Source organism: Taudactylus pleione, unplaced genomic scaffold (genome assembly GCF_031769625.1).
Source record: "Taudactylus pleione unplaced genomic scaffold, aTauple2 ptg000201l, whole genome shotgun sequence".
NCBI lineage: Eukaryota > Metazoa > Chordata > Amphibia > Anura > Myobatrachidae > Taudactylus > Taudactylus pleione.
The window spans coordinates 39,248,857-39,393,035 of NW_028284603.1; the positions used below are offsets into that span (position 1 = coordinate 39,248,857).

At 44.1% G+C, this 144,179-nt stretch overlaps 1 long non-coding RNA gene across 1 annotated transcript; it reads right to left on the reverse strand.

Annotated features, from left to right (window-relative positions):
* Nucleotides 1-10,804: 10,804 nt before the first annotated feature.
* Nucleotides 10,805-83,580, reverse strand: LOC148518313 (uncharacterized). Its single transcript, XR_015878993.1, has 3 exons — nt 83,469-83,580; nt 13,163-13,306; nt 10,805-11,148 (listed from the first exon to the last, which is right to left on the reverse strand). It is a non-coding gene; the product is annotated as an uncharacterized LOC148518313 (long non-coding RNA).
* Nucleotides 83,581-144,179: the final 60,599 nt, after the last annotated feature.

A 144,179-nucleotide genomic window follows, 5' to 3' on the forward strand; every position in this document is an offset into this window, starting at 1 on the left:
TTACAATTATGGGAAATGCGATCTGATTACTAAAAATAAGTGATACTTAGGGGCTGGAGTAGCAATTTACGAATTCTACTCCAATGGCCCTGTAATAACTATAGGTGATACTAAAATAATGTGAAAAGGGTGTGAAAGCACCATTTTTCTCTTTATTTTAGTCAAAATAATGTTAATTAATAGAGCCCTTAGTGAGGTTAACTCCTTAATGTTTAAGTTTATGGGGTTAGAAAATGGAAGAGAAGTTTGTAGGGAAATTATGTCTGCCGGGGAAATATTAAAATATTTTTTTTTTTCTAACTTATTTGTTGAAATTGTAGTAATATAATCTACCATAGGTACCTATCAATTTCCTCAAAAAAAAACTAGGGAGAGAAACAGAGGGGTTAGTCACAGTTAATATAACATTATCCACACGTAGGAGCTCATTCAGACCAGCTCACAAGATGCGTTCGCTCGCACCCTGCATATGCAAATCCAGCACACGCCCAGCAAGGCAGGCGATCGCACGGCAAGGCATTAGCATGCCCACTACAGTATGTCTTGGCGTGCGATCACTTAGTGTATGCAGACGCCCACTATCCATTCTTTAGACGCCCACCTGTGCATGTCATCTCCTGGAAGTGCATGAAAAAATTGGTACATCGCGCACCATCGGATGTGATCGCAGTGCTTAAGGTTGCCTATACCCTGCCACAAGCACTGCGATCACTTTAGAGTGAAATCCCACCAAGTGACGTGTACTAGGACGCTGCCTTTTAATTATGCACGCCTTTGAAACGGCGTTGAAACGCTCATACATGCCTGCATTTGCACCTCCACTCCCCCGTTTCCAGTGGTCAGCCCCTGTCACCACCCACAAACGGCCTCTCCTGTCACTCTCTCTACTGGGCAGTTTATGCGCAGCAAGTGAACGCATCCCGATCTCTCGCACTGGTTCGCGCCCGTGCATTGCAACGCGCAGATTGCAAATATCGGCCAGCTATGAGCGTTCGCATCAAAGTGAGCGGGTCTGAATCAGCTCCATAATGCTAATCTTATGGTCCGTGTGATTTTGAACCACCAAGTTTATTGTGTGGACAAAACATGGGATGTCTTTTAATTTCACCCAGTTGTAATTGCGTCACAATATTACATGCATTATCGGAAATGACAAATAATGAGGAGAGTCCTAGGAGGGTAAGCCGTTTTGCTATGACATCCCTGAGTTTTTGTAACAGGTTGACACCGGTGTGCCTCTTAGTGAAGTGGTGATACAGAGAGTAGCCTGCCTGTGAATGAGCTGGCATTGTGTGTTGGATACTGCTGCTGCTGGAAGTGATACAGCTACCAAATGTCACAGTCATGTAATCTTTCATTTGACATGTACTGCTTGTCCACATATCTATGTTTAAGTGGATGGTGGGTACAATGGTATTTTCTAGGCTAAGAAATAGGTTTTTTTACTGTCCCGGTACAGACGAGGAATATTGCTGTTCTTGTAAAATAGAATCGAGATGGAATTTGACAGGACCTCAATTAACTGTCTAAATCTACATGCATTAATTGCGGATATTGGATGCAGACCTAATGCTAGCATAGTTATCATGGCTACAGTGATCCGCTGTACAACTGGATGGCAGCTTTCATACTTGCTACCTCTTGCAAAAGATTGTTTCGCAGTCTATTGTTGTTTGAAACTAGTCTTCTTGTTCCCCTTCTTCTGGGAAATTCTGGATAGGGGAGGAGTCAGTTAGCTTTTGCAAATTGAATGCAGGAGGACTACCTCAGATCGTTAATAAGGAGATTAATGATGAAGGTGTTGGCTGTGGGGATTGCATGTGCTGGAATCTATCCATGCTGGAGGCAGCTGATGTTGGACTGCTTATAGTTATTATTATTTTACAGGATTTTTTAGATTTTCCCAAATAATTGATGACATTTGTCAGGGCATCTTTACCATCTGTGAGGCCAAATGGAGCAGATTGTGACATTAATCATCTAGACACCTTCTCCCTGTTATGTCATTTTTAAAGAGTTCATGCTAATTATTTATCAAAATCTGAAAATTCATGTCAAATAATAACAAGTATTCCAGCATCAGTTTCCAGCAGCACGGATAAATCCCAGCGCATGCAATCTCCACCACTAACACCTTCATCATCAATCTCCTCGTTAATGATCAGAGGTAGTCTTGCATCCAATTTGCAAAGGCTAACTGACACCTGCTATATTAAGAATTCCCAAGAAGAATCCTTACATGCTAGGCCTGATGCTGGGGATGAATATTCATCACAGAAGGGGACCAAAAGGATTTTTACTATCAAACAACAATTGACTGTGAAACAATCATTTGCACAAGTATGACAGCCACCATCCTGATGTGTAGGGGATCATCGAAGCCATGATGCCCATTGGCAGCATGATTTAACCAAGCCACCAACATTTTTGCAATTAGAGATAGTATTAGTTAAACTGGATTAAATGGAGAACCAGAGTCTGGAGTCAAGTTAGGAATGCCACAATACACACTGGTTAAGCTGGACATTGGGTATTTCGAAGCTTCCCCATGTTAGGTTTACTTAGACTGTGAAATGTCACCTTTGGGTGCTGGCGAGCCCACATAAATTGAGAGAGTTTGCTTTGACGGGAAAGGAGGGCTTTCGATGATATCTCAACTGTGAGCAAATTAAATATATACAGTATACAGTAGTTTCAGCAAGTCATTAATTTTTACCACATTTGCTCAATTTGTCCATGTAGTAAACAGTGAGTTTAATCCTGGTTCAGAGACTAAATCTAGAGTTTTTAGATTTGGTATTGGACAGTACAGACTGTATTACTGGGGATAAAGTTAAGACATACACATAGATTAAAGAAGTGGATCGAAACAGTTACGTTCATTTCCAAAGTTGCCATCATAAAAAATGGGTCTCAAATATTCCCTATTCACAGTTTGTCAGACTTCATCGTAATTGTTCTGACATGAGAAAATTTGATGAACAAGCAACAATTTATGGTCAAAGGTTCAAAGATAAAATGTATCCAGAAAAGATTATTGAAAATTGTATAAAGAAAGCTAAAGAACATGAAAGATCTGAATTGTTAGTACACAGGTTGAGTCTCCCATATCCAAAATGCTTGGGACCAGGGATATTTTGGATAACGGAATATTCCGTATTTTAGAATATTTGCATACCATATTGCAATATCTTAGGAATGGGGCCCAAATATACACACAGAATGCATTTATGTGTTATATACACCTTATACACACAGCCTGCAGGTAATTTTATACAATATTTTCAATAATTTTGTGGCTCAAGCAAAGTTTGTATACAGAAATTAAATTAATTTATGTTTCATATACACCTTATACACATAGCCTGAAGGTAATTGTATACAATATTTTTAATAATTTGTGCCTTAGACAAAGTTTGTGTACATTGAACCATCAAAAATCAAAGGTTTCATTATCTCAGTCATGCCAAAATAATTCCGTATTTCGGAATATTCCGTATTTTTGAATATTTGGACATGGAAGACTCAACCTGTATAAAGATAGAACAAAAGAAAACACTAAAGAGAATAATTTGGTACCGTTTATAACTACGTATAATGTAAAATCTAAGGAAATAGAAGGTATACTGGGTATACATTGGGATATATTGTTTATGTATCCCCTATTAGAGGGATCCATTCCTTACAAACCCCCTATAAGATATAAAAAATCAAGCAATTTGAAAAATAGGTTAACACCAAGTAATTTAAAAATAATTCAAGATGAGTGCTAGCTAATAAGATTGATGGTTGTTTTCCATGTAATAACTGTAAGGTATGTAAGTTTGCGGATAAAATAATAAAAAGTTCTTTCATTCATGAAATAAGTCTTGGAAAATAAAAAGTAAACTTAGTTGCATAAGTATTCATGATATTTATTTATTGGAGTGTGGCTATGGGAAACGTTACGTTGGTGAAACTAAGCACCAACTGAAATTAAAAACTTTAGAACATATGCGTAACACTCTAAATAATGTGAAAAATCAGAGTGGTTCCAGTCACTTCTCAACTTGTTGTAATTGCAAACTAGACACCTTTACATTTAAAGCTATAGAGCAAGTTAAAGTGGATGAGAGAAAAGGTAATATTTTACAACAGCTCTCTAAATGAGAAACTTTTTTGAATTTATAACCTGGATACCTTTGCACTGGCTGGCCTAAATGAGGGCTGCAACATCGTTCCTTTTTTGCATGGGTAGCGCTACCAAGATTGCACCTTTGTGCTACGCCTGTTGCTGGTTTTATACCCAGACGTGGCACTTATATGGTGTAATGGAGGTGGCATACTATGCAGTGTGTGATGTCTGAAGCCGCAATGCTTTTTTGTAGAGAAATAATGTATCTTTATGGTAGGTTTAAAATTCTACTAGATCCTAATTCTTCCGACAAATAAGATTATAAATAGAAATGACAGCTAATGATAAAACTAGAGATATATTTGATAATAATAACATCTCACCTTTGGATATTGTGCACATTAGATTAGATATGTATGTGTATTGTTTAATGGATAATGAAATATATTGATTGTACAAGGAAGATGATTTATCTCTATAGTTAGATTGCTATTTAATATTGAATCATGGGAATTTTCCTTGTAAGAAATAACGGGAGATAAATAGTCCGTGACTAATGAAATAATGTTAATTAAGTGAATGTAAATCCTCAACTTGGATATGAATCATGTGCCTTTTTTTATATGTTTTTTATATATTTCTATCGGATGTTTATCTAATTTTTTATTGATTGTATTCTGATAATATATATCTATATATGTAACTTTTATCTGTACTGGAACACTTGTATTAGTTTTGTAAATATAAGATTTATGTTGCAACCTGTTATCTAATTAGTGATACTCTGATTCACATCGGTATATAAGAGACTGCCGATAGGAGATAGTCACACCCCTTGATGAAGTAATTGAATGACAAAACGCATTGGAATTAGCCTCTGGTGTGCATGCGGTGACGTGATCTGCCTGTATCCAGAGCTGGTGACACTCATGGAACTGGACCTTTACCCCGGGAGTTATTACTATCATCTAAGAATTGGGTGACCATTGAACGTGATGTTCACTATCTCTAACCTCAATGTATATGAATATTTACACAAGTAAAAGTGTTTTTAAGCTATTATTGATGAGTGTACTTTCCTATTTTTACATATATACACATATTTATATATTGTGACAAAAACACTGGAAAGGTTGTCAAGGGGACATATATATGCCTCAGGTTTTTAGCCTCTGTCTGGTAGACAGAAGCTGATTTGCACCTTGATTGCCAGACCACCTGTTAGAGGCTGATAAAGAGTATGTCATTCAATCTCACTGCCAGAGGAACAGGTTAGATGCCTCAGATGCCTATTGAGAGATACTGTGATTACTGAATGTAAGTGCTGTGCTAAAGACTTCTGTTTTGTGAGAGGGTCGTTAGGTCCCTCCACTCTGAGAGAGAGTAGAGGGACCTAACGTTTAGTTAGAGATGGATAGACCAAGATTTACTTTTTAGTTTTGTTTGTTTTTCTGCTGCTTATAAATTGAGCTGCAGATGCTTGTACCAATGCCCTGGACTGTTTTACTACTACATAGATGCTGCTTAACAAAGGCAACCATTTACCTCAGGAGATGACACCCTTATCCGGATCTTGCCACAAAATATTTAGTGTAAGTAAATTGTGTCCTGGCCAACACATACATGCCGTGTATAGTATGCTGAATAAATGAGGGGTGGCACTCCGGGGCTTGAAAAACTCAGATAATTATATTAGCAAAAAAATCATACTTAAAGATTTCCAACATTTTGGTGTACTTGTACACCGTTATCAGGACAGATACAAATAAAAAAGCAGATAGACAAACATCTGATAATACAGTAGCATATAACCTAGAATAATATAAACTTTAACGATCTAGCTAATGGTAGCTCCAGAGAGACCACAAGTATTATAACACCATACAAACTAGAACACCAAATAGTGCTCCAAATGAAACAACCATAAAGTGTACATAATGTGCAAAAAAAGCAAAAATGCAAATAATAAACAAATATAAAAAAAAATCAAACACAATAAGATACAAGAAAAATAATATACAAAATTTGTACATATAAATCATATACAAAAATGATATACAAAAAAATTATTATATACAAAAAAACGCTGTAGCCCATAGGTCAAAGAATAAAGCAAATGGAGGAATTAAGATAATTACATTTAATAAAGTTGTCAAAAAATTAATTCAAAGGATTGTTCTCATTTAAGCCCTTGGGCACAATTGTGTTGAGCTTGTAAATCCATATAAATTCAATGGAGGCCCGATAATTGGCAATTCTGTCCCCAAAAGGTTGCGTGGTCATACCAATATACAGTACTAGAGTCCACAGGGACAAACAAGCAAATAGATGACAAACTTTGTTGTACAGAAAAGCTTGTGTCTTATCTTGATCTTCATTCCATAAAGCATTGTGCTAAAACAGTGAGAGCCAAACAGAGATAGCCAATGTGCCCTGGTGCTTAGCTGCAGCCAGGAAATGGGTCAGGGACTAAGCAGGTTCACATCTGAGGCAGACAGAGAGTGAGAGACTCCAACAAACGCATGAAGATGCCCTGATGCAGACACAGTAGTCAGAAAGGAGCCAGTGGAGGCATAGCTGTCAGGAAATAAAAACAAACTACTATTGGAACACCATCAAATTATTCCATTTAATGGGGACAACCATCAGACCTCCACCATCAAGTTGAAAAAACACTACAATGGAACAAAAACATTGCTAATTTGTAACCATCAGATTCCGATGTTCATACTCTGATCCTGCAGGTAGACTTTGGCCATCACTCTTCTATCTTGAAGTGCTCTCTCTGCAGCGTGATGTTCCCACTCAGCCACATGCCCTCAATGAACAGGAGGCACCTCCCATGGAAGTCAGCGCTATTCTCAGACAGAGGCACCATGGCGAGAAAGCTCAACAGGAAGCCCAGGAATAGAGGGTACATGGGGAAAAAAGAGAACATTGCTCATCGTCATGTTAGACAGCTAGGGAGGGGTGCGCATTGAGGCTGCAGATATATGCACAAGTGCCCCAGCCCCGGGGACATGCTGCTGATAATGCTTTCGGTGGCTGCAATACAAATCTCTCATCCATGGTCCTCCTGCCCTTTTTAGCTCATCCCATTGGCCGGGCTCCAGTCAACTGCAGGGAGGCAGCAGTGGGGGTTGTGGTTACACTGGTGAGATGCAGGGGGCAGGAGTGAGAAGCAGGGAATTGGAGTGAGATGTAGGGACTGTGGTGACATGGAGTAGGTTGTTATGAGATACAGGGGGCTGTGTCGAGATTAAATTGCTCCCATGTGAAGCTGGTGCTGGTTGCTAGTTACAAATAATAGGGTTCCATCGATGTATTATGTGTACATCCACAATCTCTTCAACTAAAAACTTACAGAATTCATAGTGAATGGTAAATAATATGTGATAAATTATGTTATTATGTGCCATTTATGTAATGTAATATTTTATTAGAATGTGACTTTAGTGTATATAGGAAACACTAGCAGAAATCTTAAAACCAGACTAGAAGAACATGTGTATAATATGAGAAAGGGACTAATGACCCATTCTGTTTAGAGCACTTTAGGATGTATCATAACTGTTTAAAATCCCACATTAAAATATTTTTTTGGTATCTAGCAAGTAAAATAATAGAGAACAAAATATATAGATAGAAGATCAGCCCAAAGCTAAATAGGTGTATCTGATTCCACAGGGGCTTAGGTCCTGATTCAAAGGCACTCACTATTTGCAAGCGTTCGCTCTGAATCAGGGCGGGCCAGGTTTTTTTGTACCCCAGCCTCCAGGCCGCTCACTAAGCTGTGGGTGACCACCCAAAGCTTTAGCTGGTGGCCTGGCGATGGTCGCGATTATCACGACCATCGTGTTTGCGACGAGACCCATGTGGTAGGGTCTCATCCACCGCAAGCCCTAGTGAACTTCCTGCTCTAATAGAGCAGGAAGTTCACTACTGACATCACGTGTGGTGTCAGTATGGCCGCCCACAAACGGCAGGCGTTCCTTCGGGAATGCCTCCATTTGTGCAGCCACCCTCCCAACCCACCTACAAAACAGGGCAAGCTGTCGATCAACATCGACAGCTGCCCCGTCTTGTAGCGAGTCCCGGAGCGAGTGATTTCTCACTCGCTTCTGGGGCTCAGGCCCTCGCAGTGCGCATGGTGTGCGTGCGCACTGCCTGGCCATCGACCCGCTTGCGAGCGCTTAGTGAGATTTCTATAGAAAAGGTTTAAACGAATCATATCTTATATTTTTATTATTATAATGAATTTATATCTCCCATTTCTGCTACCATTTTTAAGTGTTGGATTTAATTTTAAATGTTTTTCTTATTTATTCCTCGCAATCTTGACAACTGAATAATGGTTATCACTGGAACTCAAGGAAGCGTCATATTTTTCCTATTTAAAGTGCACATTTATAATGGAAGATGTCACTTTGTTTTGGAAAACCACGGTGGAACACTCACACTTTGTGAATTCCAAGTGATTTCTGATTACATAATTTCCACCAATCAGCACCAGTTGTAATATAAGGAGGATGGACTTTAGACAGTGCAACCAAACTCGTAAAAACAAACTTGTCTCAAAATGCTTTGCTTGGGTCCACAAATGAACCCGGGGCTGAAGTTTGCACATAATTTGCCATCGCAGCGGGAAAAACGTGACTGATTTTATTACCAATCTTTCGATTTTGCCTAAGTGTAGGAGGCTGGGGACACCATAAGAGACATTATATGAAAATCTAGTCTTGAACATATCTCTTCAGCTACGTTGTGAGTTTTGGTTTACCCTGATGTAAGAAGTGTATAAAATGAAGACACACTATGTCTATTTTTCTCTCCTCATATAAAACCATGATGAAAATCCATGACTAACATATGGGAGCAATTGAAGATTATACAGACCCTTCTAATAAGCCAGTGTCCGTCTAATAGTCCATAAACAGATTACCTATTGGGGATTGCCTGTGGTGGACTTCTTTATAGAGGTTACCCAACTTGTATTGTATTATACTACTATATGTATATCCTCTTAGTATTTTTTGCATATGGTGTGAACTAAGCATCAGATCATCCTACAAAAATCTTGTTTCCATATTGCATACACAAAGTAAGGTGATTCTTCTATATAAAGGAAGGTGGGCGTCTAATACGTTTGTCAGTTCATTGTGCAGGGGGAAGCTCCAAAACCATTTGTACATTGTTCCAGGAATGAATCTCACCTGGTCAGGGTTGACTAATGATGTGATAAGAGTCTCAAGCCTGTTCGTCAGGAGTTTTTCAGAAAGTGTGAGGTTTACATTAAGTAGAGAGATCTTTAATGATATTTGTATTTATTGTATTCATCTCATACTTTACTCATTATTCATTTACAGTAACTGCTCTTTTGTTACCTTCATCATATTATTCTGCCAAATACATATGTTTTTAGTAATTTCCAGTTCATTCATAATTCAAAAAAGGATATATTATATTTTAATAATTAAATTAACCATATTTCATTTTATACGCAGTTGCTATATTAACAGAACTTCAGGTACTGTAGACCAGTTGGCGGCATGGAGCTAGTTAGTAAATTCCAGGCACAGAGTAATAGCAGATGAATTTGACCAGGAAATACCAGATTACCTGGCTATAGGAAGCCAAAATTACATATAGGCACCAAGAGTAACCTACACTAACATTTTAGCACCTTAAGGGTGCACAGAGCAAGTTTAAATAGTCCACTCAATGATGAGGTGGCGGCACCTATGCTGTGAATGGTCATGTGACTGCATCTTTTAAAACTGCGTGTTGTTGTTCATCAGATTGAGCGAAGGCAAGAATGGAACCCAGTTCCACTGAAAAGGAGACCATCCAGTGTTGCTGTGAGAGTCTGCCAAACCCAGGACAGAATAAGCAGCTTGGGCCTGCATCTTGACACTATCTACCTACCTATCTATCTACATAGGCAAACGCAGGGGGGGGTTCCGTCTGCCTGGAAACCCCCCTCCCCAGCCCGCACCATAACCACAATAGAAATCGTAATATAATAGAATTTTACAAGTGCTGCATGTTATTCTCAGTACCACAAATGAAATAATTAGCACTACCTGTGGGTCTTTTTTTAACATGTATCAGCCAGTAATAAATAACCTGTGCACCAACTCTGGAAAACATTCACTGTTAGGAATGGGCTGCTATAGAGCCCAATATGTACATATATGTCCAGGGCAGTGCTAGATTATTCTGCTGCTCCCCCAGACTCCCGGACTTACTCTAATACTCTGGAATGGTGTCCACATCTAAAATAAAAAAATTCAGCTCAGGCAGGATGGCCCTACTGCTGCATTTAATGGCATACGGTGATCACTGGTCCTGTAGATGCTGGAATTATGATATACAATACACTTTGTATGACGCATATTAAAGCTGGTTAAGTGCTAATTCTGCCATCTTCATGGACTGACCACACTCACCCTAAAATCAAGCATTTGGAAACCCCCCTCTACAAATCCTGCGTTTGCCACTGATCTACCTATATTTCTGTCTATCATAGAATTAGCTATCTATTATATCTTAAAACTGATATGTACTATATATATTTGTAATTAAAATATCTCTTACAGACAATATTATAGTAAATGTAGCAAAATGCAATAGTCTATATATATTTTAATAATAAATATAATTCACTTTAGAAGAGCAGGTTTGGGTCACGGTAGAGTCATAGCCATGTATTACAATAAAGAACACTGAGATGTAGACTTGCCCACCTGTCCTATGTGAGGGACATTGAGTATAGAATGTAACAACTGTCAAGTGCAATTTCAGTATAATCACTATTTATCCATTCCCAAAAGAAAATGTAATTAAAGTATAATTTTCTATAAAAGAAGCAGCACATGGATGGAAAGCAATGAACCTTTAAAAAAGGTTTAAATGATTTCATATGTTGTAGAATATTTGCCTTGAACTTGATAAGTCAATCAAAAGCCATACATTCATCTTTGAAGGACATCAGGATTGTAATAATCATCTTAAAGAATATATTATGTGAAAGTCTGAAAGAGAATAAATGAAGATGCTTAACATACTAGTACATACGTAACATAACTCATTTGCAGCTTTTCATTTTATGCCCAACATCTGTTCCCTGCAGTTTCAATTAACATTATTGTGAATCTTCAGATATAATCACCAAGTGTTAAAAGTAAATTAGTCAAACCATTTTATTTTCCAGATATAAGTTATATCTAAGTGAGGTTATCAGTGTCAAGTGATTTAGCAATTTCATGATTTCATTCCAATTGTGTTTGTAAATATGAAATAGATGCAGTCTCTAATGAAATTTGTAGTATTGCAGTATTATAAGCCAAGGGTTCAATAGCATCCTGAAGTACATGATGTATTATCTCCTACAAAATCTTGCATTTTTTTCCACTAATTAAGTTAAATAAATATATTATTGTTGCTATTTTCAGATTGAAAGCTGACAACATTGTGAAACTAAATTAAAAATAAAAGTCTTTTTGTGGATACACTTCAGGTGACAAGTGACAATATGCTTGACATAATAAAATGCACAAAAACATTTGTGCAAATGGGTTCTAAACACCGACTAATTTGAACGAGAAGAGGCATCATAGCAACTGGTTTGAAATGTATACACTTTCCTAGTTTAATGGACAAAAATATAATTATAACACACAATAGATAAGTGGTATTTTTTCTCGTACCTTGTCTAACAGATGTAACAATGAACAATCTGTTCTCATCTTTAGTACTAACACCTTTTAGGTTCTGCCTTTCCATTAACCTTATCTGTTTATTGGCCATTTTATGGAGGATTGCTATCTATAGACATAAGAATAGGGCACTGCAGTAAAAAGAAATCTGAGTAATCTTTTTAATCATCCCTAAATGTCATGATCAGTTATTTCAAAGATTTTTACCTCACCCTTGAAATTTTTCAGCACATTTTTTTGGAGTTGTCTCGTCAAGGGCAAAATACAAATAGAATGGTGTATGTTATAGTTTATAATTATCTTAAAACAAGTTCAGCCTTAGGTTGTATACATGGTCTTTTTAATTTGTTAAGAAGGAACACTCTTCTACTTTTCTGAGGTGACGTTTAACTTACCATGTAAATTTCACAAACTTATTTTGTAGCCCATATTCCAAAATGTACATTAGCTACTATATCTAAGGCATAATGAAAGCCACTATTGTAAAGCAATGTTGAAAAAACAAAAAATTACATTATAAAAAGGAGTTTATGATTAAAATTGTTTGAATGTTATACATGGTAGAAAGATAGGGTCTAATGCTTAATGAGTATACGCCAGTTTGAGTAGCGTAAATATGAATTTGCACTTTGCATGCTGTGGCGATAGAAGGTTATTCCTGTTTGGCATCTATTGCTATTTATTGTTATAATGTTATTGATGTATGTTGAATTATGGTGTTCTATGTGTGCTTAAATGTTACCAGGTACTGTAGGTGCTACAGACATTGCTAGATTCCCCAATGTGTCCCATAAAAGAGCTATTCTCAACAGGATTACAAGGGCACCAAACCAATCATAGGCACCCTGAGAGGTTTCACTGTCCCTGACCAAAAACTTATTGGATTTAATTTTTTATGTTAGCTGGTCAGCTCTATGATCATTCCTCTCAGAAAAGGCTATAATGTGCTAACTAAGACATTATAGGAGACATAAGAACATTATATGTTGCCCTTTGTTCTTCACCAAAACCAGCTATACCTCCTGGTGCACCTCAAATTTACTAAAGTGAGAGTTTTTAGAAGTGGAGATGTTGCCCATAGCTACCAATCAGGTTCTAGCTATTATCTTCTAGAAGATGCTAGATAAATGATAAGTAGAATCTGATTGGTTATTATGGGTAACAACTCCCCTTCTAAAAACCTGCACTTTAGTAAAAATACCCCTTAGAGGCCACACTCTGATATGCAGGTACCTGATACACTAGGGCACCCTTTTATTAAAAACAGCCCTGCTGAAGCCACACTACCTGGGGAACTGGACCAGTAATATAAAGTTGGTAAGTTGCTCACCTGCGGGAAATTACTGATGAAGGGTTATAGCTCCAGTTTGACTGGTCCAGGATTGTTGGTAAACAGATCTTCAAGTCTCAGCAGAAGTTGTTATCCTGGAACTTGTCAAAAGCAAGATGACATCAGACTCAGCCCATGACCCTGCTGACAGAGTAGTGAATGATTCATTTATTGGAACAGTATTTCAAATGATCAGTTGACTATAGCTCCTGTAGGGTAAAGTTGTTTAGTAGGCTCCTTGAGTTGTATACCCCATGGCATTTGTTACTGATGCAATTTGTCACAAAATGCCATACCTCAAACATTGACCTTATTAATAAAGGATCTCCAAAATAGCTTTCTTATATTTAGGTGCACCACAGTGTGTTGGGGGGGGATGGAAGGTATAATTTCATTTTGGCATCCCTAATATGCTCAGCAGCGGTGCAGCTGCAGAAGTCACATCTCACTATATATATACACCATGCAGGCAGCACCTTGGGGGAGAGCTGAGCTGCTGGGCAGCAGGTATCGGTACAGTATCAGACCCCCACACATGTACTGTCACACTGGGCCTGGCACTGATATAGTGTGCTGAAACACCTTTATCCCCTAGTCAGTGTCAGATCACTGTGCAGCACATTGGACTGGTCATCACTTTTACTTAAACTGAATTCAGAGCATCATGTCTAAAATTTTAGAAAACACCTTTAAGATTATTCCTACCTTTCTCCACTGTGCCCTAAGTATATCCCTCGGACCCTCACCATTACTTTGCGTAGAAGTGCTCCTCACAGGGAGTGACACAAAGTAGCACACATAAACATGGTGCTCTTAATCATGTTTGTGTATAGCTGCGGGCTTAGCTGGCTGTGCAGGGCTGATGGGCAGGACGGTTCCCCTCCTCAAACCCTGGCAACAGGGGCTGACTGGCAACTTTTAATCTGGGGGGGCAGACATAAGTAAGTGGCCCAGATTATCTACCATAGCAGGTAGCGTGGGAGCAGAGCGGGTGCCGAGGTCAAGGCAGGGATGAAGCTAGTCCACCCCATGTTAGATAGTGGCCATTCTTGGATATAGCCATTAACTTTGTAAGGACAGAAATGTATGTAGGGTGAGGAAACATTTTTTTGTACCGTTACATTAAGGTGCCAGCACCTGCTGCATTTTTTTCTGTGGTTCTGGGGTATCTATACTTTTCAAAACAGCATGCAGGTTCAACTGCCTCAAAACTCAATGGCTAAGTATTGCTGCATGTGCTACACTACCGCAACCATTGCAGAGCATTGCAGTAACCATCATACTATACAGAGAGCATCAGTGACCACCATATAATACAGAGGACATTGCAGTGACCGCCATATAACACAGAAAATATTACAGTGAACACCATATAATGCAGAGATCAAAATGACTGCCATATAATACAGAGAACACAGTAGTGGCATCATGAGGGGGGTGCTGGATGTGTGGGCCGCACCGGGTGTCACCCTCGGTGGGGGTGACACCAAAATGCCGGCTCCTCTGCAGTGACAGGAGCCGAGTGCTGCAGTGTGACATTCTCCTGCAGCACCCGGCTCCTGTCATAGAAGAGAAGCCGACAGTGTAGATTGCCCAGTCTCCGGGGGCAGCCCAGCATCTCCAGTGATGCTGGGCTGCCCCTTTATTTAGGCCACTCCCCCAGGCATGCCTTCAGCATGCGGGGGTTATCCAGAGTGCACACCGGGTGTCACTAGACCAGGTGACGCCTCTGAGTAACAGCAATATAATTCAGAGAATATTATGGTTACTACCATATAATTCAGATGTCATAACAATAACCACAGGATAATGCAGAAAGCATTGTAGTGACGACCATATAATGTGGAGAGCATTGCAGTGACCAACATATAACACAGAGGGCCTGATTCAGAGCCGGACGCTCTGACCAGAGCGCTCGCTCTGAATCAGGGCCCTCCTACCTCAACTTGGAACGGCCTCATGGACACTCGCATAGCTGTGGGTTACCACCCACAGCTATAGCGAGTGTCCATGATGATGGTCGCGATGGTCAAGACCATCGGGCTTGCGACGAGACCCTGCTCTATCAGAGACAAAATCACTCCCACTGACATCACTAGTGATGTCAGTGGGGCCGGACTCAGACGGTAGGCGTTCCCATGGGAATGCCTCCGTCTGGCAGTCACGCCCCCGGCACGCCCACCAAAGGGGGCGTGCTGTCACTCACCATCGACAGCACGCCCCCTTTGGTGCGAGACGGCTACCCGATCGTTATTTGGTTCTCGCGCATGCGCATGACGGAGCTCCCTCCGTCGTGCGCATGCGAATTAGAGCACCATCGACCCGCTTGCGAGTGTCCTGCGCTCACGAGCGGGTCTGAATTAGGCCCAGAGAGCATTGCAGTGAGTGCCATATAATACAGAGAACATCGCATTGACAGACATATAGTACAGAGAATGTAGCAGACAGCATAATATAATACAGAGAGCATCAAAGTGACCAGCATATAATACAGAGAGCATCACAGTGACCAGCATATAATGCATAGACAGTCACAGTGAATTCCAAATGATTCAGAGACCATCAGTGACCGACATTTAACAGATAATATGAATAGTCCCCTCACACACACACATTACAATACCCCACTCACACACACAATAATACTCACACACACAAAACATAATAATAATAATAATAATAATAATAATAATACCCTCACACACAACATAACCCTAATAATAATAATAATAATAATAATAATACCCTCACACATAACATAATAATAATACTCACACACACAAAACATAATAATTATACCCTCACACACACAACATAATAATAATAATAATAATAATAATAATAATAATAATAATACACACACACATTAATACACCACCCTGAGCACAGACAATAATAAAACACCCCCAAGAGAAAAAAAACAAATACACCCCCCCCTGCCTATTGCATAAGTATACCATCCTCCCCACAGATATCATTAATCATTTTCACACCACCACTGGAACTTACCTGTCCAGAGGGAGGATTTGTCTGGTTCTTGCTTGCGGAGCTCCAGGGCACAAGAAAAGCATACAGAAACAGGATAGACTGTATAAGGGGTAGAGACTCAGGTGAGGGGATAGGGTCTTGGCCAGCAACATGAGGGAGTAGATTATAATAAGTTAGAGGAGGGAGCGGGGACTTGGGGTGAGGGGGTGGGGTCTTGGGCAGGGATATGAATGAGTAGATTCAGTAGAAGAGTAGAGTCAGGGTAATGACAGACAGGAAAAAGGATAGGAGGAGGCGGAGACTTGAGGTCTCAGTCAGGAAGGGGAGGGATCACTTGGGCATCTGCAGTGCTAGTTCAAACTCAATAAGGAACCAGTGCAGAGGAGTGCTCAGTGCACAAGCAGCAATTAAACACAATCAGAGACCGCAAAGCACTTTCCACCTGTCATCTGGCCATTAGTCATGTATGTGCATCAGTGCCTGCGGCCCTCCCTGAAGCTAAATTGTACCTGCCTGAGGGGCATATGGTATCCTGCCTCCCAGCCCAGCCCACCACTGCCTGGCAGCAACATCAGGAAGACTGCTTCAAAGGGGAGACAGAGTGGAGGAGCCGGATAGTAGAGACACCGTCCTCCTCTCCTCAAGTCAGACCGTCTCCTCCCTTTACATTAGAGCCTGCTTTAGTTTCGTATCTGATTAGCGCCTCTCTCAAATGTTGGGGGAGAAGCAAGCTGCCCCCTTCCTCCACTGTTCCAGCACCTAAGCCTATATCAAAGTCTAAAATGCTGGCTAAAGTCTCCAAATGTTGTAAACATGGGGAGGTCACCCAACATGTTTCATTTAACCTAATCTGATAACCAACAATCACAGACAGTTGAGGAATTGAATAGAAAAAAAATTCTGAGAATTTGATGCAAAGCCTGATAATGGTTAGAAAGTGATTTATTTAAGTTGCATGTGTGGAGTTTTTTGTATGGTTTATACTGTGAAAGTCTCTGTCTTTGTTTTTGAACTTCATCGAGTCTGGTGTATCGTTCTGAAGAACTGGACCTGAGGGCCTGATTCAGCAAAGATCGCAATTCTGCTTATACGCACGCAATGCAGTTGCTAATATCAGCGGGGATATGCAAATGTTTGCATTTGCAATGCGATCTCAGCCTAACAAGAGGACGCCCACTTCCCCTTACTCACATCCGTACACTTGGACAACATTGTGAAACAATCATCGAGTAACTCCGAATTAAGGCTTGTGGGGGCCCCAGGGCAACTAAATTGTGGGGGCCCCCTTCAAGCCACACGGAGCCCCCCTTCTCCCTAGCCACCCTGAGCCTCCCACCCCCAAACCACACAGAGCCTATTGCTCCGCCGGCACCACTGACTTATCTCAGTGACAGCGTGCGGGTGGGACCTCCCGGCAGAGCTGCTTCCTAGTCCTCTCATCAGCGTCACGGACATAATGTGCCATATGACAAAGATGAGAGGACACGGGAGCCGCTCTGCGCTGTATGCAATAGCACTGACTGTGCTGCTACATACAGTAACACCGGAGCGCGGAAGTGAGCATCAATCCGGAAACAGGTGTCATTGGACACCTGTTCCCGGCAGGGTTACACTGACCCTGTGTGGAGGCCCCTCCATGTGTGGGGGCCCAGGGATGACCGCCCCTGTCACCCCCCCCTTAATCCGGCCCTGCATACGCACAGTTAAGACGGGTCAGACCTTTGTATGGTATTGCAGTGGCTAATTTAAGCATGCCCCTGCAACACCAACCCAACGCACTGGCACGTCTGCATTTGCCTGACCACCCCCCCATCACCACCCACAAACGATACTTCCTGACAATCACTCTGCGATGGGTCTGCGTACACACTGCGCTCTCATTCCTGATCGCAGTGGCTAGTTTGCGCATGTGCACTGCAATGCATGCGCAGATCGTAAAAATCAGCCGACTGAGTGCGTCTTAGCACTTTCGATCCTTGCTGAATCAGGCCCTGAGAAAGGAATTGAAGAGTGAATCTCTGCTACTTGTATTTTTATTGTTATTTTTGTATATTAATTGGCTGCTTCTTGGGTATAGCCCAATTTGTGGCAAACCAATTTTCTGTAGTGATTTATAGCTGCTGAAGTTCAGGGAAGACGAAGGTCACATCTCCTTGCACTAATGTACCAAGCAACTTTTGGAAGAATTATTTGGTGAAATACAGGTTACAGCTGCAGGAACCTAAAAGGAGAGCACAATGAACGATATACGAGGAGCAAACATGGGGCCTGATTCAGCAAGGATCGCTGATGTGATCATGGGTGCAATCGCGCACGCAGGTCTTCTGCGAAAGTATGCTAATGCATGCAATTACAAAGCACTCGCATGGACAGCATGCAGACACCCACTTTCCCTCTCTCACATCCATAATGCTTTACAAACCTCCTCTAACATCGGTAATATCGAGTACCATCGACCTCTCACGCAGTTACAGCAACCCTGACCTTACCTCTAATTGCTAACCTCGTTGTACGCAGTGAGTACTCAAGCTGCATATGCAATCGCAGAGGCTAATTTATGCACGCCCGTCCAACAGCGTTCAAACAGTCAGGCATGCCTGCGTTTGTCCGACCACCTCCTCCATCACCACCCCCCAAACGCTCACTGCCTGTCAATCATTCTGAATTGGCTCTGCATGGTCTCCGTGATCGCAGTACGATCGCAGTTGTGCCTTCGCACACGTGCACTGCAATGCAAACGCATGTGCAGTACACAACAATGGACTGTCTGCATTCGCTTTAGTAGTAGCGATCCTTGCTGAATCAGGCCCATTAACTGATTCCTGTAAACAGCAATGAAAATTGAGGCAACTGTCCAGTTGCAGAAAAACATGATGACAGGTCATTAAAGTCTAGCATAATGTATGGCTATGTGTACATCTATTAGGTTTTTTCTGCAAATACATAAACATATTTAAAGAAAACCCAATTAAAAATATAACTGCTGATTGTTTATGGCATTATAATATAAAGCAAATATTCTATTATTAAATAATATGTCACAGTTCTGTGTTGCTAGCTCTAAGTAAATTAGGTCACTCCTGTTTGTGTTTGTTTTATATTGCAGTTATAAAATAATAGTTCACATATGATTGGTCAATTATTGTATTTGAAGTAATGTCAGGATAACGTATATATTTTTAGCTCTTTTACCACTCAGTACATGCTGGCAGGCCCAGCGAAAGGGGACACCTGTACCAGGCCCCGAGGTAGAGAGAGGCCCAAGGTTTGGATGGTCCCCAACCACTCAGGGTCATGCCAGGATTAAAGTGGGCCACAACGGGGCAAAACTGCAGTCCAACAGTTGAATTAAGAGGGCGAACAAGTTTTGGCTCCTCTGCGGTTCTGCATATTGTTCTTGTTGACCGACTGTCAATTAAGTAAGTCTTCCACAGAGAGGTGTCACACACAGAGGGCCTGATTCAGACCCGGTCGCAAGCGCTGAGCGCTCGCAACTGGGTCGATGGTGGCCCAGAGTGCATGCGCACGACGGAGCCGGCTCCGTCGTGCGCATGCGTTAGACCCGGAGAGCGTCGGACAATCCGTAGCTCCGGGTCTCTTACCAAAGGGGGCGTGCTGTCGATTTTGAGTGACAGCACGCCCCCTTTGGTGGGCGGGCTGGGGGAGTGGCTGCCCAAATGGAGGCGTTCCCATGTGAACGCCTCCGTTTGGGGCCGGCCCCACTGACATCACAAGTGATGTCCGTGGGAGGGATTCGGCTCTGTTAGAGCCGAAATCTCTCTGTGGCAACGAGACCCTACCACACGGGTCTCGTCACCCACAGCTATGCGAGCGGCCAGGAGGCCGTTCTAAACAAGAAAAAAAGACCGGCCCTGATTCAGAGCGAGCGCTCTGTCAGAGCGACCGGCTCTGAATCAGGGCCAGAGTGCTCACATGGCTGTGCGCTACCCAGTTCAATAAATATCAAAGGATTTTGCCGATGCTACAGTTAGTTGGCCAGCCTGCCTCCTCCTTCTGTGGCATGCCGGGAATGAGACGCAGTGATGTCTTATTTCCGCAGTGGCACGAAGAGGAGCAGCAGAGGGGGAAGAGCCCGAGCAGATGCCGGAGCCGACTGACTGTGAGTCACAGGTACCAGCCTTAGAAATGGTATTGTCATCTGTTCTATTATGATGATACATTTTTTCTGATTCAATAATGTCACCACAGGGCATACTTCCCTACTCTCCCTGATTGTCAGGGAGACTCCCAGTGGCGGGCTGGGCCGTGGGGCAGGGTGCCATGTGCCCCCCGAGCCCAGGCGCCATGCGGGCCGCTGGCCGCGGGAAGTCTGTGTCTCTGTGACACAAGCTGCACCGCGTGTGTAGCGCTGACCGGACGGAGTACGGTCAGCGCTACACTGACTAACACACAGCCACCGACTCCGGCAGCTGTGTGTTTGTTTTGATCAGTAGCCAATGAGAGTCTGACAGACTCTCACTGACTGCCGCTGAGCCCACTGCAGGAGCCGCTCCATCTTCCGGCTCCCGCACTGGGTCATGACATGACGCAGAGGCATCGTGATGTCATGACATCTCTCCCATAATGCAGAGCGGCCCGGCCCTGGAGGACATATGGAGGAGCGGATGGTGGCGGCAGGAGTGGGGATTCAGGTAAGTGTTTTTTTTTTTTTATTACATGTGTACTTGGGGGGGGGGCTACAAGTGGGAGACCACTACTGGGGGCACTACATGGGGGGGACTACTACTACAAGGGGGGACTACTACTGGGGCACTGCAAGGTGGGGCTACTACTACTGGGGGCACTACAAGGGGGGGACTACTACTAGGGCACTGCATAGGGGGGAGGGGACTACTACTAGAGGCACTACATAGGGGGGAGGGGACTACCACTGGGGGCACTGCATCGAGGAACCACTGCTGGGGGCTCTATATAAAGGGTAATACTGGGGGTACTGCATAGGGGGGAGACTACAACTGGGCCACTATTTAAGGGGCACTGCATAAGGGTTACCACTATTGGGGGTACTGCATGGGGGGTGGACTGCTACTGGGGGCACTATATAAGGGGCACTGCATAGGGGGTACCACTATTGGGGGCACTATATAAGGGGCTTACTACGGGGGCACAAGGGGCACTGCACAGGGGGGACCACTACTGTGGGCACTATATAAGGGGCTTACTACTGGGGGCACAAGAGGCACTGCACAGGGGGGACCACTACTGGGGGCACTGGGGCACTGTATAAGGGGCACTGCATAGGGGGGATCACTACTTGGGGCACTACTGGAGGCCTGCATAAGGGGGTCCTCTCCTGGGGCACAGGGGGGCACTGCATATGGGCACTACAACAGGGGGCTGCCCCTAATCTTTATTTTTACATTAATCCCATATGGACCCGCCTCCCTGGAACACTTGAGGGGGGGTGGGGCACCGTAGCACGCACGTTCTTCAGGCACCCTGGCTACACGCTACTCCTCTGCCAGGTCCGCCTGCATGCATTTGCCCCCCAGGCTAAAAGTTGCCAGCCAGCCCCTGGAGACTCCCTGAAATAGTAGCACTCTCCCTGTCTCCCTAAAGAGTCTAGCAATCTCCCTGATTGCACCTTACCCACATTATGAAGCTGTGATATGTTTACATTCAAATGGGATCATTAGGAAAATGTCCCTGCATTGGTTATAAGGCACAATGATCCCTATGGCTACATGCATTTTCTGAGAAGTATCAATGTGTTTTCATCAACAAGTAGATCTTACTAACTGCTTTGGGGCTCATTACATTTGTAGGTAAATCATACTTGCCTACTTTTGAAAAAGCATTTCAGGGAGATTGTGAAAGCAGCACCTATGAGCGCGGCGGTAAAGTGGGCGTGTACTGCTACATCTGAGAGGCGTGTCATAATACTGACTGACATCCACATGTAGATGAGACCCAAAGCAGTTAGTAAGATCTATATGTTGATGAAAACACACTGACACTTTTCAGAAAATACATGTAACTATAGGGATCAATGAGCCTTATAACCAATGCAGGGAAATTATACTAATGATCCCATTTCAATGTATATATCTCTGTTTTTTCTTTTATATAACAGTGTCATAATGGGGGTAAGGTGAAATGAGGGAGTTTGGTAGACTCTTCAGGGAGACAGGGAGATTGCTGCTGTTTCAGGGCGTCTCCCTGACAATGAGGGAGAGTTGGCAAGTATGAGGTAAATCAATGTTATGACACGCCTCTCAGATGTAGCAGTACACGCCCACTTTAACGCACACTTATAGGTTTTGCTTTCACAATCTCCCTAAAATGCTTTTTCAAAAGTAAGTACAGTTTTCCACAGGGTAACATAAACATCACAAGAATGAGGAAGTGCAGGAGGTGGTACAAGAACAGCCTCCCAAACAAACAAAACATATACTGTTGGGTTCAGGGAGCTGATCTTTATTCATAAAAAAACAATATCAAAGCTTTACCGTTGGGTCATTCAACAGCAAGACTTCTATTTAGTCTCAGGAAGAGATGCCAGGCCATTCAATGGGTTTGTAATGAAGTGCTTCAGCTGCAGGTATCTATTGTTCTACTATGATTGTCCAACCTAAGTGAATCCTGGTGACGGGCAAGTTAAGATACAGCCACATCTCTCGGGTCTGTTATAGTGCAGACCATTCACACAGTCAGGACAGGAGATATTATTGTCATATAGATTTTAACAGGATCATTATCCTGCATTAAGATTATTTTAGGACCACACACACACTGTCATAGGAGAAGTAATTGCCCGGTATAAACTGTGATATTGCAATGTGTCGCAAGCATAAGGCATTATTATTTCTAAGCTTCGTGATGTAACATGTTCACATCAGTCACATAGCAGCAAAACTGGGGTCATGAATATGGTTTGAAATTTTTTTTTAAATTAAAGCATCAACTATAAGTTCATGTTCAAGGTAAAAATGGTGTGCAAACTTAGGCCCTCATTCAGACCCGGACGCAAGTGGCCGTTCGTACGTTGGGCGAACGTAAAAAAATATTTAAATTCAGTCACATGCTCGTATTTTCGTTCGCATCAAAACATCCTCCCCAAACTCAGGCGACCCCTCCTCTAACTAACGAGCGTGCCAAATAGCGAGCGTACATCCCCGAAGTGGTTTGAAGGGAACGCACGCACTAGTACTACCCGGAAGTTGGACTGTGACATTTCGATTAACTGCTCGTTTTTTCTGCCTACCTCCCTCAATCGTAACATGCCAATCAATATATCAATTAGCTTAATTGTTTTTTGTTTTTTTTACACAATGCAATAAACTTTATTTATGTCCGTGTTTGTGTTTCCCCGCAGAATACGTACAGCTTAAACATTCGCTTTTAATTGTCAAAATACATGTTAGCCCCTATTAAATAATTGGTCTATTTGTTTTTATACCCGCATAGTTCCTGGAGTTCATTTCTTTATGTAAATTTGCTTACGCATGTCACTGCATTAAAGCCTATCATAAGTCTCCACAGATTTCTGGCCCTGTCGAACACATGACTCATACACTAACCAATAGAATTGCTCCTGTTAATTTCCTAAATACATTAGCCAATCATAAAATTTGGGAGCACTTTATCAAAAATGATTTTTAGGAAAAACTCCATTGCCATCATGAGAGCCTCCGCATTCACCAGGCGCGAGCTGCTGGTGCTTACGGAGGTGATGGATAGGCGGATCACCAGCCAGCCTCCACCCATCACCAACCGCGAGAAGCGATCCGCATATGCGGAGGTTCGGGCCCGCCTGCGCTCCTTCGGCTCACGCCGCCATATCGGGCAGCTGGAGCGCAGGTGGTCGGACCTGCAACGGCGGACGCCCCGCTTGCTGGCATGCTTTCGCATGCAGATCGCTGAAAGTAAGTTTAATGGATTGTGGTTTTCATGTTTGCCTTTGTGGCCCTAACTGCATGGCCATGTTTTCCCTGTCTTTCATATTTATTAATTTTCCTCATATCTGCATGGCCATGTTTTCCCTGTCTTTCATATTTATTCATTTTCCTCATATCTGCATGGCCATGTTTTCCCTGTCTTTCATATTTATTCATTCTCCTCATATCTGCATGGCCATGTTTTCCCTGTCTTTCATATTTATTCATTCTCCTCATATCATTTTTTTTTCAGTTTTTGGGGGTGCATTTGAAATAGTTTTTGTGCGCGGATTTGTGTTGGAACTAACCCCAATTTGTTTCCCATCTTTTAGGGGCCCAGCGAAGACTACGCCGTCAGCGTCCCGCCAGACGACGATCACGGCCACTCTCCCCCACCCCCAGCCAACACTCCAACTCCACTCCTTCCCCTATTCCCCACTCCTCCCCAGCCTTCCTACACCCTCAGCCAGATTTTTCTGGACTCCTTCCCCTCCGTCCCAATTCCCCCTCTCCTCCAACCACCCCTCTTAGAATGACCCCCTCCCCGGAGTCGGTCATTACCCCGCCCCGATCTTTGGGGAATGGACCCACCTCCGAGGAGGACGATGGAGGGCCTTCTGTAGCTGGCGTTCGGTCTTCCGGTATGTTTTTTTTTGCAGTTTTTTATCGTCACAAACTGTTTGTATGTATTCATGTTTTTTTTTGTTTTTTGTGTTTATTTTCCAAAATTAAGTGGTTTTGGGCGATTGCCGTAACCGGTTACTGCTGGTTTCAACATACACATAGCACACCTGTCGGATTTTGGACATAGGCCTTGTATTTTTGCCCTACACCATTTTAGTGTGATGTGCTTTAATGCCGTTTTTTTTTAAAAAAATGTGGATTTTTTTTTTTTATTTTTATTTTAATGTGGTTTCACTATTGTTGTATTAATCCCCACACTTTTCTCACCCACAGAGGAACAGAGGCTTCGGGCAAATTTATCCGCCTGTGTGGCCCAGATGCACAGCAATATCATCGGGGTGCTGGTGGTCCTTGACCGTATGTCGGTCCTCCTTAGGGAGTAGTTTTTTTTTTTTTTGCCCATTCTGTAAATAAATTGTTTTGTTTGAAGTTACGTTCTGGCTCATTCGTTTTTTCAAAACCACATATTGTTTACCCTGACATAAGTAGAGTGTTCCTGCAAGGATTTCAATTTTTTGACAATAAGAGTGTGTGTTGTATTTTTATGGCAAACAGCCACAAGAAACACCTAACAGTACAAATCTGAATTCCCTTTTTTGGTGTAGTCACAATTAGATATTTCTACATTTTACAGGTTCCTAGTTGGTGTGCAAGCAGCTTAGGGCAATATTACGAAGCAAAAGGATTGTACAGGCTTCCTTTTGGTGTTGGTTTGGACCCTGAATAAAGAAAACATTTTTGCTCAAATGGCGTCAGTACTGGATTACCCCTTAGTCAAATGTAACGTGTGTGAACCTGGTTACACTTGGTGGTAACGTTCCAAAAAAGGGACAACATTTCACTCTCAAAACATTTATTACCAACATAACTGAAAAATCAAAGTGGTCACTCACAAACAAAACACACAGTGATAATCTCAAATACAACACATACCAAAAAACCAACATCACAAATAAAAAAATCAAGAACTGGTTGACGAAGGACCATGCCAACATGATTCCACATATATGGCGTGGCAATAAGGGATCCAGAATATATCCACAAAATATCCACATACAGGTTTTGTAAGGGTAGCAGGAAGTAATCATTGTTGGAGTGCCAAAGATTATGTAAAAAAACAGAAGATGGAGAAAAAAATTAGCCAAAAATTAGATGTTCTCAAACCAACCCAAACACATTAGGTATCAACACTGTTTTTTTTCAAATAATTACCTAAAAAATCTGGCCACCACATCATCGCGTATGGCCCCCCCACATACTGACCTCCGACCAACCTCGGGGGGGCCATCCTCAGGTAAGGCATCCTCTGGCTGCATTGGGACCCCACTCCTTATGGCGATGTTGTGAAATATCCCACACAGGACCACAATTTTCGAAACCATATCCGGCAAATACATGAGTTCGCCACCAGAGTGGTGGAGGCATCTGAATCGGCCTTTTAAAAGGCCGATACAGCACTCCACCACTTGCCTGGTGTCTGTAAGTGCGGAATTATACTCACTTTGTGGCCCTGGTGTGGGAGCCAAATAAGGAGTGAGCAGCAAGGGCGTGCAAGGGTAGCCACTGTCTCCTGTGAAAACGAAAAGTCAACATCAGGCTCACTCTGTATGAAGCTTAACATTGTTATGTACTAAAGGTCTCCACTTACCCAGAAGCCACGCATCACCAGCTTGTAGGTTGATTAATTTGTGCCATATCCCTGATTACCGGATGATGAAGGAGTCATGTGCACTTCCTGGTAATTTTGCATTCAGGGACAGGATCTGGAGGGAGGCATCACATACCACCATTACATTGAGGGAGTGATAGTGTTTCCGGTTTCTAAATATTGCCTCCAGCCATGCTGGAGGCTGAAATGGTATGTGAGTACCATCCACAACCCCTATGATGTGTGGGAAGCCAGCTATTTGGTAAAAATTGGCCTTGGCCACACTAAGGGCACCCATATCCAAAGGCATTTGAATAAAATGATGGAGGTGCTTGAAAAGTGCCTCCATCACTGCCCTCAGGATCCGGGAAAAGGAGGATTGTGAGATGCCCGCCACTATTCCCACCGTTGTTTGGAACGATCCTGAGGCACAGAAATGTAACACCGCCATAAATTGCGTAAGTGGTGGAATTGCTGTAGGACTGTCAATTTGCCGCTCAAGGTCACTCTCTATTAATGAGAGAGTGTCTATGATGATTTTTGGAGGAAGACGGTATCGTCTTAAAACCTCATCATCTGGCATTCCAAAAAGGGTGACACGTGTTCGAAATATCTGGGGCCTTGCACGCCTACGATGCCTATGCCTTGGACGAGATTGAGGTTGGTCGGCTTCCGGGAGCAGGGCCAGAACAATCCGACCCATATCAACCTGAAATGACAACATTGGAATGTCAGCCTTTTTACCCCACCCAATAAAAATACATGTAACTTTGCTTGAAAATACCATCCATTGATGCTTACATGCCGGGGTATTGTCATGATATGTTGGAACTGCAAATAATAACATCAAAAATATACATCATTTCATGCTGGCCATGTCATTATCACAAATTTAAGCAAGACAAAACATAAAAGGGGACACACACATTTGGGCAAAGAGCAAAACTACGTTGCGCACACTACGTCAAATTGAGGCCAAATGTAAGCAACCAATGCTCCAGGCCAAAAAAAACATTTTTAAGGGATGAATACACATTTCACAAAGCGCTAATTATTTCGCAAATACATGGCACAATAGGAAGTAGTAAAAATGCGTTAATTATTTCGCAAATACATGGCACAATAGGAAGTAGTAAAAATGCGATAATTAGTTCGCAAATACATGGCACAATAGGAAGTAGTAAAAATGCGCTAAATAGTTCACAAATACATGGCACAATAGGAAGTAGTAAAAATGCGCTAATTAGTTCGCAAATACAAGGCACAATAACGCCGCATAAATAATGTTCAAAAAACACAGAGTTCAAAATTGCAAAAAACAATGTTACATGTGGAAGGCCAACCAAAGTTGCGTACAGACAAACAAGAACATTTCCTAAACAGTTTAAAACATGAACTTACCAAGAGCTAATATATAAGAAACCGGACCAAAATGTCTTTGGGGCAGAGCCAAAATAAAACCTAAGAGAGATGAAATGAGGGGAAAAACTTATTTGCAAAATCGACACCAGAATGAGAGACAAATTGACCCAAAGTTAGACTTCCCCAAACTTACCAAAACTGGAAACGACCAAAAAATTGAAAATGGAAAAAAACGGAACGGAAAACAAAGAAAAACCGAAAAATAAAAAACCCCCACAAAAAACGCAATCTCCGATACCAGCCAACAAACAACTCCAACCAACGTAACCTCCAACATTCAATAAACGCCACCTCGAGTCGAGACGCCCCAAGCCATAAATAGTGTTTCGTTTCCCGCACAAATTAAGGAAGGATCAGAAGAACGCACAATCAATGATGCGGCCGCAAAATAAGGACGCATGTATAAATACGTCACGAGACACAAACACAATTCTGGTGTATTTCTAGTTTGAACATCACACATGGCTACAGACCAGGGAAACAATGGACAACAGTCAGGCGGTAAGTATTTCGTGCATTTTGACTCAATGATTAATTAGAAACATAATATTGTGCAAGTTGTGAAGTTGAGAATTCTGCAAATTTACCCAAATAGGTGAGGAGGATGACATGGAAGAGGCTGCTGGGCCCAGTATTCCGGGCAAAGCTGCCAAAAAGAAAAGGCAGCCACAATTCACAAGAAAGGAGATGGAGGTTTTGATTCAGAAGTGTGTGGACATCCTGCCACAGGCAGACAGGAATATGAGTGCAAGCCAGAAGTGGAGAATGTGGGAAGAGGTAGCCGTGGATGTCAATAGGGTGGGTGATTATGTCCGTCTAGCCCGGGATGTCAAACGGTGGTAAGTAAACACTTGACCACCCTAAAACCAAAAACCAAATCAAATAAAAAGTAATGGTTCCAATTTAACCCACAGATGGCAAGACTTCAAATATCGCCTGAAACAAAAAATGGCAGACAGGGCTAGGCATGCAAGGGGGACAGGTGGAGGTCCCACCCCTGTGTCATTGGAGTTTACTGATTTAGAAGAGCTGGCACAGGGGTGTGTGCAGCCTGTGGAGGTGTTTGGCGTGTCCAACATGGATACAGACATGCCAGACTTTGCGGCTCCTCATGTTGTTTCAGGTAAATGTTGTGATGTCACCAACTGTGAAATGTTAGTGTGCCAATATGTAGATTCTAATGTGAGTCTTTTCTCATTTTACCAACAGAGACACAGGTGGATGAGTCTGCTCCAGAGGGGAGCCTTGGCCGCAGAATTTCAGCTGGCTCTGCAGGGGAGGAACCAGTACATCCGGCTGAGGACCCTGCAGAAGCCAGTCCAGGGCAATCCCCCTCGCAGGCAGTGTCCCTCCTCACAGAACTCAATTTTAAATCGGATTTCCATACGGAGATTCTGCAGAGGATGGACGCCAGTCTGGTACGGGTCGCTGAGGCCCTGGAGCAAAATGCTGCGGCCAACGTGACCATTGGTCAGGCCCTGGTGGAAAATACCAGGGCCAACATCCGCATCACCACTGCCCTGGAGCAGCTCGTTCGCCAGCACATGGTGGAGCCGACCTCCCTTCCTGCCGGGACATCAGGATCCTCCACCTCTGGCACAACATCAGCCAATCCTCCAAATGTGCCTAGCCCTGTGCCTAGTCCAGAGGCCACAACATCTGCCTCTGGACAGGCCAGCCCGATGACATCCCGGACCCGGTCTGGCGCCCTCCCTCCCCCAGCCAAATGGGTGAAAAAACGGTGACACCATGCAGTTTAAGGGAGCTCAGACAGATCGAAGGTGAAACCATTGGGAAGAACAAAAGGCTATCTGTTACAAACAATAGAAGCTAGACATCTCCTTTCCCAAGTCAATCCTTAGTAGGATTTTCTAGGAAGAATGGTCCATGAGTTTCCTGATTCTTTTGGAAGTAGCTGACCACTAATGGAGGTAGTCTCCCAACATCTTTAGCCAGCAGTTAGGGAAACCTCTCAGGATGCTTTTAGTTGGCTGGTGGTCTTAAGTTCTGGTAGCTCTATTAGAGGGCATGTTAGTGAATGTAACATTGTCAAAGGAACCCACTTGGTTACATTTAAGAACAGTACAACACATTATGTTAAAGTTAAAGTGGACAACCTAGCATACCTAACTGGAGAGAGGGTATGCCAAGTAGGATTACCATTTCAACTGAGCCCAGCAATATGTATATATATATATATATATATATATATATATATGTTCTGCCATTATCCAACATTATCCAATGCTTAGTACCATTTGAGTTATTGCCTCAGTGCATTATGTATTATTCACAGTGCATTCTGAGTGTTTTAATTACTGGGTCATTTGTATCATGTTTATTTAACCTGCTTCAAGTCTGCTTAGTTTCAGCTTTTTCCTAAACTATACCCTGTGTGACAATAAACAGCACTGGTACACCCAAACATCAGTAGTGCTTTTATTATTCCTTCAAGCACACACACAGGGGAATTGTCAGAGATGTGAGATATAGCTGTGACTGGCCAGGCTAAAAATTCAAGCTTCTTTGAGGATTATGCCTACAGTTTGTGATGGAGCTCTGGCTAGAAAGCTCATATATCACTGTCATCTTTACTATAATGTCATCGTGGGAGGCGGAGCTTGAGCCACAGGAATCCTGAAAGGATTCCCATAATGGGCTCCTGTATTCCACTGCTTCCTACAAGCACCAGGCGTCGTCTGCTCAGTGCCGCTAATAAGGTGCGTAAGCGCCAGGCGGAGCATGTGCAGAGTAGCATGTGATGTGGGAGGAAGCCAGATAATATCAAACAAAGTCACATGTGACGTAACAGGAAGAGTCCTCAAAAAACAGGAAGTACACAATCAGCACAGCCAGACAGTTACTCATCTTTCCAGGCAATGGTGATGTCACCGCCCCCCACCTGAACAAGTGTATGCTGGGTAAAGGGATATATAAAGCTTGGCCCAAACTAAAATCACTTTATTTGGTCCCTGCACTTTATACACTTCATAGTATGATACCCCTGGACTCTTCAAGACCTTTATAGCATGCTTTATTGGACACACTGGGCCTGAATCAGCAAAGAATGCTATTCTGCTTATACGCACACAACTGCATTGCTGATATCAGCGGTGCTATTTAATCGTGTCCATTCACATTGTGTACGCAGCCTGACATAAGGACGCCTACTTCCCCTTACTCACATCCGTATACTAGGGCAACATAGTGAAACAATCGGTAACAGCAAGTAACATCAGACCCATACGCACAATTAAGGAAGCCCAGACCTCACTCAGGAATTGCTAACTTCTGCGCACGCTATGAGACCTCAGGAGGCATCAGGTATCGCAGTGGCTAATTTATGCACGCCCATGCAACGGCGTTGAAACGCCCTGGAACGCATGCATTTCCCCGACCACCGCCCCATCACCACCCACAAAAGGCATTTCCAGTCACTCACTCTGCTCTGGGTCTGCGTAGCCTCTGCAGACGCAGTTCCCATCGCAATTGCTAGTTCGCTCATGCGCACTGCAATACATGTGCATGTGCTGTGCGAATTAACCAAACGATTGCCTGCATTTCTTTGCTGAATCAAGCCCACTGTAAGGTAACATTTTCCTATACTAGCACTGTATTTATATTTACCTACTTATCTGTCTGCATATGCTATGTGGGCATTTTATATCTACATTGTTTAAATTACCCTGAGAAATACTATACTCATGTATGCATTCTTTTCTCCTCATACACATATGCAAACACGCCCACACACACTCACATTTCTCTCCACTCATACACACTTATGCATGCTTTTTCTGTCTGTCTCTATACATATATACACACATGCACAAAGAGCAAATACTGATAATTAGGGAAAATAATGTGTGTGCGTATTGTCTGATCAGATAGACTGCGCTGCAAAATGTATCAATAGCTCTCAGATCTGCTTTGTGCACCATGGATATTTCTACCTTATCTCTAGCATAAATACATTATATAACACAGTGGTTCCCAAACTATTTTGAATCACGGCGCCCTAGTGCATCAGAATTGTTTTCATGGCACCCCTAAGCCAAAAGTTTGTTATTGAGAAATTCTGAAAAAAATGTAGTGAAGTAAATTGTGCTTACCTGTCATCCTTAGGGTCAGTTATGTAGTGGTAGACAGGTTTGCGCTTCTGTTTGTCCACATATTTACATTACATTGACCATAAATAATTTGATTTGGTGCTGTGCCACCAACCTGAGGCACCCCTGCAAGTGTCCCGAGGCACCCCAAGGTGCCGCGGCGCACAGTTTGGGAACCACTGATATAACACACCCACATGTTTCGAACATCTTTACTACCTTTCTTGCATTCATACAAAAATATATTATTTCTATCTTACACATACACACACACACAAAAGAATCCCTGATTTTAAACCATACTTGCCTACACTCCCGGAAGTCGCGGGAGGCTCCAGATTTTTCAGGTAGCCCCCCGCACCCCCGGAAGTGTAGGTAGATCTCCCGCATCCTGCCCACTTCCTAGTGAAGTGGGCAGGATGGGGAGATTTAATGGGGAATTTGTAGGTCTACGAGGAGGGGGTGGGGCTAAAGGGAGCTGTTTGCATAATTTAGCCCTGTCTCCTCATCACAGACCCATGAATTGAGGACTTTTCCTAGAAAAGGGCGGGGCCTAATTATGTCACCCATCCAGCCCCGCCCCCCGAACCAGCCTGCTGCAGCAGCTGCTCTCCGGGCTGCTCCCGGAAGGATGAACACAAAGTCGGTATGTATGATTTAAATACATAAAGGAGGATTAATAAAATACAAAGTTAACTTGGCAAAATAATTGGCACATATTATAAGATATGAACTAAAACTCACTTCTGAAGTAGCTTAGTAATACATATACATATGTCAGTTCTGCATCAGAAGCCAAAATGTATGTACTTAGTACGTCATCCAAGTACAATCTCCTAGTGCCGTTCTCCTGTGTCAGCCTTGCATCTGGGTCAACAAAGTGTGTACTCATTACATTACCTCAGTACAAACTTCCAGAATTTTTTTTCCTTTGCTTTCCCTGTGATAAGTGTTCTTCCATTTCCCACTTCTACCAGATACCTGACCAAAGGACCGCAACCTGCTTGCTGGGTGCATCTTAGGCCCAAATCCCGCTTGGAGGGGTCACTGGTGAACACCTTCTACTGAGTTAGACTCCGCGCCTTTGGTCAGGTCTAGCCAACATCCGGTACTAGTGGATGAGACTGTATGGTTGTGTCCATGATGGCAACCACAGAAACCACATCACGTAGCGAGCACATGGATGTCCTAGCAGACCCCAGGTATAATCCTCAGCGCGTCACCCGCCGCCGTGCCTGGCGTCTGACTGCTCGGGAGGTCAGGGGAAGACAGCCCTGAGGTGAGTAACAGCTGATGCTAGGCCACAACCCGACATGCTGCACCTGTGGTAAGTTACATCTGGAAACAGGTTCATTTAGGAACTTGTCCGATAAGGGGTGGAGTGACGATCGCATGGGGGAGATTGCAGGGGGGGTGATCGCAGGGGGGTCCAAGTGTTATGATAGTGTCCATGAGAAGAGCGAGGCAGATGCTCCTGGAGATAGAGACTGAGCAGAAGCAGCAGCTGCACTGATCCTCTACTCTTGCTCAGCCGCTGCCAGTGACAGGGATCCCAGGCTGACCTGACAGGTGCAGCACATCCGGAACACGGTGGTGAAGTAGGCGGAAACTGTTGTCCAGTGTCTGCCTACTTATCGTTCAGTAGGGGTAAAAGTTCCCCTACACTAGAACAATTAGTTGGCAAAATTAAACGGATTTGATTTTCCCAACTAGTTGGACAGACCATTTCCTGCCGTTTTTCAGTGTGTGGGAGCAAATGAATGACTATCGTTTGCTCCCACACACTAGATGACTATCATTCCAACCAGCCAACTACGTATTATTAAGTCTTTAAATTGCATCAGATCACAAACAATTAATGAGATTAGCCATACCTCCCAACATGACCCTCTCCAGGAGGGACACAATGCTCTGGTCCTGGACTTCCCTGGTAATTTATGATTGGTGGTGGCTCCAGAGTTGGGGCTGCAGTACAGTCCAAAATTCAAAGAGGGGAGTCACACCAACTGCCAGTGAGTCACAGCCAGTGATGTTTGGCAGCGTGTGAAATGACAGTTGGTGTGGCTCCCCTATTTGAATTTTGAACTGCGCTGCAGCCCCACCTCTTACCAGGGAAGTCCAGGACCAAAGCATTGTGTCCCTCCTGGAGAGGGTCATGTTGGGAGGTATGGATTAGCTATCAATAAAATCAAAGGCATTGCATCACTAGTAGGGCGGAACAAACAGCCTCCTATAGCAGTCTATATGGATAATTTAAGGATATATGGGATCTATTTACTAACACTACATACCATGGAATTAATGCAGCTCCTGCTTCGCCTGCTAGTTCTGCAAAGCAGGAGACAGCTGCCGCACCCTACTTACCGCCTGCTGTATACTTTCTGAGCATTTGCGTTTGTGTTACCGTATGGTGGCGCGTGTACCCCGGCGGCTAACGTGTGGTCAGCAAAGCTCAGCAGACTGGGGGAGTGGGAAGACGGCTGGGTGGAGCTGTAGCTGCTGGACGGGTCCATGGACAGCAGCTATTTTCAACAGATCTGAGGCTCCCTGATGATTGTTTTTATGAAAGTGAGTCAGCAGCACTGGGGTTTTTTTTGTTTAAACTAGGGGTGTGCACCGGCCACTTTTCGTGTTTTGTGTTTTGGTTTTGGATCTGGATCTTTCTTCGTGTTTTGGATCTGGATTGGTTTTGCCAAAACCACCCTTCGGTGTTTTGGGTTCTGGGTTTTGTGTTTTGGATCTGTATTTTTTTTTTAAAAAGCATAAAAACAGCTAAAATCACAGAATGTGTTGATTTTTCTGCTCCTATGCTATTATTAACCTCAAAAACCTTAATTTCCACTCATTTCCAGTCTATTCTGAACACCTCACAATAGTGTTTTTATGTCCAAAAGGTTGCACCAAGGTAGATGGATGACTATGCTAAGCGACACGAGTGGGCGGCACAAACACGTGGCCCATCTAGGAGTGACACTGCAGTGGCAGACAGGATGGCAGTTTGAAAAACTAGGCCCCAAACAGTACATAATGCAAAGAAAAACAAGAGGTGCAAGATGGAATTGTCCTTGGGCCCTCCCACCCACCCTTATGTTGTATAAACAGGACATGCACACTTTAACAAACCAATCATTTCAGCGCCACGACTGTGGATGAAATGATTGGTTCGTTTGGGCCCCCACAAAACAAGCTGGCAATTAATCTGTCCCTGCACAAACTGGCTCTACGGAGGCAAGATGTCGTCCTCATCCTCCTCATCCACCGATTCCTCACCCTCTTCAGTGTTGTGTACATCCTCATCCTCACAGAGTATTAATTCGTCCCCGCTGGAATCCACAACCACAGGTCCCTCTGTACGTTCTGGAGGCTGGTCTCCCTGGAAGAGTTGATAATTCATTTTATGAACATCATCTTCTCCACATTTTGTGGAAGCAACCTCCTACGCCTTTCACTGACAAGGTTCCCGGCTGCACTAAACACTCTTTCAGAGTACACACTGGAGGGGGGGCAACTCAGGTAAAATAGAGCCAGTTTGTACAGGGACCTCCAAATTGCTTCTTTTTCCTGCCAGTACAGGTACGGACTGTCTGACATGCCTACTTGGATGCTGTCACCGATGTAATCCTTTAACAGACAGACGCACGCTTGTCGCTGCTGCTTTGAGGATGCAAGTGTGGCTACAGCCCACACAATTCACAAAGAGAAAAAAGAAGAAGAATATTTTTATTGTTTGTGTAGCACACTTTGAGGGTGTCACCACCCTTTAACAGACAGACGCACGCTTGTCGCTGCTGCTTTGAAGATGCAAGTGCGGCTACAGCCCACACAATTCACAAAGACAGAAAAAGAAGAAGAATATTTTTATTGTTTGTGTAGCACACTTTGAGGGTGTCACCACCCTTTAACAGACAGACGCACGCTTGTCGCTGCTGCTTTGAGGATGCAAGTGCGGCTACATTGCACACAAGTCACAAACACATTAAAAAAATAGTTTTTTATTTTTTGGAGCACTTTGAGGGTTACACCACCCTTTAACAGACAGACGCAGGCTTGTCGCTGCTGCTTTGAGGATGCAAGTGCGGCTACAGCCCACACAATTCACAAAGACAGAAAAAAGAAGAAGAATATTTTTATTGTTTGTGTAGCACACTTTGAGGGTGTCACCACCCTTTAACAGACAGACGCACGCTTGTCGCTGCTGCTTTGAGGATGCAGGTGGAATCTAGACGGGATTTGGAACCGGGGACACACTACCTCCAACAATTGTCTAAATCCCACTGCACTAATGGCGGATACCGGACGCACATCTAACACCAACATAGCAGTCAAGGCCTCAGTTATACGTTTTTCTTCAGGATGACTGCTGTCGTACTTCATCCTCATCGCTAGGGACTGTTGGAGGGTCAATTGTTTAGTAAAAGTAGTGATGTTCCTACTTCCTCTCTGGGATGATGAACAACTCCCAGCAGCAGCAACAGCACTAGGAGGAAGTGGTTCTTGATCTTTCCCTATTTTATTTTTATCGGAGAAAGTTTGGTCCTCCATTTATGTTATATTGATATATATACGTGCGGCTAAAGCGCACACAAACACAGAAAATATTTTTTTATTTTTGCTGGAGAGTAGTGCACTTTGTGGGTTACACCACCCTTTAAGAAATGAGCCAGCCGGCTCTTTACTTATGGGACACAGGCACACGCTTGGCGCTGCTCTTTTGTTGATGCACGTGCAGCCACAGTGCACACAATTCACAAACACAGAAAATAATTTTTTTTTTGGTTTGGACTGGAGTGTACTTTGGGGGTTACAGCACCCTTTAACAGTCAAGCCAGCCAGCCCTTTACTTATGACACAGGCGCACGCTTGGCACTACTTTGTTGATGCACGTGCGGCTACTGTGCACACAATTCACAAACACAGAAAATAATTTTTTTTTTGGTTTGGACTGGAGTGTACTTTGGGGGTTACAGCACCCTTTAACGGTCAAGCCAGCCGGCCCTTTACTTATGACACAGGCGCACGCTTGGCACTACTTTGTTGATGCACGTGCGGCTACTGCGCACACAATTCACAAACACAGAAAATATATTATTTTTTTAGCACTTGGGGGGAGCACCCCTGATGGACAGAGCACCCCCTGGACAACACTACAGCACCCCTTTAGGACTGGGACACTGCACAGGACTTTGGAGTGGACACAGCCCCTATGGAGAACTGACTGCACAACACAGTCCAGCCAGCCCCTATGGACTTTGAAGTAGTGGACACAGCCCCTATTAACAACAGCAGCACAGCACAACACAGCCAGCCCCTATGGACTTTGAAGTAGTGGACAACAGCAGCACTACACTACACTACACTACACAGCCCAGCCCAGCCCAGCCCAGCCAGCCCTAACTCCCACCCTCCCTCTTCACTGTCCACAGCCGAGTGAGAAAATGGCGCCGACGCGGGTACCTTATATAGGATCCAAAACCCGCGAGACTCGGAAGGCGGGATGATGACGTTTTGCCTCGATTTCAGATCCGAGTCAGGCGGGAAAAGTCGAGCCTGACTCGGATCGGACTCGGATCGGGGGGGCTCGGGGGGGTTCGGATTTCAGAAATCCGAACCCGCTCACCCCTAGTTTAAACCAACTTTATTCACACACAAAAATACAAACATCATAGACTTCTGGGTTGCCTTAGTAGAGACAGGATAGAAGACAGGAGTTACCGGCAGCCAGGGGATGCGATGAGATGACTGGATGTGGTAAGCAGTAAAAAATGCTTGATAACTTCTGAGGCACTTAGCGCTGCCATAGGAGCCTATGGTAGCGTGATAAGTCACCTCAGAATTAGCGCTAGCAGCAGATTAGACAAGGGCTGCCTACCCTCCCGATTCGGGTGGGAGCCTCCCGCTAAACGGGTGCAGCTCCCGCCCCCCCACCCGGAAAGGCAGGCAAGCCTCCCACCTGCCGCCGATCCCCCATCCCCCCCTCGGTATACCTGTTAAACCCCCGCAGGGGGGGGCTGACACAATTCACGCTGAATCGTGTCATTTTGGCCCCACCCCCTGCTTCACAATGCCTCTTTTTTCGGCATTGTGTAGCGGGCGGGGCCAGTATGTCACGATCACGTGGCCCCCCCCCTGTCACACCTGCAAAACTACCTCAGCCCGTCCGGCCATGCCCCCTTTTGCCAGCCATGCCCCCTGTTCTGCCGATCTGGCTGCTCCCTCCCGGAAGGAGCAGCCAGATAGTCGGCAAGTATGATTTACACCAGAACATCCATTAGTACACAGGGCCGGCTCTAGGGGTGTTGGACCAGTGCGGTCGCACAGGGGCGCCACCCGTAGAGGGCGCCCCCCTCCCCAGCATTCCGATTACAGCAGGACAGTACTGTCCCGCTGTTCCACCCGTGGGCCAAAGTGGAAGGTTGGGGACCCCCACCGCTGCAGCTGTGCGGCAGTGCCAGACCCCGGAGTGTGAATGGATGCAGCGCACATGTGCGCAGCATCCATTCACTGACAGGAGAGGGCTAGGGGAAGCCCAGCCAGTGACGGAGGGCTGAGCTTTACCCCCAGCCTGACGTTATTTGGAGGCGTGCCATGCGGGCAAGCCTCCAAATAATGGCATGTGGGGGTGTGGCCTATGGTGATTAGGCCATGCCCCCATTTTGGCTGCATGCGATGTAAGGGCGCCTTTTTAAGGGCCGGCACAGGGTGGTCCGACCCTTGGAGTCGGCCCTGTTAGTACATATCGAGAAGCGGTATGTATTTGGATTTTGTGTGACTCTGAGTTCTTTGCAGCCTTAACTCCTGTTAGAAAATAGAGCCCTATGTTTGTTATACCTCTTCCTCCTAGTTTACAGGTATATTTACCTTCTTTACTTGGCACAATGTGCCTCTGAAATGACTTGGTATCACTGTAGAATGCATATCCCTCCCATCTGCTTATTTTAACAACTGCAGTGAAAAAATTGTATCTTACCAAGCAAGAGCTTAGGCCCTGATTCAGATCCGCTCGCAGCAGCTGGTCGCTCGCTCGCTAGCGAGCGGCTCTGAATCAGGGCCTTAGTCCACTCTTCTTCATTTACCTGGTAATGTTATCCCATAACCTCAAAGGTTTAGATAAAAGTATCAATCTCTTCATTATCTTTATATTTTGGGAAGCTATCATTGGTTAGCTGCATTATACTAACGGTAGCTGTCCTTTTGCACTATAGGTGCAGAGCTGGGGAACACTTTGTGTATTGCCTATGCATGGGCAAGTGCTTTAACAAGTGCTTTAACATTTCAGATATAGCCACTTACAATCTATGATGGAGGTGCTTGACACTCAAAATTGGGTTTTAATTAGTATATTAGTGATTTTCTCTGATCATTGTGCAGTGTTTCTCATTAAATTCTCATTCCCCATTAAAATATCTACAGGGTCTATCTTACAAATTGATTTACAATTGAAGCTCCTGTTTCAACGCCACTTCAATGGCACAGATATTAGTTGCATATCCCCCTGTTGCTCAATACTCACTAATATCCCATTACTTGCTCTCAATTTTTCATGATACTACACTGGGTGAGCAGATGAAGTCACTTATGTATTTTAATTTATTCTGCCAAAAAATGTAAAAAGAATAGCACACAGATAAATTTTTAACAAATACATTTGTAATATAAATAGACTTTGCCGCAGGGTCTGTTTAAGAGAAGATAGTGCCGTGTACAACCTCCATGCATGCCCCTCCCTCTCACCACCACAGTTGCAGATTAATCTTCAGGGAAATGGCGACCACCCAATTTTCCCAGTGACTTCTACAGCACCAGGCTCCAAAAGGCAAGCATAATGGGTGCAGAGTGTGTGATGTGGGCCTCCCTGGCCCGCATGTACTGCACACTTTACACCCATTACAGATACAGCCATGTTTTGTCGCTTTTCATTCATAGGGCCGTATTCAATTTGAAGCGAAAAGTCAGTTTTCGCCTGTGATCGGTGAAAACTTTGCGCCGAAGATGTCATTTTCGCCTGTTTGGCTTTTACCCCGTATTCAATTTGAGGTGCAAAGTCCGTTTCCGCATGTTTTTGGCAGAAACTTTTCGCCGATGGCATCATTTTCGCCTGTTTGACTTCTACCCCGTATTCAATTTGGAAGACTTTCCGCCTAGGCGGAAAGTCAATGCAAAGTAATAGGCAAAAAAGTATCGCCTATGAATAGCAGGTGAAAAAAAAGTGTAGAATTGGGGTTTTGGGGTGCAACATTGCAGGAACCCCCGTGCAGCCATCAGACAGTCCCCCAAAGGTAAACTGTGTCAAAAAAATAAAAAAAAATACTTGATACCCCAAAAAATCACTTTGAATTTAGGGGTGAAAAAAAAAATGGGGGGACAAAGGTAAAAACTAGCGAACTTGACTCTGGGGGGGTCCCCAAGTATGCCCCAGGTGTTTTTTTCATTGCAGCTGCTTGCGGCAGGTGGGTTTTTCATGATTTTTTCAACTCACTTTAGCAACTTTAAAATATGCTGAACCCCATTTTCAAGTACCCCAAATTTGCAGGGCATAGTTATTTTTCCCTAAAAAAACTTCTAAATGCTCTTCTGCATCACCTTATTCAAAGCCGCATTTATGCACCAGTCGCGGCTATTAGAAACTCTGACTTCCTTCAGGAGATAAAAATGGGGGTACCCTTTGTCATCCCCTATGTCTACACATCTTTAGGGGGGTCCCTGGAATATTTCCCGAAAATTCCCGTTGTGTTTAACCAGTAAAAACACGGGATAAAAGTTTTAAAAAAAACTGACATAGGGTGCCCCCCCCAAAAAAAAAACCCAAACCAGCCCCAGGCTTGCCAGCCAGTCCTGGTTTCTAAGAATACAGGGAATAATATGTGTAGGGTTCCACCGTAATGTAGAAACCAACACCAGGCTGCAGGGACCAGAACTGGTATTAAATATAAGGGGAAAAAAAGACGTGGGGTTCCCCCTATATTTAAGACCAGCACCAGACCCAACTGACTGGGGTGTAATGCCACAGCCTGGAGACCCAATCTCCCAATGTAATAAAGTTATACTAATCACAGTGTGTGCGTTTTGTCTTTATTTAACTATTTATTTTACAGTGAAGTTACAGGCGCCGCATGTCTGCTGGCACTTGTTCTTCCACAAGTGCAAAATGGCAGGCATGCTGGCACTTCTGGTTCCACTGTAAAATACAATAGTTTTACATTATTTGGCCACCCCTATTACACCCATACCAACCGCTCCAGGGGTATGGGGAAGAGTATGCCTGTGGTGCTTAGGGGGGGCCCTTCTTTGGGGGGTCCCCAACTCCCCCAAAATCACCGGCTTGCGCTGACCGACTTGGGGTGCTAATGCTTTGGACCTGGAGCCCCGGTAATTGGGTCTCCAGGCTGTGGCATTACAGCCCAGTTGGTTGGGTCTGGTGCTGGTCTTAAATATAGGGGGATCCACACGTCTTTTTCTCCCCCTATATTTAAAACCAGGACTGATCCCTGCAGCCTGGTGTTGGTTTCTAAATTACGGTGAAACCCTACACATTTTGTTCCCCGTATTTTTAGAAACCAGGACTGGCTGGCAAGCCTGGGGCTGTTTGGGGTTTTGGGGGGGGACCCTATGTAATTTTTTTTTAAACTTTTAACCCGTTTTTTTACAGGTAAAACACAACGGGAATTTTCAGGAAATATTCCAGGGAACCCCCTAGAGATGTGTAGTCATAGGGGATCACTATGGGTACCCCTATTTTCATCTCCTTAAGGAAATTGGTGTTTCAAATAGCTGCGGCAGGTGCATTTTTGCTGAATTTAAAAAAAATGCATTTAGGGACTTAAAAATATGCTAGTACTCATATTCATGTACCCCAAATTTGATGGGACCACTTTTAAAAAAAAAAAAAGCGAAGTGCTCTGCTGCATCACTTCTTCAATGTCGGGAAAGAAAACACATGCCGCGGCTATTTAAAAACCCGGCTTTCTTTTGCACGCAAAAATGGGGTACCCATAGTGATCCCCCTGGTCTGGACATCTTTAGGAGGGTCCTACAATTATTTCCCGAAAATTCCCTTTTTTTTTTTCCCGATCCAAGTTTCACCGGTTCCCGATTTTGCCTACTTTCAAATTGAATATGGGGATATAGCGGGCACGTGTGTGAAAAGTTTTCGCCTCCAAACTGGCGATGTAGGCGAAAACGGGATTTCACCGGCAGAGGCGAAAACGCAGCTTCAAATTGAATATGGGCCATAGTTTCATACAGACATACACGTAACCAGAAAGTTTGCTTTAACAGTCAACTCACACATATGTAAATTCTAAACAAAATTACTAATATTAAAGGGGAAGGGCTTCTATAGGGCTTTATGCGTTTATAGATGATTTCAGATTCACCATTTGTTATAGAAGGCAATGTATGTAATTATTAAGTAGAATCAAGAAACTGTTGCTGAAGTGCTGCACACATCAGGGAAAGTAATTGAAGGTTATACAGTAGGTCTTATGAGTGTAAATCACCAGAAAAATAAATAGGAAAATAATCAAATCATAAAAAAGAAATAAAATATTCCTATTTATTTCATTCAATTTGGTCTCTGAATAAAATGTTCATAAAGTCAATGTGCATCTGTTATATCTGGCTTTAGGACACAATATGGCTTCTACTTGTGAGTAGAATGTGGCATTGTCAAACAATGCAAGCATGGAATCTCTTTTTATTGTGGAATTCCAATAAATCAGGGGTAGGAAATGTATGAAACTCCAGTTGCTTAGGAACTAACCATCCCAGCATGCCCTGCTACAGTTTTGCTAAGACTTTATCAGGGCATATGCTACAAGGTGAGATTGTGGAAGTATATGACAATGGTTCAATGGGATACGTTTAGGAAGCCGGCGGCCGCAATACCGACCACCAGCTTCCCGAATCCTCAATCCCGGCTAGGGTTAAATGACAGGCGTCTGAAATCTAGACGCCTGTCATTTTCCCGACGCATCCCTTCGATCGGGATGCTGGGCGCCGCGAGCGGACAGCCTAAGGGGGAGAGGGTTAGATTTAGGGCACCCGGGGGGGACTTAGGGTTAGGCAACCCCCCGGGAGGGTTAGGGTTAGGCTAGGGGGAGGGAGGGTTAGGGTTAGGCATCCCCGGGGGGGAATTAGGGTTAGGCATCCCAACGGGGGACTTAGGTTTAGGCAGCGGGGAAGGGGGGGTTAGGGTTAGGCACTTAGAGGGTGGAGATTAGGGTTAGGCACTTGGGGGGGAGGTTAGGGTTAGGCACCTCTAAGGAGGGTTAGGGGGGTTGGTTAGGTTAGGTTTTACTTACCTTAGGGACGATCGGGATTTCCAGCGCTGTCGGGCTTCCGCTGCCGGGCTCTGCTCTTTTGTCGAGCTACCGCTGCCGGGAATCAAACTGCCGGCCATGCGGCAGCCGGGATGTCATACCGAATGCGGTTCAATAAGTAAGGTAACACGAACTCTCATATGTGTAATTTTCTCTATTTCATTCTAATTTCCTGCCAGACCAGAGCAGGTAGGCCACTGCTTCCCCTCACAGTAATTAGACTGTGCTTCATATCAGTCATACTGTCCCAACATCAGTTGTAAGATGGCGGGGCTGGTGGAAACATGGTCACACATTGAGATGCGTAGTGTTATCACATTTCTGCATCTAAAGGGCACATCAGCAGCTGAAATTCATTGCCAACTTGTCAAGGTCTACGGTGAACAGGTTTGGGTTTGGTGCACAGCCTTTGATAACAGCAGGACAGATGTTCAACATGAGCAGGAATCCGTCCGGCCAAGCAGGTCCACCACAGATGACAATTTGTGCCGCATTGTAGGTCTGATTCAGGAGGACAGACAAAATTGAGGTAGTGACATTGCTGAGTAACTGAAAATCTCAGTGGGTACTGTGCACAACATCGTTCATGAGCAAGTGGGGTACAGGGTAAAATGTTCATTTTGGGTACAGAAGCAACTTTCAGAAGTTCACAGAAACAATAGGATGGGATTGTCTCTCGTGCACTTGATGCGGTACCATGAGGAGGGAGTGAAGTTCCTGCAGTCTATTGTTACAGGTGATAAAACGTGGGTGCATCATGTGACACCGGAGATGAAGCAAGCATCCATGACATGGAAGCACACATCGTCTCCACCTTCAAAGAAATTCAAATCAACTCTATCAGCAAAGAAGGTCATGGTAACCATGTTTTGGGACCACAAGGGCATCCTTCTTGTTGAGTCCCTAACCAAGGAAAAAACTGTGAATGCTGTCCGATATTGTGACACATTGAGCTGGTTGCGGAGGGCAATTAGTTGAAAACTACCTGGGTTGCTGTGAGCAGGCATTGTATTGCTGCACAATAACGCCAGGCACACTCAGCCAACCGCACGAGTGACTTGATAAGGCTCTAGCATTGGGAGGTACTGGACCATCCTCCCTACAGCTCTGACCTGGCACCGAGTGATTTCCATCTTTTTGGACCATTGAAGAAGCACCTGGGTGGAAGGCAATTCACAACGAATGGTGAAGTTGAGCAAGCCATCATATGCTGGCCTCAGGCGCTTGACACTGATTTCCTTTTTGCCGGGATAGATGCCTTAATGTACGGTTGGAACAAATCCTTAGACCAGTATTGGGACTTTGTGAAAAAATAATCTGCGCCAAAGCCATACTATTTATTATATGTATATGAGCAAGTTGAATAAATTTACGCAATGAGAGGTATTATTACTTTATTTATTGTCTACCACACTAAAAAGCCCCAGCAAAGAAGGAATTGATCATCCAGGTATCCCTAAATGCCACCAGTGCTCAGCTCAGGGGTGGAAATAGTGGAGGAGAAGCCTGCACTTTGCACCAGGGCCCACCGCAATAAAGGGGTCCATAGATGGAGGCATTATGAGCAGGCCAGCCAGGTACTATAATGAGTCCGACTGACTCATTATAGCACATCAACGGCCGCTGCACCACAGTCACATAGAGGGAAAAGGAGGAAGTCTGGCCAGAGGAAAGGAAGAGGAGTTGTGGCCCCTTCCTCATCTAACCCCGGACACCTCGTCCATGAGGTGATCCTCTTCTACTGCTGTTGCTGTTTGGGATCTGGGGTACCCAGGAAAGAAAACCAGGGTGGCTAGTGAAGAGGAGCTGCCCAAGCTCCTGCCTGCCTGCTAGCCAGCCTAGACCAGCACATATATATATATATATAAATATAGTAAGAATCTGCTGACAAATCACTCCTCACTCTGGTCTGCTTATCAGGTGGCTTCTGTTTTTCATCACAGTTACACTGTGATACAACATTTGAAACAATCCATACCTATCCTTCCCATTCCCACACCAATCATACCCATTTAGTGCACCTGTATGTATAACCCTTTCTGCAGGTAACATCAGTAACTTTTCCTAGGGAACGAGTTCTATTCTGGACATCAGAACGTGACAAAGTACCACCTTTGCCACATACCTTTCCCCTTAGCTTTGCCATACTTGGCAAAGTCCTCTCTTCTTCCGGAAAAGACTTCCCTTTTCCCAACTGCCCCTTTCTTGTTTTCGCCAACTCAGGCAAATTGGCTGCCTTGGGGAGCACAAACTTCCACAACAGGGAATCAGCATTATTATGGAGAGCCCCATTTCTATGTTTCCACTTCAAATGTGAACAGTTGTAAGGTCAGAAACCAACATGTGACCCTGGCATTTACCTTCTTATTTGTGTGCATCTATTGTAGCAGAGCGTGTTTGGTTATCAGGGTGAATTCCCTGCCAAGTAGGTAGTACCAGAGGGCCTCTACTGCCCACACACTCCTGCTCTGCTGTGTCATATTTATTTTCTCTTGGGAGGAGTTTACGGCGAGGAAAAGAACCGATCTCTTCTCCACCCTCTAGGACAACACTGCTCCCAGACCTCTCCCAAAAGCACCTGTTTGCAGAACAAACCTCTTCTCAAAATTAGATTCTTGTAGCGTCAGTGCCATACACAAGGCTTTCTTCAAATCCTTCCATTTGGCCTCCGAGGATTCGGACCAATTTTACCTGTCCGGGTTGTTCTTTTTAAGGAATTCTGTCAATGGAGCTCCTCGGGTAGCAAAGTTTTCAACAAATCACTGGTAGTAACTGACCAAACCCAGGAAAGTCTTTAGATGGAAATTTATTTCTGGCTTAAGCTAATCCCTTAAAGCCTCTACTTTATCTAACTGGAGTTTTACATTCCCTCAGCTGACCACATAGCCAAGGTACTTGGCCTCTGACAAGGCTAGCGCACATATGATAGGTATTCCATAAAGCCGTGATATCTCTCCATGATTTTAAAACAGCCTCCACCTTAGGTAGATGGGATTCCCAGTCCTGAATATGGATTACTTTGTAATCGAGGTAAGCAATAGCATATTCTCGTGAGGTTTCAGCAGTCTGTCCAATGCCCACTGGAATGTGGCTGTAGCACCAGGCAGGCCAAACGGCAGCATCTTGTACTGGAACATCCCTTCCAGTGTTGAAAAGGCTGTTTTGGGTTTGGCTGATGTAGTGAGTGGTATCTGCCTGTACCCTTTTGTTAAATCTAAGGTAGTCAGATAGTGAATACTGGACAGACTATACTAGCTCATTGACACATGGCAGCAGATTTGTGTCAAACCTAGACTCCTTTTTTAACTTCCTAAAATCGTTACAGAAGCGGATGGCTCATGAGGGTTATGGTACGAGGAATATGGGAATAAAGGTGCATATGATGGCTTGGGTGTCATAACCGGGGTGTATTGGCCATTCACCGGGACTTTCCCCGGTGGGCCAGACCATGTTGGGGCCACTAAAAACTCCTTTTTTTCTGTTTTATTTTATTTTTAAAAGCATGTCTCAGCCAGCGCTGATCGGTTGGTGGCCTGGCCTCAGCTCATGTTCACTGAGCTGGAGAGAGGCCTCGCCTCCAATCAGTTCAACAGCCTCTCAGTCAGGGGCAGAACTATGGGAGACAATGGAGGCACCTGCCGCCGGGCTCCAGCTCTGAAGGGGCACCTCCTCCATTGTCCACAACATATTCACCCCACTTAGGGCTGTAACTATGTACCCGGAGTGTCAGTCACGGCTGCCCAATACATGGCACCCCATCCCGGCACCTGAGAAGTCACCATACACTGGTGGAGAGCTCCATGTCAGAACATTTGCTGCTGCCTTCGTCTATCTATAGACTGTCTGCATGCAAATTATTAAATTACAGTGTCAGCGGCTGTGACGGGGGGGCACCAAATTTTAACTTGGCTCCGGGCGTCTGGGATGAACTTACGACACTGCTCTCAGTGGTGTGGCTGCCTGAGACTGATGGCCCGGCAGTCCCACCTGAATGGGGTGGCACCGCACCTCACCGCACCACCACACCACGTACCACTCCACTGTCAACCCAGCTTGTAGACCGTCCTCAGCTCCTGCCTCCCAGATACCAGCAACAGCCGAAGCTGAGGTGCTGCTGGTCTGGAGGCTGCTGTGGCTTTTGACGCTGCTCCAGTGAGTGTGCAGTGGCCAGCCATTGAACAACCCCAGGTAAGTTCTCCCATCCCTGTGTCTACCCTTATTCACCCCAGTGTCTCTCAAACCCCCACCATCTCACGGCCCCCCTTCCCCATCCCAGTGTCTCTCCCTTACCTCCACAACCAGCCCCCTTCTCACTGCCCCACCCTCTTAAAAACCCCAGCCAGCCCAGTAACAGTACCCACCCCATTGAGCACAGTGTTTCCCCTTCCCATCCAGCCTAGCGCACCCCCCTCTCACTGTACCTTCATCTAGCCCAGTGTTGTCATATATCACTGTCTCCATCCCCCCCAGCCCCTCCCCATCCAGGCCAGTGTTCTTTCTTTCTGTGAACAATGCAGCCACCACTTTATCTCCCCCATCATTAGGGCCACTGGGTTGGGTATGGGATGTCGGTGCTTGGGATCTCGGCAGTCAAAATCCAAATGCAGTCATCCCGACAGGGTTAAAATACGGACACCTGTCGGCCGGTATCCTAATCTCTAACCCACATACCTGGTGCCTAAACCTAACCTCCCCCCTAGTGCCTAACCTAACCTCCCCCTCCCCACACCCTAAAACTAACCCTTCCCCCTTGGTGCCTAACCCTAAGCCTCCCCCTAGTGCCTAAATCTAACCCCTACCCCTCCCCCTAACCCTAGTACTTACCTTCAGGATTCCAGCGCCAGGATTCTGACAGCTGTTGGGATTCCGGCGCCAGCATTCTGAGCACTGGAATCCTCATGGTCGTTATTATGACTGCATCTCGGATCGCTGGTAAAATTAGAATAAAAGGCTGGGGGACAATAATATACTATATAAAAACAAAAATTTGTCCTATTGTCTTTCTATACAAATCCACAGTTTACAAGCCACGATCATGAAATTTTACATACGCGGGTGTTAAAACACGGCGGAGGCAACTAAAAAAAATTTGAATCGATATTACTGTTAATTATTAATTAATGAAAATCCACAATTTTTGCATAGCATTTGCCCTCGACAGGACAGATACGGAATTACGAAAGGATTTAGCTTATCTACTATTTTTTCTTTTCTATCTTCTCTACTATATCAAAGCGAAAATTTGTCCTTCTGTACTTCTGTCTTTCAATACAAATCCACACTTTACAAGCGAAGATCATTACATTTTACATACGAGTGTTTTGCCATGATCTGTTTATTATCGAAGAGAGCTTTAGCAGGCTTTGCCAGGAATGTCAACTCTCTGACTATACCAAATTAAGCAACAACATTTACTTCTTTCATCCAACTGTGTCAAAATGATGACTTTGCAAGGACCCTGCTGTACTGTGAGCTGCCAAAATATTACACATGGAATGCTTCTCCCAAAGTTTTTCTGCGCAGAAAACTGGGAGTCGCTGTAGATGGTCATCCTGGTATCAGAGCAACAGAAGCTCTTGGCCGTGTTTACACGGTACATCCTCCAAATTTTGAATGCTTCTATCTCCGAAGTTTGCTTTACACCGTTACAGGTCCTACTTCCTTCGAAGACCTTAGGACTGTTGATGGGGAAGTTCATCACACTTTTCGTGAGGCCTGCCTAAGGAGAGGTTGGTTGGAGAATGATGTGTAAACAAACATTCTTAAAATCCCAGACAACGCTGGGTACTCCAGCTAGTCTTCAATAAAAAAACAATTCTAGAAACCATATTATGGATACTAATGGTACCAAATTAGCAAATATATTTTATTAATATAAAATTGATAGATCAGAAAAACTCACAATTTGCCCTGCCCCAAAACTTCTGTTACTATGTATTATAGGGATGAGCGGGTTCGGTTCCCTGAGAACCGAACCCACCCGAACTTCGGGGATCCGGGGCGATCCGAGCCCAAGCTCGGATCTCCCTGTCTGCCCCGGATCCCTCTCCCGAGGCAAAACCTCGAGATCTGCTGTCGGATCTCGAGGTTTTGCCTCGAGCGGCCATTTTAAAAAAAATGCCTTTGCCTTTAATGGGCAAAGTGCTGATTGGCTGACAGAGCCGTCTGTCACGGCTCTCAGCCAATCAGCATTATGGTGCTCATTTGCATGTAGCACGGACTCGTGAGATCCGTGCTACATGCATCTGTGTGATTGACAGTGACACAGAGCACAGATGGGTCAGTGAGACCCGTCTGTGCTGCTGTGTATTTCAATGACACAGATGCACGCACGGACCAGGAGATCCGTGCTACTTGCATCTGTGTCATTGACACAGAGCACTAACGGGTCCGTGAGACCCGTCTGTGCTGCTGTGGTAAAAAAAAAAAAAAAAAACCTGTGTAAAAAGAGAAAAAAATGGCGTGCCCCCCCCCCCAAAAAAAGAGCAACCAGCCCCGGGCATTAGTGACCCAGTGCTGGGTGTGCTTAAATACAGGGGACAAACGACATAGGGGTCCCCTGTACTTAAACACAACCAGCACCGGGCTAGTCAGAACCAGCGCTGGTTGCCAAAATACGGGGGACAAACGACGTAGGGGTCCCCCGTATTCTGCGCAACCAGCTCTGGGCTCTGATCCGGTCCTGGTTCTGGAAATACAGGGGAAAAAAATGAGTAGGGTTCCCCTGTATGTTCCAGAACCAGCACTGGACTTTTTCTAGCGGGGGGCTGATGCCACAGCCAGGGGAGCCCTTTCACCGGGCCCCCCAGCCGCAGCATCAGCCCTGACCGCTAGTCAGCCCAGGCCGGGGATCCCTGGAGAGCTGGGGACCCCCCCAATAAAGGGGTCACCCTCTCCAGGGCTCCCCAGGCCCATGCTGATAGCCCGGGGCTATCCCCGCCACCCCTGGTGGCGGTGGGTGGCGGGTTGATTGTGTGGTGTGGTGTAAATAAAGAATATCAAACATTGTCTTTACAAGTAGAACTGCAAGTCCCAGCAAGCCTGCCCCGCATGCTGGTACTTGGAGAACCACAAGTACCAGCATGCAGGGCATTAAGGGCCCACTAGTACCTGTAGTTCACCTGTAAAAAAATGTTTAAAAAAAACACAGGACACACACACCGTGACAGTATAAGTTTATTAAACATACATACACACACACACACACACACATGTACACATACTCACCTATGTAACCCTGTAGCATCGGTCCACTTGTCCGGTAAAGTATCCATAGGGGACCTGTGAAAAAAAACATACTCACCATCTCCTATGCGAGGTTCTGTCCTCTTCGTTCCAAAGTAGGCATCCCCGGACTTGGCAAAAAAAAAAAACGAAAACGCGATCCACGAACTTAGTACCGTTCTATAGAACGGTACTTCCCGAATGAGAGCTTAGCGGCGGGGTATCACCATGGAAACCCCGCTGCTAAGCGTTCATTGGCTGAGAGAGGCCATCTCCCGTCTCTCTCAGCCAATGAACGGCTCCCTCCATTGTAGTCAATGCTGGGAGCCGCAAGGTTATTAAAGTTTACCCTGCGGTTCCCACCATTGACTACAATGGAGGGAGCCGTTCATTGGCTGAGAGACGGGAGATGACCTCTCTCAGCCAATGAACGCTTAGCAGCGGGGTTTCCATGGTGATACCCCGCCGCTAAGCTCTCATTCGGGAAGTACCGTTCTATAGAACGGTACTAAGTTCGTGGATCGCGTTTTCGTTTTTTTTTTTTTGCCAAGTCCGGGGATGCCTACTTTGGAACGAAGAGGACAGAACCTCGCATAGGAGATGGTGAGTATGTTTTTTTTCACAGGTCCCCTAGGGATACTTTACCGGACAAGTGGACCGATGCTACAGGTTACATAGGTGAGTATGTGTACATGTGTGTGTGTGTGTGTGTATGTATGTTTAATAAACTTATACTGTCACGGTGTGTGTGTCCTGTGTTTTTTTAAACATTTTTTTTACAGGTGAACTACAGGTACTAGTGGGCCCTTAATGCCCTGCATGCTGGTACTTGTGGTTCTCCAAGTACCAGCATGCGGGGCAGGCTAGCTGGGACTTGCAGTTCTACTTGTAAAGACAATGTTTGATATTCTTTATTTACACCACACCACACAATCAACCCGCCACCCACCGCCACCAGGGGTGGCGGGGATAGCCCCGGGCTATCAGCCTGGGCCTGGGGTGCCCTGGAGAGGGTGACCCCTTTATTGGGGGGGTCCCCAGCTCTCCAGGGATCCCCGGCCTGGGCTGACTAGCGGTCAGGGTTGATGCTGCGGCTGGGGGGCCCGGTGAAAGGGCTCCCCTGGCTGTGGCATCAGCCCCCCGCTAGAAAAAGTCCAGTGCTGGTTCTGGAACATACAGGGGAACCCTACTCATTTTTTGTCCCCTATATTTCCAGAACCAGGACCGGATCAGAGCCCAGAGCTGGTTGCGCAGAATACAGGGGACCCCTACGTCGTTTGTCCCCCGTATTTTGGCAACCAGCGCTGGTTCTGACTAGCCCGGTGCTGGTTGTGCTTAAGTACAGGGGACCCCTACGTCGTTTGTCCCCTGTATTTAAGCACACCCAGCACTGGGTTACTAATGCCCGGGGCTGGTTGCTCTTTTTTGGGGGGGTGCACGCCATTTTTTTCTTTTTTTACACAGGTTTTTTTTTTTTTTTTTTACCACAGCAGCACAGACGGGTCTCACGGACCTGTCATTGCTCTGTGCCAATCACACAGATGCATGTAGCACGGATCTCCCGGGTTCGTGCTACATGCAAATGGGCACCATAACGCTGATTGGCTTCCTGTCTGCCACTGCAGTGCCACTCCTAGATGGGCCACGTGTTTGTGCCGCCCCCTTGTGTCGCTTAGCATAGTCATCCAGCTTCCTCGGTACAACCTTTTGGCCTAAAAACAATATTGTGAGGTGTGAGGTGTTCAGAATAGAGTGGAAATGAGTGGAAATTAATGTTATTGGGGTTATTAATAGCGTAGGAACAAAAAAAGGCCCATTTATGTGATTTTAGCGTTTTTTTTTTATTTTTTAAGAAAAAATCCAGATCCAAAACACAAAACCCAGAACCCAAAACACGGAAGGGTGGTTTTGGCAAAACCAATCCAGATCCAAAACACGAAGAAAGATCCAGATCCAAAACCAAAACACAAAACACGAAAAGTGTCCGGTGCACACCCCTAATGTATTATCTGATTGAACCTCTATTGCATAGTGATGATGTTGGCTTCATTCCTAGTCAATCAGGAAGCTTCTGGACCATGTGATCTCTTGCATGAATTGTGAATACCAACACTGCCTGTCCAGGAAGGATCAATTTCTTCAGAGGTTCCCCATTGCAGAGAAACCACAAAAAGGTAAGGTGTATTTTTATTTAGTACACACAAAAAATAGTACAGATTTTTTTTTTTAGACATTTTGCTCTACTTGGTCTAGGCCCGTGACTTGCTGATGTTTGTCATAGCAAGCAGTCTATTCACTGGAGAGAGAGAGACTGGAGACAAGCCCAGCAGCTCCTGGAAGCACTGGGCATGCCCCATACGTGACGAATACAAGGGAAGTGGCTTGCTGCCACTGTATTTTATATGACACGCCCTTCTCATAAGGACACGCCCCTTTTGTGGTTGTGTTTTTTGTTCCTTGTGCTGCTCTTTCAGTTACCCAACATTGGCCACTTTCTGAAATTTTTCAAGGACCACTTTAAATTCCCAATCCGCTCCTGGTCATAGCCCCTTATTTGATGCCACTGTGCTTCCTTTAGATTTTGCTTTACCAACAGACTGATCTGTTGTAATTGATTGTACAATTGGGCCAAAAACTGTGGCATATTTGGTTCTTTGGGTCCCTGTTGTTCTCGCCCTTCTTTGAGAATATTCAGACTTCCACGGGGTTGTCACCCAAACAAAAGCTCAAAGGGACTGAACACTGTTAATGCCTGGGGCACCTCTCATACTGCAAACATGAGGAAGGGCTAGCAGGGTATTCCAGTCTCTTTTATCTTGAGCCACGGCTCACCTATATCATTTGTTTAACTACTCAACCAACCTGTCGAATTGTGGGTGATAGACCGAGGTCTGTAGCCTTGTACCCCTAGCAATTTACACAACTCCTTCATTAGCCCTGACATGAAGGGAGTCCCCTAATCCATTATGATTTATTTTGGAATTCCTAGCCAAGTGTACATTAGTAGTAACTCTATTGCAATTGTACTTGATTTAATAGTCCGTACTGGATCTGCCTCAGGATATCATGTAGCATAATCAAGAACTATCAGGACATATTGATGTCCTCAGGCAGCTTTCTCAAAATAATCCACTAGGTCCATGGCAATCTGTTCAAATGGAACTGGAATTATAGAAAGAGGTACCAGGGGAGCACAGTAATCTGGCCTAGGGGAGGTCTGCTGGCACACTGCACAAGCTTGGCAGTATCTCTTGATCGTTATGCAGATTGCAGGCCAGTAAAACCTCAGAAGCACCCGGTTAGAGTTCTCTCTTCTCCCAAATGCCCCCCTAGAAGGGGTGTATGGGCCCCTGCTAATGCCAAAGGGATGTGTACATGTGGTACCAAGAGCTGATTAATTATTTTCTCCTGTGCCAACTTCTATTGCAGGTCCCCTGCTACTATAAAATACAGCCCTGACGAAGCCTGCACAGGTGAAATGCGTTAGCCATGCCCCCCTTTGCCACACGGACGCTGGAAGCAACCACACCAGCAGTGAGACAGCGTGCACGATCATCGCCAAAGTTCCCAAATCAGCGGCTGGCACCCTCCATCAAAGGCAGCAGAAAATTTGCCGACCATGGAGCCAGGATAAACCAAGCAACTGGGGGCTATACACAGCAGCAGCACACACATGCGTCAAGCCCACACCGAGGACAGCGAAGACATTGTAATACGAGGTAGGAGTTGCGCGCACCTGTTAGTTACCACAGTAACTTTCAACATTGTACCAATTACAGCAGCTGTATCAAGCTATACTATACCTCAACTTTACTAAAGATACAAAGGAGGACATACCATCTTATCAACTCGGAATAAGATCTTCTAGACTACCTCTTGAATATGCACTGCACTTGAATTGTCTTGTCTAAATTGTGTTTGTATTAGAAATGTACGCTAACCCTCTTGTTTTGGTTTTGGATCTGGATCCCCCCTGGTTTTGGATCTGGATTGGTTTTGCCAAAACCTCACCTCCGTGTTTTGTTTTCGTGTTTTGGTTTTGGATCTGTATTGTTTCTTAAAAAATCATAAAAACAGATAAAAATCACATAAAATGGGCCTGTTTTTGTTCCTACAGTATAATTAATCTCAATAACATTTATTTCCAGTAATTTCCAATCAAGTTTGACCACCTCACAATATTATTTGCTTCATCTAGTTAAGGCCAAAAGGTTGCATCCAGCTAGCTGGCTGACTAAGCTAAGTTACACAGTGGGTGGCACTAACATGTGGCAGTTCAGCTTCTAATTTCCAACACAGATACAGTGTGTTATACAGTGTGGGTTGGATACACCAATAGTGCACTTACTGTGACAGCAGTGTCGGCAGAGCAGGGTTGCTGACGGTGTCCTTAGTACATGGAATGGCAGTGTTGCGGTGCTGGCAGTGTCCTCAGTGAAGGGTACCAGTGATGTCGGCATTGCGGGGTTGCCAGCGGTGTCTTTAGTGCAGGTTTGCTGGCTGTTTCAGCAGTGCGGGGTTTGCTGGCAGTGTCCTCAGTACATGGAATGGCAGTGCTGCGGTACTGGCAGTGTCCTCAGTGAAGGGTACCAGTGATGTTGGCAGTGCAGGGGTGCCAGAGGTGTCTTTAGTGGAGGTTTGCTGACTGTGTCGGCAGTGCAGGGGTGTTCTCAATGCAGGGTGCCGGTGGTGTCGGCAGACCAGAAGTGTCAGCGGTGTCCTCAGTGCATGTGTGCTGACAGTGTCGGCAGTGCAGGGGTGCTGGTGGTGTCCTCAGTGTGGGAGTGTCGGCAGTGTCAGCAGTGTGGGGGTTGCTGACAGTGTCCTCAGTATGTGGGGCAGCAGTGCAGGGGTGCCAGTAGTGTTGGCAGTGGTGGGGTCTGCAGCGTGGGATGCTGCCAGTGGGGGTGCCAGCGGTGTCAGGTGGCGGGGGATGGTGGGCGCCATCTTCTTTTTCTTTCTCTGAGATCCGAACCCGCTCATCTCTAAATTGTATACTCCATCTATTCTATTTTATTTATTTTCTAAATGTCTTATATATATATATTTTACGACTGTCATTAAGGACTCTATTTATTAACATTATTTTTACTAAAATAAAGTGAAAACTTTTCACATTATTTTCGTATCACCTAAAGTTACTAAAGGGCAATTGGAGTAGAATGCATAAAATTCTACTCCAAGCCCTAATTATCACTTAATTTTAGTAATCAGATTGCATTTCCAATAATTGTAATGGGAAATGTGATCTGGCCAAAGTTACTAAAAATAAATTGTGAAAAAATACCGGGGAAAGCCCTGTGATAATAACGCCACCTGGAGGTGGCATTATCCAGGGTCTTCCACGGTTACCGGACTCCTGCTCTGCTCTAAAAGGCAGAGCAGAGCCGGCCCCAGTGATCAGCTGTGTGGTCTAAACAGACCACACGCTGATACACTGTAAAACAAAATTTTAAAAAAATTGTAACAAAAAGAAAACTTACCAGAGTCCAGGGACCGGAGATCGGGGCTCCGGTGATGTCCTCCCTCCGGTCAGCTGGTCTCCCATCCTGCACTCTGACACGGTCATCAGCTGACCGGGTCCCAGTGCAGGATGGGATGTCGGCTGACCGGAGCCACAGAGGACATCACCGGAGCATCGCTAACCGGAGGTAAATGTAATTAAGGGAGGGGGGTTGCTGGGGGGTCACGATCATGGGGCAGGGCTTAGCGGTGGCCAGTCGGCGCATGCGCGGGGACTTGTCACGCTATTGTTTGCAAAAATACCATGATAAGTGTGCCGAGGGGATTTGCAGGGACAGAGCTTTATCGCAAGCTCTGTCCCTGCAAGGGATTTTTAGTAAATTTTTTGTAAATCCCTGTGATATTGCCTGAATTCGCAATGCGAATTCTGGGCCTGATTCAGAGCTGGACGCTCTGACAAGAGCGCTCGCTCTGAATCAGGGCCCTCCTACCTAAAATTGGAGCGGCCTCCTGGCCGCTCGCATAGGTGTGGGTGACCACCCACAGCTTATGCGAGCGGCCAAAAAGATGGTCGCGATGGTCAAGACCATCGTGACCATCGGGCTTGCGACGGGACCGTGCGGTAGGGTCTCGCTGCCGCAAGCCCAGGAGTGCTTTTGGCTCTATCAGAGCCAAAAGCACTCCCACTGACATCACTAGTGATGTCAGTGGGGCCGGCCCCAGACGGTAGGCATTCCCATGTCTGGGCAGCAACGCCCCCAGCACGCCCACCAAAGGGGGCGTGCAGTCACTCACCATCGACAGCCTGCCCCCTTTGGTGCATGCGCACTAGGGCACCATCGACCCGCTTGCGAGCGCTCAGCGCTCGCGAGCAGGTCTGAATTAGGCCCTCAGTCAGTAATATCACACTACAATCTGCATTCAAAATGCTGATTGTAGTAAACAGAGCCCATAGTGAGAAACGTTCATGGTCCATTTTAGATTATATATTTTAAAATTTTATATTCATTCTTATTAACCACCACTAACTTTTTATCAGATACTCTATATTTTAACATAAATAAACATTTGAAATACACATCACTGCAGATTCATTTTTAGTCATGCGTTGCGCCATTATCAGATACACACCTATACACACTGTACAATTCTTTTCTGGTGAGAACAGGGAGCCCACCAGTGTCTATGGCCACAGCACAATTCCAGGAATAGCTACACACCACTCACATCTGACTCCTAAGGAGCGCACAACACCACCCATATATATAGTCTGTTGCTCTCCAGCTGTGCTTCAGCAATGGCTAGCATCAGGGGGGGGGGGGGGGGGGGCGCTGGCCATCCAGGACAGTGGTTTCAAATCAATGTAGTGTGGACCGTACAGATTACAGTCCGCACTACACCGTAACAAACACACCATCACCAGTGCTGGGTGGTGCACTCGTACTACCCAGCGGTGGTGTGTCTGTTTCAGCAGCCAGTGAGAGTCAGGCAGACTCTCATTGGCTGCTGCAGCCACTGCCACAGCCGCACATACTTGGGAGGGGGGCTCTGTTTTTTAACTTGCGTTGGGCTCCAAATACAGTACCATAGTTATGCCACTGAGTATATTGTCTAAATTTTAAAATGGTATTCCTTGTTGGGCTACCATATTCTTCCTACACATAGGACGCTTTTAACCAAACAGCCTAATATTAGGCAAACATTTGTAAAATTTCCAGTTAAAGTACAAATTAATTTTGTCAAAACCTACACAAAGAATCCTGATTTTCACTATTTTGGAAAGGTGGATTAATGGCAAAGCAATAACCACAAAGTATAGTTTGCTTTTTCTTTCCTATCTTGACTTCAATTAAAAACAATGTTTTTGTCCATTTATTTTTTGTGTTTATTTGTTTTTTCACCGTATTACAGGTAACGGTGAACTCAGCGCTGCAACCTCTGTATAAATGTGATGTAGTTTACTATAAGTTGTCTAAAACCATCATTGCAAGGAATAAATGTAAAATCCGGATGCGTTTGGCATCCCAACTGTCAGGATACCGAAGGTAAGTATTGGGGTGGGGGGAGTGTTAGGGTTAGGTTTAGGGGTTAGGCACTAGCGGGAGGGTTAGGCACTAAGGGGGGAGGGTTCAGGTTAGGAGAGGGAGAGGGGGAGGGTTAACATACCAATCAATTCTGACCTCCAGGATCCCGACTGTCTGTATTTCATACCGATTCCTGTAAAATCACATGTACCAAGTATAGTGGATGTCTGTTGCAGCATATCCTAATGTATCAAATTTGAACACAGCCCCCCTTGGCGTTGGATTTCTGTAGTTCGTGCCGAAGTAAACATGGTCCAACGGATCTAAGTATTAGTCTCCGAAGTGAGATGCCTATGGTGTCTTCAGGGCAGATCAGAGGGGAGCCAACTGGGCTGGAAGCAGGGACTCCAACTGGGATGTACAACAACTAATGCCTGTGTACTGTACGTGCCACGTCTTTGCTGCAGACGGTGCCCTATACTCATGGACCATCAGCCATGTAATCCTCTGCCTGGGGAGGGGAGGTCGCCATTCTTGATCAGTCACGATCTCCCCCGGGATCCCCCTCCACTATTAGAGACTCACCTGCCTCCTGCAGCTAGGTGTGGATGGATCCCTCCTCCTTCTGTCCGCAGTCTGTGTCCTCCGGTGTACGGCAGCAGTCTTGCGGATCCGGTGTCTGGATTCTCCTGTTACTTCCTGGTTTTCACGTGTTATAATAATGAGTAAAAAGACTAATTGTATTTTCTGAAAATACAAAGTCTTCTGAAAAAAAAACAAGATATAGTTTGTCTGTGTGTGTGTGCGTATGTGCGTGCGTGTGTGTGTGTGTGTGTGTGTGTGTGTGTGTGTGTGTGTGTGTGTGTGTGTGTGTGTGTGTGTGTGTGTGTGTGTGTGTGTGTGTGTGTGTGTGTGTGTGTGATACATAATAAAATCAGTGATATTGATGTTGGAATGTGATGAGCACTAACGTCAGAAAAAGGCCTCAGCACAGGGGTGAGAAAACCATCAGCAGTGAAGGGGTTAAATGAATAGTAATCCCGATTCATAAGTACTGTAAACTTTAGTTTATTTTCCTAACTGTTCAATTAAATATACTATTATTATGAGCAGAAAAAAACATATATTGTTATAGTTGCTTTAACTTTTATGTCTGCTATATTGATTGTTTTGCTTGAGTAATACAACTTCTAAAGCCATTAGAGGGAAGTATGCAAGTTAACATGAGAATTGTAAAACATAATTAAGCATTTCAGTTTTGGGATTACGTTTTACATAGAAAGACACAAAATACATACTGTATTTATAATATAGTGTAATGTATGTTGAACCCAGTGACGTGCGGTGAGGTAAATGGCTGAGGAGGCACTGGTTAGTATCAGAGCCAGATTTGCAGATAAATATATGAACCAGAGGGTTCATGTGGGCATTATACAGAGGTGCAGCAGTAAATAGTGCTGGAAATTTGGTGCGTTTTGATCAGGGATGTGCAGAAAAGGTAGGCAGGGGAGGCAGTGCCTCACCTGCCATACACTTTTTACTCCAGAGTTTTGACTATAAAAATGATTAGAATAATACAAAGAAGATATCTATAATATTTTCTTAGATTTTTTCTTATCATTTCTATAGTCAAAACTTTGGAGTATACAGTATGACAGGAAAGGCTCTGCTAACCTGCCTCACCTGACCGCACATCACTGAACCTTCAAAGCCACAAACATGGCAACACCCAACTAGCCACAAACTCTTGAGTGGTGTGCTCTTATCCTTAAGCAGCTATTATGGTTTATCTCTATTTTCCTCTGCAGCATGTGTCATTGTGTTCTGTTTGTTTCATCCAGATTGCAAGCTAGAGATGACAGATGGCAGAATGCATCCTCCCTATCATTCTAATCCTCAACTATATTTGATTTCTCACTGCTACAAGAAATATAGCTTTTCTGTTAAGGTAATTATGGACAGATTTCTAAGCTGTGCATTTTACTCTCAATTTAAAAAAAAAACAAAAAAAACGATGATCATCACCTACATTAAGTCACCATGTTATAGGCTTATATTACATTACAAAAAAGATTTGAAAGTACCATAAGTAAGACTATTATCTTCATTTTTTTGGTTTAATATGAGGCTGTTTGGTTAAATGTTGAAAATGTTGGTCAAACAAATACAGAATACTCCATAATTAGTTTCAATCGTGTTTGTTAAAACACAATAAGTACAGTGGGTTACTATTCAGAGATGTACGCTAACCTGATTGTTAGCGCACATCTCCGGTGGTAGGAGGCAGTGCCATAACTAGTGTAGTGCAATCAGTGCCATGGCACAGGGCACCGCAGGGCAGGGGGCACTGTTTGGGCCTGTCAATTTTCTTGTTTATTATCATTCTCACTTGTAGCTTCCTCTTCTTTTATCCCCAGCATCTCCTGGCCTCCCCTATCCCTTCCCTGGCCCTTCCCCATGAGGCCATGGCCCTTAAGGTGCACTATCTTATGTCCCTATTTAAATAATGGGAAGGGGGACACCAATGCTGTCTCTGGCTTAGGGCAGCAAAAAGTCTAGTCACGGCTCTGGTGGGAGGATTGCTCATGCGCAGGAGGTGTACTGCACATGTGCAGCTCTCCGTCTAAGAGTCCGCTCACAGTGTCTCCCAGCCACAGCCTGATTGAAAGGCTGCAGTGTTTGGGAGGAGAAGCAGAGGTGTTCACGGGCAGCATTCCTGGAAACGGTACACGCAGACTTCCTGGCCTTGCAAGCTGCCAGGACCTTGCCAGGCTGCAGGAAGATTTAGCACCCGCAGCCTGGCCAAAGGGACATCGACAATAATCGCAACTGATGGTCGCGATTGTTCTGATGGTGACCCCAGGCTGCGACCTCGTTCGCAGCGCACTGTGATCACGCAAATGCAGCAAGGAGGTGTGTGGCATCTCCTTCTGCATTTGCATTTTAAAAGAAATCTAGACTTATTATCTGTTACTTGAAACTACTATAGAAAACGACATAACAATAGTTCCTCCTCTCCTAACACAATTAGAGGTCCTGTTGTCCTGACCATTTCTTAGCCACCTCTCGAACCACCAACACCAGAGTTTTTCCTGCACCCCTTCCACAGGAAAATCGCTGATATTCGCCAAAAACTGTCATAATTAGCAGTGATGTGCAGAGCAGCACATTGCGACAGCTCATTCCTTTCTTTTAAAATGCAGAAGGAGATGCCACACACCTCCTTGCTGCATTTGCGTGATCACAGTGCGCTGCGAACGAGGTCGCAGCCTGGGGTCACCATCAGAACAATCGCGACCATCGGTTGCGATTATTGTCGATGTCCCTTTGGCCAGGCTGCGGGTGCTAAATCTTCCTGCAGCCTGGCAAGGTCCTGGCAGCTTGCAATGCGAATATAACAAAGTTACAAAATGATATAAGGGAGCAGCTAGTTTCTTGTATGAAGGGTCCTTGTGCTCCTCAACAAATTATATAAGAGAAAAAAGCTGCAATGTCATTCACCTATATATTATAATCAGACTCAAGGTATAGATAACTTAATGTAGATGATTCTAACATTACATTCTAATAATGTATTAAATAATAAAGATAATAATAATGAATAAAAGCAGTTTGAACAATACTATTATGTAAAAACAATATATAGCAGTAAGGACAGTGATCATTCAAAAATCATGACAATTAATCAGATTTTTCTGAACCCATCCAATAAGCCCAGGATCAGTAATTAGTACCCAACCCGGCGCCGCTAAGAGCTGAGCTGGACCTGGTTACTGGGGCCGTGCGGCAAAGATCAGACATTTGTCCCCCACAGGAGCACTGCACTGGGGGACCCCCACCGGGCCCCTACAACAAGCCCAGATACGGGTAATCAGTACCCACCCCCACTCCATTTCATTGCCACTGCCCCCCCTCCCAGTGCCCCTGATCGAAGTCTCAAGTTGTGCTAGTATTACTGCGCAAAGCTTCTTATTAGACAGATAGTAGAGAGTATGGTTCGGGCGCTACTCTTGCTGGGCCATTTGATAAGATATGGAGCTCTAAGAAGAAATTAATTCGATTTTTAGTGTAGTAAATCTACAGTATCCTTTGGCATTGAGTTTGGTCCTACTTACAAGATAAATGCTTGTACTGTTGTGTATAGAGAGGCCTTCAAGGATCTGTGTAGTCCTCCCCACCGTTGTCAGACTGAAATAAAGCAAATATAATCTGTTCATGATGTAGTAAATGTAACCAAATGTATTGAGTATTCAAAGAAATGAAAACCACCAGTGGCTGGTTATACTTGCCAGATATATTGACATGCAAAATTGGGGTTCCAGAGGTATATAATGACCATCTACCTGGGTAAAAAAGATGGTCAAAAGGGTTCCCTCTCCATGTCACCTCCTCTTAGTCCTGCTCTCCAGCCACCTCCACCATGCGTTTTGACTCTAGTCTTTTTCAAGGTGTATGTTGTGTGGTGGCTGCTAACCCTATTTATACCCAGGGGACTAAACAGTTTAAATGTTTAGTCCCCTATTTATAACCATGGGACTAAACATACATGGTCAGGCTATGATAGCTTTCGGTGCCAGGGATGTAAAGGTGTCTCAACATCACACAACGTCTTCTGAATTAGTTTAGAACCTCCTTCAGGTCGTAGTTTGATGTCTCCTCGTCCATCGTCCTACACTTCCTCTTGAGGAAAGTGTTTTACCTACAATAGGCAATGTACACTCAGGACTTGGTGTCATTTTCAACACTCTTGCCAAAAGCGGAACACCACGTCCCATTAGAGACTGCTAGAGGCCAGGGCCCAGCCCTTTTACCAGTAGTGCCATCATGACTAATGATCAGAAGCGCCGTCCCTGCCTTGCTGCTGGTTATGTCCCCAGGATCACTGGGCACAGACTCTGGTTAAAGTGGATGTCATACGCAAGTGGATATCGTGGTGCCCTCTTTGGGAGGTGGGAGATAAGCTGTGGCATGGTTTTTCTTTTGTTTTTCCCTCCCTATTGTGGGTTAGGTGCACTTTGGTCAACTCAGGAACCGACGCTCTGTTTTCGGCTTACCTGTCATGGTTAAGGAGAAAGTAATGCAGGAGGTGCATGCTGGGCACATGATTGGGTCTTATTCCGTCCCTTATTTGCCCAGTTTTGTGTTGTTCTCTATGGGGACGGTATCAAAGAAGGCCCCTGGTTAATATATCACCTCATCCTACACAAGTCCCATCCTCCTGGGTCTTCTGCCAATGTTGCAATCCCAGAGGTGTACTGTCGGGTGATGATGCCCTGACCCTGTTGGTGCACTAATGAGGAAGGTCGATATTAAGTCTGCCTTATGTCTGCAGACCCTACATTCAGATTTATTTGGGTTTATAGGCTTTTAGTTGGAGGATGGTTATTACATTTACAGATGTTTGCCAATGGAATGCTCAATATCCTTTGCATTGATCAAAAAGTATAGCTCATTTTTGAATTGGTGTAACTGTGCTGTCACTGGAGAGTTGGGGTTTCTCACTACCTGGATGATTTTCTGGTTGTGGATCCTCCTGATTCACCGTACTGTGCAGATTTACTGTTTTCTCTTCAGGTCTTGTTTGTAGAGTTTGGTTTACCAATAGCCTGCAACAAGATGGAGGGTCCTACATCGTGGCTGTCTTATCTTGCTATCGAAACTGAGGTGGACTGCCACAATTTTTGTTAATCATCCAGACAGGTAGATTTTTATTTTAGTAATTGGCTGTTCTTTATTTGCCACTCTATATTTGGATTTAATAATATAATTGAATTATATTGAATAAAAGCTGATCTTTTTGTCCCACCAATACTTGTCTGGTCTCATTATTTTAGATACATTATTATAATATGTAAGTTGCACCTGCTGTCATAAGGCATTGGATTTTGCCTGAAGAACAATTAAACCCCCTGGCAGGGGACCGGCTATAAATGACCCTTGACAACAGCAGGGTTGGGTTAAATATGTATTGGCAGTTAGTGTATCTAGCAGGTAGCTTAGGGCTTTTTGGGGAGGGTAGTTAGCATTTATAGTATTGTGTAGACAGTTCTTCCATTCTCTTTCTTCTGGAAATCCCTCCTTCCCTTCCTGTCATTTTGTGTCAGCTAAAGGCTGGAAAGAAAGGCTGTCAGCATATATGCCCTTCTTGGTCTATTAGGACTAGAGGGCACTCCCATCTGATGCTCCATTTAGGCTGGTTATACCCTACTGGGGTCAGCGGCACCACCTGTCCTGATGGGTCTCTCATGATGGTTGGTAGAAGGGAGCATGGATAATTGCGATATTTAAGGTTGAAATTGGCTGGCAGAAGGCCCCCACTTATACCCTTATACCTTCTTGAGCCCACAAGTACATTATTATTTGTTCAACTGTGTCAACTGCTTGCTTGTACATCTGATATTAACAGAATGTGTTCTGTAAGAGTTAACGGTTAGTGCTGCACTTGTTGGTAAGTGTAATTATTACTGCTGACTCCACACCTGGCCAGCTCATATACACATCCTTTGAATTATTGTATGCTGCTGCAGTGCTTTGGCCATTGGTGTAAATAATTGTCAATAAATATTGTTTTAAAGAAGCTATTGGTAAAATTTAGGGGCTCTCATAGAAATCATTGCAGCATTACTACCGTGAAGAAAGAACAGTACACACCAGCAAATGTAACTGAAACTGTAACTCAAAGTAAAAGGCATATTACTACTACTACTACTATCTTCTGAAAGTGATTCCACTTAGAAATACTTACCTACTCATTTTAAAATATAAAAGTTTTTCTCTTTTACAAGTATTCTATAGAGCAAATTGAATTCAGAGCTGTACGCAGACCCCCATATTTTGGTTTTGGTTTTAAATCATAGTTGTGATTTGGTTTTGGCAAAACCACCCTTAATTGGTTTTGGATTTTTTGATAAACAAAAGCTACAATCATGTAATTTGCAACTGCTTTTGTTATTACAATATTATTAACGTCAGTAACATTAATTTCCAGTCAATTTTGATTAGCTCACCATATTGTCTTCACCAATATTGGCCAAAGGCTGCAGCAAGCTGGGTGGCTAAACTAAGTGACAAAGCAGCGGCACAAACACATGGCAGTTTGAAAGAATATAGTACATCTATAATCAAGAACAAATAGCCTAAACGTAAAAGCCTAGTAGAAAATATAATATATTACCAACTAGAAATGTGCGATATGGTTTTCCTGAAAACCGAACACACCCAAACTACCTGGCTCAGATCACTTTTGAGGTTCCAAGTAGAACCAAATCCCAAATATGGAACACAGATTTAGAAACTGAATCTCAATTTTTGGATTGCATTTAAGGTCCAAATTACATGCCTTTACCTGTTTTTATCAATTTAAAGAAATTCAAAACCAAAACTGAATCTGAACCGAGAACACTTGAGGGTGGTTTTACCAAAACACGGGGTCTGGCACATCTCTATTACCAACACACTTCTCCAAACAGCAAATAATAGGCATCAGGCCAGTACAGATAATTGTTGCTGGAGTAACATCTAGTAGAATCTAAAAAAACAACAAACTTACTTCAAATAAAAAATCACAAGCATAAGGCCAGTACAGGTGATTGTAGGTGGAGTATTTAATGGGCGGTAAAACATTGATTTACCACAAGGAAAAGTAAATAGAAAAATGGAACAAATTAATAAAAATTAAGCTTCCAAATGTGAGTTTTCAGATGCAATGGTTACCAAAAGCTCCACAAGCATTTTGTTCTATATTAGTGGGGGCTGCTGTCTATCACAGCTCAGGCTGTAATTGATGTTACACACTCTGTATCTGTGGAAAAGTTGCAGGAAACAAGGAGATGATGATAGACGGTCTTGCAAGATATAGACCATTAATGTCTGTGACAATTGGCTTTCCAGAATGACATGTATGCTGCTGCCATGACCTCCAGAAATATAGATATAAATATAGTCTTATTACCATAAGGTGCCTATTAGTATTTCCATACATTCAGTTTGGGTTTGGCTGAGATAAGCCACTGACTTCTTATTTTCCATAATAGTTTACACGTATTCATATTGTCACCATCACTATTCACATTCATTGTGTGGGAGGATAGTGGTGATTATTGCGCAGAGAATTGTAACCTTGTCTTCATTCGGTCAGAATTTTCTTGTATTAATATAATTTTTATTTGGGGCCAAAAACCCCAGTAAAGTACAGTAATATACGCTGCCTGTGAAACACACACAATCTTGGCAAAAACCAGAATGAAAAGTGGTGCATGATGGAAATTTCCTCGGGCCCTCCCACCCACTCTTACATTGTATATTAAAAAGGAAAAGCACAGTTTTAAAAAAAAAAAGCACTTCAGTGACAGGTACTGCCATTTTTGTTGCTAAAGTGCTTGGTTTGATTTAGTCCCCCACTAAAAGAAATGTGTTGGTGGTTTGGTAAACCAAGCTACCAATAGGCTTAAGCCTAGCAGTGTTAATCATCTCAAAGTTAGTAATAACATCATCACACAATATTAGCTCATCCCTACTGGAATCCACAGTTACAGACTCAGACCCTGATTCAGAGCCGGTCGCTCTGACAGAGCGCTCGCTCTGAATCAGGGCCGGGCTTTTGTTTTTTTAGAACAGCCTCCTGGCCGCTCGCATAGCTGTGGGTGACCACCTACAGCTATTGCGAGCGGCCATGATGATGGTCACGATGGTCAGACCATCACGACCATCAGGCTTGCGACAAGACCCTTGTGGTAGGGTTTTCGTGGACGCAAGCCCCAGAGAGCTTTCGGCTCAAATTGAGCCGGAAGCTCTCCCACTGACATCACTGGTGATGTCAGTGGGGCCGTCCCCAAATGGTAGGCACTCCCTCAGGAACACCTCCATTTGGGCAGCCACCCTCCCGGCCCACCCACCAAAAGGGGCGAGCTGTCACTCAACATCGACAGCTCGCCCCCTTTGGTGCAAGACCCGGAGCGACGGATTGCCCGTCACTAGCCGGGTCTCGCGCCTGCGCACGATGGAGCCAGCTCTGTCGTGCGCATGTGCTGTGGGCCACCATCGACCTGGTTGCGAGCGCACAGCGCTTGTGACCGGGTCTGAATCAGGCCCTCTGTTTATAATTGGTGGCAAAAGTATTTCTAATAGAATTTGTATTTCACTTTGATAAACAGCAGCCTCCTACTCTGATAACACAATTGTCGGCTGTACTAAACACTCTTTCTGAGTGCCCACTGGTGGGGGAGTAGCTTAGAGAAACCAAAGTTAGTTTGTACTTGCCTTTTTTTCATTGCAGTATTCAAAGGGACTGTGTAAGATGCTAATTTGTACATTATTATTACAGTAATTCTCCACCATTCTATTGATGCTTACTGTATCAGATTTAGTCACAGTAGAGGTGTCAATATACAGTATGTGGGCATTTATTTTATTTGTAACCAGATGTCATAATGTTTCACTCTGGTGCGCTAAGTTGACTCATCGTCATCAGTGGGTCTTTTGGAAAAAGTCATTTTTTTCCTAACAGTAGCATTTGCAGGAGAAAACTGAAGCAGGAGATGTTGTGTCATGTGCCACTTGACCTGACAAATTCCTCACAAGGAGCTCTTTGCATCTCTTAAGATAGGTGTAATTTAGAAAAAAAGAGATTACTTATGACTTAAACCTGGGGTCAAGAATGGTTACCAAAATGTAGCGATCCAATTTCAAGATGTTGCAAACCCTTTGGTCTTGGTGAAGCAAATAAACAACTTGATCTACAAGACCAACATTCTTAGAGGAATTATATTATATTATATATATATATATATATATATATATATAAATAGTTTTTTTGCGCTAATTATTAAAGAGCTCCGGCATGTCAATTAAACACTCAGACACTCTAGAATACTTATATAAAGTTATTTATTGCACAATGTAACAGTGAAAAGATTGCAACCAGTTGCTATTGTATCAGTGTATATTCCTATAAAAAATCAAAATAAAATGGCAAATGTTTATACTCCAGGGGTCTTTAAACTGGTCCCCTTTAATGACTATTAGTGTGAAAGCTCACCACTGCAGTTTTTTTCTTTTTTGGGTATAATCGATATTGTATCCAAGTAGATCTGTAAACAAGTTTGTTTTTAAAGGAGGAAATTTCCACAGACTGACCATGTCCTGTTCACTTGCGAGGCCAGGAAATCTGCATCCACTGACACAAACCATGGCCTCGTCCCTCCTGGAAAATGGGGGCAACACACCCCTGTTTCCAGGAACGGTGGCTAGCCATGCCCATGCTCTGCGAGATCACAGGAGCCATTCTGCACATGTGCAAACCCCAAAATTTTGGAGATGTGCGCTAACCATCTGGTTAGCATACATCTTTAAATCAGACTCTCAGGAGGTATATTTACTAAAGTGCAGGTTTTTAGACGTGGAGATGTTGCCCATAGCAACCAATCAGATTCTATTTAACATTCATCCAGCACCTTCTAGAAGAGAATAGCTAGAATCTGATTGGTTGCTATGGGCAACATTTCCACTTCTAAAAACCTGCACTTTAGTAAATATACCCCTCAGAGCGAGAACGTGGTGCATGAGAATTTCCAGAAAATACCTGACTGTGTTTGGCCCTGGCTTTTGCAATAGACATTCTTATGCATGAAAGATCAGTAGCAGGACCACAACTCACAAGAATATAAGGCCACGGTCTAAGCCTTTCCTTGACTCTGCGTGTTGTGTATGGCATTTTGGTAATTTAACATTTAGCAGTAACTTTTCCCTTCATAGTTAGAAGTAATGTTTTTTTAAAGATTGTCAAACGTTATTTAGATTTGGAATGCCTTTGTCAGGATGCGGCCTGGGATCGGCCGACTCACCTCCACGCTTGGCGTCCTTGGGCTTAGGTGTTCAGTTGCTGGGAGTGGAGGTGAGTGGTGTCTGAGTATTCTCCCCGGGGTCTGCTAGGGCTTCCGTGCATGCATCCTTTTTTCTCAGGTGGCGGACATGGGCGCAGCCATGTTGGTCCATATCACCTGACTAATCTCTCCCAATGGTAGTCCTGTGGTCACTCAGCTGGTCACAGCTCACGACGTCATCGCCCCAAACCCTTGGCTGGTTTATATAAGTCAGTGCAAGGCAATGGTATGGCAGTCCGACAGCGTGGAGGCAGCAGAGAAAAGCTTAAAGGCTGCCGGCCCCTAGTTGAAGGTGCAGAAAAATAAACTATTTCAACAATCGGTGTTCTTGTTTTATCTAATATTTCTTTTACAGAGGTACTATAGGTACCAGCGGGCCCTTCATCCAAGTACCAGAATGTGAGAGATGCTTGCTGGGACCTGTAATCCTACTGCAAAAGACAATATTTTAACTTTCACATACACCACACTACACTATCAACCCAGCACCCACCGGCCAGGGGTGTCGGGGATAGTAGCAGGCTATCAGTCCAGGCCTGGGGTGCCCTGGAGAGGGGGACCACTTTATGGGGGGATCCCCAGCTCCCCAGGGATCCCCGGCCTGGGCTGACTAGCAGTCAGGGGTGATGCTTCGGCTGGGGGACCCGGTGAATGGGCTCCCCTGGCTGTGGCATTACCCCCACGCAAGAAAAAGTTTGACGCTGGTTCTGTAATTTACAGGGGAACCCTATGCATTTTTTACTTGTATTTTCAGAACCAGGACCAGCTCAGAGCCCAGTGCTGGTTGAGCTTAGTACAGGAGACCCCTACATCGTTTGTCCGCTGTATTTTTGCAACCAGGACTGGTTCTGAAAAGCTGGTTGCTGTTTGTGCTAAACACAGGGGACAAATGATGTAGGGGTCCCCCGTATGAAGCACAAACAGTACTGGGTCTCCAGATCCCGGGGCTGGTTGTTCATTTGTGGGGGGCACGCATTTTTTTTTAATCCGTCCATGAATCTGTGTCTTATTGATTTATTTTTTTTTAGATGTAAGCCACACGGATTGCACTGATCTGTGCGTGCATCTCTGAATCATTTATTTTACACAGATGCCTGCATCTCAGATCTCACTGATCTATGTATGCAGTCAGCTGTCTTTAGATCTTGCACGACAGTTCTTAAGTCAAAATGTGCTGTTAAAGCACCATATCGTGTCTTGGAGTACCGTAGAGTGTTTAAGAGAATTCGTTCACGATATCGCATCATGAGCACATCATTCCGTGTATAGAGATCTTAAGAAGTAGTTCAGGCTGGGACCATAAGTGCCAGTGAGCCTTTCTGTTCTCCTCTGCTGAACCTATGCACTGCCCCAGTGCTTCCACTGCTCCGCACCCCCACTGCTGCCCCTGTGCACTGCCCCACTGCCCCGCACATGCCTGCCCCCTCAGGAAGGCAGATGGGGGGAACAAAGTGCTGCATATGGGTGGAAAACAGTGGTACAGATGCAGGGGAAACAGAGTGGCACGGTTTGGGAGAACAGAGCGACGTGGATGGGGGTTACAGAGTGGCATGGCATGGACGCAGGAAGACAGAGCAGTGCAGGTGGGTAAAGACAGATTGGTACGGATGAGGGAATACAGACTAGCACAATGGGAGAACACACATCAGTAGGGATTAGGGAAGGCAGATTGGTGCAGATGGGGAAAGACAGAGTGCCATGTTTGGGGGGGACAGAGTGGTGCAGATGGAGAAAGAAAGACTGGCACAGATGAGGGGAAGACAGAGTGGCATGGCTGGGGGGAATGAAGTGGTGCAGATGGAAGGAAACAGAGTGGAACGGATGCAGGAAGACAGGGTGGTGCAGGTGGGGAAAGACAAATTGGTGCGGATGAGGGAATAAAGAACTAGCACAGTTAGGAGACCACACAACTGTAGGGATTGGGGAAGATAGAGCACAATGGAGGTGCAGATAGTGTACATGCATAGACAGAGTATGATAGTTATAATATTGGAACCCAGTGGGATTGTTGTGATGAACGAATGGGAAGATTGTGGGTACTGAGTGGAATGTGTGTGCCACATAACTGCTGTATTCCAATGAGCACACAATTCTGTGAATTATCAGCTCCACCATTTTGTGAGTGACAGCAATCTCACTATGTGTGAGAGTTCTGAATATGCAGTTAACCAGTGTGTGTGATGGCATACCATATATGTATTGTGCAAGGAACACATCCATTAAGGCGTTAGCCTTAATGATAAGAATTTCATTGCTTTTTTAGGTTTGAGTGGCAAAAATTCAGTAGGTTTTGTGATTTCAGTAGGTTTTGTGAATCTAAGAAGCCTTAATGGGACATGTGAAACCGTAAGGTGTTTTGTCTATGGATAAAGATATACTGTATATAGCAATCTATAGGGGTTAAAGTTGGCTGAAACAGGGCGGTACTGCATTCCGTCACTTGTAATTGGAGGTGGAACCAGTTCTGCCTCTTCCCACCCACCTTGCCCGGCCATAGCAGCTAAGTACAGGCAGCTGCAGCTGCCTGATTAAGAAGGATTAAGGACACTGCAGGCTTCTCTCTGGCTGCCCCACCTCTGCCCACCCACCTTGCCCAGTCACATATTCAGTAATCGGGACTCATCTTTAGGAAGGGTCCGGGGACATGCTGTGCTGTGGCCAATCCCTGACAGCCTGTTAGGGATTGGCCACAGCACAGCTCATCCCCGGGGACACGGCCCAGCCACACAGCAGAGAGAGACACTGGACAGTGCTCCCATCATTGAAATAGGCGCCAGTCATGAGCCAATCAGAGTTTGCGGACTGGCAGCCAATCAGAAGTGTCTGTTGGTCCACGACCTCTGATTGGCTTGCGACTGTTGCCAGATTTCAATGACAGCGGCGCATGGCTGAAGTGCTAGTGCTGCAGTGGCTGCCTGCTGATGTGACCTGAGAGAGCAGCGCGCTAGGTAAAAGGCTGCTCGGGAGGGGAGGGGAGCAGAATGTATTAGGGGCATTAGTATTACTGTGTAGCATAATGTAGAGGGGAAGCATAATGCTGTTTATTGTGACTGACCACCTAGGTGATAAGGTTACCATGCTCCCCTTCACTGTATCATCCACCCTCTCTGTATGTGATTTCCCTGCTCCCTCTATCCCCTTATATGTGAACACTCATTGACCACTGTACCCCCCACCCATCCCTGTATATGATCTCCCTTCTCCAACTGTATTTGATCACCATGCTGTTTCTGTGCCTTCATGTATGTTATGTCCCTATGCTTGGGTGGCTTAGGGTGTAGCACCAACAGGGGAAGGGGAGGGCCAGTAGGGGGTAAGTTCCACCACCTCTCTAGGGCTACATTAAGCACTGGCGATATAAATAAATATTTATAGCCTTTCTTCATTAGAAAACCTTATTTTTGCACTGAAATGCGTTTTTTTAAGCACTAATGCATCCAATTGTACGTGACCCATAATCTCATTGGTGCTTTTGGTCAATTAATTGTCAACAATGTGAAATAAAAAGTATTATGGGTTTCGTACTATAGTTTATGGGCCTGATTCAGAGGTGGATGCAGTTGCAGCCACAATTGCGCATTTTTACACAGATGCTACTTTATGTTAATGGTGCATCCAATGGTCTTCCTGATGAGACACCCACCGGCTGTAACACTAACCCGCCGCCATGAGTATTATTAAGACGCACCATCAGCCCTTCACCTGACAAAACTTGAAAGATACTGAAAAATTTAATTATATAATGTTGGTCTCATGGCTCTTATTTATGTGTCTTTGTATGCAAGTACCACCATCCTCTGCATATTTATATATGTATCGATGGAAGGCACCCATGATTATCAATTTCCAAAAAGTGAGTGCCAAGCTTGTGGATTTGTATATTATAAGGCCATAGTCGTCCCTTATATTAAGGCTGAATAAAAATAAACAGAATTCTCCCACAGAGAATTCCTGAGGGGGGGGCCTTGGTGTTTAAGGGGTGTCGAAGTCAGATGATTAGATGAGATCAGTATGACAATTAATAGGTATCGATGCTATTGTCCTTTGTCTGATAGCAATGTGACTGGCATGCTACTGTGTGCCGGGGCAAATTCCACACACACATACACAGATGCACCTATGCGAATTCAACACACAGACGCACAAATGCGAACGCATACATATAAAATGGTTCCCACACATTATAGATAATAACTAGAGTTATTAAAGGTATTATGTGATAATAAATATGATGTAAGATGTATGTAAAAGAGATCTAAGGTTCAGAATACAATAGACATGTAATGATTGGTTTCATACTTAATCGCTCTTTATTTGCAGACATCCGTTTCTATCGGCAAAGAAGTCGCATTATGCGTCCACTAGCTATGGATGATAGGGAGTTATTGAGTAGAATGCTATTTCTTGTATGCAGTGTTGTAGCCAGTTTTAACCAGTTCTTCGGCGGGAAGATACACAATGTGACCATTGGAAGACTGATCCATACCCCTGATGACACCGTATGAACTGACCAATGACCAGAAGCAAGAACCAATGAAAACCTGCCAGCTTGTCTCCTTTGTTATCTCTGTAACCTTGCCGTATATAGGCTTGTGCACTCTGCAGTATATAGACATCTTCTTTGCGACTGCAGACTTCAGGACTGATAGACTGTGTACTGGGACCAGTGCGCATGCGTATATATCGGCTGTACTTATTGTATAATTATTGCTTTTTACTCTAATTGTTAAACTTCTACCGTGTTACACTTTTTACATAAAATAACTTTTTGTGTTTTGGAACCACATGACTAGATTGGAAAGCAATCATTTTTCATTAGCGACTAAACGGCATTCATAGGGGCTACACCTCAAAAGCCATTGGACGTACCGAGCTGAAATTTGGCTTGGACTCCCAGGATTTTGGAGTAATCTAGAGCTCCAAATGTAATTTTTTTCTGACACTTTCAATTCTGCTGTTGTCTATGTGGGATTTTTATGAATGCATAAGTCAGGGTACAGGATGAATTTAGACTTGAGGTTATTTTTGTTAGGTAGCTTATGTTCCAGTGTAGCGCTTTTGGGGGTTCAGGTAACTGAGAAAGTTACAGTTTTTAAACTATTACCTCAGAAATGCCCCATTATCTGGAAAGGGAGCTTCAACTTGTTGCACAGCCTCAGTAGATGCCTCCAGCAGGGGTGTGTACTGTGGCTTCACCTGGGTGCACCAAGATGGCTGTCCTTTGTGGGTGTTAGCAGCAATAGAACCCAATGGTAGCAAGGGGTAGTGGCGGTAGGGACCTGGCGATGGTATGGGAGTTAGCCAGGTGGGGCATCAGCAGCGGTGGCAATGTGGATGGAATTGGTGCGGGCATCAGCGGTGGGATCCGATGGCAGAGCGGGCATTGGTGGCAGGCCAGGATCCGAGAGAATCCTGTCCCTGCCAGCCATTCTGCAGAGTTTGGCAGTGTAGCCCATTTCTAAAAATGGTGCCTTAGCGCCATTTTTGAAATTCGAAGATGGTCGCCGTGAGCCAATCATGGCTTGCGACGTCATCACAGAGTATGGCAGCGCTGCCCAGACAGATGCAAGCTGAGATCAGGGAGATCCGTGATGCCTGCAAGGACGGCATCAGTGAAATCCATCTGTGCTGCTGTGTTTAAATAATTGAAAACCTGTGTAAAAATAGAAAAAAAAACTGGCATGCTGCCCCCCCCAAAAAAACAACAATCAGCACCGGGCTTTGGAGACCCAGTACTGGTTGTCTGGTTGTGCTAAATACATGGGATAAATGACAGGGGGTCCCCTGTATTAAGCACAAGTAGCACCGGGTTATTCAGAACCAGTCCTGGTTGTGGAAATACAGGGGAAAAAAGCGTGGGGTTCCCCTTTATTTACCAGATCAAGCACTGGACTTTTTCAATAGTGAAATCCCACCGCTAAGCCATCATTTGGGTAGTACTGTCCTTAGTGGACTGTACTAATGTTCGGTGGTCCTGGTATTTTTGTTTTTTTGTTTTGCCAATCCTGGGGATGCCTACATGGAAAGAAGAGGACATGATCCATGCATAGGAGGAGGTGAGTATGGATTATTTTTTACAGGTACCCTATGGCTTCTACTGGAGAAGAGGACGCGATGGGCTACTGGCATACATAGATGAGTATGTGAGATAGTGAGTGTGTGTGTGTGTGTGTGAGAGAATGTACATGTGACTGAATGGTGTGTGTGTTGTATTTATTTTAATATTTATTTTGCTGTGGAACTACAGGTACCAGAAGGTCCGTAATGCCCCGAAATCTGGTTCCTGTGGTTCACCTAGAACCAGCATGTGGGGTAGTTCTACAGCAAAAGACAATATTTTTACTACTATCTGTCACTCTACACTACACTTTCAACCCGGATCCACCGGCCAGGGGTGCTGGGGATAGCCCCAGGCTAACAGCCCAGGCCTGGGGTGCCCTATAGAGGGGGACCCCTTTATTCATGGGTCTACAGTTCCCCAGGGATCCCTGGCCTGGGCTGACTAGCGGTCAGGGGTAATTCTGTGGCCGGGGGATCTGGTGAAAGGATTTTCATTGGCTGTGGCATTACCCCCTCCACTAGAAAAAGTTCTCTGCTGGTTCAGGTAAATACAGGGGAACCCTACAAATTTTTTTCCCCTGTATTTATAGAGCCCAGTGCTGGTTGCACTAAATACAGGGTACCCCTACGTCATTTGTCCCCTGTATTTTGGCAAAAAGGACTGGTTCTGAATAGCCATGTGCTGGTTGTGCTTAGTACAAGGGACCACTACATTGTTTGTCCCCTGTATTTAGCACAACCATTACTGGGTCTCCAAAGCCTGGGGCTGGTTGAGCTTTGGGGTGGGAGGGCACGCCTTTTTGAAAAAAAAAAAACTACTTTTTAAAAAAAAAAATTTTACACAGATGCACGGATGGATCTCACTGATCCATCCATGCATTTGTGTCTTTTATTACAGGTGCTTGCCACATGGATCGCACTGATTCATGCGGGCATCTGTGTATTGGTGCAAGCAGGGATACTAGGTGAGTATGTGAGATAGTGAGTGTGCATGTATGTGGTAATAAACTTGTACTTTCAAGGTGTGTGTGTAATGTCTTTTTTAATATTTATTTTGCAGTTGAACTACAGGTACCAGTGGGCCCATAATGTCCTGAATGTTGGTACGTGTGGTTCTCCAAGTACCAGCATGTGGGGTAGGCTTGTTGGGACCTGTAGTTCTGCAAAAGACAATATTATTTAATCTTTCTTTGCACTACACTATACACTATCAACCCAGTACCCAAAGCTCCAGAGGTGCCGGGGATAGCCCTGGGCTATCAACCTAGGCCTGGGGTGCCCTGAAGAGGAGGACCCCTTTATTGAGGGATCCCCAGGATCACAGCCTGGGATGACTAGTGGTCAGGGATAATGCTTTGGCCACGGGACCCGATGAAAGGGTTTCCCTGACTGTGGCATTACCCCACCCCCGCTATAAAAAGTTTGGTGCCGGTCCTGGTAAATACAGGGGAACCCTACGCATTTTTTTCCCTGTATTTCCAGAACCAGTACCAGCTCAGTTGAGACCAGTGCTGGTTGCACTAAATTACGGGGACCCCCTCATCTTTTGTCCCCTGTATTTAGGCAACCAGTGTCATGACCCTGTCTAGTTGTCACCTTTTTGCCTTGAGACTTACCCCTGTCAACTGTCCCATGGATCTGTGTTTGTAGTTCTCCTGGGGGATCTGCTCTGACTTCTTCATGCATTCCTGTCACAGTAATAACTGTACCTGGTCTCTCCTGTCTGTGAGCACTGCTTGCCCTGATTTGAGTCGCAGGTGTTCTGATTCTCAGAGCTGCAGAGATGAATACTCCCTCTGCATGTTGTGCCTTCCACCACTCAGAATGCTACTGCCAGACCACCTGTCCATATCCACCAATTGCTGCCAGACCCAGGGTATATGTTTCCTCCCCTGATAGCATTCTGGGCCTGAACATCTCATCTTCCCGTGGTGTATGGTTCATGCTGTTTCTGCATTTCAAGTGTATCCCTGAAACCTGCTACAGCAACCCCCGGTGCTTCCAGAAAACCTGCTACAGTAAAACCTGGCATCCAGTCATCCTGTTACAGCAATACCTGGCCTGTGCTCTGCTGCTAGTCCTACTCCTGGTTGGTCCCTGGCACTCTGTAAACCTGCATCATGTCACCCTGCCTTGCTTCCTGCTGTGGATCAACTCCTGCTCCTTTTACCTACCTACTCCCTCCCTGAACCTAAAATTCCCAAACCTACCCATTCCTTCCTGAAGCCTGTTATTCCCAATTATCCAATCCAGCCTGCACCTGAGTTCCAACCTTGTCACAGCATTTCCGGATCACCCTGTTTAACCCTCGTCTCAGCATTACCTGATTTCCCTTCAGCCATTGTCACATTGTTCCAGTCCAGAGTCAAGTTCCAAGCTCATCAGTTCAGTCCATGTTGTTCCAGTCCAGAGTCAGTCCCTTGACAAAGGTGTACGAAACGGCCGTCGGGGCTGGTCCGGGTCAGGAGCATGTCTCCCCGGTGTGCATCCACTTGCATTTGAAACTACTAGAACTGCTAAGTATTACCCGTTATATTTGTAATCCAGTCGGTTCTTGATACCTTACATGGCTGATATTGGACATTACCTTGAAATGGTTTATTAAATACCACGTTTTGCAAACTGCGGTGTGCTGGTCCTGGTCCCTTTTGGTCAACATCAGGGATTATATGTTTATATGGATTACATCTGACCCTGCACCTGCGATGATATCTATGAACTGTGTGCGTTCCATTTTTTCAATATATATCTATATATATATATATATATATATATATATACACACACACAACAATTATACATAGCAAAAGCAGCCAGCACATACCTGTTTTCTTTTTTTTTTTTTTTGTGGGCACCGACACATCCATGGCTCCTCTCTCCATGCTTGTGCAGTATTATTATTATCATTTACTTATATGGCGCCACAAATGTTCCGCAGCGCCTTACAAAGCACATAAACAAGTTGTACACAAGCGACTTACAGAACAATACAATACAGGACCAGGACATGGATAATACATATTAGTACATTAGTCATTACGACACCCAGATAAGCAACAGAGCATAAGCAGCCAAGTGTTAGGTGCCCTAGTGGTGAGTAAGAAGTAGATGAAACTAAAGTAGGGAGAAGTACAAGAGGTTAGAGGGCCCAGCTCATAAGAGCTTACATTCTAGAAGGGGAGGGGAAGACAAACAGGGGTGACACAGATGGGGAGGAAGGTGTATGTATCAGGGAGTCAGAATGACAGCTGGAAGGCTTTGATGAAATAATGGGTCTTGAGAGGCCGTTTGAAGGATTGCAAAGAGGTGGAGAGTCTGATGGGGAGTGGGAGAGAGTTCCAGAGGTGGGGAGCAGTGCGGGAAAAATCTTGGAGGCTTGAGTGGGAGGAAGTAATCAGCTGGCATGAAAGGTGGCGTGCATTAGTTGAACGAAGAGAGCTGAGAGGAGAGTGAAGGGAGATGAGATCAGAGATGTATATGGGGGAAGATTGGGTGAGGGCTTTGTAAGTGAGCGTGAGAACCTTAAATTGGGTTCTAAAAGGGAAGGGGAGCCAGTGGAGGGCTTGTAGGAGTAGGGAGGAGATGTAGAGCGTTTGGAGAGGAAAATAAGCCGTGCAGCAGCATTGAGGACAGACTGGAGAGGGGAGAGATGGGATTTGGGGAGGCCAGATAGGAGGAGGTTTCAGTAGTCCAATCTGGAGATGACCAGTGAGTGTATGAGGGTTTTTGTAGCATCCTGGGTGAGATAGGGTCTGATCTTTTTGAGATGGAAACGACAGAACTGTGAAAGGTTCTGGATATGTGGTTTGAAAGAGAGGGATGAGTCCAGGATGACTCCAAGACAGCACACTTTGGGGCTAGATGAGATAGTTATACCATCAATTGATAAAGAAATAGTGGGAAGTGAGGTTATGTGGGAGGGTGGGAAGACGATCAGCTCTGTCATATTAAGTTTAAGAAATTGCTGGGACATCCAGGAAGAGATGGCAGAGAGACAGTTGGAGATACGAGTCAGAAGAGAGGGGGAGAGATCAGGGGAGGAAATGTAGAATTGAGTATCATCAGCATAGAGATGATAATGGAGGTCAAAAGAGCTGATGAGTTCACCTAGAGAGGAAGTATAGAGGGAGAATAGAAGAGGTCCAAGAACAGAACATTGAGGAACACCTACTGTAAGAGGCTGTGGGGGGGAAGAGGAGTCATGAGAGGAAACTGAGAAAGATCAGTCAGAGAGGTAGGATGATAGCCAGGAGAGGGCAGTGTCACGTAGACCAAGCTAGTGAAGGATATGCAGCAGGAGAGGGTGGTTCACAGTTTCAAAAGCAGCAGAGAGATCAAGGAGAATGAGAAGAGAGTAGTGGCCCTTGGATTTGGCAGCAAGGAGGTCGTTGCTGACTTTTGTGAGGGCAGTTTCAGTGGAGTGGAGAGAATGGAAGCTGGACTGAAAAAGATCAAGGAGGGAGTGGGAGGAAAGAAAAGTGGTAAGGCGTTTGTAGACAATCCGCTCAAGGAGTTTGGAGGCAAAAGGGAGGAGAGAGATGGGTCGGTAGTTAGAAAGAAGGTTAGGATCAAGGGTAGGTTTTTTAAGAATGGGGGAGACAAGGGCAAGCTTGAATGCAAAAGGAACAGTGCCTGATGAGAGGGAGAGGTTAATGAGGTGGGCAAAATGGGAGCAGGCAGAAAGAGAGAGGAAGCGGAGGAGGCGGGAGGGGATAGGATCAAAGGGGAAGGTGGAAGGGGGGGGAGGACCGGCTAAGGGCCATGACTTCCTCTCCAGATACAGGGGAGAAGGATGCTAGAGTTGGTAAAGTTGATTTGGAGGGGTGATCTGGGAAATCAGGAGGTGGAGAGCTGGGGGACTGGTTGGATATGATGTCCTGACGTATGGAATCAATTTTTGATGTAAAGTAGGTAGCAAAGTCAAGGGCAGAGAGCAAGGAGGGGAGACGAGGAGGGGGTGGGCGAAGGAGGGAGTTGAAAGTGGTGAAGAGACGCTGGGGATTAGAGGACTGAGAGGAGATGAGGATCTTGAAATATGACTGTTTAGAGAGGGAGAGAGCAGCACTATAGGATGAGAGCATAAATTTGAAATGGAGAAAATCTGCCATAGAGCGTGATCTTCTCCACTGTCGCTCGGTGGTTCGTGAACACTTTTGCAGGTATCTGGTGCATTTGGAATGCCAGGGTTGAGGAGTAGATCTGCGAGTGTGAGTAGTGATTGCCGGAGCAACAGAGTCCATAGCAGAAGTAAGGAAGTGGCTTGGTCAGGACAGGAGAGAGAGAGGAAAGGGGAGAGAAGAGAGTCAAGCAGAGAAGAAAAGGAAACTGTGTCGATAGCGTCAATGTTATGCTTAGTGATGGTGGCTTTTGGAGGTAGAGAAGGGGAAGGAGAGAGGGACAGGTTAAAAGAGAGAAGGTGATGGTCAGAAAGTGGGAAAGGGGAATTGGAGTGATCAGAAATATCACATCGGTGAGTGAAGACCAGATCAAGCAAATGACCACTCACATGGGAGGGTGAGGAGGTCCATTGGGAGAGACCAAGTGAAGATGTGAGGGTGAGGAGTTTGGAGGCAGAGGATTCTGTGGGGATATCAATTGGAATATTGAAGTCACCTAGGATAATGGAGGGAAGGTCTGAGGAGAGAAAGTGAGGGAGCCAGGAAGCAAAGATGTCAAGGAACTTGGAGGGAGGGCCAGGGGGACGGTAAATGACAGCTACTCTGAGGTGCACTGGGTGGAAGAGGCGTAAGGCATGGACTTCAAATGTAGAGAATGTAAGGGATGGTTCAGAGGGTATGGGTTGGTATGAGTAACCAGGGGATAGGAGGACCCCAACACCACCCAGCAGCTCTGGGCTTAAACTCCATCCACTGACTAAAGCCCCGCCTCCCATTGCCACCGGCCATAAGCTTTACCTCCCGGTGACGTCAGCGGCCAGTCTCTAGAAAGACAGGTAGAGGGCTGTATGGGTGGAGGCATGGCTTCGAGGCAGGCATGATCACGTCTAGTCTGCGTATGTATTGTAATAAAGACTCAGGTCTGAGGTCAGCCTGAGTCAGAATTGAGTTAATCTAACGCCCTTTGAACTATTCAGCGTTGGAACCACCACCACGCCCTACACCCCTGCTTAGACTCTCAAATACAAGCAGGACCCTGTGCAGATTGCTAGCTATATAGTCTGCCGCTTTATCTTCCATTGACATATACAGTTTAAAATTGTGTGATTTTATGTTCTCCAAGACACAACACTGAGCAATATAGATCTTGTATTGCAGATTGCTTGCTATTGTCAGACCCTCGCAGACACACAGATTAAAGATTCCTTCTTTTACAGCCTTTTTACAGCCACTCACACCCACTCCAACCACCAATAACTCTCTCTAATGGTGACTATTGCGGAAGAACTACAACCCACAACACTCTCTGTGCACTCTCCTGTGTAAAATGGAGCCTGAAATCATGAGGGAGGGACTTATATGCAATCCAAAACACGCAAAATCCAAGATTTCCAGGAAAATAATGTTTTGCCTTGTTTTGAGAACTGATTCGGTTCTACTAGGAAACCCCAAATTCTGTCCTGATAGATCTCTCCTAAATCTGAATCACTCATCTCTAGTTGGTAGCTACACCTTTGAAAGTTTGGTATTGTGGGCAAACCCCTTGAATCCCTCCCTCGTCTCCTAAAAAGTGGGCAGGATGAGAATGACACTGTTTGATATGATTCCCCTCCCATCTGGATCTCCTTCTCGATACCGCCCTCTTCCTCTTCTGGCCGCCCACTTCCCGATTGAAGTGGGCTGTACAGGTGACCGATGATGCGATTCACATTGAATTATGTCATCGTGGTCAAGTGCACCGGTAATCATTGTCCAGTGGGGGTTGGGTCTGTGGTGCAGTAATTGTGACACCACACCCCCAGTACCACCTACTTTTACCGTGATACACCCCCAACAGGGCCAACCTGACTTCTACCTCCTGGAGGGGGCAGCTAATGGGTCAGCAAGTATGGATTAAACCAAGTACAGTAGTAGGATGTTCAGGTTGTTGCAATAGTAGAATGTATCAATATATTAATGGCAGTTTTGTAGGGCACTGCTTTATATATGTGCATTTTACCAGATGCCTACATGTGTTGTTCAGGAGGGTTTTTTTAACATCTACTGTTGTGTATCTCTAATTAAAATTCCATCAACAACAATCTATATGGGACTCAATGAAAAATATTCTCAAGCCAGGTTTTCAGGTTAAGGTTTAGCAAATATAATTACCAAGACCAGAGACAGAGTGCAAAAAATCGGCACTTGCAGCCTTGTATTTTTTTCCAGCAATGGAACAGACACAATGATAAGTGGATTGCTTTGAAAAAAAACGTTAAGAAAAATATACATTCTAACATCTATATAAAAGAGAGCCTGCTGAGTACTTGCTAAGTCAATGAACCATCTTCGCTGAGGAAAAATGGTAACAAGTCCATGCCTCAATATTCATCTCAGGATTACAGGAAAACAACCTCTACTTTGTAGAACTCATTCAGGCTGAAATAGTCATTATTTAGTGTTTCAACGCAATTCATTATCCCTTTTTAAAGACATGACTATATTGTTTTTGAAATGCTGAAAACCAACACAATGGTTGCCTATAATCTATGCCTAGAGTAACAACACCATGTCCACAATAGGCAGCCCCACAATACACAGTGAAGGCCATTCCGTTATAGCTCAATAACTGTTATTTTTTATTATTATGATTATGAAGATGTTGTAATCCCCATTTCATACAATACTGCGGATTGTTCTTTGCTAGAAGGAAGCTCCTGAGACCTGTCTAGTGGTCTGCCCTGATTTCCAGCCAGAGGTGGAATTTGCCTTCATATCAATCAACATACCTTCTTACGACATATTACTTTGCTGAACCATATTGAAGCCTGTGTGGCCAGTGCTAATGCCCAGAGCCATCACCCAGGACACAAGGTTTAGGCACAGTCGATGCTGACGGCATCTGTCCTTAGGTCATGGTTTCATATTAGTGGCCACATGGGTACATGGTTCGGCATTCTTGCTCTGATATCTACATTTGCATGAGCAAAGCTGTTGCATTCTGCTGCAAAAACCTTTTCAAAACGATTTCGCCCAATCTATTTACTCCACTTTATTTTAAGCTTCTAAAAAAGTTAGAAGGTGTCAAAATGGAGAAAAAGAAAACTTTCCCTCACCACTTTTCTGTCTCATGGACCTTCCACTATGGACATGTGTAAGAACTAAATGCTACAATATAAATATCTGAGTAATGAGAACGTCAACTTGTCAGGTATGGATAGGAGCATGCTCCATGAGGGTTTAATTCAGAGTTGCACTCAAGTCTGCAACAAGTATGACTGCATTAGGTGCTAGGATCTAAGGGCCTGATTCAGCAAGGAACGCACGGATGCAAACGCACGTACCCGGCCCCTGCAAGAATATGCTAATGAATGCATACGCACGGCAATTGCAGCAGAATAAGAAGATGCCCAGCACTACATAATACCACCCACTGCCTGTTACTTGCGTCCTCTATACCTGGCAAGTGTCACGACCCTGTCTGGTTTTTACCTTTTGCCTGTTGACTTTCCACTGCCAGCTGGCTCCATGGATCTGTGTGTGTGATTGCCTGGAGGATCTGCTCTGGTCATGCTGACTGCTACACTTCTGTGTGTGCATTCCCTTCCACACTGATTGTCCACCTGAGCCTCCTGTGTCTGTGAGCATTGCTAGCCCTGATTGGAGTCACAGGTGTGGTTCTGATTCTCAGTGCTGCAGAGATGAAAAATCCCTCTGCATGTTGTGCCTTCCTCCACACAGAATGCTACTGCCAGACCACCTGTCCGTATTCACCAATTGCTGCCAGACCCAGGGTATATATTTCCTCCCCTGATAGCATTCTGGGCCTGAACATCTCGTCTTCCCGTGGTGTATGGTTCATGCTGTTTCTGCATTCTAGAGTATCCCTGAAACCTGCTACAGCAACCGCTGGTGCTATCCAGAAAACCTGTTACAGCTATACCTGGCAATCCAGTAAACCTGCTACAGCTACACCTGGCAATCCAGTAAACCTGCTGACAGCAACCCATGGTGCATCCCGAAAACATGCTACAGTAATACCTGGCATCCAGACGTCCTGTTACAGCAATACCTGGCCTGTGCTCTGCTGCTAGCCCTACTCTTGGTTGGTCCCTGGCACTCTGTAAACCTGCATCGTGTCACCCTGCCTTGCTTCTTGCTGTGGATCAACTCCTGCTCCTTTTACCTACCTATTCCCTCCCTGAACCTAAAATTCCCAGACCTACCCTTTCCTTCCTGAACCTGTTATTCCCTATTACTCATCCAGCCTGCACCAGCCTTTGTCACAGAAATTCCAGATTACCCTGTTTAGCCCTTGTCTCAGCATTACCTGACTTCCCTTCAGCCATTGTCACATTATTCCAGTCCAGAGTCAAGTTCCTGTCATATCAGTTCTATCCACATTGTTCCAGTCCAGAGTCAAGTTCCAAGCTCATCAGTTCAGTCCACGTTGTTCCTGTCCAGAGTCAAGTTCTTAGTTCATCAGTTCAATTCAACAAGTCTTCCTGCCGGTCCCAGTCCGGTTCCTCCAGTTCCTGTCATTTATCATCAAAGGCAGTTTTCACTGCTGCACAAGTCTGGTAAATAGAGTTATCTACATCACCCATGGTTCCAGTCCAGCCGGCCTCCAGAGAATCCAGTTCATCACCTGAGACAGGTAACTCGCAGACACCAATCGTGACAGCAAGACAGAGGAAACAACGGTAACATTGAGAACCATCGGACCCATATGTAAAATAGTGGTTGACATGACCCTCCTGCAGACACATGTGAAACTTCCTGTATGCAACTACACCTCAGGCTACGTCCACCACCGCAAGGGCTTAATTATGCACGCCCCTGAAACGCCGTCGAAACGCACAGGCACACCTGCGTTTGCCCGACCACTCCCCCGTCACCAACAACAAACGGCACTTCCTTTCAATCACTTGTCCCTGGGGCTGTGGATTCCCTGCATACGCATTCTCCATTGCACTGGACGGTTCACGCATGCGCACTGCGATGCATACACATGCGCAGACCAAACCCATTGACCGATTGCGTGCATCCGTCCGTTCCTTGCTGAATCAGGCCCTAAGTCACTGTATTCTGAGTTGGCTGTTTCTATATGGCCACATCATCCAAGTACATCCACATTTGAAGGTAGCCGTGATCAGTGGGCATTTGCACCAGCCCTATACCTGGTGCAAGAGAACCATATGATATGAGATGCCCATTATATGCTCCAAGAACACTTGGCCTACTTGCAAACTCCCACTTGCCAACCAACTACAGGTGGAGATGTGGCAGAGATACCTATAACTTTGTATCGCCATAGTTGCTTAAAGTTGCGTATGCTTGGCTCCAGATACATCTACAAAATAAACTCTGGATTAGGTCCTGAGTCTTTCTGTGGCTTCATCAAACTGTTAGCTTTCACCACATTGGCTCTATATAATCACATAACGGTTACTTTATAGAAACTTACCACATGAACAGCTCATTTTAATAAAGCCTAAAAAGCTGGCCATACACTAGAAAAACTTTTATCCAACTAATTTGTTTGTCCAAACTAATTGGTCGCTTCATACATCTAACCAACTTTTTCATCAGACCAGTCAACTTTTCTCCAACTGAACGTTTCTGACGTCACAGAAATAGGTGCACACTATCTACCTTACTTCTATTATTAAAACAAAATTATAAAAAAAAAATGAAAATAGTAGTAAGTAAATAAAATAATAATACATTAATTAAATAATGTAAAAAAAAATATTTCACATATGCAATCATACCACTCCTCTGCAGCTCTTGCCATTACTCCCCCCAGGGCCAAAACTAGGATTTTTGTCACCCGGGGCAAGGCCATAATTTGATGCCCCCCCCAAAATAAAATACAACATAGGTGACGAAAAGGGTGTGTGATTTTGTGACACAGTAATGCCCCTTATAACACATTATGCCACACATTAATGACCCTTATAACACATGCCACACTAATGCCCCTTACAACACATATACCACACAGTAATGTCCCAAGTTATAACACATTATGCCACAGTAATGTCCCTTACAACACATTATGCAACATAGTAATGCCCCTTACAACACATTATGCCACAGTAATGCCCCTTATACATTAAGTCACAGTAATGTCCCTTATACATTATTCCACAGTAATGTCCTTTATACATTATTCCACAGTAATGCTCCTTATACATTTATGCCACAGTAAGGCTCCTTATACATTACGCTACAGTAAGGCCTCTTTTACATTAAGCCACAGTATGGCCCCATCTACCTTCTCTTACCTGCCAGGGCCGTGCAGTAGGTGAGCATGGGGTGGCATGGGACAGGGCTGCCACACGCTGGGAAACTTTCAGTACCGCCGTTATTGCAATGTGGCACCGCTCATGAACCAATTGGAGCTCACGGACTGATGATTGGCTGCCAGTCCGCGAGCACTGATTGGCCTGCGACAGGCACCACATTATACTGATGGTGTCTCTGTGCCTCTCAAGGCCGGGATGCGGCTCCAAACTCATAAGAGCAGCAACCTAGCCTCCTCTCAAGTCCAGCAGCCAGGTCACGTGCCCCCTTAGCCCCCCCCCCTAGTTGCGGCCCTGTTCCCCCCCACACACACATACACAGACACACACAGACAGTGTCCTCCTACTTCTTCTAAAATCCAGTGTGGTCTGATGTGGACTATAAGCAACTGCATTACAGTCCAATCAAAACTTTCAATATGGTCATGTTCATTCATTTTTCTTACGGAATAGATGCCACGTACTCTACCTTAGATGATGTGAAGTTGCAAAATGTATCACCTATAGCAGTCTTAACAAAGGAAAGAAAAATATATAACTATCAGCATGTAACTCAAGATAAAAATAGGTGTGACAACATTGTCCGGTTATGGCAGCCACAGGACCTAAATGCAAACTTCAAGCATATTTGATTTTCATCACGTTATTCTGTATAATTGTGATGGATATAGTTACCATAACTGTCATAAAACATTTATTTGATTTAAAAATTGAATATGGCCAGTGTCTTTATTTGACGGCATGTTATGATCACCATAAGACTGGGTACACACTAGACGATATGTCATCTGATCCTGCGGATCGGACCGACCTAATGGGCACATTGTCTAGTGTGTACCCACTTATGTCGCTGAGGATGCACACTCCCGTGGGTCATCAGCGCCATTCTCCATTGACCCTACATGCAGGGCCAACGGGGGATGTCTTTAGCAAGAACCATGGTGCCAAATGCAGCGTGGCCCCCGCCGTCGCCCTGTCGCTGCCCCAATCGGCGTGTGTGTATGCACTTGCCGAAGCCAGGTCCCCTGCCGGTTCCTGTCGCTGCCGATGTCGGGCTGGGTACACATCGTCTAGTGTGTACTCAACTTAAGTATATAATACAAATTTCCTATACTCACAGGTCCTCCCTGAATCTCAACCCAAGTCTCATAAAGGCCCAACAGCTTCAATTCCATCTACTGAAGTCTGACATGACATGATAGGTTACTGGCTGGTATTTAATAATAAGAGGGATCTCTGCAAGGGCTCACCAATGATGAATTGTTAAAATGTATGAAAACAATGCAAATGTTTATCTGTGTTTATCTCCAATGGTTTTCCAGAGTTCAAACACTCAGTGAAGACCTATGATTGGGGCATGACATGAACCACATGATAGTATTACCTATAAGCAACATACAAATTGTACTGTGCTGATGGGGTTGTCTTGTGATAGTTTATTTGAATGTTCAGAGTCACCCAAGGTTGAGTCTGTAGAATGAAAATAATTAAGAGTGACAACTTTTATGCAGATCACTGATTAGCTGTCCCCATCTATTAACATCAACTATTTAATGAGCAGCTAATCATCTCACGTTGGTTACTGATTTCCATCATGATGACCACCAGCCAGACAATGCACCTGGTAGGCAAAGGGATCCATTCAATCAGGTGTATGCTCGCAGGATGAGTAAGTGCGTGCATATGTGTCACTTCCTGTAGCCCCAGACTTGCAGATCTTTGTTCACTTCCCATTGCAACGGAATTGAAAATATCATTATCACAATTATTGCCCTTATTCAGTTTGCATGTACCGACTCCATACCTTTATAAATTTTGCTTTGGAGCTTAAGGAGTTTCCTGAGTGCTACATAGAAATTCTGTTGTGAAGTGTAACCCTGCACATTTATTTTTTTTTCACTAAGAAAGTCAGTGCTTAACTCTTTCATTTACAGAGCCTTAAGCTGGGTACACACGTAAAGATTTTCTGTCCAACCATCCAACTAGTTGATTGGTTGGAATGAAAATCTGGTAAGGTATGAAAGCAAATGACAATCAGCAATTTGCTCCCAATTGTAAGAGAATAGACAAAATCTGTTGTTTCAACAATTGTTTAGATCAAACATTTAACAAACTTGTCTGACGACCATTTTCATCTGTTTTCTGGCATTTAGGAGCAAATTGCTGACCATCAGTTACTCCCATATGTAACCAGATTTTCATTGCAACCAATCAACTAGTTGGATGGTTGGACAGAAAATCTTTACGTGTGTACCCAGCCTTACCTTATCTTAGAAGTGCTAAGTAGAGCTAGAGATAGACCACTAGTCAATCCAAATCAATCACTGTGGATACCTCAGTCTCTTTGTGCTAAACTAAATCACTAGTTAATAATTAGATGAATACAGATCAAGGTAATGTGAGCGTTTTGGGGATAACCAGTTCTCCATCTGTAAGAGTTGATTTGTTACACGTTGTATTTATTCCAGTTTTTCTCTTTGAAATAATTTGCAAATCAAATGGTGTGATTCTACTTGTTATTCATTTCCAATGTAATTAATCAAAGCACTGATTACAATAAACAATAAAGCAATCACAAGAGCAGCATGGAGTCATATACACTGTTGAATCGTTTGCAACAATTCTGATTCAAGTTGAGCCAAATTTTGTATTTACATAATTAGTTGAAATCTGCAATTGTTTCTGTTATTTGAATTGGAAGCACTTCAGCTAAGTTTAAGAGTATGCAAAATCTGTAGTAACAAAATGATCTAACAGGTATTGTGACAATCAAAAGTATTTTTTATACATAGGCTTATGTACGTGAAGCGTAATGTATCATTTTTGTAGTCATTGATTATGCAAATTTATTTTGTGTAACTAAAAGCTGAATAATCTACAGAGTAGAACAATTTTAACTATCCCTCTGTACTGTAGATACTTTAGTGCAAGGAAGCAAAAACCTGACATGTACACTAGATACAGATAATCTCCTTTACCTTCAGTGAACTAAGGCCCTGATTCAGAGCCGGACGCTCTGAAAGAGCGCTCGCTCTGAATCTGGGCATTTTCTTGTTTTTTTGTGCGGCCTTCTGGCCGCTCGCATAGCTGTGGGTGACCACCCACAGCAATTGCGAGCAGCCAGGATGATGGTCGCGATGGTCAAGACCATCGCGGCCATCAGGCTTGCGATGAGACCCATGTGGTAGGGTCTCATGGCCGCAAGCCCCAGAGCCAGAAGCTCTCTAACTGACATCACTGGTGATGTCAGTGGGGCCGCCCACAAACGGCAGGCGTTCGCATGGGAACGCCTCCGTTTGTGAAGCCACCCCCATGCCACGCCTCCAAAACGGTGCGAGCTGTCAATCAAAATTGACAGCCGCCCCCTTTTGGTGCAAGACCCTGAGCGACGGAGTGCCCGTCGCTAGCCGGGTCTCGTGCATGCACACGTCGGAGCCGGCTCCGGCGTGCGCATGTGCAGTGGCCTAACATCGACCCACTCATGAGTGCATAGCGCTCGCGAGCGGGTCTGAATCAGGCCCTAGGTGGGGTGTGACAGACCCCACCTGGTTCGGCACTTGCCTTGATGTCAGCCGTGATCTCATTAAGACTGAGTTGACTTTAGTTTATTTAAATTATTTCTGATTGTTCATAAGTTTAATTTTTACTAACGATTGTGATTCTAATGTGTTCCAAACATCTTTTCAAAAAAGTTGTTACTAGAAGACATAAGTTTAGTTTGTAAAAAATTGTTTTATTTTTGTTTTCTTGTTTTAAAAGATTAAAAACATTTTTATTATTTTGTTTTAGTTTTATACCTTAAGGGACAAGAATCAATGTTATGACAGTTGGAATTACTGTCGTGCTAAATTAGTATACGTATGGTGAAGTATAGCATACCCCTTATCATACTTGCCGACATTTGCCTTTTCCTTCCTGGGAGAAGCCCGGGGAGGAGAAGCAGGAGGGAGGTGATGGCCGCGGGACCGAATGGGTCTCGTCATTAAGCCTCATCCCCTCGTGACAATTTGCCGTGAACGGCGCATATTTAAATATGGGGGCAGGGCCAAATTATGCGATTTCCATATAATTGTATGAGTAGGTCCCGCCCCCTACTCGCGGACCCACCAGTCCACAAAAAAAATCTCCTTATTCTGCCCACTTCACTAGGAAGTGAGCAGAATGTGGGAGAAGTAACGGGAGGGTAGGCATGTATGTCCCATATGTCCCATATAGTTCACCATGTTGAATTTTTCCACCTGGCTCATGGAAGTTTATATCACCTTTAGCTATGGAAGGTGTAGATGTTCCATCTGAGTATGGCCTCCTGTGTGAACAATTGAGCTTCTGTGTATGCAAACACTTCAGTGACACATCCAATAACACACCTATAAGACGGACCATCTATGTGCATCTCTTTAGCCACCTTCCAGTTTCCACCCAGGAACACCTGGCACTTTTCCAAGACATCTCTGATGCCATGCATCTCAAACACAACAGCGCCTTTGTACATGCGCCATAGAAGTTTTTATGGATTTTTGCAATAAAATCTCTAAACTCTGTGAGCATTGGCATTGAGTGAGGCTCTAAATCAGGCCTAAGCAACTCAGTTCACAACCAGTACTGTGACACACCAGTGACATTCCCATCCGCATGCGCAGTGGCCAAACATTGACCCGCTCGCGAGCGCATAGCGCTTGCGAGCAGGTCTGAATCAGGCCCACAGCCTGTACAGTGACAGCAGCTGATTGGTTGGTACTTTATATCCATCCACTTTATCTCCATCCAAGGCTCAGTAAATAGACCCCTTAGACACATGCGATGGTGGCACAGTGGTGGATGGCTGCAGACAGTAATAATTAGTCTCTGATGATCCCAATTTCAACCATCGCACAAAAGTAACAGCCAACTTGCTCCATTTTAAATTTATGTTTTCATCTTGCAGTACTGCACTTTCACTTGCCAAGCAAACCTACTGCACCATCTCTCAATGAAACACACTTTTTAACTACTGCCCTATAATGACCTCATTATCTCTCCTATCACTCCATTCTAGGCTCTCTGCTGTAACAGGGCTGTATGGTGTGCTTAGATGTCACCGCTCTATACAGGCTCCAGCAGGTTGGAATTGGAAGGAATTCAGGGCCCGAACATCAGTGAGTAGAGAGTGAGGGCCATCAGCAAGTCCATCCACTTCTTGAAAAGTGTGCTGAGTGTGAGCCAATCAGGGCTCAATGGGGTATACTTTCAAAATGATCGTGGTGAGCCAATCCTGGCTCACTACATCATTGACCCACCCCTTGGCATCAGCATATGTTGGGTGGAGTAAGGTGGTGGAGGGCAGCTCATCGGTGGAGCAGCAAGACTGAAGATAGAAGAATTTAGAAGTCCTGGGAGCACGGTGGCCAGTGGCAGCTCTTTTGAGATGACTGACCAGGTTGGGGCTGAAGAAGAAGGAAACCCTGAGGTCATGGAGGACTCTGCTCCCCTGGTAATGAGAGCAGGGAGTACTGTCATGGTGGAGACATCTTCCATCATGGAAGGGGAGAAAGTGCTTTTGGGTCTGTGGCTGGTTCTGGGAAGGACCAGTTGAAGCCCCCAGAGCATATACTAGTATGAGATCACATGTTGACATGACCACCACTGCAAACGGAAGTCTTTATACAAGTCATAATCGCAAACACAGAGTTGGACAGGGGTTCATGTGATCGGACACGAATACAGGATGCTGGTTTAACATAAGGTAGTTTTAATTTTCTTTATAAAAAACAGGTTAGACGGAATACATAATAAATGGGGTCATGAGATTAGATAATATGCAGAACAAAGGATATAGAAAATACGGAAAATACTGACGACTGACCCCCAGCATACCGATCGTAGGTAAGCCGGGCATCGAGAGTGGATAGCCGCGTGGGGGAGGGTTAGGTTTAGGGTCTTCTGGGGGGACATACCCCTGGGAGGAATAGGGTTAGGCTAGGGAAAGGGGGGGTTAGGCACCCCCCCGGGAGGGTTAGGTTTAGGGTGTGGGGAGGGGGGGTTAAGGTTAGGCACTATGGGGGAGGCTAGGGTTAGGCACTCCTAAGGGAGGGTTAGGGGGGGAGTTAGGGATAGCCTACTACCTCCCCTGTCAGGATCTTCATCTGACGGCCTTCCGGCGTCGGTATTTCATCCGCCGGGCTGATGTCCGATTCCCTTAACCGGACTACAAGTGTGGACCCAGTAATTAACTATTATATCAGCAACAAGGACATTGCATTCCACAAAATAGTGACTTACTATATATCCTTGAGCCACCATTGGGACTTTTATTTATATCACCAATAGGGAATTGATTTTGATATCTAGTACTATAGTCTTTTTATATGTACATGCTTATTTTGTTATTTTGATTGCACTATTAAATGCTCTTATGTGATCTCACACAGTTGTTTTAAATTGCTTTACATTGAATATCGAAGATAACTCTGACTTCACACCATCTATTGCGCTGTTTCTTTGTTTTCTATATTGCTTCTAATTTTCAGGAGACTGATTTTTAAACAGTAGCAGATATTGGTGGTGTTTCAGTGGTAGTTATTTTTTATTATTTTTTTTATTTTTTCTATTTTCTAAAGTTTCTCTAAATTATTTATAGTAGTATCATATGTTTATAAGGGGTAATTAATATAATGTGTCCCCCCAGTTACACACACCTAGGTGACTCGAACAATGCCACTTACATCTTTTCCTTGGTCTCTGCTAATCGCAGCCCAGACTGGCAGTCCCAGGGGGAGAAAACACCTCCCCCTGGGGATGTCTATCCTGTGTGTGACTGGTAGGAAGCGCTTCCAAAGGGAAGACACTACTAGTCACAGTGTAGCCAGTGCAATCATGGACTGCAACTGGCTCACTGAGGTGACAGACTTTACTGGGGGGCGGCAGTCCCTAGGTAAAATCTGCCACTGTCTGGGAACAATGGGCCTGATTCAGAGCCCTCGTAAGCGGCCGCTCGTTCGTTCCTAGCGATGTTTGCACAACTGCGCATGCGTGCGGATTGTAATACGCATGCGCGAACCAGTCAGTGCGGCCGAAAATCATTTGTTCGCCAAATAGCGAATGCCTGCTATTTTTAGTGACAGGAGGAGGCGTATGTGGGTGGTAACAGGGGAAGGTGCTTGAAAACGGGGAGTCTAGATCAGAACGCAGGCGTGCTTAAAGGTCAAAACGGGCGTTTTATGGGTGTGCATAATTAAAACAGCAGCGTCATTGACCACGTCACTGGGTTATTTTATAGTCAGAACTGCTCGCAAGATTGCGGTAGGAAAAACCAACCACAAGAATAGCGAGCAGTTCATACGCTGGTCGATGTACTCGATTAATCTAATAAATAGCGGACATGACATAGGATGCGAGCGGCCAGGGGGCGTAGTTTTCCAAAAAACGACCGCATGTTTTGTACGCTCGTTCAGACCTAGAGGCGTGAACAGACCGCAAAGAGCGAACGGTTCATTTGAATAGCCACCCCTTTTTTCTGAACGAGCGAGCGCAAATAGCGTCCGGCTCTGAATCAGGCCCTATGTTCCACCCAAAGCTGAATTTTTCTTTTTTGGGTGGAATTACTCTTCAACTACTCAACTACTCAACATCCTAAACTATTTAGATAAATTAACCAGAGACCAGTACAGAGATAGCACAAATTTACCACTTCATCATGGTTTCCTAAATAAACATAAACTACTCCAACTGTTTGACAGAACTTCACGCTAATTTTTATAATGTAATGAATCTCAAACAGACATAGGGGTATATCTACTAAAGGTCAATTTTAACCGATTTAAAATCGATCAAAATCTATCATCATCTATTTTGTGTTTCTGGGACTAAATCACACATTTACTAACAGACAAGTCTAGATTAGTTTTTTTTAAGTATTTGTAAATGTGTAATTTAGCCCCAGAAACACAACATCGATGTTGATCGATTTTGATCGATTTAAAATCGACCTTTAGTATATATACCCCATAAACTGCATACTTTCTTATGTGCTTTCAGATCTGCATTGTACAAACTCTCCATCTCTATAACCTGTTTCATATACAACATTGTTGTCCTTCCATCTTTATTATCTGATATATAATACATTTTATCTGATATTCCATATCGTACATTACAGTACTTGCACATATGCATGTCATAAAAAATATTAAATCTTTATTTAGATATTTAATACTGTAAAGTCACACTAAGGCCAGAAAATTACCAGCACTGTTAAACTGTGGCATATGACCACATAGTATAGAAAGTGATACAATAGACAGAAGGGGCCAGATGATATTGTTTGCTTAAAATTTTCTGCATGCTCCACTGATTTCTGCTATGCTGATGCTCAGCTGGTTGCCGAGAAACCCACAAACAAAGGGAACCACAAATCAAAAACAATTGATGGTTGAAATAGAGACTTAAAGATAAGTTTAAACATGGACATACCAATCTCTCTAAAATGCCTCTTACATAGAGTAGCTAAAACAAATTTGAATTAGTCATCAAACAAATGTGCACATGATATTTTTAATCTGAATGAATATTGCAGCGAACTGCTGGAATTATTGTATTATGTTTCACAGTTGCAGACATTTGAAGTAGATTTTATTATGGGTACATAATTTGCAGTCATGTTTAACACTCGGATGTCTCTTTATTAAAGCAAATAATGTCATAATTAGTGCAGGCTTATCCAAACATTGCCAGAGGGACAGTACAGGAAGTCATTCAGAACGGCGAAGAACAGCCCTTGATAAACAGTTCACACAGACTTAAGTGTAACTTTCAAAGACTTGTCTTATTTCTGGGTAACGCATACTATGCCAATAAAAAGATAGTTGTAACATTTTAAAATATAATAAAAAAAAGCTAAAATAAACCTGATAGGGTCTATGTATTAAGGAAAATATGGAGGGCAGAGCAGGAAATTTCCCTTTTTATTTGAAATATTTGGCTCCTTATAGCTGTTTTGCGCTGCCACCCACTGGCACAAAGAGCCCTATGGGGTAAATGTAATATCCTGCATATTGCAGGCACCAAGTATTTGGCTATTTACCCCATAGATTCAAAACAGCAATAATTTAATAGTTTACACAAGCCTGCTTTTGCGTACAAAATTATAGCTGCTTTAAATCTATAGACTAAATCGACAGAAATTCTGCTACTCACTGGCTATTACATATGGACTCTTGACTAAGAAATTGAAAAGACTCAGTCTACAGGGGCCTTTCCATTACATGACTTTGTGAACAATCCGACCAAAACCAGGAGGTCTTAGTTGTATTGTTCACAAAGTCGGGTAATGGATAGCTGGCTAGGACCAGCGATGCGCGTGCACGCTGGGTCCAAGCCGACCCCTACTATTGACTGAACATTCCCATCAACCTGACGATGCTCGTCAGGTTCGGCATGTTCAGACATAGGAGGTCGGACTCCTGCACTGAATGACGTTCAGTGAACGCCTTTCAGTGCGGGCAACGCACCTCGGCAACCTGAAGGTCTGAATGCTAGACACTAGATAGAAGACCCCTTACCACTTTTTTTTTGTTAGTTTTATCTACTAGATACTGTAGATACAAATGGTCTATTTTGCAAATATAACCCCTATTCACTACAATATATTATCCTTTTTTAGATACTTTGCAGCAAAGTGTATCAAAAACTTATTTCTTCTGCATGGCTTTCATCATTTAGGGTCCAGGTGTTAGCAGTCTTCTGCTCATGGCCTGCCCCCTGCAATGTCACATACCTGATTTTTCATTTTATGGTAGGGACAAAACGAACCCAAATCATATAATCAAATAATCCCCCATATTTTGCATGAATACCTGGTTACTAAAGAGTGAATAAAATGAACAAAAAATAATTAGTTTAGAAATGTGAAAGTTACAGTTCAGAAACTTGTTTTATACTTAATTCCTTTGTACCCAGCTTAAAAGTGAAAGTCTATCTGCCATTTTTGTCCACAAGTTATTTGTGATGGGACCATTGTAACATCACTATAATTACTGTTTTTTTATAAATACATTTTATTAATTTTATGACAGAGTTTTTTTATTTGCTATTTTAGATCATACCACGCCTAACAAAGGTCCAGCAGGGGGACTATCCAGCAATGCTTGTAAACCACCAATATCAGATTAGTAGACAAATATTGGAAGTATTTTTTCCTCGTAACCATCCATGAATGTGTTACACAATTTTTTTTTCTGTTTTTATTTTCTAACTGGTTCTGCACCGAGGGATAAACATTCTTTTCACAGCCAAAAACTTTCAGATATAGGATCCAGAGATTCTTAAGGGGCCTATCCATTTAACGACATGAAAGTCTGAACATCCAGCGTTCAGACTTTCATGTCGCAGAGGTGCTGGAACCGCACTGAAAGACGTTCACTAAACGTCTTCAGTGCAGGTGCCCAACCTCCCTATCTATTAACATGCCGAACCTGATGACCGTCGTCAGGTTGACCGGCATATTTGATAGAAAGTCGGGGTCAGCAAGGACCCAGCGTGCAAGCGCATCGCTGATCCTTGCCGGCTATCCACTAGCAGACTTTCTGCACGTTACGACCAAAACCTCCTGGTCTTGGTTGCATCGTGCAGAAAGTCAGCAAATGGATAGGCCCCTTTAATGTTCCCCATTGATTGCACAAAGACTTGTCCTATACAACTTATTTTACTCTATGGTAGAGATGTGCGGTTCAGTTTTCCTGAAACATGAACAAACCTGAACTCAGGGGCTCTGTGTGTTGAATAAAGTCTTAGTTCAAAATCACTTTGGGGTTCAGAGTCAGAGTGCCAGTTTGGTTCTACAGTCAGTTCAGAACTTGGATTTACCGACCGAACTCGGGTTTTGGATTGCATGCAAACAGGTACAAATTACATGTTTTATCGATGTTTTATGACTTTTTATCAAATCTTTATTGATTTTCATCGATTTTTTAAGAAATCCAAAACCAAACAAAAACCGAATCCGAACTAAAACACTTGAGGGTGGTTTTGCCAAAACCAAACAAAAACACGGAGATCCGCACATATCTCTATTCTATGGTAGTTACACCTTTGGTTACACATGCAACTCTACATGCAAAACAATGGAGGAGCATTTAGAGGATTACATTCAATTCAATAAATGAAATCCCATTCAGCTCATAAGTAATGCTTGAAAGTGCATCAAAAGCACATGATCATTTGAAGTCCATTTATACTTTTAATGCAATAAGCAAGACCCTGTTTTCCTTTAACTATTAGGGAGTAATGATTGTCCTTACTGTTTACCACTTGTCACTGCAGGTCAACCTTAGCAAACTGTACAATAAGGTAAAAATACATTGAAAGTATATTGGGAGGACCCAACTATTTAGACAGATTAAGTCTTTGAATTTTTTTAGGTACTCCATGATTTATTTATGTCAAGGGAAGATTATGCGTGTTGTGAGGCAGAGCATATTACTGTAATTACTGGGTATTTTGGCCCCATCATCTGCACTCCAAAATAATAAAAGCTGAAGGAAGAACTTTTTGTTGGTTTAAAAAAAATGTCTCAAGTCTTTTATAATTCAAATTAGATATTTCAAGGGAAGATTGTGAATGTTTAATAATCAGTTTATATTACTGCAATTACTGGGTGTTTTGACCCCGTCAGCTGCACCCCAAAATAATAAAAGCTGATGACAATTTTTCTGTTTTTAAAAAATATCAAATCTTTTATAATTCAGTGTAGATATTTCAAGGAAATATTCAAGAGTAGATTGTGTGCATTTTAAAGTCAGTGTATATTACTGTAATTATTGTGTGGTTTTTTTTCTCAGCTGCACCCCAAAATAATGAAAGCTGAAATAAGACATTTTTTCTGGTTTACAACAAATTCTCAAGTCTTTTAATAAAACTACATTGTAAAGGTAACAGTCCCTTATTACCCTATCTCATTGCACATTCACTTTGTGTGATGGCAGTTACCAGCTCAAGTACAGTAGCTTTATTCCTGTCCAGGATCAGTCTGTAGAAGAACAGGAGCATCCCAGTACTAGTGCTGGTGGTCATAGTACTAATTCAACACCTGCTTGTAAAACAGGTCAGACGGTGTAAGAAAAGGCACACCAAATCTAAACAATTTTGAACAATCTTTAAGAAAACATCACGTCTAACTATGAAAGGAAAAGATACTTCTGAAAATGTCCAATTGCTGACATGCCATTCACCACAAGGATCCAAACCACTAAATTTACTAAGCAGCGGATTTTTGACCTGCCACAAACCTATATATTGGAATAACTGAAATTATTAAGGATAGAAGGTATATTGGTTTATTATAGCCACTTATGTTTAGATAATGGTATTAACCTGTGTTATGGAGACTTGATTCTATGGGGTAAATTTACTAAAGTGAGAGTTTTTAGAAGTGAGTTTTAAAAGTGATGTTGCCCACAGCAACCAATCAGATTCTACTTAACATTTAACTAGCACCTTCTAGAAGATAATAACTAGAATCTGATTGGTTGCTATGGGCAACATCACTTTTAAAACTCATTTCTAAAAACTCTCACTTTAGTAAATTTACCCCTATGAGTCTATATTCACCAACAGATAAGGTTATTTCAATAAAAAGAACAAAATTATTCCCCAGTAATTGGCGCACTTTAGAAGCTGTCCAAAATAGATTCACCACTGCAAACTTTACCAAATTCCAATTTATAACACGTGTGAAAAATCTAATAAGTGGGATTCAATATTTCAGGCTCTATACAATAAGTAACAACACCTATATGTCCTTTGTAGTGGAGGTCAACGGTGAACACGTCGAGGGACAGGTAAGTCCTCCTTTCTGTATTCTCCAGTCAATGCGTGGTTATCATAAAAGAGAAACAAATATACACATATGTAAGAGCTAGTTTTATTCTCGCTAATAGTCGATAATGGTTCAAATGCATGTGGACTTACCCCAACTCACACTTCTTATTGTGATGTCACACATATAAAGGTATCTTTTTCCACCAATGTGATGTTCAAACCAGTGTCACACATTAGAAGGTAGATCACGAATTTCTACTTTCTACTTCCTATTATTTTCAGTAATTTTATTTTGAATTAGATCTTGTCTGTCTTCATTAGATATGGCTGCTTTATCTTTCTCAATTACTGTGTGGGAGTATACTGTAGCCTTAAATGGTTGCCTTATATCCTCTAAATGTGTCTCTAGTACCTCATTTTCAATGCAATTTCTCTTAAGCCATTTTAAATTGTCCTAGTGAGATCTTATCGCGACAATTTTAATACTGTTTCTTAAACACCTGATGGAAGACATAGGAATTTGTCATACCTGAGAAGCTGATTGATAGTTTATTAGTTTCATATGTTAATTAAATGTTTATAGTATTGCTATTCAGTTAAGTACATAAACTGTCCAATGTATCCTTATTCCCCTTCCAACCAAGATAGTATTAGTATAGCAGTATTAAAACACCAGGTTCACCCAAAAAAAGCCATCCCACACAGCCAAATACTCCCAGAATAACTCCTTTTTTCCAATTAATAAATTGCCATATAATGGGATGAAACTGCTGCCCATTGCAGTGCCAATAATATATTTTATATAATATAGTATCAAACATTTAAAACATAGTTATTCTTGAGAAAAAAAATCACATATCTTTGATTAAAAACTTCTTCACATGATAATCACGGTATTCCTTATTAAGAGACTATGGTATAGCTTTGAGGCAATGCTCATGTTTTATAATTTTCTCACTTAATCATCCCAAGTATGTCACCTGTATCTTTATGTCATGAACTAATTACTAACCTTTTTTATAATGCCTGCATAATACATTGCACTTTACAGTTGTGAACAAAAACAGTAATAACAACAAGGCTGGTGTAAAGTAGACAGACAGATAGGTAAGAAGACCTTACTTGTAAGCTTAAAATCTATAAGAAAACAGGAATTTTGTGTGAGGGTAAGTGCTACATATTCTGGATAACTATGGTCTGTGAGTGGAAATCAATATACTCCATTATTTTGGATGTAAAGACATGGTGCCAGGGATAATAAGCCTCCCTGGAGGATCTTCATTGGTATGGATCTTCAGTAATTCAAAAATAAGAAAAGTAGAAGAGCTAGGAATATTAAGGTATTGAGATATTTGCTATCAAATGCTTTCTTGATTTAACTATAACAATTCAAGGAAAAAGCACTTTGCTCATGATCGTGTTCAGCAAAAAACTGCAACAAATACTTTTCTGCTCTACAAAGTATGTCCACATATGCATTTTTAAGAACCAATAGATATTGTTTAGATAATACATATATGAGGGCATTACACACAAAGGTTATCTGCAATAGAATATAGCAAGTAAACAAGCGGTAAATTTGAAACCAAGGTAATTATTTATCTTTCCATCCCACCAGAAAACTGGCAAAGGGTATTTTCTGGAAGAGGTGACATTTATCTTGTATAAATCTAGTACATGTGATTGGGGAAATTGTCTCTGTAAATTGTAGCAGATCCATAAATATACTCAGAAAATGCAATCACTAGAAGTCAGGCTTTTTATAAATTTGGAAGATGCTGTACATGTCCCCTGATGATCGTGATACTGAGATGTTCATTTAATTTCCTAAATTTAAAGTGAGGTCTTTGGAGGTAATTTAATTCTTCATGGAGGAAGTGATGTGCCATTCTGGAATGGTGCATTGTGTCTGCTGACATTGCAAGTTTTTCCTTATACCCCATATAGGCATGAGGGATAACTTGTAATGTCAACACTACCAAAAATTACTCACATGCTCAGACGGGCATTGCCGCAATGCCCGAGAGCACATCACATTGAATTGGACCCTTTTAGAATAATTAGCATTGAAGGTGAACTAAAAGAACATCTAGGTGGTGAATAATTGATTGACAGGCATGTGAGCTGCAGAGAAAAAATCTATTACTGGGCATATTTTTAAATTGGAATACTTATCGCAACACATTATACAGAAGAATTCTATAGACTTTTTTACACTAATGAAATTGTGGCTGGTGGACCTGATACTTGGCTCTAATTACCAAATTTGTAAAATTCTTTCCACCACTGAACACAGAGGTTGGAGATGGCAACTTGCTTATTTATACATTAAGGACCTATTGGGATTTATAGCACTTGGATTTTATAAAATCTTTTGAGGAATATGTTCATTTTAATAGACTAAGTAGAGTGATTATTTGATATCCCATTTCATGTAGAATAACAATTCACCGTATGCAATTATTTGGATGTATAGGTACAAACTTGGATACCATTTCTGTGATTTTTGGTGATGGACAGGGGTCAGCATGGGCACTCTGGCCAGTCTGCGGCTACGCAGCCCCATATACAGCCAGCTGCAATGCACTGTGTTCTGCCATTTTTTTTATAGCCAGCATTAACATTTTCAGTAATTTGTGCTACAGTATTTCGTCTGTTGGATCAGACAAGATGGGCTAGCCTTCGCTCCCCATGTGCATCAATTAGCCTTGGGCACTGTAGATGCTGTCCCCGGTACATTGGTTGTCCTTCCTTTGACCACTTTTGGTAGGTACCAATCACTGCATACAGTAACACCCCACAAGACCTATAGTTTTGGAAATGCTTTGACCCAGTCACCTAGCCATCATAATTTGTCCCTCAACAAAGTACCTCAGATAGTTATGTTGCCCATTTCAAAAACTGAGTGCTCATTTGCTGCCTAATATATTCCAAAGGGGCCATTATTAGTTATGGGTGACCAGTGCCGTAGCACAGAGTGCAGAGGCTCTATTGACTGCACTGTCGCCAGCCCAAGGCTCTTGCTCCTGACTAGCAGGGTGCCTGGAACAGTACCCTGCAGCCAGGATTGCAGCTTCAGCACCCGCGGAGCATCCTGTGAATTTCCAGACAGGCACCCTGCACGGTATGTGCAGCCAATCGGGCGTCCTAGGGACATCCGGTCAGCGCTGCAGTTACTGGAGCTGCTGGTGACGCCCCCTTCTGTGCAATGTATTGACATCATGGGGCAGGGCCAGCACAGGGTGCAATTGTGCCTGTTTTGGCTCTGTGGGCTCAATTCAGACCTGCTCGCTAGATGCGTTCACTCACTAGATGCGTATGCAAATTTCGGCAAGGTAGGCAATCGCACGGCAAGGCATTAGCACGCCCACTAAGTCGTGCGATCGCATTGTGTATGCAGACGCCCACCGGCCTCTTCATAAGACTCCCACTTGCGCACATCATGTCCAGGAAGTGTATGCAACCATCGGTAACATTGAGTACCATCGGATGCGATCGCAGCGCTTGTGGCTGACCATACCCTGCCGCAAGACTGTGAGTGATTCAGTGTAAATTTCAGCCAAGTGACATGTACTATGATGCTGCCTCTTAATTATGCACGTGTCTGAAACAGCGTTAAGACGCTCAGACATGCCTGCGTTCGCACCTCCACTCCCCCGTTTCTAGGGGCCAAACCCTGTCACCACCCACAAATGGCTACTCCTGTCAATCATTCTGCCGGGCTGTCTATGCGCAGCAAGAGAATGCTTCCCGATCGCTCGCACTGGTTTGCGCACGTGCACTGCGATGCGTATGCATGCGCAGGTTGCAATAATCAGCTGGCTGCGTGCAAATACAGCCTAGCGAGTGGGTCTGAATCAGACCCTGTATCCCAAACCTTGACAGGTGCCATTGTAACAAGATAAACAATGTTATTCACTTCACCTGTCAGTGGTTTTAATGGTATGACTGATCAGTGTATATACCATGATTCTCCATGGGTAATACCATTATATTAAACAGATACTAGATTGTGCACTTATAAAGGTATATGTCAGCAATTCACTGTACATATTAGAAGAACACAATCAGTGTAAGGTGTGCCCACTACAGGGCTAGTAATAACAAGCCCCAATAGACAAAGTATCTGCAGAAATATCAGGTTGTTAAGAATTTATCTGTGAACATAGAAAAATAACAATTATGAGGAGACATTAATACAGTGTAAACAAGGCATTATATATGGTATTATTTTATATAAAAACTAGTAAAATGGACCTAGCACATGCCATGTCATTTGAGCCCAACCTCCTCCCAACTATACTTACCATTACCTCTTCTCATCTCTTGCACGATGACTGTCCAAGCTTCCATTATTAGTGGTGATGGTGAGAGCCCTTGGAGGTTCCCACTGCGCATGAGAGATGGGACAGATCACCCTTAATTATTTATATATGTGTATATATGTGTGTATATATATGTATATATATATATATATATATATATATATATACCCCCAATGCAAAGAATAAGACTAGGCAATGATAACATTACTCAAAAACAAAACAAATACACTATATGATTTTTGTTTGCTCTTGTTAAAAGTAAATGATACCAAAAGTGAAACAAATAACCTTTACCATTTGGGAATACACTGTAGACTAAAAGGACCAAATTTTCACAACACAGGTTAGAACAACTAAATACCAGTATAATTGTCTCTATAATTAAGCAATTATAGATTATGGGCCTAATTCACTACGGATTGCTATATTGCGTATGCACGTAGTTCAACTGCGATAGTATGCTAATCCACTGTGATCACAATGCAAACTCAGCACTACATAAGGATGCCCACTTTACCTTACACACATCCGTAATGCTTAGCAGAATAGCGAAACCAATGGTATAATCGAGTACCATCACAGTCTCACACACATTTGCACAAGCTCTGACCTTACTCAGAAATTGCTAATAACCACACACGCTATCAGGCCTCACACTGCATATGGCATTCGCAGTGGATAATTTATGCATGTTCCTGCAATGGCGTGCGAATGCACTGGCACGTCTGCGTTTCCACGACCACCCCCCCGTCACCACCCACAAATGGCACTTCCTGTCAATCACTCTGCAAGGGGTCTGCGTAGCCTCTGCAATCGCAGTCCCAATCGCAATGGCTAGTTTGCGCATGCGCACTGCGATGTATATGCAAGCGCAGTATGCAACAATCGGCCGATTGCCTGCATATTAGCAACTGTGATCCTCACTATATCAGGCCCCATATCCTTCATTTCCTGAATTATTCCATTAAATAAAATGTTTAAATTATAATTCTTTGCACAATTGGATTATCCTAATTCATGAACAAAACTATTTAATAATTTAGGTATTATTTATGGGAACACTAAATGGCGCTGAGATATTTGATGTTTAGTTGCCTAATCCTAAAACCACATTGCCTTGAGGAAGAGCCGCATTGCTCGAAACGCATTGGCTGTGGAGTGGAATCATCTTTGAAAGCTGGTGACATTAGATACCGGGTCTACTTGGTTCCGGCGCCTAGATCCAATATCCATCTATATGCAGCTAACACACTGCTTTCTGGTAAACCTCCAATTCACATTATAATTTTAAGTGGAAAAGTGTGTTGTAAATTCTGATTAATACATTTTCACAATCAATATTACAATATTACAACATTGCGGGGATAATATATCCTTTATATGTTTACTTATATTGAAAATATTTGTCTTATCGAGTGCTTGAAGTGTGCAACAAGCAATATTAGGGAAGTACTATTCTGATTTTTCATATTTATCATTATACAGCAAATTATGATTGTGCACCTTAGTGTATGTGACTTCATCCTAACCACAGTAATATCATATTTTATCATTTGTTTTACTGGTAATTGAAATGTATGCAGGAATAAAGCAATTTTAAATACATTAAAAAGGATACAATTTAACAGAGATCAGAAACACAAACCAGAGCATCAAACTGTAGCAAAGTCTGTTTTTTGTTTCTTCTTTGTGTTTTCTGGACAATTTAATAATAAACATACAGGTGGGCATGAATATGGCATTGGACATAAATGAAACAGACCAAAAGAGCTATGCCAAGTATAAAGTACAATAAGTGATTGGACACTGACAGCAAAGAGATCAACAAGATCTTATTAACGTCACTTCTTTGTAGGTCCACTACGTGCAGTGATTACTGCAGACACCCTTCTTGGCAAACTGTCCACAAGATCCTGGACAACAGCAGGTGGTATGTTTTGCTTTTCCTCCTTAAGTACAGTGACTAACTGTGACACTGAAGAAAGTCGAGTCGGCCTGGAACATCACTCCAATTCATCCTGGAGGTTCTCAGTGGTGTGAAGATCTGTACTCTGAGCTGGCCAGTCCATCTGGGTTACCGAACTTCCTGTATACCAGTCCAGCGTCTCCCTGAAAACATGACAGATGGCATTGTCGTCCTGATAAAAACATTCATTGTTTCCTTAGAACTGCAAGTGCATGGGCCTCCCTACTAAGTGTTCTTGTCAAAACCACCACATTAGTGGCAATTTGGAACGTGTGTGCAATGGTATGCATGCGCAGGGGTGTTCAATCACTTTTGTCTACATAGTGTAGTATAGTCATTTACAAAAAATAAGTTTGGCAAAAGCCCAGCAGTTTTTAATAGTACAATAAAAGGGAAACAGATGAAAGAAACAGCTCCAACTAGATTGTAGAGTGGCAGAGATACAGCAGGACAAAGACTGACATTTTTTAATATACAAATAGAAGGCATTTCAAGTACATGAAACCAACAAAGCTGCCTTAGATATATTGTAAAATTACAATTTAATAAAAGATGCAAGTGGGCAAAGCCCTGCATTCCCAATTTAACAGGTTCAAATGTAGCATTGAATGTAAAGGAACAGAACAGGTAGAACAACAGCAAATAGGATGCAAGCATCAATTTACAAATCAGACACTTCAGCCAAAAAAGATAATCTGACTTTTGTGTCTGAGGTGCTTGGTGCTTTTGGGTCCCCACAAAATAATAACTTATGGATTTTGGACTATGGATCAGGGTTCATGGTGGGTCTCTTCCTCAATATGTTCATCATCTTAATCCTTAACAGTGTCAGCACAGATGTCAACAAGATCAATGTCAGACATAAAACTCATTAACACCATTATACTCTCTTCAGGAGAGTGGAACCTCTCTCATCCATTCCCAACACAAAATGGTGGCCATCACAAGGATGGAGTGTCAAATATGTAAAAAAGAAAATCAGTTTTACCTCATTTCAGACATGCAGTAAGTGCAGAATTTAAAGATCCATCCGAGATCAGAATGGAAAAACTCAGAGCCCAATAGAATCCACTAGTTTATTACATTTATTTATACCTATAGCTCACCATTTGTGTGGAGTTACATGTTCCTGCAAGTCCAGTCAGTCAAAGGCTAGTAGAGTATACCAGAATTTGAAATCTCACAATAGTTGGTAAGCCATTGATGACTACCATTCACCCAATGGCATATGAGATGGGTTAAACACTGAAAATTCATTAAATGCCAGATTCTCTATCTTCCGACATCATAAGAGAGTGGATAGGCGGTCACATAATTTAAATTCCATCTTTCACAATTCAAGAAGAAATTGGTAGGGCCCTACCTCATGAAGGGTAGTATGACTCTCAACTATAGACAGGAAGTCATTAGTCCCCACCACTTCAGGGACATATGTACATCCCTAAGCTTTGAACTGAGGGCTACATTTTCATTTCACTTTTGACTTGGGCTGCCACTGCCCCACCCCCAAGTCATTTTTATTCTAATCTATAACCTAACCGAGGCATATCTTCCTATTGGCCAGGATGGCACTCGCCTGGGGCGCCGCCTGGCAGTGCAACTTGTTGCCAGTTCTGGATGTCAAAAGTCTGTGCTGCTGCTGCTGCTGATCTCTCAGTCAGAAGCATCCGTGCCAGACGACGAGGGAGGGGAGGGGGGTGACCACCACCTTTACAGCCACCATGGTGTCTGTTTACTAACTGCCAACAGGGGGGGGCACCAGTCCATTACTTTGCCAGGGTCGCTCGGACCCCTAGATACACCCCTGTTACCTAATTATGTCACAATAAACTGGAAACATTTTATTTTGTCTCCAACCATAGGATCAAGCTTTGAGTTAGTAGAACACCACAATATTTGTGCTGCTGCAGCCACTCAGCATATGTATGCATGTCACATAGCACCTAGAGAGTAACATAAGCACACTCAGTCATTTTAAAATGTTGTCTCATATGTCTCCCACGTAAGGGAGTATGCTTCTTCCACTGTTATCACCATGCTCCCACCTCCATAGACCCAAGTGCATAGCTAGAGTTCTTCAATGTTTATTTGTGTCTATATTTATACTTGCCCCTTCCTTTTTATGGGTCCAGGTTATCTTCTGAGCACTTGTTTCGAGGATATATTGCAGCTTTTAACATTGGGCAGGACACTATGTTACTGAATGGAATCATTTATAATATAACCAAGCTCCTTCTAGCCAGTGCCACATGTGAGATATTACACAACAAACTAATACATGCCCACAGTTGCATATTTTACATAATATCATACAGCCCTATTAAACTTTTTTTTGTTGCATAGGGTGTTATTATTAACTACTAAGGCAGAACAATGTTTGAAAGAGGGATATACCCTCTTGTGTCCCCTTAATTCTGTACTTGCCAGGATGGGTGTGATTACGCACAGGGCTGCCAAGAGCCAAGGCGGGCCCCGGTAATAGGGGGCATGGCCTAATCTCGGGAGGCGTGGCCACGCCCCCTTGCCGAGAAAAAAATAAATAAAAAAGATTTGCAGCACCGCTCAGCGGCGCTGCACGCCGGGGAGGGGGGCGCTCTGAGCCCCCTCAGCCCGGCGCAAAGCCAGGGGGGGCGCGATCAGTGTGATCACTCCCCTGCACAGGCATACGCTGTGTGCTGGGCTGCTGTGAGGGAGGGGGGGCGGCGTCGGACCCGGGCCCCTCAGGAAGCCCGGGCCCGGGTAATCTGTACCCGCTCCCCCCCCCTCTCGGCGCCCCTGATTACGCATGATACATGCCCTTCTCCATCTGTCTGCTCTGCAACTATTTCTGTAGGGAATAACCACTAAAGGGCCACATAATTTGAAAGAAAGGCCTCTCCCTGACTTCTGCAGCATAGGGACATTCTCTGGTTAACACTGAGCCTATGGACACCAGGATGGGGTAAGGATGGACATCAGAAACTGATGGTTGGCAATAATTAATGTTCCCGATACTTTATCCACCGAATTACCGATATTCAATGGTTCCCAGCCATCGGATGCAGCTTTCCAATGCCTATCCGATGATGCAGCTCTCTATCAGCTGTGCACATACACATAGGGCCTGATTCAGAGGTGTACACTATTGTAGCCAGGGGCGGATTGGCCATTACCTTAGTCTGGAAGATTCCCAGTGGGCCGATTGGTCTGTGGAGCCACTTGTCATCTGTGGCCCCGCCCCCCGAATCGCGTCACCTGTCACTGCTTTCTTTCATGACAGGCAGCCTGCCAGCCTGCCAGTTGCCTGTCACAGCTAGTAGAGCTGCCCACGGCCCACCTCTATCATGAGTAGAGAGGCTTCAAGTCCCCACCCAGCAGGAAGCAGGGGAAGGCTGTGTGTTTTTAAGGCCTGAGGGACCGCCAGCATGCCTGGTATCCAGGAGACACGCTGCAGCAGGCATGTTCACGTAGGTCCATCTTGCCTTTCACTGATAGACTGCCTGGCTCTGCAGATTTATTGGTGGAAGGGAGCAGTTTTGTCATTTCCACAACTAGAAGGGGAGGGGGCGATTACTTTTCAGCCACAAGTGCAAAGCCCTGCAGAACTGCCTGTGGTTAGAGCTGGCTACCGAGCAGCTCGTCTGCCTCCCGAGTCCCGACCGATAAGCCCCGCCTCCCGATGATAAGCCCCGCCTCCCAATGATTAGCTCCGCCCCCCTAGAAGCTCCTTCTCCAGTTCAGAGACTCAGAAGCAATTGTGGCTCAAACATCCTGCCTTCTGTGAAGAGCAGACGCTGTCCCCCACAGCACCTGGCTATCACAGAGAGGAGATGTTAATAATGCAGTGTGAACCCAAGCAGAGTCCACAGGAAAGCTGCTGCTGCAGACAGAGAATGAGAGGAGGTGAGCTGGCCTGCACAGCCCACACTGTTCCCTGCCCATTATATACATTCTGTGTCCACATACTGTAGAAATCAAATACCCACACTGTCCCCTGTCCAATATCTACATTATATGCCCTCATAGATATCTAATACCCTCACTGTCCCCTACCCAATATGGAATGTAGTTAATAGACCCTGACACTACCTGCCCGACACTGAACTTAAGATAGGCGTTGAAATGCCGACGCCTATCTTAATCCAAATGCCAGAAGACCGACCCCCTCCATCCCGATCGTCATCAGCTGGGTAAGTATAACACTTAGCCCAGGGATGGGGGGGTTAAGTTTAGGGAGCCCCAGGGGGACTTATGGTTTGGCACCCTCCGGGGATGGTTAGGGTAGGGGAATGGGAGGTTAGGATTAGGCACCCCCAGGGAGGGTTAGGGTGCGGGGAAGGGGGGTTAGGTTTAGGCACCCCTGGGGCGAGGTTAGGGTTAGGCACTGGGGGGGAGGTTAGGGTTAGGCACCCCTAAGGGAGGGTTAGGGGGGGAGAGGGGAGAGTTAGGATACTAACCACCGGCCGTCGGGATCTCCTACTGTCGGTCTTTCACTGTCGGAATTGGAACCGGCGGCTGTTGAGTCATCGGTATTTCAAACCCATTACGGTCAATATATATATTCTGTGCCAGTGTTCCATGCCCACTAAGTACATTCTGAATTCACATAGCTAATACCCTCACTGCCCATGCCCACTATATATTTTCTGTGCCACTGTCCCATGCCCACTAAGTACATTCTGTGCCACTTTCCCATGCCCACTAAGTACATTCTGTGCCACTGTCACATGCCCACTAAAGGCCTGATTCATTATGGATTGCAACTGCTAATCCGCACACAATTGGCCGATTGTTTTGCACTGCACATGCATCGCAGTGCGCGAACTTGCCGCTGCGATCAGGACTGCGATTGCAGCAAGCATGCAGACCCATATCAGGCGTGCTTAGATTATCTAGTGCGATGCCATATGCAGGCTCATAGCGTGCACTGAAGTTAGCAATTTCTGAGTAAGGTCAGGTCTACCACAATTGTGCGTATGGGTCCGATGTTATTGATTGTTTTGCTATATAGTGTTATGAATGTGAGACAAGGGGAGGTTGGCATCCTTGTGTGTGTATGCGATCGTAAAGTTGTGCTGCGATCGCAATGCATAGCACCGCTGATATTAGCATCTGCGTACTGTGCGTGTTAGCAGCATAGCGATCTGTAGTAAATCAAGCCCTAAGTACATTCTGTGCCACTGTCCCATGCCCACTAAGTACATTCTGTACCCTCATAGCTATCTAATAACCTCACTATCCCATGCCCACTATACACTTCCTGTGCCCTCTTAGCTAGCTAATAACCTTACAGTCCCATGCCCACTATAAACATCCTTAGCCCACTATTAGGGATGGCGCAGGGGGATAGCGCTGGAGAGATTCATAGGAGGGATGGGCTGGAGACACACCAAGGCGATAGTTCTGGAGACACACAAATAGGATGGTAGGACCACTGGTACTATTAGAAGAAAAGACTGGTAGACAGTAATCTTCAGTAAGATAACAATTCTAATGAAACCATATTACTGATGCAAATGGTACCAAATGAGCAAATATATTTTATCAATATAAAATTGTTTAATATTTGTCCTGCCCCAAACCTTTGTTACTATGTATTATCTGGTTGAACCTCTGTTGCATGTTGATGACATTGGCTTTATTGCTACACAAACAGGTGGCTTCCGGACCATGTGATCTCAGCATGAATAGTGAATACTAACTCAAGACACTGCCTGTCCAGGAAGGATCAATTTCTTCAGAGACTCCCCCGTTGCAGAGAAATCATATAGGTAAGAAACTACTCATTGTCATTCACATGCTCGCTGTGCTTTTCACTGGAGAGAAGGACTGTGGGTAAGCCCATCAGCTCCTGGAGCAGTGGGTATTCCCCCAGCATGATTAAAATGGGGGGAATGGCTTGCGGGCATGGCATTTCACGTGAGGCCACACCGCTTACCACAAGGCCACGCCCACTTTTCGGACACGCGCTTTAGGCGCGCACACATAGGGCCTGTTTCAGAATATTTTCCAGGGCCACTTTAAATTCCCAATCCGCCCCTGATTGCAGCCACAACTGTGTTTTATGGCGCAGTGCGACTGCGTCTTTATGTTAATGCTATGGCTGATGGTATTCGTACTGAGACACCCATCTACTCCAGTACTAATCCATTGCTGTGCGTATTAGGACACGCTATTGGTCACACAATCAGACGCACCATCAGAGATTGCACCCACCCTGTGGCAGGTGCAAATTCTTTATCTGAACATGGCCTCCGAGATATGTGCAGCTACATCTTTGAATGCAGTCTCTGACCACAACGCGCCCACATCTGGTTAGTCACTCCCCTGTTACCTCGCTGAAATGCCCACCAACATTGCATCATTCTGCATGTGCTTTTGATCTGCATGTTACGGTGGTAAACATCAGGATGCATGAACAGACTATCTACCATTTGCGTGCACCTCTTAATAAGGCCTAGAGTAACCATCAATGGTTATACCAGGGGTTCGCAAACTCAGTCCTCAAGGCACTCTAAAAGTCCAGGTATTAAGTATATCTATGCTTGTGCATAGATGGTATACTCAAACTGACTGAGGTACAAATTAATCACCTGTGTTTAAGTAAGCATATCCTGAAAACCGGGACTGTTAGATTGCCTTGAGGACCAAGTTTGGGAACCACTGGGTTATACCATAGTATGATTTTGATGCAATGGCTTGTAGCCATTGCATCACTTGATTTGATGTTGAAAGCAAGGCAATCATTCGAAACTGGGCTGCCAATGTCCATCCCTAGGATGGGGAGATAGAGTACTTTAAATGCTATCTATTCTTCCCTATTTCCTGGCTTGTAAAATGTGTTGTAACTGGAAAGAGATGGATCTTAATAACACTATCATGTTCTCAAGATGATTATATCATTAGGCTCCATCCCGTCTCAGGTCTCAGCACCTATAGGGGAAGGGCTTTTAGGTAAGTTTCCTGTCCAATTTACACAACTACAGGATTTAGGATGAGTTCCACTCATCATTAGCAGGGAAAGGGTTAAGGATAATAGGCTTGATTAAAAGTTGAATGCCGTCGCAGCTGCAAACGAAGATGAATTGAGAAAATCCAAGCATCTGTGTAAAATGTTGCAGCATCTGCATACAAAGACGCAGCATCAGTCATAGATCATTCGATTGTTGCATCCTGAGTGAGTCTATGGTCCTGCAGAATGTCCTTGGGAATTGAGATGCCTGAGCCATATTCCTGCCATATTATGAACAGGATCACAGTTGCAGGGTGTCAGGCCCCAAAACAGTTGCTACACACCTGCTTTCTTTGTAGCCACTCTCTGACTATCAATAACACTGCAAGTAAATACTCACTGTGTGTGATTACAGTAATGGTCCTTGCATGCACATTGCACCATTATGATCACATGGAAGCCCGAACCATGAGGATCCCGATTGGGGCTGGTAAGTACCCAAACCGTCCACTCCCCCCCCCCCCCCCCAACCCTAACCCTCCCTTAGTGGTGCCTAACCCTTACCTCCCCATGGTGGTGCCTAACCCTAAACTTCCCCCGGTGATGCCTAAACCTAACCCCCCTCCCCGCACCCTAAACCTAACCCTCCCGCGGTGGTGCCTAACCATAAGTCCCCCCTGGGGGTTTCCTAACCTAAAATGGCTAAGCTCTAACACTGCCCAGCTTACCTTCGTTCGGGAAGCCGTCTGCCTAGATTCCAGCGTCAGGCAGGATCTAGATGGGCGCCAGGATTTCGACACCTGTCTTTAGCCCGCTAATAGCACTGTACACACTGCTCAATTAATATTTGCCTGGATAATAAATGGGCCTGATTCAGAGTATTACACAAACCACTGGGTTTGCACCGTGCGTACAACTCTTATATTTAAAGATCTGTGTATGGGCAGGATCTATACTGCACATGTGCAGATCCCCTTCTGCGAGTTCACTTGCAGTGCCCGGACGCCGCAGCTTGATTGACAGGCTGGGGTCGGAGCAGGGGTGGACCCAGGCTGCAGCCCAGAAAACAGAGGTGTGCTAACCCCTGTGGCAGCTTCCTTGTGCACAACTACAGAAAACACTGACCATCCTCAGTAACCTGGAGGTTACTCAGATGGCCGATGTTTATCTTTGGACGCAGCTGCGGATTACATAAACTGGCCTATTTACCCAAAACGCCTCCTGCTGCATTACCATATATTAGCATAGTAGCTGCATCCACTGTGCTACTGCGTCCATCTCTGAATCAGACCCTATGTCCCTAAAGTTTGTTGGGGTGATGTTTTTAAATGCATTATGTTGGACGATCTCTTTACAAACGACATTTGTGGCATGATAGTAGCTCATCGGGAGCCTTCCAAATGTTGGGAGTAGATCAGACTACATTTGAAACAATCTTTGACCCCGGGTGCTGTGTACACACTGTGAAATAATGGGAACAGCCAAGATTGGATCGATGATTGCACAGTGTGTACCCCACTTTAGGTAGCAAGGATTTTTTGGAGAATAAAGATAGTTAAATAAAAAATTATAATATTTAATGTAAATGTATAAATTAGTGGTACATACTATGGGCCTGATTCAGAGATGGATGGAATTGCTGAGCCGACACAAGTGGCTGTGCAATTCCGTCCATCTAAAATTCAAATGCAGCAGGAGATGTCTGTCGGAAACAAACACCACCTTGCTGCATCTGTGATCCCAGCGCTGCCACCGAGGTCGCAGCCTGGGATCACCATCGCGAAGATCAATCACTGTTGCCCCTTTGGCCAGCCTGCAGAAGTTGAAGTTTACCGCAGCCTGGCAGCTGCATCCAGCGACGCAGACCGTGGCCTCATCACGCTGCCCAGGAACTCCCCCACTCAGCCCCCCAAACACCGCAGCATGTCAATGGGAGGATCTGCAAGCGAGATCGCAGAATCTGTTCTGCATATGCACAGAATGGGTCCTGCGCATGCGTAGACCATTCACCATCTGAGATGTACATTAACCATCGGGGCCTATGTTGTTAGACCTCATAATATTGTAAATCCAAAAATGCTTATTTTTGAAATGCACACAACACATATACAAATATTTATATTACTATGTAAAAGAGTTGGAAAGAACAGCTATATGATAATACCAGCACTCAAACAAGAATAGAGGTTATACCAGGGCCGAAACTAGGATTTTTGTCACCAGGGGCAAGACAGTAATTTGGCGCCCCCATGTAATTCCCCCTGCAGTAGTGCCCCCATAGTAATGCCCATATGTTAATACCCCCATAGTAATGCCCCTGTAGTGCCCACCATACAGTAATGCCCCTGTAGTGCCCATGCTCCCATATTAATGCCCCTGTAGTGCCCATGCTTTCATAGTAATGCCCCTGTAGTGCCCATGCTCTCATAGTAATGCCCCTGTATTGCCCATGCCCCACAGTAATGCCCCTGTGGTAATGCCCCTGTAGTGCCCATGCCCCAATAGTAATGCCCCTGTAGTGCTCATGCCCCATTAGTAATGCCCCTTATTGCCTATGCCCCCATAGTAATGCCCCTGTGGTAATGCCCCTGCCCCCATAATAATGCCCCTGTAGTGCAGCTTATTAAAAAAAAAAATACTTACCTTGAACCCCGCTCCTGCATCCAGCGTCGCGTCCGGTCTGCCGGCTGCTCCTTGGAACTATGGGGGAGATGTCATGACGTCTCCCCCATAGTGCCCGTGGGGAGAGCCGGAAGCTGGAGTTCGGGAGAGAACTCCAGCCTCCGGCTCCGGCTACACCGCGTCGCTGCAGAGAAGGAGCCGGGCGCCCGCTGGTAATAAATATTACCAGCGGACGTCCGGCTTGGAGCCTCTCTGCAGCGCCGGGCTGGAGGTCACTGGCACCAGGTACAGCGGCTCACCCGGTGCACGTGCACCTCCAGCCCCCCCCTAGTTGCGGCCCTGGTTATACAATCCTCCTAGCTCCTTCAATGAGATAATATGGTAAACACAAGAGAGGTTGCTGCCAGCAGCATTATGAAAAATCTTAACTTCTTCCAAAAAAAGGTAAACATTAAACCATATATCAAGTGACACCTTCACTCCCCGCCGCATCCAATTCTAAAATGGGGCTCTTTATTATGAAATGATCACTTTATTAGCCCACTATACTAGCCCAGGAAGCTCACTTGAGAATGCAACTTGTTAGCAGAGATGGTGTATGGGAACCATAATCTATTAAATTAAGTCTGCTGGACTGCATCCTGGTCCCATAACCCAGTGGTTCCCAAACTTTTATGAATCACGGCACCCCAGTGTATCAGCACTGTTTTCACGGGACCCCTAAGCCAAAAGAAATTCAGAAAAAATTTAGTGAAGTAGTAAAGTGAAGTAAATTGTGCTTACCTATCACCCTTAGGTCATATTTGCCGACAATCAGCTCCAGCCTTCCGGGAGGGAGCTGATTGTCGGTTAACAGCGGGGGACGGGGACAGCCATTAACGTCACATAGAGGGCGGAGTCAGGACGGGGCCGCGCATTTGCGTCATCGTGGCCCTGCCTCTTCTTCATAATGCCGTTATTTTCAGCATTGTGAAACGGGGCGGGGCCATGATGATGTGATTCAGCGCGAATCGCGTCACCTCCCCCCCGCTGCGGGGGTTTCTACTTTTTTATGAGGGGAGGTCGGGAGGGTCGCAGGCTTCCTGCCCTTCCGGGGGGCTGGGAGCGGCACCCAAATATCGGGAGGCTCCTGGCCAAATCAGGAGGGTAGCCTTAGGTTAATTTATGTGGTTGAGGACAGGTTTGCGCTTCTGCTTGACCACATATTTACATTACATTGACCATAAATAAGTTGATTTGGTGCTGGACCAACAACCTGAGGCACCCCTGCAAGTGTCCTGAGGCACCCCAGGGTGCCAAGGCACACAGTTTGGGAACCACTGCCATAACCTATTGGCAGAGTCACCTAGCAATGTGGAGTTCAAAGGAATTATGTAGATATATTTATATAATCCAGACAGATTACCAAAAAGGATTAAATATACCGTGGCCATATGTGATATGTGATGTTATATGCAGGCCCGTCAAGAGCCGCGCCGGGCCCTGGTAAAAAAGGGGGTGTAACCTAATCGTGGGAGGCATGGCCATGCCTCTTTAGGTAAAAAATAAAGTTTTGCAGCACCGCACGCTGGCGAGGGGGGGCGCAGTGAGCCCCCTCAGCCCAGTGCATAACCAGTGGGGTGCGCAATCAGCTTGATCGCTCCGCCAAAGGCATAGGAGACTGCTGTGGCTGCTTCCTAGCAGCCGCGAGCAGTCTCCAGGGCAGCCCAGCACACATCAGCGTGTGCTGGGCTGCCGTATGATGTAAGAAGGGGGAGCGGTGCCGGACCCGGGCCCCTCCTGCAAGCCCGGGCCTGGGCAAATTGTACCCGCTTCCCCCCCCTCTCAGCGCCCCTGGTTATATGTGTTGCACAGTTGTTTGGTGCTGGTGGCAGTTAGAAAACACGTGGTACAGCTTATCCAGTTCTTAGGTATATTGAACCAGGTAGAACAACAAGTAGCATAAGACACACGGATATAACAGGTATAACAGCAGTGTAGAAGCAACGTGGAGATTATGGGTATTGCTGGGCATTGTAGTGCACTGGGTGTCTGGGTGGTAAAAGCACCGGCAGATGTTAGCACTATGCCCCCTCACTATAGCAATGGTGATGTAGTATACTTGCAGCAGATTTACAGGCCTTGCACTCAGCAAATAGATAGAGAGTCTCAGTTTCCTTCTGTCCATGAGGAACGCCCAAAAAAAAGAAGCGGGAGATGCCGCGCATATCAAAGGTCAGACCTCTGGCTGAGCTCCGGCAGGTCCTAGAGAACATCAGCTCAGTTACCTGTCTGCAGCATGGATGGAGGCAGCACCAGAGCACTCTTCATCCAACATTTCCAACCAAACTAAAGTTGCTGTTATAAGTCACAAGTTGCTCCTTATCTGTCTCACTACAAGCACCAAATGTCACTTGGTGACACTTGTCATCTATATAAATTGCTCCACTACTTTTTGTACCTCTGCTTTCCTGATTGTTTTCCATATCTCTCGGCACTGCCCCATTAGCTGGTCCGTATATATACCACTTGATCATACTGTCTCCCTACATTCCACTCTCACAGTCCCTGTCCTCTCTACCTTATTTCTTATGTTGATCTTTATCTGCATACCATGCTATTAGTTTTTGCTAACTGCATTCATGTATTTATTATTCTGCTGAATTGTATACTTTCTGTTTCCAAGTCTGTAATTTACGTCAATTATGCCAGGCGCAATGGTATCCGGGACCCCACACAAATAAATGTTGATGATGATGATTTCAATAATCTTGCTCCACAAATGGAATTGTAGAGCACCTGTTACCTTTCAAACAACTACCCAATTTCTCTCCGCTACTAGTGTAAACATCTTTTCCTCATGTAAACATCTTTTCCACTGCTGCCACCTTACTCTTCCAAATTTTGCCCTTTGGGGGAAATCTGGGCGCAAATGCAGAAAAAAAGTAGCACAACAGCTTCAAATCGGATTTTATTCTGTGTATTCTGTGTATGTTTTGTGCTTATAAATGACCTATAAAATCAATTTTTGGATAAACCTCCTGTTCCTTGTCCTTATCTAAATATAGTAGTAACCTATATAAAACAACTAAAAACAAAAAAAACTAAGAAGTAACTGTGTATAAACAGCACAAGCTTTATATGTGTCTTACGTTCAGATACTGTACACTTGATTTAGATAAATATGATATATAAGCACATTACGTGAATTGTATCATCGTAGTCTACATATATATTTTTTTATGTACAATACAAGCTCTTAAACTTATGCTCTTTGTATTTTGATTTATCTTTCATCTTTGCAGAGAACAATAATGTTAGAATGCAATGTCTGTTAATAAGTGAAGGATATATTATTTTACCCTTACCTTCAGTAAATCCTTTTCACGTATTTCAAGGAGACCTTATACATAAACTACAATTTGCCTTGTACACAAAGGCTCTCTGAGTCTGAAATGTGTAAACAGGAAACAGTATGTTTCCTTATAGCAGTTATATATACCATGTAAAACCTATTATATTCTATACAATGATGGTAACTATGACATTTATATTTGTAAATGATACAATACATCTTTTCATATTAGATCAAGTTGTAGATTTAATGGTCCAATAAATAAAGTAGATTTATATTAGAACTCATTCGTATTCAAGTGTGTGCATGGCTGATTCACATTTCCCTCTGCTGGGAGTATTGTACTAATGTTGTGGGGCCTAATTCAGGGTTGTACGTGATGCCGATGTTTTCGCAAATGGAGCAATTTTGTTGCCACCGTGCATGCGTCTGGTTCCCACTGCGCATGTGTCAAAGTACATTACCGTATTTGCAAACTGCAAATGATAGGCACGGAGCATTTGATGGAGAAAATGGGGAGTTTCGGCTAAAAACACAGGCATGTCTCTACCGTTTCGGGGAGTGCCACATCCTGCATCTGCTACACCGTACGCAGGAAACAGGGCCCCGGTATCTGAGTTACGATGGCCATTCTGAGTTACCATAGACTCACTCAAGGAGTCGATGTTTCATGATCTGTGTACAATGCTCCGTATGTGTATGCGATTGGAGACAGTTGCGAAGGCTCCGGTGGGTGTCTCAATACAAGTTTCTGTGGCTGTTGCATTAGCATATTTTCGCACATTTTCAGCTGAAATAATTGCAGCAGCGGGACGAATAGCGTACAACTCTAAATCAGGCACATAATCACCACAATCTTAATCCCATATCAACTCTAAGATCTCCATTCCCCTCCAAGATGAATACCAGTGACTGAGCAAAGTAGTCAGGACATTGGTTATCCAATGGGGTCCATGGAGAGTATAAAACCAGGAGGACAATTGACCCCTATTCATTAGTTCTCACAATTTGGAGCATCGAGAGGGGGGGAGCGGGTACAAATTACCCACGCCCAGGCTTGCTGCAGGGGCCCGGCGGGGCACAGGTCTGGCACCGCTCACACTCTTAAGTCACAGCAGCCCAGGCTGCACTGGGAGACTGCTTCTGCAGCCAGTGTAGTCTCCTATGCCTATGGGGGGAGCGATCACGCTGATCACACACCCCCATTGGCTGTGCGCTGGGTTGATGGTCACACAGCACCCCCCTCTGCATCTTTTTTGCTAAGGAGGCGTGGCCACGCCTCCCGCGATTAGGTCACACCCCCTGTCACCTGGGCACGGCTCACAATTATCATATCTGATAATTTTATTGCATTCAAACATTTTTAAGGATAATAAGCTGTAAATAAGATATAATCACTGGCACATACAGGCATCATGTACAGTATCAATGATAAATGGACCTTGATTTTCTATCAGCAGAGTTCTCTCTTTTCAGTTAAAGGAAAATGTTCCACATTTATTTAATACAGTATGTAAAATAAAATTAGAATGTTTGTTATGTCATAGTTATTATTACTATTATTATTATTATTATTATTCTCATGTTCACCACAATTGTTATAATTTTCATTATTGTTATTACTAATAATTACTAATAATACTTAAAAATACAAAATTACTTCAAGTCCTTTTTTTATAAACTAGTCATGGAAGATTGGTGAATGAATTTGCCAACAAGGGAGCTATTGGACTTACTTGTTTTGGACGAAGAGCAAGGAGTATTCAACCACATTCAACCATCTCAAGCATTAGGTGTCAATCCAATTAGGTGCGAATTGCGAGGTGTGAGTTGCTGTTTTCTATTAAAATTAACATTGCAATTTCATTTTGCAATCCAACTAGCAACTCGCACTGAACCAGTCAGAGAGAATTTGTATTTTTCCATTTGCACTTCCCTGAGGGTTAGCGATGAAAAGGAAAATCTTTATTTTAAGGTTAAAATGTCTGGACCCTGTGCTGAACTCCTTGGACACCTCCCCCCCCCCAATGAATTATTAGACAATTAGAAGTGTCCAAATAGCTTAATTAGTCCAATAATTACATGTCATTTTTAGATTAAAAACATTCAAATTAACCCAAAATCAACGTTTTCAATAGTTTAGGCACCCCAAATTTAATTACAATATTTTTTTCATTGAAAAATAATAGTTTTTTATAATTTTTTACAATTTTTCAGAGTGCCCTCAAAGTACCCCAAAATAATTTTTTTTCTTACTTGTTTTGCATTTGTTGTTTACTTAGTTTGATATTAAACAAAAAAGTTTATTTTTTTATAATTGTTTGGCACATTTTTTAAAAAAAGCACAAACCAGCCATTTGACACCATTAAAAGAACCTTTAGTAATTTTAATAATGCCCACAAAGAGCCTTCTATATGGATACGGTCCAGGTAATGAAATGATCAATTTTGGGGAGTCCAGGATGGATACGGTCCATTTGGCAGTCAATTCACAAGTCTCTGTTGCAAGTACTGCTAATATGCATTTTTAATTGGATTGGAGAATTGTCGGGTGCACGCATTAGTGCAAAGTCATCTGGTTTCATGAAACAAACTCACTACTCGCAATTCGCACCTAATTGGATTGACCCCTTAGATATTTAAAAGGAAACCCTTTAGTATTTTTTCTTCAACAAATTTCCAGATGTAGAAACCAAATTGAAATTTTTAGTACACTTTACTTTTTATAACACAACTCGATAAACAGCTTCAACATAACAATCCCTAATCTTACCAAAGCATGGAGAACATAGGGACAGAATTATGCTGACCTCATACTCCTCACTTTACTTAGGTTCACTTCAACCCTGCTTTATCTTGTCCTCCCCCTTTTAATTGCTCTTCCTGTCTCTTTTGTCTTGTGTCCTTGCTTCTACTGTATCTCCTAAATGTTATCATTAAAGCTTTCTTATTTCCCATCTAATTTCACCTTTTTAATTTTATTTTCCACTCCTATTTTCTCTCAATGTCACCACTTATAAAAAAAATATGATGCGCCTGCTACTCATTGTGAACAATCCTTTGCACTGGAATCAGGAGATGGAAAATATGTGTTCCAGAGTATACATATAGCTGCTGTAACAATTATCCTTAATGTGTGTCTTAGAAGTTAGACATTGTTCTTGAATAGGATTATATGTGTAGCTTCATTACTGTAGAATCGTTCCTAAATCCAGCAAAAGTGTATATGTATTTCCCATTTTCAGTGGTATTCTCTTTTAGTTAAAGGAGGTAAATATAAAAGAGTGCACATTTCTGAATAGATTTAATAGTCTGATCACAATGTATTACTGGATTTGATATGTGAGAAGGAATGTAAAGGTTGAGTTATGTCCAATTTCCAAGGATGAAAGTGATCAATGCTTGGCCTTGAATGTTTAACAGGTCTTTAGTGAAAAGATTGACAATAACCCTGTTTTTACTGTGATTTATAAAAACAATATTTTTGTAGTGTCTACAAAAAGCACCTAATATTAAAAAACTATTCTAGTATGGCTGTTACTTATTGATACATGGTTAATATTTTTGTAAAAAGACACAAATCCATCATGTTCAACTTTTTATAAAGTGTAATTGTTTTGTTGCAGAGGAAGGTAAAATAAAACTCTTCAGTTTGACTGATATCAATTTAGCCTCAAATTGGGGAAATAAATCCATCCTGGCCCTAAAAAAGAAAAAATTCCATGGATCAGTCACCCCCACAAATCAATTTTCAAACTGACGCTTTACAAAATTTTGTAACCAGTGGTGGTGACTGAATACAGGAGCAGGATGATAAAAGTAATAATAATAAAAATATAAAATTGCAACAGAATAGCAATAATTAGAAATAAATCAATAATTGATGAAAAAAAGAAATACATGAAATCATGTAACATTATAAAGAAAAGGGAAGATGAGTATAAACAAGAAAGCTAAGGTGACAAATAGCTGAATAATAATAGAAATGTTAAATCAGTAAACATACAGTAATTGAAATGGGTTATTGCTTTTAATGTAGCAAACAGTTGTTTAGGAGTTGGTTAATGGTGACACAGTTTGAAATATATCTACTCATCAAAAGTAATCAGATACTATATGAGTGTTAGAATTGATTGGTACTTCCTGAGACCCGCTCCGGGGTGGGGAGTTTAACTGGAGCAGTACACCTGTCAAACTGTAACACAGGTGCCCTAAGGTGAGCTCAGGGAGGACAGAAACCTCCCGTGGTGCAGAAGGGCAAAAGCTTGACACTGTCTTATTAAATGTATTTTAGATATGTATTCCTCCTACTATTTTGCACACAAGTGAAGTTAAGCTCACAGGTCTATATTTTTACTGATTTTAATATTATTCTGTGTTACAAAAATCTGTACCACATCTGCTTTTTGATGATCTTGTGGTACTGACCAAATCATTAGAGTCTATAAATATTAGAAGTACTGGTTCATCAATTACAGCACTAAGGGGGAGATTTAATAAAGCTTGGAGAGAGATACAATTGGAGATAAATAGTACCAACAAATCAGCTCCTAACTGTCACTTTACAGGTTGTGTTTGAAAAATGACAGTTAGGAGCCATTTGGTTGGTGCTATTTATCTCCAATTGTATCTCTCTCCAAGCTTTATTAAATCTCCCCCTAAGTTCCCTTAGTAAAACAGGGTGGATGCCATCAGGGCTGAATGTTTAATCTATCTTGATCTTCATAGGCATAACTGTGTCTCATGCTCTGTTAGATGGCTAACATTTATTGATGTGCATAGGTTATTGCTAAACAACCTATTTATGATTATAATTTTTTTTAAATGTGTCTTTATCTTCTTCAGTTCTCTTCCTATTTTATCAACGAGGAGCTCATGTTGAGTTAGATTGTGGTGAAAGCAATGAAAATAAAGGCTAATCTCTTCACCAGTAATGTAGTTATTGTCAGGAATTGTTAAAATGTTATAGATGAGTTTCTGAAATATCATGTTTTATGGGGATGTAGTCATTAAGTCTCTCTCTCTCTCTCTCTCTCTCTCTCTCTCTCTCTCTCTCTCTCCCTCTCCCTCTCCCTCTCCCTCTCCCTCTCCCTCTCCCTCTCCCTCTCCCTCTCCCTCTCCCTCTCCCTCTCCCTCTCCCTCTCCCTCTCCCTCTCCCCTCTCCCTCTCCCTCTCCCTCTCCCTCTCCCTCATACTTTCTGATGTGATTGCTTCATGTCAATTTCAATGTCGCCAACAGTTTTCACAACCATTAACACTTGGTTCTGTATAATGAAGTTATATTTTGATGTTCATTAAGGATATGGAATATTATGCTGCAGGGATGCTTTGAGGAATAGCTTTGAACACTCTGTTGAAAGTAAAAGAGTCAAAGCTTTTAATAGCCCATTTGTATGAGATGTTTAGGAATAAAAATAAAAAAAAAAGTATAATTTTTAATTCTGCTAAATGATCTGTATTTGCGTTTCATATTTAAAGAAGCCTTATATTAGGACTGATGGGCCTTGGATTATTTTAACTCAAAGCTAAATAGGCCTGTAGTGTCTTTTGATGTTTCCAGGAATGCTGGAGAAAGGTCTGTGGGATGGCAGATGGGCAGCTCTAGTCTGCATTGAATATTTGCTATGATGACATTTTAATATTTGCCTCTTTCATGGTATATAATATGGCAGCTCCCATTCATAGTCACTTATATGTATTTATTGAGCACACTCTAGCAGCAGAGTACAAAGCAAACAGACAAAATCTACACTGAGCCAAACAACTGCAACTTGAATCTCACCCTTATCACACATCTCCCTTATGTTCTTCACTCAGTTCAACCATATGGAAGAATAAGAGAGGAGAATGCACTTTATTCATTTATAGAGATTTGCTTATGTCAAAGTACTGATCTTGCTCTTTTCATTCAAAGTACTTATCACACAGGGTTTGAATGCTAAAATATATTAATTAAAAAAAAAATGACTTGTACTGTGTATTTAATATTTAAGCATATACTTCAAGATATCTATCTTTATACTCTCAATTCAAGAACTTTGTACTTTGTTTGCACCAAACAATAGCATGGAGTAGCCATCTGTTACTCACAGGTGCGGAAGCCTGAGTCTGCCAAAGATATCTGCCTTGCAGTATTTGTATATGATCTTCTATGCTAACTTCTGTTTGCTTTTTCCTCAGTTCAAATCTGCCATAGTTTATTATTTTATATAACTCATAATATACTATCGTTCATATCATTCCTAGTATACAGCGTATTAAACATTTGAAAATATATCCAACATTCTGTCTCAATTGCTTTGCTTCTGTACTCAATTTAGCGTAATGTAATGGAAAATTATTAGCCAAGCAAAAAAATCTAGCCTCTCTGACAGCCAATTCTGGACAATTTTCTTCAATCCCAAGGCTTACAGCAAGATCACGTGGTGAGAATGGTGATGTGGTCCGTATTAGAGTAATGTTGTTACTTTTACAGCTTCAATTATTTTGCTGGGCAATAGGTCTAATTGAATTTGAGGCATGTGTGTATGTATGTATATATATATATATATATATATATATATATATTAGGGGTGTGCACCGGCCACTTTTCGTGTTTTGTGTTTTGGTTTTGGATCTGGATCTTTCTTCGTGTTTTGGATCTGGATTGGTTTTGCCAAAACCACCCTTCCGTGTTTTGGGTTCTGGGTTTTGTGTTTTGGATCTGTATTTTTTTGAAAAAAAGCATAAAAACAGCTAAAATCACAGAATTTGTAGGTTTTTCTGCTCCTATGCTATTATTAACCTCAATAACCTTAATTTCCACTCATTTCCAGTCTATTCTGAATACCTCACACCTCACAATAGTGTTTTTATGTCCAAAAGGTTGCACCGAGGTAGCTGGATGACTATGCTAAGCGACACGAGTGGGCGGCACAAACACGTGACCCATCTAGGCGTGAAACTGCAGTGGCAGACAGGATGGCATTGAAAAACTAGGCCCCAAACTGTACATAATGCAAAGAAAAAAAAGAGGTGCAAGATGGAATTGTCCTTGGGCCCTCCCACCCACCCTTATGTTGTATAAACAGGACATGCACACTTTAACAAACCAATCATTTCAGCGCCAGGGTCTGCCACACAACTGTGGCTGAAATGATTGGTTCGTTTGGGCCCCCACAAAACAAGCTGGCAATTAATCTGTCCCTGCACAAACTGGCTCTACGGAGGCAAGAAGTCGTCCTCATCCTCCTCATCCACAGATTCCTCACCCTCTTCAGTGTTATGTACATCCTCATCCTCACAGAGTATTAATTCGTCCCTGCTGGAACCACAGGTCCCTCTGTACGTTCTGGAGGCTGGTCTCCCTGGAAGAGTTGATCATTCATTTTATGAACATCATCTTCTCCACATTTTGTGGAAGCAACCTCCTACGCCTTTCGCTAACAAGGTTCCCGGCTGCACTAAACACTCTTTCGGAGTACACACTGGAGGGGGGGCAACTCAGGTAAAATAGAGCCAGTTTGTACAGGGACCTCCAAATTGCTTCTTTTTCCTGCCAGTACAGGTACGGACTGTCTGACATGCCTACTTGGATGCTGTCACCGATGTAATCCTTTAACAGACAGACGCACGCTTGTCGCTGCTGCTTTGAGGATTCAAGTGCGGCTACAGCCCACACAATTCACAAAGACAGAAAAAAAAAAAGAATATTTTTATTGTTTGTGGAGCACACTTTGAGGGTTACACCACCCTCTAACAGACAGACGCACGCTTGTCGCTGCTGCTTTGAGGATGCAAGTGCGGCTACAGCCCACACAATTCACAAAGACAGAAAAAAGAAGAAGAATATTTTTATTCTTTGTGTAGCACACTTTGAGGGTGTCACCACCCTTTAACAGACAGACGCACGCTTGTCGCTGCTGCTTTAAGGATGCAGGTGCGGCTACAGCCCACACATTTCACAAAGACCGAAAAAAAAAAACAATATTTTAATTGTTTGTGTAGCACACTTTGAGGGTGTCACCACCCTTTAACAGACAGACGCACGCTTGTCGCTGCTGCTTTAAGGATGCAGGTGCGGCTACAGCCCACACAATTCACAAAGACAGAAAAAAGAAGAATATTTTTATTGTTTGTGTAGCACACTTTGAGGGTGTCACCACCCTTTAACAGACAGACGCACGCTTGTCGCTGCTGCTTTGAGGATGCAAGTGCGGCTACAGCCCACACAACTCACAAAGACAGAAAAAAAAAGAACAATATTTTAATTGTTTGTGTAGCACACTTTGAGGGTGTCACCACCCTTTAACAGACAGACGCACGCTTGTCGCTGCTGCTTTAAGGATGCAGGTGCGGCTACAGCCCACACATTTCACAAAGACAGAAAAAAAAAGAACAATATTTTAATTGTTTGTGTAGCACACTTTGAGGGTGTCACCACCCTTTAACAGACAGACGCACGCTTGTCGCTGCTGCTTTGAGGATGCAGGTGGAATCTAGACGGGATTTGGAACCGAGGACACACTACCTCCATCAATTGTCTAAATCCCACTGCACTAATGTCGGATACCGGACGCACGTCTAACACCAACATAGCAGTCAAGGCCTCAGTTATACGTTTTGCTTCAGGATGACTGCTGTCGTACTTCATCCTCATCGCTAGGGACTGTTGGAGGGTCAATTGTTTAGTAAAAGTAGTGATGTTCCTACTTCCTCTCTGGGATGATGAACAACTCCCAGCAGCAGCAACAGCACTAGTAGGAAGTGGTTCTTGATCTTTCCCTATTTTATTTTTATCAGAGAAAGTTTGGTCCTCCATTTATGTTATATTGATATATATACGTGCGGCTAAAGCGCACACAAACACAGAAAATATTTTTTTATTTTTGCTGGAGAGTAGTGCACTTTGTGGGTTACACCACCCTTTAAGAAATGAGCCAGCCGGCTCTTTACTTATGGGACACAGGCACACGCTTGTCGCTGCTCCTTTGTTGATGCACGTGCAGCCACAGTGCACACAAGTCACAAACACAGAAAATATATATTTTTTTGGTTTGGAGTGTACTTTGGGGGTTACAGAACCCTTTAACGGTCAAGCCAGCCGGCCCTTTACTTATGACACAGGCGCACGCTTGGCACTACTTTGTTGATGCACGTGCGGCTACTGCGCACACAATTCACAAACACAGAAAATAATTTTTTTTTTGGTTTGGACTGGAGTGTACTTTCGGGGGTTACAGCACCCTTTAACGGTCAAGCCAGCCGGCCCTTTACTTATGACACAGGCGCACACTTGGCACTACTTTGTTGATGCACGTGCGGCTACTGCGCACACAATTCACAAACACAGAAAATAATTTTTTTTCGGTTTGGACTGGAGTGTACTTTGGGGGTTACAGCACCCTTTAACGGTCAAGCCAGCCGGCCCTTTACTTATGACACAGGCGCACGCTTGGCACTACTTTGTTGATGCACGTGCGGCTACTGCGCACACAATTCACAAACGCAGAAAATAATTTTTTTTTTGGTTTGGACTGGAGTGTACTTTCGGGGGTTACAGCACCCTTTAACGGTCAAGCCAGCCGGCCCTTTACTTATGACACAGGCGCACGCTTGGCACTACTTTGTTGATGCACATGCGGCTACTGCGCACACAATTCACAAACACAGAAAATAATTTTTTTTTCGGTTTGGACTGGAGTGTACTTTGGGGGTTACAGCACCCTTTAACGGTCAAGCCAGCCGGCCCTTTACTTATGACACAGGCGCACGCTTGGCACTACTTTGTTGATGCACGTGCGGCTACTGCGCACACAATTCACAAACACAGAAAATAATTTTTTTTTTGGTTTGGACTGGAGTGTACTTTCGGGGGTTACAGCACCCTTAACGGTCAAGCCAGCCGGCCCTTTACTTATGACACAGGCGCACGCTTGGCACTACTTTGTTGATGCACGTGCGGCTACTGCGCACACAATTCACAAACACAGAAAATAATTTTTTTTTTGGTTTGGACTGGAGTGTACTTTCGGGGGTTACAGCACCCTTTAACGGTCAAGCCAGCCGGCCCTTTACTTATGACACAGGCGCACGCTTGGCACTACTTTGTTGATGCACGTGCGGCTACTGCGCACACAATTCACAAACACAGAAAATAATTTTTTTTTTGGTTTGGACTGGAGTGTACTTTCGGGGGTTACAGCACCCTTAACGGTCAAGCCAGCCGGCCCTTTACTTATGACACAGGCGCACGCTTGGCACTACTTTGTTGATGCACGTGCGGCTACTGCGCACACAATTCACAAACACAGAAAATAATTTTTTTTTTGGTTTGGACTGGAGTGTACTTTCGGGGGTTACAGCACCCTTAACGGTCAAGCCAGCCGGCCCTTTACTTATGACACAGGTGCACGCTTGGCACTACTTTGTTGATGCACGTGCGGCTACTGCGCACACAATTCACAAACACAGAAAATATATTATATTTTTAGCACTTGGGGGGAGCACCCCTGATGGACAGAGCACCCCCTGGACAACACTACAGCACCACTTTAGGACTGGGACACTGCACAGGACTTTGGAGTGGACACAGCCCCTATGGAGAACTGACTGCACAACACAGTCCAGCCAGCCCCTATGGACTTTGAAGTAGTGGACACAGCCCCTATTAACAACAGCAGCACAGCACAACACAGCCAGCCCCTATGGACTTTGAAGTAGTGGACAACAGCAGCACTACACTACACTACACAGCCCTAACTCCCACCCTCCCTCTTCACTGTCCACAGCCGAGTGAGAAAATGGCGCCGACGTGGGTACCTTATATAGGATCCAAAACCCGCTAGACTCGGAAGGCGGGAAGATGACGTTTTGCCTCGATTTCAGAATCCGAGTCAGGCGGGAAAAGTCGAGCCTGACTCGGATCGGACTCGGATCGGGGGGGCTCGGGGGGGTTCGGATTTCAGAAATCCGAACCCGCTCACCCCTAATATATATATATATATATATATATACACACAGTATATATATAATATATATATAGAGAGAGAGAGAGAGAGAGAGAACTAAAGGTGCAGCACTCCCCTCAAAAATAACCACACAGAGACCAATAGATCAATGGAACGTTTCAGTACATTTAGCACTATCTTCAGCCATATAAGGCTTATATGGCTGAAGATAGTACTAAATGTACTGAAACGTTCCATTGATCTATTAGCCTCCGTGTGGTTATTTTTGAGGGGAGTGCTGCACCTTTAGTTCTCTACTTACCTTTTTGTGAGGGCACCCCTGCAGGATTTCATTCTTATCTGGAGTGCCCGACCTGGAGATACTATATATATATATATATACATACATACATACATACATACAGAGTGAAAACAAACAGCGGCACTCAGGGACTCGTAATGAAGGTACAAAAAGTGTATTGCAGTCAATACATGGTCCAACATTTCGGGACACACACGTCCCTTAATCAAGGTGTACACCTTGATTAAGGGACGTGTGTGTCCCGAAACTTTGGACCATGTATTGACTGCAATACACTTTTTGTACCTTCATTATGAGTCCCTGAGTGCCGCTGTTTGCTTTCACGCTGTATGTATCCATCCTTACTCCAGAAGGCACCGGGGCATGTTGTACAGCTGAATTGAGTGCCGATCCGAATACCCTTCTATATAAATATACAGTATGTATATATATTTATATATATATATATATATCATAGGGGCACTTATATTAAGGCTGAATCGAATAAACAGAATTTTCCCATAGAGAATTCCTGAAATGGAGGCATGGTGTTTAAGGTGCTGCACCTCAAAAGCTATTGAACGTACTGAGCTGAAATTTGGCATGGACGGGTAGAACTGTTGCTCAGTGCTGCATACCAAATTTCAGGGCAAAAAATAAAAAATTAGTATTTCTAAAGTTTAAACTGTCAGTTTTTTCTAATACAAACAAAAGTGTACAAGCCCTATGACGCTGCACTCCAGTGCTGCAGAGGTTAATAATAAGTCACCACTTTATATCTAATAGCACATAACAAAACAAATCAACCTCACTTGCGCTCTGGATTGTTCCAACAAGTAAACAATAAGTCCATTAAAGGAGTTGTCCCACATCCTCCGGTTATCGTAATTCTCCGGTATTTAAAATAAATAGGAAACACAATATAGTGTAATAACGTCACTGTATGATGTAGCCAAACGAGGATGTGAATATGAGAATATGGTGGTCTATGAAGATCTTCTCCCTGCTTTATATGGTCCCAACTCCCATAACAATCACCCAGATATGAATAAGGATAAATCTTGTGTGGAGTTTCTTGTAAGGGCAATGCATGGGCACATAAAGGTATCTTTATCTTCAGAAATCTCGACCTGCGGTGAGGACTTTCAAGGTAAAAGAAAAGACCGTCATCCAATACCATGAAAAACAACTATTTATTATAAATAAAAATTTATAAAAAAATGTAGCAGTAAGCCCATACCATCAGGTAGTAATATTATGCAGATTCCTATTGCCCTGCAGAAGGTGGACCCGGGTCAGTAAGGGCAAATGGGTAGCATATAGAATGGATGGGATACTGCATACAATAGGTGAAGCGACACTCTTCAATGCGGCGCCTTTTTCTATTGTATACATATATACAATAGATAGATAAAAAGTCAGCATGTAGGTCACGTACATACACTAACAGTAGGTAAAGTTAAAGCTCCTATAAATTATATAATCAGATAATAGTAAATAATATAAAAGTCCACATGTAGGTCACATACATACATAGAAGTGGGCAAAGCTAAAGGTCCTATAAATTATATAATCATACTAATATCAATGATATAATCAGATAGCAGTCTATATGGCAGCTATAAACGGAGCTTGCATCAGGGAGTGGTGAGTGCAGGGGCGGATTGGCCGTTACTTTCTTCTGCTTGTCAATGCCTGGCCGAGGCTGAGCCTCTCTTGCGAGAAGAGAGGCCAGTCTATTAAAGCCCCACCCAGCCTGCTGTCGGCATCATCGAGGGATGAGGGGTAAGGAAGTGGCGCGGGTCCGCGGGTGACTGACGGAGATGGTTGGTGTGGCCGCGGGGTGTAAGTTGCGGGGCCGGGGGGTGCTCAGGGCAGTCTGTCAGCCTGATTGTCTCCTTTCCACTCTCCCCTTCCCAGGCTGTGAAGTGTCAAGTGTATTGTCATAGCCTGGAAGGCTCTGTGTCTTAAGTTAACTTCACAGCCTGGGGAGGGGGCAGAGTGGAGAGGAGACAATTGGGCTGGCTGCAGCAGTCTGTCAGTGCCTGGTGGTAGCAGTGGTAGGCTAGCCACCAGAGGTCAGGACTGGGGGTTTATTTAAAATTATTTAAAATTAAAATTCATGATGAGATGAGGGCAATGGGGCTGGGAGATGGAGTTGGAGAGAAGGATGTCTGGGGTGGGGGCCCTGGGGATAATGATTATTGATGACCTGAGGGCAGGGTTATTCTGTACTTATTAGAGAATGGAGATGATCTGTCTATGGTGGGGGAGGGTCAGAGGGAGCTAATGTTTGCTAAGGGGAGATGATCTGTCTGTGGGGGAGGGGGGTTCTTCTGAACTAGGGGGAGATGATCTGTCTGTGGGGCAGGGGGTGTGACCCGATGGCTTCCATCCCAGACTCCCGATCACAGGTTGGGGTCTCGATCCCCACTTGACCTTGGGGTATCAGGGATTCCCGCTTACCATCAGTGACCGCCTGTCAATGACTCCATCCACTGCGCCGTGGGTATAACGATGCTGCCACCACCAAACTCTACCATTGGCATTTGTAACCGCTTCTTAGGTGTCACGGCCAGGGTCTCTCGGCATGGTGGTCAGCGGGTATTACCTGTGAGGTCACTATGGCGGGGGGTGTCTGGCGGTGGTGCTGGTGTTTGGCGAGGGGCTTTGGCTGCGCGTGGTTCTGTGCGGGCACATTGTCACTCGGGGCTGGTGAGGTCTGGTGGTGTTTCCGTTCCGTTTGGCATGGGCGCCGCCATCTTGCCTTCTGATCATGTGATTCAACTGCCCAATCCTGGTGAGTCATGTGTTCCCTCCATCCAGTCATAGCATGGCACGGGGTATTTAGGAAGGTCCAGAGCCTTCCTTCATTGCCAGTGAAACGTGTATCTCAGCCTAGCTGGGAGGGAGTTCTCTGTGCTCACCTCTTGTTCCTGTGTATACGCTATCTGCCAGCCTACTTGTCAGCTCCAAATAACCCGCTGGACTACCCTGCTTCCTCCACTGCCTTTTCCCCTGCCTGAGTGCCTGAGCCTGCTGACACCATACACCCTGCCTCCATTTCACTCCCAGCTGGACTCATCACTTCTGCCTGTGTTTATTTCAGTTCACTAACCTGCATACCTGGACTGTTCTTATCTGCCACTATCTGGACATTCTACCATTATCCTCACTACAGTAATCAAGTGCACCTTAGTGCTAAACCTGGACTTTTGCTTTTGCCATTCCCATGTCTTCTAAGCCACTCATTAAAAATTCTACCTTTTTATTTAAATCTGCTTCTGTGTTTGCTCCTGTCACCACCCCGGGTCCACATCTAAACCAGAACATTACAGTTTGCACTGGCCCCATGGATCGGGCCACTGATCAGGAGTCTGGAGTGGATTTATTCCAGTGCATTTCTGGTCGTCTAGAAAACCTGGAAACTATGCAGCATCAAATGGCTCAATTTCTGCAAGAGATGTCTAAGCGACAGGATAAATTGCAAACTTCCTTATCCACCCCTGGAGTACCAGCAACTACATCCACTTCAGCATCTGGGAATACAGGAGGCAGGTCATCTACCCGCTTACATCTCCCTATGCCAAGCAAATTATATGGCAATCCTAAACTCTGTTGCGGATTCCTAAATCAGTGTGATATACACTTCACTCTACAGCCTGATAATTTTTTAACTGCAAGAACCAAAGTGGCTTACATCGTCCCCTTGCTATCTGGCCAGGCCTTGGATTGGGCTTCACCACTCTGGGAGCATTCAGACCCGCTGCTGGATAATTACACAAGCTTTGTGTCATCATTTAGGAGGATTTTGATGAACCTGGGCGTACTGTATCAGCATTGTCTAGCATCATGACACTGAGACAAGGAATCCATCCTGTCAGCCACTATGCCGTGCAGTTTCAAATCTTGGCATCAGAGCTCAAATGGAATGAGGAAGCCCTCACTGCAGCCTTTTGACATGGCCTGTCAGATCGACTAAAAGATGACCTGGTCACCCGTGAGCTTCCTACCAACCTAAACGACATGATTTCACTTTGTAATAAAGTTGACCTGCGCTTCAGAGAACGTCAGGCTGAAAAGCACGGAACTGACCGGCAAAGGTCATTTACCCCTTCCTTTCCTACCCATCCTATTCCTTCCCCTACAGACGAAGAACCAATGCAGGTGAATCATACCCACCTCTCCAAAGAAGAATATCAGAGAAGATTACAAAAAAACCTCGGTCTGTACTGCGGCGAGTCAGGTCACCTGGTGGTCTCTTGTCCCCGTAAACTGGGAAATGCCAAATCCTAACTGACCCTGGGGACATTAAGTTAGAAGTTATGAGCCCGTCCCCAAATACTAAAGATTTCAAAATTACCTTAGCTTTGGATCTCAAACCTAAACCTGTCTTTGCTACTGCTCTACTTGACTCTGGAGCAGCCGGAAATTTCATGACTTCCAGCTTAATTGACAAACTACAGATTCCTTGTACATCTCTCAATCATGCTATTTCCCTGACCTCTGTAGATGGATGTCCTCTAACTAATGGAATAGTCACCAAGGAGACTCAACCAGTACAAGTCCGAATTGGGGCACTTCAAAGTTCCTAGTGATACCAGAGGCTTCTCAAGAAATTATCCTAGGTCTACCCTGGTTACGCCAGCATAATCCTAGGATAGACTGGTGTTCCATGCAGATTCTTTCGTGGGGTACAGACTGTCAGAAATCCTGTCTTCCCAAGATACGACCTATAAGAAAGACAGCTCCCTTAATTTCTTCAGCCATTCCTAAAGAATACCAGATGTTCGCTGATGTGTTTTCTGAGCAACAAGCAAATGTCTTACCTCCTCACAGAGAATTGGATTGTCCAATTGATTTAATACCTGACAGGATACCTCCTCATGGTCGTACCTATCCGTTATCCTTGCCTGAGACTCAAGCCATGTCCGAATACATCCGGGACAACCTGGCAAAGGGTTTTATTCGTCCTTCCTCCTCACCTGCCGGAGCTGGGTTCTTTTTCGTTGGCAAGAAGGACGGTGGCCTGTGACCTTGTATAGATTACTGGGGTCTTAATGAAATAACAGCAATGAATCGATACCCTCTTCCCCTGATTACAGAGTTGTTCGATAGGGTCAAAGATTCCATCATATTTTCAAAGTTAGATCTGAAAGGGGCTTATAACCTCATCCATATTCGTGCTGGTGATGAATGGAAGACCGCCTTTAATACCAGGGAAGGACATTTCGAATACTTGGTTATGCCCTTTGGATTATGTAACGCCCCTGCTGTTTTTCAGAGTTTTGTTAATGAGATTTTTTGGGACCTGTTATAGGTCTCGGTTGTTGTCTACCTGAATGATATACTAATCTTTTCATCTTCTGTAGTGAAACATCACGAACATGTGAAGGAAGTTTTAACGCATCTGAGAAAGAACCACCTCTACTGCAAGTTGGAGAAATGTGTCTTCAGTGTACCCAGTGTGCCTTTCCTTGGCTATGTCATCTCTGGTTCCAGTCTGGAAATGGATCCCAAGAAGGTACAGGTGATTTTGGATTGGACTCGACCTCAGACTTTGAAAGCCATCCAGAGATTACTGGGGTTCGCCAACTACTATAGACGCTTCATCAAGGGATTCTTGTCATTACTGGCTCCCATTTCAGCCTTGACCCATAAAGGTGCCAATCCTGCCCTATGGTCACCGGAGGCAGAGTCTGCTTTTCAGCTCCTAAAACAAGCCTTTATTTCTGCTCCAGTCCTTCGACAGCCAGATCTGGGTAGGCCTTTTTTAGTGGAAGTGGACGCTTCATCAGAAGCTGTGGGATCAGTCCTATCCCAGCGTTATGAGGACAATCGAGTTCATCCCTGTGGGTTTTTCTCCAAGAAATTCTCGCCTGCTGAAAGAAATTACGCCATTGGTGAACAAGAACTCCTGGCAGTGAAGTTGGCATTAAAAGAATGGAGATACCTGCTGGAAGGAGCAAAATTTCCCTTCACTGTGTTTACTGACCATAGAAACCTTCTGTTCCTCAAGAACCTTCAATGTGTAAGTCCTCGTCTGGCCCGATGGGCAATATTTTTTGCCAGGTTCCAGTTCACCCTGACCTTCCGGTCTGGGTCACTTAATCAAAAGATGGATGCCCTATCTAGATCTCTCCTCTGTGATGACAAATTGGAGAATCAACACAATACCCCTGTCTTGGAATCAAGAGTGTTCGCCACTTTACAGGTGCGCGTGGTTCTGTGCGGGCACATTGTCACTCGGGGCTGGTGAGGCCTGGTGGTGTTTCTGTTCCATTTGGTATGGGCGCCGCCATCTTGCCTTCTGACCATGTGACTCAACTGCCCAATCCTGGTGAGTCATGTGTTCCCTCCAGCCAGTCATAGCACGGCATGGGGTATTTAGGAAGGTCCAGAACCTTCCATCATTGCCAGTGCAACGTGTATCTCAACCTAGCTGAGAGGGAGTTCTCTGTGCTCACCTCTTGTTCCTGTGTATACGCTATCTGCCAGCCTGCTTGTCAGCTCCAAATAACCCGCTGGACTACCCTGCATCCTCCACTGCCTTTTCCCCTGCCTGAGTGCCTGAGCCTGCTGACACCCTACACCCTGCCTCCATTTCACTCCCAGCTGGACTCATCACTTCTGCCTGTGTTTATTTCAGTTCACTAACCTGCATACCTGGACTGTTCTTATCTGCCACTATCTGGACATTCTACCATTATCCTCACTACAGTAATCAAGTGCACTTTAGTGCTAAACCTGGACTTTTGCTTTTGCCATTCCCATGTCTTCTAAGCCACTCATTAAAAATTCTACCTTTTTATTTAAATCTGCTTCTGTGTTTGCTCCTGTCACCACCCCGGGTCCACATCTAAACCAGAACATTACAGTTTGCACTGGCCCCATGGATCGGGCCACTGATCAGGAGTCTGGAGTGGATTTATTCCAGTGCATTTCTGGTCGTCTAGAAAACCTGGAAACTATGCAGCATCAAATGGCTCAATTTCTGCAAGAGATGTCTAAGCGACAGGATAAATTGCAAACTTCCTTATCCACCCCTGGAGTACCAGCAACTACATCCACTTCAGCATCTGGGAATACAGGAGGCAGGTCATCTACCCGCTTACATCTCCCTATGCCAAGCAAATTATATGGCAATCCTAAACTCTGTTGCGGATTCCTAAATCAGTGTGATATACACTTCACTCTACAGCCTGATAATTTTTTAACTGCAAGAACCAAAGTGGCTTACCTCGTCCCCTTGCTATCTGGCCAGGCCTTGGATTGGGCTTCACCACTCTGGGAGCATTCAGACCCGCTGCTGGATAATTACACAAGCTTTGTGTCATCATTTAGGAGGATTTTGATGAACCTGGGCGTACTGTATCAGCATTGTCTAGCATCATGACACTGAGACAAGGAATCCATCCTGTCAGCCACTATGCCGTGCAGTTTCAAATCTTGGCATCAGAGCTCAAATGGAATGAGGAAGCCCTCACTGCAGCCTTTTGGCATGGCCTGTCAGATCGACTAAAAGATGACCTGGTCACCCGTGAGCTTCCTACCAACCTAAACGACATGATTTCACTTTGTAATAAAGTTGACCTGCGCTTCAGAGAACGTCAAGCTGAAAAGCACGGAACTGACCGGCAAAGGTCATTTACCCCTTCCTTTCCTACCCATCCTATTCCTTCCCCTACAGACGAAGAACCAATGCAGGTGAATCATACCCACCTCTCCAAAGAAGAACGTCAGAGAAGATTACAAAAAAACCTTGGTCTGTACTGCGGAGAGTCAGGTCACCTGGTGGTCTCTTGTCCCCGTAAACCGGGAAATGCCAAATCCTAACTGACCCTGGGGACATTAAGTTAGAAGTTATGAGCCCGTCCCCAAATACTAAAGATTTCAAAATTACCTTAGCTTTGGATCTCAAACCTAAACCTGTCTTTGCTACTGCTCTACTTGACTCTGGAGCAGCCGGAAATTTCATGACTTCCAGCTTAATTGACAAACTACAGATTCCTTGTACATCTCTCAATCATGCTATTTCCCTGACCTCTGTAGATGGATGTCCTCTAACTAATGGAATAGTCACCAAGGAGACTCAACCAGTACAAGTCCGAATTGGGGCACTTCAAAGTTCCTAGTGATACCAGAGGCTTCTCAAGAAATTATCCTAGGTCTACCCTGGTTACGCCAGCATAATCCTAGGATAGACTGGTGTTCCATGCAGATTCTTTCGTGGGGTACAGACTGTCAGAAATCCTGTCTTCCCAAGATACGACCTATAAGAAAGACAGCTCCATTAATTTCTTCAGCCATTCCTAAAGAATACCAGATGTTCGCTGATGTGTTTTCTGAGCAACAAGCAAATGTCTTACCTCCTCACAGAGAATTGGATTGTCCAATTGATTTAATACCTGACAGGATACCTCCTCATGGTCGTACCTATCCGTTATCCTTGCCTGAGACTCAAGCCATGTCCGAATACATCCGGGACAACCTGGCAAAGGGTTTTATTCGTCTTCCTCCTCACCTGCCGGAGCTGGGTTCTTTTTCGTTGGCAAGAAGGACGGTGGCCTGAGACCTTGTATAGATTACTGGGGTCTTAATGAAATAACAGTAATGAATCGATACCCTCTTCCCCTGATTACAGAGTTGTTCGATAGGGTCAAAGATTCCATCATATTTTCAAAGTTAGATCTAAAAGGGGCTTATAACCTCATCCATATTCGTGCTGGTGATGAATGGAAGACCGCCTTTAATACCAGGGAAGGACATTTCGAATACTTGGTTATGCCCTTTGGATTATGTAACGCCCCTGCTGTTTTTCAGAGTTTTGTTAATGAGATTTTTCGGGACCTGTTATAGGTCTCGGTTGTTGTCTACCTGGATGATATACTAATCTTTTCGTTGGTTTGTCTCAGGGCACTGCATTATAACACATTTTCCATTATAACACATTTTAACCCTTCACTGTGTGTTTAATATATATGTACTTCACCTTTTTTTATTTTCATTCCTTATATGCAGCTGTAGCTGCTCTTAACTATCTCTTTACACTGCACTTTTCTTACTATGCTGGTGCCCTGGGGCAGCTTGGCTGGGGCATTTTTTGGGGGGTCCTGCGCTCTGGATTTGAACCTTGGTATGTTAGGGACCTACCCGAAAGAGGTTACCTGGATATTGGTGGGTAGGCCCATAAGCTTGGCCATGATTATGCTAAAAACCTCTATTGATTGCAAAATTTTATTGCATTTATATATATATCATTAATAATTTGGAGTTGTGCACCTGAGATTTGTCTGTTTCTGTGTCTGCAATTAGTCTCATCAGGTAGCACCTCCCTTAATATATAGAGTCAGGTTGTGCAGCCCAGAAATCTTTCCCATATGCTCCACTGCCTTTTCCCCTGCCTGAGTGCCTGAGCCTGCTGACACCCTACACCCTGCCTCCATTTCACTCCCAGCTGGACTCATCACCTCTGCCTGTGTTTATTTCAGTTCACTAACCTGCATACCTGGACAGTAATCAAGTGCACTTTAGTGCTAAACCTGGACTTTTGCTTTTGCCATTCCCATGTCTTCTAAGCCACTCATTAAAAATTCTACCTTTTTATTAAAATCTGCTTCTGTGTTTGCTCCTGTCACCACCCTGGGTCCACATCTAAACCAGAACATTACATTAGGTACACTCAGGCTCCTACCGCCGGTGCCTGGAACCGCTCTACTGTGTATGCATCGACTAGCTGCAGCCACACCTCCTGTTTGGTGTTGGCTGTTCCCACCTGATCCCTCGCAATGGACCAGGTCTGCATGGTAGCGGGCAGAGGGCTTGAGTTTTGGAGTTTTGGAGACACCTGACTCAACCCAGAACAGTAGGAGAACGGAATAGCGTTTGGCACAATTCTGTTGGTCGCAGGGTACAGATGCAGTCGAAGTAAAGGCAAAAGGTGTTTATTTGCTCAAAGTCTTAAAAAAGACCCTCCCATCGGATTGAAGGGGAATAATAAGCACATAAGAAATCTTATCTATCAGCAGTTCTTCTCCACAAAGGATTTTCAAAGATGAACAATTTTACCAGGCATGAAGCCTTCTTTTAAGCCTCTCCAATACACATTACCAAGGGGGTAAATCCACCATGTGTTCCTTCAAAGCCAATCATGCTAGCTCACTGAATATAAATAAACACATCTTACATTTTAAAGATACTAACCTAATTTCCTCTTCACCACCCAAAAACAGTTGGCTTCCTACAGCATAACTTGAGTTAGCATATACTGTCTTTCAAAAGGTAAATATAATTAAATTTTCAAGGGCATTCATCCTTTTACATATCTACAACTGAAACCAGTTTTGGATTTCCCAGTCTTAACACCTTCTGAATTCTTTGTAAATTACACCCAATAGAAGCTCCTTAAAAAACAAACAAATTGTTTTTCCCACACTTGCTGGGTATTGTACACAGAGACACAGAGGAGACCTCTTCATTGCCTTTCAATGAAAGTGCTAAATGAAAGGTTTGGCCTCTACATAAGCATAATTAACATATAAGTAGGAGGTGAGAATGTCTCAAAAACTATTTGCTTCTAAATGCTACAGCCTTCTAAAACAAAATAACTTATACATTCCTTATAAGTGCATAGGCTGCATATTTAAAAGTACATTTCCCCAACTGTAAACAGCACATTAAATATAACATGTTCAAACACATTACATACATATTCGCAGTACATGGCACACTGCGCCTAAAGGTCCTTTTGAAAATGGTGCAGCGGCATGAGGGTTAACCCCTTCACTGCCGTGGTGGCGATTTTAGCCACGTGTGGTCGGGCTCCGGCCACACTGGGGTTCTGCTGAACTAGGGGGAGATGATCTGTCTGTGGAGTGGGGTCATTTTGTGCTAAGGGCCTGCGGGGGACTATGCAGTGAGGGGTTGTGCTCTGAGGGGGGCTGTCATATGAGGGAGACTGTGCTGTGAGGGGACCTGTGCTATGCGGGCGATTTTGCTATGAGGGGGGTTGTGGTGAGGAGGGCTGTGTTATGAGGGGCTTAGGTGTGATGAGCTGTGCTGTGAAGGGGGCTGTCATATGAGGGGGATTGTGCTGAGGGGGCTGTGGTGTGAAGGTCTGTGGTGAGGGGGCTGATCTTTGGAGGACTGTGCTATGAGGTGGACTGTGATGAGGGTGGCTGTGGTGTGAAGGGCTGTGCTGAAGGGGTCTGTGAGGAGTGCTGTGAGGGAAGATGGTTTTGCTCTGCTGTGGGAGGATACTGTGATGTGAGGAGAGAGTTGACACTGGGAGCACAGAGGAGATGGGGCTCAGGCAAAAAGGTGATGGTCTTGGGGGCAAAGAGGAGCTGGAGCTGGGATGTATTGGAGAGACGCAGGTGGATGGTATTGAAGAGTGACAGGGGGATGATGCAGATGAGATACAGGGGGGTGGCACTGGCGAGAACCTCTGTTGCATGTTTATTCCTTTGCTAAAAGGCGGCATCCGGACCATGTTATCTCCTGCATGAATAGTGAATACCGACTCAAGACACTGCCTGTCCAGGGAGGATCAATTTCTTCAGAGGTTCCTTGTTGCAGAGAAATCATATAGGTAAGAATAGGTAAGAAAATACTTATTCACATGCTCACTCTGTTTATTCACTGGAGAGAGATAGGTACTGGGGGCATGCCCATTAGCTCCTGAAGCGGTGGGCATTTCCCCAGCATGACGAAAACAGGGGGGAAAATGGCTCACAAGCATGGCATTTCACACATGGCCACGCCCCTTGACACAAGATCACATCCCTTTTTTGGCCGCACGCCTTCAGCCCCCACTTTGAGAAAGTTTACCATGGCCACTTTAAATTGCCAATCTGCCCCTGGATGAGTGTTATGTTCTATTTTGTTATATGGCAACACTTTGCCACACATGACTTTTATCTGATTATATAATTGATATTAGTAACAGCTATAACTTTTCTCACTGTTGTATATGTATGTGATCTACATGTGGACTTTTACTTGTGAGTCGCAAGGAAACTAACTGCAGCTGAAAGCAGAGACCATATGAGGTCGGGACACCGGCACTCATTATACACACCAAAAGGAAGGGTGAGTGCCGTGCAACAGATTAAACAACCGGTATATTCAATCAACATGTTAGTACAAGGAGCATTTCAACTAAATACCTTGCATAACAGTTTACACGGATGTACAGATTTAAGACTAAGGGGCCTATTCATCAACACTAAAATAACGTTTTTAAGGACATTTTCCTTAATTAACGTTATTTTAGTATACATGAACACATTTAGCACAGGAGATATCACTGATATCTCCTTGCTAAGTTAATTTCCACACTCCCCATACATTAGTATGGGGATATGGAAATTATGCTATTCATCAAATTTAAAAAATTATGTATTTTCGGAATTTGATGGAGTTACTATTCGCCACTGTGAGGTGGCGAATAGCAGGTGACACTTACCTGCTTCCAGCTGGTGAGGTCCCCCGGCATCTTCCTCCGGCATTCTGGTATGTCCTCTTGCTCCTGGGGCTGTGCAGACACGTGTTCTCCAAGCAGAACACAATAAAGTTTAGAGAAAAAAAATGTTTTTTATTTTTTTTCTAAACTGTACTGTGGGCTGCTGGGAGAACATGTGACAGCACAGCCACAGGAGCCGAAGGCACTGCAGCGGGCAGGTAAGTGCGGGGATGGGGGGAAGTGAGAGGGGGGGGAGGGTTGGGGGGACACAAACTTACCGCCGCTGTAGGAAGTGCTGCACATGCGCTGGCTTACAAATGTAACACCGCATACGCAGAATGGATTCCAGCTGCGGTAAGGTAGTGTACATAGAGATAACTATCTATTTCCCGAAAAGCTGTCATCGCAAAAATGACAGCTTTTCGAAATACAGTAGATAGTTATGGGGAGGAGGAATGATGAATTCCTCTGGTAATTAGGTAGAACTCCATGCGAGTTTTAAGGTATGATGAATAGGCGCCTAAGGGAGATTGTTTAGACAAACTAAGCCATCAGCCAATCAGGCTAGGATAACAGTTTTCAGGACATTCTGCACTGCCGTTCAGGCTACGCCACCATCGGATTATACATATGCTATATAATTATGTATATAAACCTATAGTGGATAAATACAATTTTAATTATTATAAGGTGTTATTTACATGTGGATCTCAACACAGTATTTTTTATTTTATTTTTATTATTTGAGTATCACTGCGCAGTGTGTTTTAATAAGGTATTATAAATTGTGCACCTTGTGTTTTAAATAAATTACCCTACATATCTATTATACAGTGAATTTCTGTTCCCATATTCCTGTTCCAGTCCTGCCTGTTTCCCATCCCCTCCCTGTTTTTCTTTTTTACTCTCTCCTCCCTTCATTTATCTACAATAGGATATGCACCATCATTAATTATACAGTTTTTAATTTATCTACTATTATCTGATAACATCCCAAATTTATATCCCAAATTTGGGAATAAGTACAGTAAGTTGTAAACATTATCTTTGTAAGGGACACTACAATGATTACTACCCATCACAAAGATACCTCACAAAATGGCTGCCACTACAATGGAAGCACAGGAGCGTCAATAAACTGACTCACTCACATAAGTCAGAAACACACACAGTCTGAGAGCGGCCACATGGTGGTACAAGGCACTAAGGACTCATTCAGAGTCTCTCGCAAGCGGCCCGATGGTTTGCGAACGTGCATGCGCACGCTTTGTTCTGCACATGCGCGAACTACTGTGTGCAAGCGCAGCCCGCTCACTCGCCCAGCAAAGCCCAGTGAAATTAGTGACAGGAGAGGCCGTTTGTGGGTGGTAACAGGGGCAGGACACTAATAATGGGGGAGTGGAGGTGCAAACGCAGGCGTGCCTGAGTAGTGTTTCAACGCCATTTTTAATGCGTGCATAATTAACAGGCAGCGTCATAGTACACGTCACATGCTTGTTTTTTACACTGAAGTCCTTGCAGTGCTTGTGGAAGGGTAAGGCAACCACAAGCGCTGCGATCGCTACCCATGGTGCTCGATGTACCAATGTTTTAATACACTTCCTGGAGATGACGTACGCTAGTGGGCATCTCTACATAGGCTAATGGGTGTCATCATACACAGAGCGATCGCTCGCACAGCCAAAGTGGGTGTGCTTATGCCTTGGCGAGCGATCGCTTCCCGTGGCGTCACTTTGAAAAATTTGCATATGCTGGATGCGAGCGAGAGACTCTGAATGAGGTCCTAAGTCTGCATTTACTGCTGTGAACATGCGCAAAACTTCTTGTACAGCTGGGAGCAGAATGGACCTCTAACGGTGACCGGAGCACGCATGCGCGGACCACGATACCAGGAAACTGTGTATGATAAATGGTGCTCCAGCCAATCAGCTCCCAACTGTAATTTTTCTAACAGTTGACAGTTGGGAGCTGATTGGCTAGAGCACCATTTATCATACACAGTGAAATTTATCACTCGTTTTTGTCAAAGCCAGGGTTTCTCGGCATGGTGGTCACCGGGTAATACCTGTGAGGTCATTGTGGCGAGGGGAATCTCTGGCAGCGGTGTTGGTGTTTGGCGAGGGGCATTGGTTGCGCGGGGTTCTGTGTGGGCACATTGTCACTGAGGCCTGGCGGTGTTTCCGTTCTGTCTGGCATGGGTGCCACCATCTTGCCTCCGGTCATGTGATTCAAG